The 144,179-nt window shown below is 42.9% G+C and overlaps 6 protein-coding genes and 1 pseudogene across 14 annotated transcripts; 4 read left to right on the forward strand and 3 right to left on the reverse strand.

The window, feature by feature from the left end:
* Positions 1–5,272: 5,272 nt before the first annotated feature.
* Positions 5,273–32,916, forward strand: LOC106580753 (glucagon receptor). Of its 4 annotated transcripts, none has more exons than XM_014162129.2 (14): positions 5,273–5,506; positions 18,101–18,271; positions 18,751–18,847; positions 19,270–19,377; positions 23,975–24,096; positions 25,304–25,410; positions 25,838–25,991; positions 26,132–26,291; positions 26,399–26,459; positions 26,553–26,622; positions 27,653–27,741; positions 28,622–28,760; positions 28,961–29,002; positions 29,474–32,916. In XM_014162129.2, the coding sequence occupies exons 2-14, from the start codon at positions 18,218–18,220 to the stop codon at positions 29,828–29,830; spliced, it is 1,560 nt and encodes a 519-aa protein (XP_014017604.1). In that variant the 5' UTR covers positions 5,273–5,506; positions 18,101–18,217; the 3' UTR covers positions 29,831–32,916. The 4 variants fall into 4 exon arrangements, with proteins under 4 accessions (XP_014017604.1, XP_014017606.1, XP_014017605.1 ...); XM_014162130.2 differs by lacking the exon at positions 5,273–5,506 and adding an exon at positions 6,262–6,524; XM_014162132.2 differs by lacking the exon at positions 5,273–5,506 and adding an exon at positions 6,263–6,524 and having other exon boundaries at positions 19,041–19,377.
* A 64-nt stretch (positions 32,917–32,980) lies between these two features.
* On the reverse strand, positions 32,981–69,018 carry LOC106580755 (cytochrome P450 2M1). 3 transcript variants are annotated; one of them, XM_045703578.1, is made up of 9 exons: positions 68,602–69,018; positions 49,823–49,985; positions 49,522–49,671; positions 35,999–36,159; positions 34,584–34,760; positions 34,255–34,393; positions 33,728–33,915; positions 33,488–33,629; positions 32,981–33,253 (listed from the first exon to the last, which is right to left on the reverse strand). In XM_045703578.1, the coding sequence occupies exons 1-9, from the start codon at positions 68,788–68,790 to the stop codon at positions 33,054–33,056; spliced, it is 1,509 nt and encodes a 502-aa protein (XP_045559534.1). In that variant the 5' UTR covers positions 68,791–69,018; the 3' UTR covers positions 32,981–33,053. The 3 variants fall into 3 exon arrangements, with proteins under 3 accessions (XP_045559534.1, XP_014017609.1, XP_014017608.1); XM_014162134.2 differs by lacking the exons at positions 49,522–49,671; positions 49,823–49,985; positions 68,602–69,018 and adding exons at positions 36,921–37,070; positions 37,216–37,378; positions 38,073–39,140 and having other exon boundaries at positions 34,255–34,390; XM_014162133.2 differs by lacking the exons at positions 49,522–49,671; positions 49,823–49,985; positions 68,602–69,018 and adding exons at positions 36,921–37,070; positions 37,216–37,378; positions 38,073–39,138.
* Positions 42,431–48,165, reverse strand: LOC106580887 (cytochrome P450 2M1-like; annotated as a pseudogene).
* Positions 69,019–69,165: 147 nt separating the features above from the next.
* LOC106580752 (CAP-Gly domain-containing linker protein 3) lies at positions 69,166–93,784 on the forward strand. 2 transcript variants are annotated; one of them, XM_014162127.2, is made up of 16 exons: positions 69,166–69,465; positions 73,151–73,341; positions 75,823–75,975; positions 76,894–77,033; positions 80,591–80,684; positions 80,835–80,996; positions 81,482–81,600; positions 87,688–87,924; positions 88,192–88,251; positions 88,992–89,127; positions 89,341–89,490; positions 89,695–89,829; positions 89,938–90,061; positions 90,299–90,366; positions 90,490–90,562; positions 90,696–93,784. In XM_014162127.2, exons 3-16 carry the CDS (start codon positions 75,843–75,845, stop codon positions 90,748–90,750), a joined length of 1,686 nt encoding a protein of 561 aa, XP_014017602.1. In that variant the 5' UTR covers positions 69,166–69,465; positions 73,151–73,341; positions 75,823–75,842; the 3' UTR covers positions 90,751–93,784. The 2 variants fall into 2 exon arrangements, with proteins under 2 accessions (XP_014017602.1, XP_014017603.1); XM_014162128.2 differs by lacking the exons at positions 69,166–69,465; positions 88,192–88,251 and having other exon boundaries at positions 73,093–73,341.
* A 6,790-nt stretch (positions 93,785–100,574) lies between these two features.
* LOC106580757 (uncharacterized) lies at positions 100,575–116,961 on the forward strand. Of its 3 annotated transcripts, none has more exons than XM_014162137.2 (12): positions 100,575–100,842; positions 109,513–109,823; positions 110,060–110,210; positions 110,350–110,532; positions 110,687–110,824; positions 111,067–111,261; positions 111,543–111,762; positions 111,953–112,053; positions 112,677–112,943; positions 114,293–114,439; positions 114,712–114,770; positions 115,244–116,961. In XM_014162137.2, the coding sequence occupies exons 2-12, from the start codon at positions 109,546–109,548 to the stop codon at positions 115,476–115,478; spliced, it is 1,974 nt and encodes a 657-aa protein (XP_014017612.1). In that variant the 5' UTR covers positions 100,575–100,842; positions 109,513–109,545; the 3' UTR covers positions 115,479–116,961. The 3 variants fall into 3 exon arrangements, with proteins under 3 accessions (XP_014017612.1, XP_014017614.1, XP_014017613.1); XM_014162139.2 differs by having other exon boundaries at positions 100,598–100,842; positions 109,490–109,823; XM_014162138.2 differs by having other exon boundaries at positions 100,606–100,842; positions 109,477–109,823.
* Positions 116,962–122,801: 5,840 nt separating this feature from the next.
* Positions 122,802–134,582, forward strand: LOC106580758 (A-kinase anchor protein 12). The gene is made up of 3 exons (XM_014162140.2): positions 122,802–123,256; positions 131,161–133,000; positions 134,052–134,582. Exons 2-3 carry the CDS (start codon positions 131,353–131,355, stop codon positions 134,072–134,074), a joined length of 1,671 nt encoding a protein of 556 aa, XP_014017615.1. The 5' UTR covers positions 122,802–123,256; positions 131,161–131,352; the 3' UTR covers positions 134,075–134,582.
* An 813-nt stretch (positions 134,583–135,395) lies between these two features.
* On the reverse strand, positions 135,396–143,883 carry LOC100195029 (transmembrane protein 87B). Its single transcript, XM_045703580.1, is given in 16 exon segments — positions 135,396–136,298; positions 136,704–136,769; positions 137,038–137,090; positions 137,205–137,277; positions 137,548–137,618; positions 138,031–138,122; positions 138,553–138,611; positions 138,754–138,862; positions 140,272–140,343; positions 140,589–140,633; positions 140,635–140,704; positions 140,838–140,937; positions 141,300–141,479; positions 141,665–141,727; positions 142,889–142,918; positions 143,083–143,883. Coding segments are annotated over 11 exon segments (834 nt in total). The 5' UTR covers positions 141,681–141,727; positions 142,889–142,918; positions 143,083–143,883; the 3' UTR covers positions 135,396–136,298; positions 136,704–136,769; positions 137,038–137,090; positions 137,205–137,257.
* Positions 143,884–144,179: the final 296 nt, after the last annotated feature.

Below are 144,179 nucleotides of genomic sequence, written 5' to 3' on the forward strand. Positions count from 1 at the left end.
GTCACAGCCGTGTATTTCCCCCCCAAGCAGAAACCTTGACGGCCCTGAAAGAACTTCACTGGACTCTAGGTAAACTGGAAACCATATATCCTGAGGCTGAATTTAATGTAGCTGGGGATTTTAACAAAGCTAATCTGAGAACAAGACTTCCTAAATTCTATCAGCATATCGAATGCACGACACGGGCTGGTAGCATTCTGGACCATTGCTACTCTAACTTCCACGAATCATACAAAGCCCTCTCCTGCCCTCCCTTCAGCAAATCTGACCATGACTCCATTTTGTTGCTCCCAGTTTATAGACAGAAACTAAAACAGGAAACGCCCGTGCTCAGGTCTATCCAATGCTGGTCTGACCAATAGGATTCCACGCTTCAAGATTGCTTCGATCATGTGGACTGGGATATGTTCCAGGTAGCCTCAGACAATAACATATACGCTGACTCGGTGAGCGAGTTTATTAGCAAGTGCATCAGTGATGTGCCCGCTGTGACTATTAAAACCTTCCCTAACCAGAAACCGTGGATTAATGGCAGCATTCGCACAAAACTGAAAGTGTGACCACTGCTTTTAATCATGGAAAGGCGACTGGAAACATGACCGAATACAAACAGTGTAGCTATTCCCTCTTCAAGGCAATCAAACAAGCAAAGTGTCAGTATAGAGACAAAGTACAGTCGTAATTCAACGGCTCAAACATGAGACGTATGTGGCAGGGTCTACTGTCAATCATGGAGTACAAAAAAAAACAGCCCCGTCGCGGACACCGACATCTTGCTCCCAGACAAATTAAACAACTTCTTTGCTCGCTTTGAGGACAATACAGTGCCACTGACACGGCCCGCTACCAAAGCCTGTGGGCTCTCCTTCACCATAGCCAACATGAGTAAAACATTTAAACGTGTTAATCCTCGCAAGGCTGCCGGCCCAGACGGCATCCCTAGCCGCGTCCTCAGAGCATGCACAGACCAGCTGGCTGGTGTGTTTACGGACATATTCAATCATTCCCTATCCCAGTCTGCTGTTCCCACATGCTTCAAGATGGCCACCATTGTTCATGTTCCCAAGAAAGCTAAGGTAACTGAACTAAATGACTATCGCACCGTAGCACTCACTTCTGTCATCATGAAGTGCTTTGAGTCAAGGATCATATCACCTCCACCATACCTGATACCCTAGACCCACTCCAAATGGCTGACCGCCTCAATAGGTCCATAGACGACGCAATAGCCATCACACTGCACACTGCCCTATCCCATCTGGACAAGAGGAATACCTATGTACTATAAGAATGCTGTTCATTGACCACAGCTCAAAATTCAACACCATAGCACTCTCCTGGTCCACCCACACAGTCAGCATTGTGAAGAAGGCACAACAGTGCCTCTTCAACCTCAGGAGGGTGAAGAAATTTGGCTTGTCACCTAAAACACTCACAAACTTTTACAGTTGCACAATCGAGAGCATCCTGTCGGGCTGTATTACCGCCTGGTACGGCAACTGCTTCGCCCACAACCGCAAGTCTCTCCAGAGGGTAGTGCGGTGTGCACCACGCATCAATAGGGGGCAAACTACCTGCCCTCCAGGACTGCTACATCACCCGATGTCACAGGAAGGCCAAAACGATAATCAAGGACAACAACCACCCGAGCCACTGCCTGTTCACACCACTATCATCCAGAAGGCGAGGTCAGTACAGGTGCATCAAAGCGGGGACCGAGTGTCTGAAAAACAGCTTCTGTCTCAAGGCCATCAAACTGTTAAACTGCCATCACTAACATAGAGTGGCTCCTGCCAACATGCAGACTCAAATCTCTTGCCACTTTGATAAATGTAATAAATGTATTTAATAAAGGTATCACTACTCACTTTAAATAACAGCACTTTGATAATGTCTACATATCCTACATTACTCATCTCATATGTATATACTGTATTTTATACCATCTACTGCATCTTGCCTATGCCGCACGGCCATCGCTCATCCATATATTTATATGTACATATTCTTATTCATCCCTTTACATTTGTGTGTATAAGGTAGTCATTGTGAATTTGTTAGATTACTTGTTAGATATTACTGCACTGTCGGAACTAGAACCACAAGCATTTCGCTACACCCACATTAACATCTGCTAACCATGTGTATGTGACCAATACAATTTGATTTGATTTGATCTTGTGAAATGCTTGAACCTGAGCATTGTGCCTAGAGGGCTTCTGTGGGCTGCCATTGTTACAGTGTGTTTAGGCAGACACTTAGCCACCATAGTCTCTCCGACTGCTGTTGAAGGTCTTGTTTCTTCAACATGCATAACCCACTCGATATCACAGTATCCAACTCTCTGTGTACATAATATCGTAATCCTCTCCTTATTTATCTCGAGCTACCTACCAATATTCCCTGCCTTCTTTCCCCCCTTCCCTTTCTCCTTAAATCTGTAAAGTAAGAATTGGACAGCTCTCTTCTGACCTGGGTGAACCTTCTAAATTCTGATGCATTGGTTCCCTTGGAGTGATGTTCAGATGTTTATGAGGCTCTGTAAATCAGGTCTGACTCCTGTTGACTGTCTTTTCCCTTGTGCTGCAGCACGATGTGGTACTGTAGGTTCCTTTTGTCTTGTGATGGTCATGGTGCTGAGGATTGCTACAATGGTTTGTTTCTGTTTATCCTGATACACCCCAAGGTTGCTATTGTTTGAAACTAGAGATGGTGGCTGAATGAGGATTTGGGAAGTAAGCCATGCTGCTGTTGTGCCATCCATAACATTGATTCCCACACCCCACCAATGAAAATGGTATTTTGAGAATGTTTCCTCTCTCCTTTCCTCTCCCAATATAGCCATGCTGCTCTTATTTCTCATATTTTAAATATATGGTTTTACACATATACTGTAGCATGTTTGACCATTTATGTGGAGGCCTCTGTACGTATAGGAAGGGATTGGTGGAATTGGGGGGGAAATGCATGAGTATTGAATTCCCAAAGTCAACAACTTCCTTGGAACATTTTCACATACACAGTCCTTGATCGATATGCCTGGAGATTAAACAGTGGAGTTACCACTTCACAGCCCCCCCCCCAAACCCACCTCTAGGGATGACCCTGGTGATGATCTGTTTGGGAGTGAGTGAAGGTCCCCATCAGTTCTGTTCATTTACGATGAATGGGCTCGTGCTCAGGGTGAATGATGGCTTATGAAACTTTTCATCATGAGGAAAAACAAACCATTGAACCAACAGTGGGCTAAGCTAGCAGGGTGGTTAACCGTAATTGCCTGGGGTTCCCTTCTCTCCCATACATCCCAATCAGTGTTGACGCCCCAGAGCGGTGCTGGAACATGCAGCTGCAATCCATCACTTAATCCCCCCTTATCTCAGCTCACTGGTCACCGTAGCAGCACCCACCTGTAGCACGCGCTCCAGCAGGTATATCTCTCTGGTCACCCCCAAAGCCAATTACTCCTTTGGCCGTCTCTCCTTCCAGTTCTCTGCTGCCAATTGACTGGAACGAACTACAAAAATCTCTGAAACTGGAAACACTTATCTCCCTCACTAGCTTTAAGCACCAACTGTCAGAGCAGCTCACAGATCACTGCACCTGTACATAGCCCATCAATAATTTAGCCCAAACAACTACCTCTTCCCCTACTGTATTTATTTATTTATTTAGCTCCTTTGCACCCCATTATTTCTATTTCTACTTTGCACTTTCTTCCACTGCAAATCTACCATTCCAGTGTTTTACTTGCTATATTGTATTTACTTTGCCACCATGGCCTTTTTTGCCTTTACCTCCCTTATCTCACCTCATTTGCTCACATTGTATGTAGACTTATTTTTGTACTGTATTATTGACTGTATGTTTGTTTTACTCCATGTGTAACTCTTGTGTTGTTGTATGTGTCGAACTGCTTTGCTTTATCTTGGCCAGGTCGCAATTGTAAATGAGAACTTGTTCTCAACTTGCCTACCTGGTTAAATAAAGGTGAATTTAAATATATATATAAAAATGAAGCACACTACAAAAACAACAGCAGATACGGCTTATCAGAGAATCAGCCAGTGTCCTCCCAGATGTGTGCTGAGACAAATAATGGCTGTCAGAGATAATGGTGGTCACACACAAAGCATGTTTCCTAGTAGAGGGCTATAGACAGAACACAGGTCAATAGGTCAGATGGATAGAGAATGATCTCATTGATAAAGAGAGGGTGTTACTCATTTTACTCAGAGTACAGGTTGATAGCTTTTACTAGTTGGGAGTGTTATGACCGTGCTAGTTGTGTGCTAGTATATCATGCTCACAAGCAAGGTTCATGGATAAATTAGTCACTTCTTTACCATGAGGGGTGGAGGGTCAACGTCACAATAAATACAATACCTTAGCAATACACTAAGGTCTCCCTGTATGTCCCAGAATGTGAGGGTGGAGTGTGAGGAAAGTCGCCCAACTGGTTGACATTGAACCCTGCACTCTGTTTGGTCTAGTGTGGGCAGTCACGTGAGATTGGAGAGATGTAGGTTTTGATGGAGAAACAGTCGCAGTACCTTTGTGTGGTCAAGTGTGCATGAGAACATGAACAAACATCGAAACAATAGGTTGCTAAACAAACAGTGTGATTCTGGCACGCACATTTTACACAGTTAATAATCACTGAACTATTGTTGGTTTAGTCAGGCAGTAAATAGTTCAGTATTCTTCTCTTTTGACCTCTGAATATCTTTTCTCCAGGGTCATTCTCTGATAAACTTTGAATTAAAAAAATACTTCACATAAATCTTTGGTCGTTTCCAAATTGTTTTGCTTTGAAAATGAATACTTTAGACCCATCGCTGTACCTTTAAAGGGGCAATCTGCAGTTACTACATCCACTAATGGTTTTATAAGTGAATGATATAGACTAAACTCATTGTTTCTTGAAGAGTATAAATTATAAATGCCCCACGAGTTTAGTTCAACTGATGTAACCCATCAGAAGCCAAACTATAAGCTTGTTTGTTCAATGTTTGTAAACAAAGTATATGTCAACAAACACTGTATAGCCTCAAAACATGGTTAAAACTATAATTTTGATATCATGGATGGTCAGTCCTTGCATCCATAGCTCGGTCTATGCATTTGAGTGTGTTTAAATTTCTCCAGGCAAATCGCTTAATCTTTTACCGAAACAGTGGCGGGGACCGGGGAAAAGCATCAGCGTCAGCGACAGACATCATTTTCCAAGTGTTTAGTGTTTCGCCCGTGTTTCCGAGCTCACAGTGCAGTCGACAGACAGTGGGCGAGCCGGATGCTAATTTGGTTCAATTCCCTGTAGAGTGATTTTAAGCTTCACATGTATCTCAGTGCTACTGGGTGGAGGCGCCTCTGTCCTACAAACTTTATGGATTCCTCTACAAACCTGTAATTTTGAAATACGCTCTGTATTTGGCGTTTAAAGGCCATTTCACTTGCGCACGGGATCTAGACAATTAACCTTCACTGAAAAGAAATGATTCCCCGAACGGTAAGATTCTGCTTTCATTATTAATCCCAGTGATAGTATTTATTAATGGTCTCTATTGCATTGGCAACTTTGTAGTCTGCATTGATAAAGAAATGCGTGAGATACTTTTTGAGCACGAGTTATCGAAAAAATATTGTTATTTTTAAGTGGTTTAGCTCAGTGTGAGGCACATAAGCCACTTGCTAATAATTGTGCATCATTTTCCCAATTATTTGTAACATGATTACAATTCGGGGAATTCAGGCGTCCAGGCTTATGCAATGCTATTTAACATGATCAGAAAGCAGACTTGCGCCTGGAGGAATTGATTTTCGACCTAATTACAAAATACATTGATCATTATCACAGTGAAAATGTATTATAAATTCTAGGCTATATTATTCTTATTAGTAGTAGTAGTAGGCCTAGCGATATGTATATTATTAGAGTATACTTTGTATTGTATATGTTACACTTAATATTTTATATTGCTACATGTTATTCGTTTTCTTATTATGATTTTTCGTTTTCCTTTCCGTTAGGCCTATTTATCTGATATGGGATGGTTACATTTTTGTTTCATTTTCAAAATGACAAGTTTTCAAACGCCAGTAGGCTTGTTGTCACATCAAGATTATGATAAGTGGTCGAAAGTTGATACGTTGGAAATAACAAATCATGGTTGCGCATGCCGGCTGCGGGTAGGCTTCATCTCTGTGCCTTGCGCACAGCTTGCGCTCTCTACCCATGACTTTGCTATTGACAGCTCAAGTGCAGAATGATTGGAAGGCGCTAGTCTGGTGTCATTTTTTAAAACCGTTTTAAATGTATTGGTTGGACAAAAAGCTGAAATGTCTTTGGTTTGAGGACCGGGTGTGGTTTCACCTATTTGCTGTCATAGACTGTACAATTATTTGTGTGGCGTGGTGAATAAGCTTTGAATGTGGAGAAGATCTTTGAACCAACAAAGAACGGAAACCTCCGGGGCGTTTTACGAGAACGCGTATAAAACATTATTGCTCTTTTGTTGAGGTTTGAGGTGAGTTCAGCGGTTATTGAACACATGACCTGGTCAAAAAATTACAGATTTAGTTATGTGATGTGTTCGAAACTGGTTATCCAAGTTGTTATAGCAAGTAGCTGCAAGAAGTTCATATCTACAGGTGAATTCTTCTTCAAGAGGCAATGATGAATTCCTGACAAAGGACAACTGGTCACTGACTTGCATCATTTTGATTAGATTAGTTGTTATGATCACTATGATTTATGTTTAGAGATGTTAGTTCGGAGTAAAGTGTCCGTACAGTACACTGCTGATAGGCAATCACAGATTTGGCTGAATGACAGTTTTGATGGGCTGTTACATGTGTTTTCCTTCACCCTCCGCTCTCCACCCTCCTGTTAGTGGTAGGGGGAATATGCAACACAAACCTTGGCTTCCATTGTCATGCTGTAACATACAGTACTGTTCATAATTTTTTTTAGACCAGTGCTGTTTCCTTAACATCATCCCCAAACACAATCACCCCACTACCATTGCCTCTTACTGGTAAAGCATGCAAGCAAGATGATAGTACTTTTACTTTTTGAACATGTGAGAAGAAAGCATTGGGTAACAGTTCAGCATGGCTCATTGCTTCTTCTTTGGTAGCAGGTGCTGTCAGAAGGTTGTTACGTGCAGTGCATATACACACATTTTTACGGTACTTGGACATCTTGATGTGTTCATATTCACAGAGATCACCACAGGCTACACAGACACACATCAACTGAGCAAATCACATGCACATATATTGACTCTCCATACCTGCCTCTCTCAAACACACTCTCTCTGTCATTCAGAGGATCACGGACACCAGTTGTAGTAACAGTCCTGTTATGTAAAATGAGAGCTCTTTCTGTCGGGGGTGTCAGTGTTAATTGGGCTGGCACCTAATGGCTCTGTGTGCTCCTCTGTTAGAGGCACAAACAGTTGTGTCGTGTGTCTGTCAATGTACTGGCCCACCCACCTGACACTACTCAGAATGACGGGGTTGTGACATCAGGCGCTCCATGAATGTGGTGCCAAGGGGTTCACGGTTTAGAGCAAAGGAATTTCATACCAGCAGGGGCATTTGGTTGCTGGGATATGCCACAGCTCCTATACTTTACAAGGAGTCCATGAGTACATTACTGTAATGCTTTGGTTGGCTTGGCAAACATCAGTGGCTTGGGGCCTCCCGAGTGCTAGAGGCGTCACTACCGATCCGGATTCGATCATGAGGCGGCGCACAACAGGCCCAGCGTCGTCCGGGTTAGGGGAGGGTTTGGCCGACTGGGATGTCCTTGTCCCATCACGCTCTAGCGACTCCTTGTGGCGGCCGGGCGCATGCAGGCTGACTTTGGTTGCCAGCTGTAAGATGTTTCCCGATGACACATTGGTGTGGCTGGCTTTTGGGTTAAGCGAGCAGTGTGTCAAGAAGTAGTGCAGCTTGGCGGGGTCGTGTTTTTCGGAGGATGCATGGCTCTCGACCTTTGCCTCTCACGAGTCCGCACGGGAGTTGCAGCGATGGGACAAGACTGTAACTAACAATTGGATATCACGAAATTGGGGAGAAAAAGTGGTAAAAAATAAATAAAATAAAAGTAAATAAACATCAGTGGCTTGCAACTTCTTTAAAGAGAATCCCCCGGAATTAGTGTAGACGGATACAAAATGGATGTCTTGAGCAAATAAAATAGTGTTATCTGAAGTACAAAGTAAAGTGTGTGTATGTGTGTGTGTGGCATTGCCCTATGGCACCTGGATGAAATAGATTTTCATTCTTCCACTGCCTTATTGTGTCCTGAGTCCTGACCTATTTGTGCTAACAGTGAGCCAAAATTACAATATTTCTAATTTCATTTTGTTACGTCCTGACCATAGAAAGATGCTATTTTCTATGGTAGAGTAGGTCAGGGCGTGACAGTTTTTTTCCCTATGTTTTCTATTTCTATGTTTAGGTTCTAGTTTTGTATTTCTATGTTGGGGTTTTGTTTGGGATGATCTCCAATTAGAGGCAGCTGGTCCTCGTTGTCTCTAATTGGAGATCATACTTAAGTAGGGGTTTTTCCACCTGGGTTTTGTGGGTGATTCATTTTGAGTTGTGTATGTGTTCTTCGCTGCGTCACGTTTTTTTTTTTTCCATTCAGTATATTTCTGTATTGCATAGTTTCACAGTATAAATAAAATGTGGAACGACGACACACGCTGCACTTTGGTCCTCTTCTCCTTCCTACGACAGCCGTGACACATTTAATAGATTGTATTAAAATATGTACACGTAGAATCTAGGGAGAATGTCAATGCTTGTTCAAGGTTTCCTACTTTTTAAGATTATAAAATGTATCTGTCCTTGAATATTATCAAGGATCTTCCAAACATGTTTTTAATGATTTGTTTGTGATTTTCCGTAATGAATAGTGTTTATGTACCGACATCAAGACGGGGAAAAGTCTCAAAGGGAGATTTCCTTTTTATCTTGTTTGCCATCTTGGAAATACAAGTAAACAACACAAGCATGTTGTGGGTGGTTAGTTGATTACTTTCCTAATTTAAATTACGCATGCAGTATAACCTTTCATTCAGTCATACCCATGATCTGATCAAGCACTCAGGTCCAATAAATCCAATTTGGTCAATGAGGTCAGCGTGAATTAGCTGAAGTCTATGGAGTCCCTAAGTTGTACAGAAAGTTGATCGTGGCAGGATAAAGGCCAGTAACACCAACTTTCAGTCAGATAAGCATACGTAAAAGCATCTATGAACATCTTATGAGGCAACACCCGGCATAGACATCAACAAAAACAATAAGACAACAGACAACAACAAAAACTGAAAAGCTCGCTTTAAACACCCACTCCTGTTATTCACTATGGAACATTCGCGTCTCGATTTGAAGGGAATACCTTAACTGGAATGCTATTGTTGCAGGTCTTTCTGTTGGCACTTCTACAGTACATGGGAACCCCACAAACAGTTATCCCCTCTTTTCCTTCACCCTCTAACTTAGCTAGACTTCTAAATGGCCTGAGGGGTTTGGTTTGTTTCTAATCCTCCTCTATTGAGGATGTGCCAAGGCATAGCCCCGCTGCAGCCGGGCTGAAGGCAAACGGCGCATAGAGCTTTTCTTATCTGCGTCGTGTAGAGAGGGAATCTGAGGTATTAGTGCAAGTATGAGATCTGAATCTCTTTACCCTATTAAGTACGATATTGGGATGTGAAGCAACACACAAAGCTCCAGAAGTCCAAGCTTGTGTTTAGAAGCTATAGAGTTCTCATGAATGTACTGTCTCTCTTATTACCTCTTTTCTTGCCGCACCAATTGTTCATGTTAGATTCTTCTTTGATATGAGTCTTTGGTCTCGACAGAGTAGGGGAAGTCCTGTTTGTTCTGTTGACAGTAGGCAGGCTATTGCATTTATAGGGAAACATTTCTTATCATGTTTACTCAGTCCTCCATATTTCACCTTTGAATTTACTGATCTATGGTTTCTACAGCCTAAGGTACTCCCAGGGAATGTCTGCTGAATGATTAATTAACTGTCTTGCCAAGTCATGGCTGCCATGTCATGTGTTTGAGTACTAATTAAAAGGACTAAGGCCCACTTATGAGGAAACATCTGCCTATCATCAAGCCTTCAGGACAGAGAAAAATAAACATGGGAATTTAATGATGCCTTCCTATTTTATTTGGCAATGTGGTTGCCTCATGATTTATCAGGGAAGGATCCTAATGTAACCTATCTGTTATGAGATGTCAGACATTGCTATTGTTTGTTTTATCATTATTATCACATTTCAAGGTAAGACCCAGATGCAGATTGTGTCGAAGTAACAATGTTTATTACAACAACAGGGGCAAAGGTACAGGACGGCAGGCAGGCGCAGGCTCAGGTCAGGCAGAGGCCGGTAATACAGAGTAATGGGGCAAAGGTGCAGGACGACAAGAAGGCAGGCTCAGGGTCAGGTCAGGCAGAGGCCGGTAATGCAGAGTAATGGGGCAAAGGTGCAGGACGACAAGCAGGCAGGCTCAGGGTCAGGACAGGCAGAAGGGGTTAAAGCCGGGAAAAACTAGAAAACAGGAACTTAGACAAGACAGGAGCAAGGGGGAAAATGCTGGTAGGTTCTATGAACAAAACGAACTGGCAACAGACAAACAGAGAACACAGGTATAAATACACGGGGGATAATGAGGGGAGATGGGAGACACCTGGTGGGGGTGGTGACAAGCAAGTGTGTGTGTGTGTGTGTGCGTGCGTGCGTGCATAATAATAATAATAAATGTAATTTGCATAGCGCTTTTAATTAGAAAGTTCTTTTTTTTTACAATCGTATACAATAAAAACAACATTTACAATCAAGGCAAGTAAAATAGAGATAGTGTGCTAGTGCTAAATAGATTTTAGATTGGGACTATAAAAAATGGTCTGTAGAAGTGGGTTTTAAGGCCTGTTTTTAAAAGGGGCAAGGGAGCAGAAGTCTTGGTCCCCAATAGTTCGGAGACGTGTCTTGGGGACTTGAAAGTGGCTGGAGTGAAGAGTACGAGGTGGTTCGCTGATTGAGATGAGGTCGCTGATATAGATGGGGCTCAATCCATCAAGGCTTTAAATGCAAGCATGAGGATTTTATAGTCGATCCTGTAGTTGACCGGTAGCCGGTGCAGTTGGGCTAGGATCGGGGTGATGTGGTCTGTCTTCTTGGTCCTGGTCAGGACCGTGGCAGTACTCATCTGGATTAGTTGGAGCCTCTGTAGTGATTTGGCTTGGAGGCCCCCAAACCGCACATTGCCGTAGTCGATCCGAGCGAAGATGAAGTTGTGAAGAGTGTCTCTGCATATGGCTGGAAGAGTGATGGTATAACCCAGGCAATATTTTTAAGATGGAAAAATGATGTTTTACCTATTTGTTTTATGTCAGCAGAGACAGAGAAGGATCAAACTTGACTTCTAAGTTGGAGATGACAGAGGACAGGTGGATGGCCTAGCCATTGATTGTAGGGCAGATGTTTCCAGCACTGGCGACCTGCTTGGGTGTCCCGATAAGCATAACCTCAGTCTTGCTACTGTTCATCTGGAGGAAGTTCTCTTTCATCCATACCAGTGTAGGCTGCTGAGGGGAGGACGGCTCATAATAATGTCTGGAATGGAGAAAATGGAATGGCAACAAACGCATGGAAACCATGTTTTTGATGTATTTGATACCGTCCCACTAATTCCGCTCCAGTACTTACCATAAACCCGTCCTCCCCAATTCTTTGTATACATTCTCTTGGAATGTTATCAGCCCTGGTGAACTTTGTGTGGAGATATGTTTTATAAAAGCAGACAGAGAGGAATCTGTGTATCATAGTCCGGTTCTCTGTAGACCTACAACCTCTGGTGTCTTGCCATCAATGCTCCTCCTGTGTGGTTGAAATTGTAATTGAATCACCCTTTCCTCTTTGGCATTGGGTTGTCTCATGATTTATCAGGAAAATAGTATAAAGTAGCCTCAATCTATTATGTATGCATACACACAATAATGAGAAAACACAATATTTGACATCTCATAATTAGGGCCAACATGTTTATTTACCTCTTTTGCACACCAATTTTGTGATATCCAATTGGTAATTACAGCCTTGTCCCATCACTGCAACTCCCGTACGGACTCAGGAGAGGCGATGGTCGAGAGCCATGCATCCTCCGAAACACAACCCTGCAAACTGCACTGCTTCTTGACACACTGCTCGCTTAACCCAGAAGCACCAATGTGTCGGAGGAAACACCGTACACTTGGCGACCGTGTCAGTATGCATGCGCCTGGCCCGCCACAGGAGTTGCTAGAGCGCAATGGGACAAGGACATCCCGGCCTGCCAAACCCTCACGCCGCTGGGTAAATTCTGTGCCGCCTCATTGTTCTCCCAGTCGCAGCCGGCTGCAACACAGCCTGGGATCGAACCCGGGTCTGTGGTGACACCTCTAGCACTACAATGCAGTGCCTTAGACCGCTGCACCACTCGGGAGGCCCGAGGCACTGTGCTTTTACCGGTATTTCCAGCATTGTCCACTAGTGTTGCTGCAGGTAAGAAATCCTAGGAAATGTTCTGTAATTGACACAATCAGTTAATCAATGTCTGATTGTGCATGCGTGCGTGTTCGGTGGGGGGATTGCCTAAGCCTGGGGAGGCGTAGCTCTGCGAATCTTAATCGCACGTAACCTATTATTTGGCAGGGAATACTATTTGTGGATCAGTGATTCTACTTCTCAATTTGCTCAAGCTGATCCTCTCCAATGGACTCAGAAGATGTCGCTTAAAAAATAGGTCAATTTGGGGCAGTTAAAGTGGAGAGTCAATGAAACCAACCATGGAAGTATATTGGAGCAAATTCCAGGGGTAGCCCCGACCGGGACTCGGACCCAGGTCCAGTAACTATCATGCCAACACCTTAACCGTTACTGAATGTTTCCTAGGATTTCCTACCTGCTGCAACACTAGTGGACAATGCTGGAAAAACCGGTAAAAGCACACTGCTTCAAAAGTGCCCCAAAACACCTGGCCCAAGAGAGATGAGATGTCAGACATTGTGTTTTATCTTTATTGTGTGGGTGGGTGGGTGCGTGCGTGAGCTGGCTGGTGTGCTTGTGCATATCTGCATGCATGTCTTTGCCCATTTCTGTGTACTTTGCCATACAGTATACCGGTATCTGTGTGTAAACAGTGCCATGTGGAAATGACAGCTCTCTCACGCTCTCTGAAGTAAAAATCATTCAGTGGTTACTATGTGGACCCCCCCCCATCCCTCCCTCCCCTCTTCTACACAACAAGATGATTGAAAAATGGATGTCACACAGGGAGAGGGGCCAACGGGTCCACAGCTTCTTGTAACCTTCCACTGCTCATCAGAGCTCTGATCTGCCACAGAGATACTACAGCAGCAGGAATTCAACAACAATTCCTCTCCTCTTCCCTTGCAGGCTATCGTACTGAATCTGAATTTGAAAAGGCATTAATCCGTTTTATCGCTGTAGATTCCATCATCCATGCACCACACATTTCATTTTTGAAATATGCTGGCTACATGTCAAAGTGCTAATGCATAGAGAAGGTTTAATTGTTCCCCACTTCCTGTGTCTACAGCAGTGTAAAGGGAGCAGTGGGTTGTGCTGGCTTGCACCAGCTTGCCGTAGCTAGATGGCCTCTGTCTGTCTGAAACCGATCGGATCAGGTCCCACCCGTCTTTCCCCTAGTTATGCACACAAGCTCAAATCTCCAGTTCGAATCTTTCCCCCGTTTGAAGCTGCCGTGCTTCCAGACCTCGGTTAGTGTTATTACCTTAGCCACAGACAATGAGTTGGAGGGGCCACAAGGGCCACTGGACTGGCCTGAAATAGCCCTGGTGTTAAGGAGACCCAGTAGCCTAGCTCTGATCCTCTTACACCTCCTGCCCAAACCGTTTCCCGTTTGACCATGATGGAGAGGGCCACACGCCATCCACCCTGTTTTTAAAAGCATGTCTGCCTTTGAGGACAGAAAAACAGTGACAGCGCTGGTAAGAGACAGTCTGAAAGTTATACGCAACCAACCCCTGGCTCATGTGCTTCCTATTACTGTCGGTGAAAGATGCCAGCTTCCATGGACACAAGATTAACTGTATTGTAGAAACTTCGGGAAATAGGAAAAAAACTACCTGAAAAACTGTGGCGCAGTTTAGATATCACAGCTCACAACTGACCAGACATCCTTATACCTTGGGTTTCCCTTGTTTTTATTCTCAAAAGACTGTGACTCTACTCTATATCACCAGGCTGGCATTGATACATGAGGTCATTGCCATGGTAAGTAGACCTGAAATATAAGAAATAAATAACCGTCTAGATCTGTGCACTATAGACACTATATCAGCCAATTCTCCAGGCTGGCATTGATACATGAGGTCATTGTCATGGTAAGTAGACCTGAAATACAATAAATGAATAACCGTCTAGATCTGTGCACTATAGACACTATAGTGCCAATTCTCCAGGCTGTCATTGCTGAATATTACTCCACTTGACAGTCCCATTTTGCGGCTTTCTTCAACATCTCTTCACCTGCATATATTTGTGTCTATTTGATTCCAGGCGAAGCGTCATTCTGCCCCAAAGCGATGTTCTTTTTTGAATTTTCCTCTAATGGATCTAGTCATAGACGCCCAGTGTGTTTTCCCTCAAATATGTCAAGAAGGTGTCATTTGGGTTTAAAAATAACATTTGTAACAACTATCCCTGAAAATTGCTCCATTCTGATGTAATATTCCAAATCACTGAGTGCATGATTCACTCTTTGCAGTGAACTGTCAGTCAGAGCTTTGGATCTCTTTAAAGGTCAGCCAGATGTTTCACAACAGCCTTTGCAGATCATTTTTGTTGCGTTGTAGTCTAAGCCTTTTATCATTACACCTGGCTAAAGCAGGGGGACAGAGGTTTGCCAAAGACACAGGAATAGGATCAGTTGTCTCCTTCAAAGCGTGTCCTCGGGGAAAACCTGAGCCAATGTTTGAAGGAACCTTAAACGGAGGACATTTCACTCATCACTTCATCTGGTGGATGGAAGCGTATATGTGTTCCTTCAATAGGCCAGACTTGTCACTGCTGACACAGCACAGGGATGGATTAAACCTACACAGATATGTCAAAACATTGCAACCCTATAAAACCTCATGAAAAGAGGCATGATAAACATGCCACTAATGATATAAAATACTCTAGATTCTATCACTTTTTGAAAATGACATGTTACCATGAGTGTCTGTACCGTAGCTTGGTTTTTGAGAAGTAATTCCTTTCCTGACATAGAGTAAGTCATCCGTGCTATGTTGTCTTTCTCCCTTCTCTCTGTCTTCCTCCCTCTCACAAACGTTGTCCAAACCTGTTATGGCAGCCCAGCTTGTCTCATGATGCTGCCTCTTACCCGTCTACACTCTAGCGTCAGATGGGTTCGAGTTTGAGTGGTTTCCTGCCAGGTATGACTGGCATTGAGGCAGGTTATCATCACTCCCATCTCATGCCTGCATTTCAATGATCTTTTCACTTTCTTTGCAGAGTATACATGTGAAGGCTAGCTCTTTGTATAGCTACAGTCTATGTGCATACTGTAGCTGTACATTCCACTGAGACCCTACAGAAAATATCTCTTTTTGAGATGATAATGCTGTAATTGTTTGCCTAAAACCTCAGCAGCTTCAACGGTAGAATCCCCTGGATGTTTTGTGAGCCCAATTCCAATAATGAGATAATTAAATCCTGAATATTCTGGCAGAATGTAAACTCTCATGAAAAGTCATGTTTTATTCACTGTGGTACACTGGAATTGCCCGAGGCCCGAGGCCTCACGAACGAGTTGGGTTTTAATTAGGATTCATTAATGTGCAAATATCCCCCACCACATAACGAGCAGGCTGTCACCCAGCAGATGTGCGATAATTTCCTCATATGTTACCAGTGGCGATTTTATCATGTAAATCTTGGTGGGGCAAACTCTAAATAAAAGTTTTAGATGCTTGCCAGCAAAGCCACAACACAACACTAAACAATACATTAATTGCACTATAACAGCGACAAGCGGTTCCCACAAACTGTTACCACCTACATAAAGCTGTCCCAACAGTAGAGCTTTCTTTTCAGCACCATGGAGTGAATCCTTACCACCACTTCACCTGGTAATCGGCGGAGCCTTGTCTGGCAGGGAAACAATTCATTCAGCCTCATTTACTGCCTTTTTTTTAAAACATAGCTGATATGACTGACTTGCTTAAACAAATGTGGTTTATACTGACATTTGAGATGTACAAACTATGGCATAAGGGAACAAAGGGTAAAAGACATTCCGTAAGTTCGATTAAGACATTAATGAGCGAGCAAAGACGGACATAGTCAATATAACTATGTGTTCAGCACTTTTGAAATGTACAGCAACAGAATGCAGAACATGGCCTGCTTTTACAGTATTTTCTCTGTACACCAAGTGAGAACCGTAGGATAAATAAAGGGGGCATTTAAGCAGACAATGAAAGCTCTTACAACATTATATGATGACATTTCTCAAAAACAAGTTATAGGCTACATGGGCACCGCCGAGTCAGAACAGTAACGTTAGGCGAAATGAAGAGGTGAAAATAGACCAAATTATTAGGGTGAGGCACATGGGCTACTAACAGCTTACTACACAACATACACTTAATATTACTTTCTTAGCTACAATATACATATCTCCCTGGCATATTACATAATTTATGCAGCAGCATACAGTATAATACATTTTTGGACTCACCTTGTTGTGATGTGCTCACTTGAACAGGAAGGTGGCACAGCGGTCCTTCATGGGTACATTTTGTCATCAAAGAAAGAGAAAGATTTACAATTCCGAGTTGGATGACCGTTCAAAACTTATTTTCCCAGTCTGAGCGGGTTTATTCCCGACTTCCCAGTTGCAATGCTTGCGGTTAGCCACTGCCACCGATTCCTTCCAAACAACTCATTGTTGAATTTGCGATTTCCAACTTGTTGTGTAATGTTTATATCCAATGGCCGATGAACACCGATACATTTTATCTATAATTTATTGACTGCAACCCGGTCATACATGATTTAACAGAACACTTTGTCTCTGGATACAGGCATGCAGCTTCTTCAGAGCTATATTTAGAGAGTTAGGCCAACTTTTTGAATATTGTTTTGAATTTTAGATATTCAGTTATATAGCATTATACCATGGCATTGTTGAATACTCGTTTCTGATTAGCTTGAAGGGCATTCCAGAGTGTGGATTATTTCCCTATAACGCACGGTATACAGTGTATAATAGCAAGCTAGGACTGATGGTTTGGTTAGCTAAACTAGCAAGTCTGTATGTATGGTTACCAAGGCACCTACTGTAGATATCTAGTAAACCTGCTAGCTACTTCAGTAGCCCCGTGTTAATTATCCCTTACTTGTTTAAATATTCCCCATGTAACGTTAATGGGGTGCAAACACGGCTGCCATAAAATGTTGTAGTGTTATGCAAATGCATCATAATGCAGAAACCTCAATGTCCTCTCTAAATACAGTACATGTCTCTGGGCTTCTTTATGTAGATGTTTACAACATTACAACGATTGGCTCTTCCATCAGATTGTCAGATAGCACTCTGGTTAGATTTCATTGAGAAGTCTTTGGGAGACGTGGGTGTGGACATGACATCGATGCTCAAATTGTGCTGCCATTTGTCTAATAACGCATGCCATTGTCTCCAATCCAGTCCCAAGTAACGAAGTGTCCCCATTAGTGTCATGCTCACAGAGAAAGCCAGTAATTAGCGTACACTACAGTAGCAACAAAATGGGTGTTTTGTTGTCACAGTGTCATTGGGAAATAGTGGGCTGAAACCTCTAGTGCTCTAATCAGCTACATGGTCTAATTGGCCAACGTTTTGACTTCCTTTCCACAAATCAAATGCTAAATCCTATGCCCATTGTGGACCACAAGCTTGTTTCAGCGTAATAGGTGATAAGAATTGTAACCCAAACCCATATTGTGTGATTGCTCTGTACTGTATACAGTGGTTCTAACTGATTGTGTGTGTTGTTTTGCAGGGTGTTGGCTATGGGGTGGAGGCGTGAGGCATGGCCTGGTTCTGGCCCCCCTGGGTGAACAACACCCAGTAGCCCTGAGATGATGAGTGGCCCTCCGCCCTGGCACTCCTCTAAGTGATGAAGACCCCTGCCATCCTCCTCCTCATCCTGTTTGTCCTGTGCAGAACTGTGGTAGGCACTTTTAACTTTGTTTCTGCTCATTACGGCAGTAGTGATTGTACTTAACATTACTTTCCAACTTCAATCCATCCATAGAAGTGTGTCAGGTACATTAGACGCTGCCGTCGTTAGTTTGTTGGATTATCCTTAGGAGCTGTTACGAAATGTAAGTCATGTGAAGATGACTCGCTGTTCTGAATCACTGCAGGTCATAATGCTCTCAGTGTGCCATATAGAACACAATCAGAGTGCTGGGAAGCTGGTCTGAGAAGCAGTGCCAGTGTAATGTGCTTTGCATCCTCAATCGATGCAGCTGGTTTAGTGGATGTGTCAGCTTTTATGGAGAACTTAAGTTACACCACTACAGTAAGCCAAGGAATTTGTGTTTTATACCCAGTCAGGCCCACTGTAGTTAGGTATTGTGGGGCTTACCCAGAAGAACCCACTGGGGTTGACCCCTGACCCTCCATCCTGTGATTTGTGACCGGCAGCTTGTGTCAACGAAGTCGGTGAAGCACACAGTGGAGGAATGGAACATATACAGGAGCGAGTGCCTGCTGAGAATGAGCACGGACCCCACACCCCCAGGTAAGACTCAAAGACATACACCTGTCCTATGTCCTAATCAGGCATACCCGATTGTGTGTTTATTAATAGAATAGAATAACATCTAAAACGTTATTGTGTAGACAGTGGAAATATGCCTTTGGCTTCACAATTATAAAAAACACCAGGAGCTTCATCACCCCTCTCCTTTCCCTCAAACAAATATATATTTCAGAGTCCACAGAATCTACCCAATTCTTAGAATAAGCACCATGAGTCAGACTTCGACTTAATGTCTGACCCAAAGGACTGGATCCATTGCAGGGCAGTATCCTCATCATTACTACTGTTTTCCCAGTTGGTCTTCATCCAAACACCAAACAGTCTCTATCCTGCTTAGTTTAAGACAAAATCTTAGGGATTCAGGGTCTGCTTACTGCTTATATACTTACTTCTACCCCCAGGCTTATTCTGCGGCCGCATGTTTGACATGTACGCCTGCTGGCCGGAGGGCATCCCCAACACCACCGTTAAAGTGCCCTGCCCGTGGTACCTCCCCTGGTACAACCAAGGTACTGGTGTGGCATTGTGCTTTATGGTTTGGTAGAAGAAATGGGATTCTGTTTCATCCAACTTCCAGCTAGGAGGTTAATGCTAACACCGTTTCTATGTAAAGCCGTGCAGAATCAGGCCCCCAGTGTCTGGTCTGGTGCGTGAAATCACAAGCTCTGCTAGTCAGCTACTGCGACGAAACCAAGAGGGGGCAAAAGCCCTGGGGCCTTATTTACAACCGCGCACCATTTCTGGAAGTCTGCGCACGTACAAAAATATAGAGATTTATAAACTTGACGCACGCCATACAAACGCATGTTTCCCATTATAAATCAGCCCTGTTGTAAAGCTGTGGATGCGTGAACGAGCATAAACAATTTGCCTGGAAAACGCTTCACATTTTATGGTGACAATAACGCCCTTTATTTGTTGTATAATTTGGAACTATTGGAATTACACCATGGCATACAAGAGACATGTTGTTGTTTAATAGTTTATCAATAGATTATTGGGGTTTTGGTTGTCCTGCCTTGGTATAGACTCTGATGTCGCGCTCCTATCGCACAGCAATACTGTAACCTACCCTGTCAAATATTTTACATAAACTACCAGCCTATTTACTATGTTGGCAAAATGTTTTAATCTTTAGCAGTTATTTATGCTGTATCTGGAACAGGACTGTGTCCGTTTCTGAACGTGAAAACAATGGCAAATTGTCATGGACCTGTCAGCAGAACGTTTGGATTCAACAATGTTTTATATCGACTTTTCCCCCAACCTAAATACGATGGACTGCCCGGCATTCTGAAACATTGTAGGGTTACTAAAATGTTTTAATTACAGTACTTACAGTTCTATTTCTCGTGTATTTTTGTTCTATTTGGCTTTTTTATTTATTATAGTACTACTGATATTCATTACTGTATTGTTGGGAAAGAGCATGCAAGAAAGGCATTTCACTGTACTTGTTCAAGTGACAATTAAAATGTGAAACTTGATTCATACTGTAGGTCTACTTCAATGTAAACGATCGGCTGTTCAATTTGACTGTAGCCTAAATTTCTGTATTATAAACTGCGCTGCCAATGCTATTGCAAATCTTGAAATACATATAGCCTATATACATGGCTACAAGGTCCAATTAAACGAGAGATGCACATGGTAGTTGTTGTATGGCTCCTTTGGGAATATGAACCCATCACGGACAGAAAAGTGAGGAATATATTCTGCAATGGTTATGAAAATAGGAAAGATATTTCTTTGTCTAATTATAAGATTCCTATGTCAAATTGTTTTTGACAAAACAAATCTAACATAGATTTTCGCTCTTCTCACTAATGGAAAATGTTGCATTCTTGTTAATATGTTTTCCTGGTTTTAGTTTTTTTATGAATAAGCTTTTCATCATCAGCCCCCATTTTCACAAAACACTTACTTGCCAGCATGCCATACAATATCTCAACCTACTAGCAGATGTGCTTTTGCATGGTCTAAAGTTTGCGGGAAAGTGAACACATTCTCATGTCAAGTATTTTTTTTAATAAATGTCTACTTTTGGGTGAAAACTGACGCACGCACATTTTGTGCTATATTTTGTACATACACACGGTTTATAAATGAGGCCCCTGGTCTGTCCTAAAAAGCCTATGTAAATTACGATCGCCAGAACGGCCCCAGCAAAAATGTTAAACTATTTTGGCCTCTAAAATTTGTTTATTATGATCAAGTTCGATCCCCACTGTGAATTATTTTAAAGTCCACTACAAATGGAGATATTAAATGAAATAGTGTTCCATTCTGACGACTACATTTGTCGTCACACAGGACCATGTGCTGACACAGACCAATCACGGGCCGGCAGGCTATTCGGAGGCTCCCGGTCAACGCTCAGTTAGGATGAAAACGACTACATTAACCATGATCCTTTGCTAGTTATTGCCACTTTCACCATTTTTTTTTAAATTTAAATTTTTAAATTTTTTATTTATTTTTTTAAGTTTGCACAAATCTTTATTTAACTTGCTGTAAATAACATTAACATGCAAAACATAAACATAACATAACATAACAGCCAGAGGGAATCCAAAGAAATTAGAGAAAAACAAAAAAAACTATTATATCAAATCAAATACAGACATATATCGAATACATTTTTTTGACATATTGTTTTGTATACGTTTTAAAGATTCTACGTACTGTTCCAAATCAGATAAAAAAATTAAGAAAAGGGGCTTTTTCTTCATAAATTTTGATTTATGGATAAAAGATTTTCCTAATAAAATAAAGAGATTTATGACATACTCACGTTCAATTGTGGAATCAGTGTAGTAAAATAATATGTCAAACTTAGTAATATCAATGGTTGTATGCAATTTGCGGCTAAGATATAGTTTCTAGTTCACAAAAACTGCATTCACTGGTAACGTCAAATATATATTTAGAAATCAAGCTATTACACGGATAGCATCTATGGATTATCTTAAAGGAGATCTCCTTTACTTTATTGGTCACCATAAATCTGTGTGGAGTGAGCCAAGCACGGCGCCAGTTTACATCAAACGATGAAGCCCAACAAAATATCGCAGAGGGAATAGACTTCCTGTAGAAAATATCCCTTATTAAACGATTGTTGAATTTCGTATCTAGTAGACCAATGCCATTCACCTGAATATCGCTTACAATCGGAGATATTCCAAAATATGCATTATTCTGAAGTAAAGTTTTTATCCCACTAGGTATAGCTTTAATAACAGTGTCATATTCCTTGCTTGAAACCTCAAAGTTGTATATTTCCATAAATTCTCTCTGTGTAAATAGATTCCCACTGTTATTAACCAATTGGCTGACAAGAACAATGTTTTTCGAGAACCATTTATGGTTAAATAACATCTTATTTCTATGTAATATTGACCCATTGTTCCAAATAAAACATTTATGAGGTGAAAAGTTGTGTTTATACAACAAAGCCCAGCACATTAAAGCCTGCTTGTGAAAAACCGCCAGTTTCACAGGAATTTTACCCACAATATATGGACATTGTAGTAAAAAATTAAGCCCGCCGAACTTCTGAAAAACAAAATGAGGTATAATATTCCAGAAGCTATGAGGATTTTTTATGTACCTTTTAATCCAGTTGACCTTTGATATCTGATTGAAGAGAGTGAAATCTAAGACATTTAGACCGCCATCACAAACCCTGTTGGTGATAACATCTCTTTTTATCTTATGTGGCTTGTTTTTCCATATGAAGTTGTACAAAAGCCTATCTAAGGTACAGCAAGTGGATTTGGGAATGTCAATAGATGAAAAAAGATAGGATGCACGAGATAGCCCCTCAGCTTTGGATAAAAGCACCCTTCCTTGAAGACTTAAATCCCTCCCTAACCATGAGGATAATTTTTTTTGACAGATTCAGTTACAGGGTTCAAATTAAGATCATTCATAGCCTTAAGATTTTTGGTGATCTTTACACCGAGGTAGGTTACAGTATCTTTTTCAGAGATGTTACAATCTGCTGGGTTGACAGCTCCTTTCACAACAAACAACTCACATTTGGAAAGATTTAAAGTCAAGCCTGAGATTTTGGAGAACTGCTTCACGATATCCAATGCTAATCTAGCTTGAGATACATTTTAAAAAAAAAGTGAGGTGTCATCCGCCAGTTGGGATATCTTGATCTCTCTGGACTGGAATGTAATGCCTTCAAATGGACTTTTATGAACTAATGAGCATAACATTTGAGAAACTAACAAAAATAAAAAGGTGAAATTGGACAACCTTGTCGTATTCCTTTGTAAATGTTAAATCTTGAGGATGTTCCATGACAGAGTTTGATACAGCTATTGCCACCATTATACAGAGTTCTAATAGCATCAACAAAGAAACGACCAAATTTCAAATGCTTAAGACAATCAAAGATAAAATTGTGACTTACTGTATCAAATGCTTTCTGAAAATCCAGAAATAGGATAACAGGGAAGTCATCTAATAGATCACGATACTCAACCAAGTCTAATATCAGCCTCAGATTATTAGATATATGGCGCCCTTTCATAAACCCTGATTGACATTCATCAATCAGATCATTTAAGCAAGACTTTAACCTTTTTGCAAAGATTAAGGCTATAATTTTGTAGTCGTTATTTAGGAGTGTGATTGGACGCCAATTATCAATACTTAGGAGATCCTTGTGTGGTTTAGGTATAAGAGTAATAACCCCTTGCTTCAGAGAGGCAGGTAGTTCTCCCTTCTTTATAGCCTCCTTAAAGGTTTCAAGTAAAAAAGGTGCTATTTCTTCAAAGAAGGTTTTGTAAAATTCAGAGGTTAATCCATCACAACCTGGAGATTTGTTCTTTTTTAACTGAGCAACCCCGTACTGGATGTCCATAATGGTGCCACTTTCACCATGATCCTTAACAATTTTGTGGTGCCATTCAGGCCCATTCAGCGATATGGCGTACTTAAAATTCAAATAGTTCCGGCTTCATGCGCCATCGGGAATACGTGGGTGACGTCAGCGCTATCACTATCTGCTGGTTTTAATGTATATGTGCAGAATTGAATTTGTCTCATCTGTTTGCCTTCTTCCTTTATCTCTCCCTCCCCGTGTCTGTGCAGTTCGTAATGGATATGTGTTGCGGGAGTGTGGGCCTGATGGCCAATGGGCCATTAACAACACCAGTAGCACCTGGAGGGACCACTCCCAGTGCAACGCAGACAATAACCAGCAGGTGGCACAGGTAATACCCATCATGCACCATTCCTGAAGTAGACCCTCCTCTCAGCACATAATAACATGCATTGCTAAGAGTAGGACAGTAGACTTTCAAAGGGTTAATGCTTTTAATTACTGAATGTGACTTTTAGAAAACTACACCAGTAGTCTTATGAGACCCTCCAAGTACTGACAGATGCTTTGAGAGGTAAACTAATTAATAGCCATTCAAAAAGCAAGGATTAATAGAGTAGGTACTCCAATGGGATACCACCTGTAGGGGACATAGAAATGCAATTACCAGAATGGCCATTCTTTTACGATAATGCCAGAGTGCTCTGATTGCTTATGACTGCTGAGGTGGGCTAGCAGCAGCCGTTGCTGTGCCCTAATGTTGACTTCCACTCATCCCTATCAGCATGCTCAACTCGCGTCCTCCTTACTTTCTCTTAATTTCACATCTAGTGCTGCACTCCATTACGAGCTCAGTAATGAATGGCCCGTTTACTACGTAAATATAAAAGATCTCATTACTTAGTCGGTATTACATACAGGGTTATAGATCTGCCAGGGCTACAGAGTGAGAGGGGTGAGCACTGAAAGACACACAGTCCTCTCTTTATGAAGAGGGAGAAAGCCATCACCTAGGGGTTATGTTGTTGCTGGCAACCGATGATGCAACGCTGTTTTGCATCATTGACTCCACAACTGAAATGTACTCCAGTCTGCAGCCAGACTTTCTGATGATAAGAAAAATAGGTGGGTAAACGTTGATCACTGTTCACGGCCATTCGCAGTGAATAAAATAACACTCCCTATATTTCCAATGCGTTTTTTTCATGATAGGTGGGTAAATGTCCGTTTACGCTCCACTTCACCATTGTTTGACACCAGTTACACTCACATGTTCTAATCTGTGAGATTCATAAGCCTAGAGTATACAATAATGGAGTGTCACATATTTTTAACAGGAGCTTATTAGTGTACTGAGCGTCATTAAAGCATTCATGAGCATTTTCCAAGGCATAATAGGCAACAAGAACAAGAAGACTTCTTGCGGTCAGTGCATCTGCTTCGTCTGTATCTGTGTCTCTGTTTGCACTCTACTAAAAGGACAGGGCATTCGTTCAGTACAGCACATCCATAAGAGAGTCAGAGTTATAGGTGAAAACAGGGTAATGTTGTTCCCTCATCTACTTGGGATTTGAGTGCAGGTCTTTGTGTGTCCACAGGAGAACCAGATGGTGATCTTGGCCTACTTCCGGGTGATGTACACTGTGGGCTACTCTCTGTCCCTGGCCAGCCTTTCCCTGGCCCTCATCATACTGCTCATCTTCAGGTAAGTACTGGCTCTGACCACAGTCATAAACAGCATACAGTTCATCTTTATATGTCAGGATTTGACTCTATGGGACTGTTTGTTTGGACTTAGGCAATGGCTTCACTTCTAGTCCTCTGATGTGAATTAGGCAAATGTAAATCATACAGTAGTAGGAAAATAATCCTGCAGCAACAGGAAATTTGAATTATTTTGTGGATTATAATTAATGGATATTTTTGTTACTGCAAATTCTGACATTTTAAAGCGTAAATTACAAACTTCAGAACCTTGGATACACTACAAGTTTGCATTTCCTGCTGTCCAGGAACATTCTCAGTAAGTAAAGACTGATCAAATTAAGATCCTGTATCTGTATATGACATATACATGATGCTGCAAAGAATTTTGTCATACAGTAATCTCATTGTCAAGTGTTGTACCCTAGGAAACTAAGGTGCACCAGGAACTATATCCACACCAATCTGTTTGCCTCCTTCATCCTGCGAGCCATATCCATCCTCACCAGAGATGCTGTTCTCACCAGGGACACCCCTGAGTTCAGAGACAACAGAGACGTGTCCAATGTCCTCAGTGATCAGGTTGGGAACTAAAGGCTATACACACTAATGCAGGTTACAGAAACACACACACACACACAAACAAACAGTTTACAGACTCAATTCATCACTCGTACTTTAGACAGCCATCCTTGACCTCTACCCCTGACCTTTGCCCCCAGGCTCTCTCTGGCTGCCGTGTGGCCCAGGTGCTCATGCAGTACTGTGTGGGGGCTAACTACTACTGGCTGCTGGTGGAGGGCCTGTACCTTCACAACCTGCTGGTGCTCATGGTCTTCTCTGAGAACAGCTACTTCTGTGGATACCTCTTCATCGGCTGGGGTAGATACATGCACAAACTCACACATAGAGATGGACACACACACACGATAAATTATATAAATGCTGTTTCCTGACCGTAATGTATGGATTTATGGCACTGTGTGTAGGAACCCCAGTGTTATTTGTGGTCCCCTGGATTATAGTGCGGTACCTGTACGAAAACACACGGTGAGTCACTCGTTTCCATTCAGTCTTATTTCCTCCTCATCTGTTACTAAAAAGAAAATTACAACTAAGAGATTGTGAATCACCTCCTCCCAGGTGCTGGGAGATCAACGAGAACATGGCGTACTGGTGGATCATCCGCACACCCATCCTCCTGGCCATTCTGGTGAGTGTGTGTTGATGTGTGTGTTGACTGTGCTGTGCGCCCTAAAGCAATGGGGGCCTATGGGTGAGTCATTCGTCAACGCCCCGCTCCGCTCCTCTCCTCCACCCCCCACCCCTCCCCCCTGCTTCCCCTGTTGTTTTGTCTCTTTGAAGTTAGCAGACTGTGACAAACCTGGGGAAATTATGCAAACGTGAAAGCTGAGTGGGCATGTTTTGGTTTCCGGAATGCACTGTACATTAAAATTAATGGATGCCTCATAAACCCAGAAGACATAAAATGAATGTCACCTGGTTTCTTTTCTTTTCTTAGTAACACTTAGAAATAAGGACCTAGACCTTTAATATTTATGCTTAACAAGTTCTTAAAGCATGAATCCACCTTATCTTAATTGTGTTCAATTGGCATCTGTCAGTGAAACTCTGAGAGGAAGAGAATATACTTTTTTCTATGGTATTTTCCATCAGAAGCAACCAGAAGAGATGAGGATTCACATAGGACTTGTCATTTGTCCCACAACTCTCGCATTTCCCCTCAGGACAAAATGCCTAACATGGTTTGACATAATTAATAATGTTAGACAAAGACTGTGTTTTGTATTTCTGTTTCACCTTTCATATTGTATTGATGTGTATATTTTTGTAATTACACGGCTCATCTGTAAAAGAGGCCTTGGTCTCAGCATGACTCCCTGTCAAAATAAAGGTTAAATAAATAAAAGGAGTAATTTATACGTATTATGGCATGCAGTTGCACTCTGTCACCTGAACTTTGCAGTTAATACCCCTAACATGCTGCAGTCTGACTTTGGAACTCAAACTTTAGCTTTTCACGTTATTGTGGAATTCTCACATATTCACCCTACTTCAACAGTAGCAGTTATCCTTGTTTCCCTTTCTCATATAATACTGAAATGCCACAGAACAGAGCTATTTGGATATATATCCTTTTTAGATGTCAGATTGTTACACTTTCTTTTTGGCGTCAATAAAGCTAATATTGGGTGGTTTGATGTTCATTTCTTTTATTCCAGGTCAACTTTTTCATATTTATTCGGATCATACAGATCCTTGTCTCCAAATTAAAGGCACGCCAAATGAGGTACACAGATTATAAATTCAGGTAAGAAAGAAACAAACAGCACCTTCTAATCCATGAATTACATAAAAGCAAACCAGAATAAAAACACAAAACAAACACCGTCTTGTAGCTTATGAAACTGATTTAGTCAGCTCATTGCTTACACACGTCTATGTGTTTCTTGTCACGTACCTTTGTCTCTGTCATACCTTGTTAAACGCCCTTCCATTCACGGAACATTGCTGTACGATGTTGTCAACTATCGTCTGGCGTGAACACACAAGGACTCTGCCTTTGTGCGAGTCAGAAGACATTGTGATGACCTAACACTATCCACACTAAAGACATTTGCTTCAAACTCAGTTGACATCCATTACCTCAATAATCCATCACTAAATTGACTTGCACTTCTACTAACCCTTTATGGCATGCAGAGTAAAGGGAGCTGTGGAATCCTTTGATGTTTCTGTGGTATTCAAAGGGGCCTTCCCATCCTTTGATTGTGAGCCGTGGTCCTTTGAGACGGCATAGACTTTTTTTTAGGAAACCAGCCACATCCAGGAGACCAGTCCCATACCTAATCCTATGGACTAAGCCTGGCCTCAAGGCACACTGGACAACATGAGTCTGATTGTAATCTAAGCACAAATGCAGCTGATACACAGATTCTGACCCACTAAAGAGTCATGGGAAGAGGAGGCTTTTTTTGATTTCCCAAGATGCTTTGTTTGAAGCCGTTACTTTTCATCCAGGTGTCCAGGTGTGGAAGTTGTGGCTTTCCTTGTTTGGCTTTTATGTGTTTGTGTGAAACGTGAACCATCCATTGATGTCATTGATGAAAGAGATTCACCAAATAGGACCAAACAGACCTCTCTAATAGTTGCCCTTGCTTGGCTCTGTAAAGGATGCTCTGTGTGTGCAGGTTGGCTAAGTCCACTCTGACCCTCATCCCTCTCCTGGGCATCCATGAGGTTGTCTTTGCCGTGATGTCAGAGGAACAGACAGAGGGCATCCTCCGAAATATCAACCTCTTCTTTGAACTTTTATTCAATTCTTTCCAGGTAATATGATGAGGTACAAAGGTTATGCGTGTGTGTGTGCGTGCGTGCGCAGGAGCATGAATGTGTCCTGTGCGTGCAGGCATTCTTTCTTGTTACTGCATGTTATTTCTCTCTGTTTTGCTTCTGTTAGGTGTTTGTTAGATAGGGGAAAATGGAGAGATCGCTCTTCTTCTGATACCTGTCTCTCTCTCGTCCCGCAGGGTCTCCTGGTTGCCATCCTGTACTGCTTCGTCAATAAAGAGGTGAGTAACGAAGTGAAGTGTGCTCTCGACAAAGCCCAGGGCAAAAGAAGTGCACTTGAACATCAGTAGCAAACACCTGAGGTGATGGCACATTCGTCTCTGTTAGTTCCTATGAGAAGCCAGCGCTTTCTGTGACCTGCTGGGTATGTCACCCTGTCACTGTGGGTTAGCACACACAGAGAAGCTCACTACCTACGTCAATGGGGAAATGGGATGTCAGTGAGGGGTCCAGCCATGTGTAGAGTCAAGAAGTGTATAGGCCACTGTGACATGAAGGGTCCGATGTATCTCCTGTTGAGATATGGGCTAGTTTGGTTGAGGTAGCCTACGGAGTAGTGAGTAAAGAGAATAATGATCAAATTTGATATAATTTGTCTTTTGATCTGACCAGATCAAAAGGTCAGGAAAAACTCATTACTTTCCCTCCTTCATCCCTTTCTGTACATCTCTCCCTCTGTCCATCTGTCCCAGGTGCAGTCAGAGATAAAGAAGAAATGGCAGCAATGGAAGCTGGGCATGACCGTCCTGGACGACCTTCGCAACACCGGCAGCAACACGCCACAGGGGGGCACCGCCGGCGGGCAGTGCCACCACGACCCGCCCTGTCAGCCTGACTGTCCACAGGAGGATACCCACAACCTCTCCTCGGATGCCTCCGCCTCGGGGCCGCATGCCCGCCCGCGCCCACACCACCACCCAGGGGCCAAGAAGGGCAAGGCCTACTGCTACATTTCCGCCCGCAAGCAGGTGCTGAACGGCCTTGATGGAGCTCCGCTGGGCAACGGGGGAGGAGAAGGAGCCATCAAATACTCTGAGAGCTACTGCTGAGTGGCCCTGTTGGGGGCTAATGAGGGCTAACGACTAGCTGGCTACCTTTGTAATTTCTAGTGGAAGGAATCCGAACCAGACAATCACCTGCTTCAGTTGTGTACTTCCAGATCTATGTGGCCTACTTGGTGTTTCGTCGAACCCATGTCTTAATAATTGTGTGAACATGATCCGGGACTCTTTGGATGATTGCCAGAATGCCTTTTCTGCACTGGCCAATCAGGCTGTGTTGTGACTCCTATAGGCTTCCAGTGGCAGATAAGATGACCCGTCCCAAGTGCAATATCGCCTCAATCGACCCAGATGTTGAGGAAAGCTACTTAAATTAGGAAATGAACACCGTCCGACCTTTATCTGCTCAGATTTGACTGTTTGGGGGGTTTGCCTCTTTGTTTTCTACCTCTCACTCTACTTGTGGACAAAATGGAAAAGTTACGTGCCAACCGTGGACCGTCTTGTCATGTGCAATGGATATTATAACAATAGTGTGTTTTATATGTTGGTATTGGAAAAAGTCTCTGTGAGGGATGTACAGAAGGCAAGAGGTGAGCAAGCCAATACACACACACACTATGGTTTCCCTAGGCAACGCTGTGTTTTGAATTCCTCTCACCCAACCGTTGAACACCTCTCATGCCCCTTGATCTCTAGCCATACGTTTATCGCAACCTTATAGTCGTAGCTGAATACAGTGAGCAAAGGAACCGCGCTCTTACGCAATATCAATATCGTAGACCTCAAGGAAGGCACATCACTATCATGGTGGCGGCTGTGTGTGAGGCATGACTCCTGCAAAATGACTCGAGGGTGAGAAAGACAGGCATGTAATCAGAGACATCTAAGGAGGGTTCGATCACATGCACTATATAGAAGATAACTAGCAAGAGGTGTGTCCTTCAAATGGATGTCAGTGGGGGAAGGGGAGTTTCTTTACTGCGCTGTCTAAAGGGGTTGAATGATTTGTAATGTCCTATTAACATAGTGAAAACTATCACAGAATGGAAGGTGACCGTAATCCAGAGGTCTTTTAAGCACTGTATCTATACGCCACAGGAGGTTGGTGGCACCTTAATTGGGGAGGACAGGCTCATGGTAATGGTTGGAGTGGAATAGGCGGAATGGTATCAAATATATCAAACGCATGGTTTCCATGCCATTCCATTTGCTCCGTTCCAGACATTATTATGATCCGTCCTCCCCTCAGCGGCCTTGGTGTAGTCTGCGGCACCTTCTGTAATATTCTCCATTTATCAGGTTTGTAGAGTCTGGGATGAAAATGATCACTCTCGTGGTGCGTTATGGTAGCCTGTTCCTCACCACAAATCGTTTTTTTCTTGTAGCTTTTCCAGACTAACCACAACCACTTAACCCCCCAGCTGAAGGTTTTACATCCCGCTGAGCACAGGTCGTAACATGCCAAGAGGGAATCTCTCCTCTGCTTCTGGGGATTAAGGTCGCAGCACCCCTGCTGCCATGTAGCTTAACCACTATGGTGCAATAGGACCTCTACACGATAGACCACAGCCTCAAAATACACATTTAGTATTCTGTTGTATGCGTGTTGATGGTATGCTGTAGGTCTACATGTCTGACGTCACGTTTGCAAAGCTAGGATCCATTCTGTTCATCCTCTGTGAAGACGTATGGTACGTTACATACATCTATGTAAGGTTGCCAATAACTCAGTTCTCCATGCTGGAATCTGTGAGAAACAAAATATTTTGCACTGATCTCACCCTCGGTGAAGATTTGAAATACCAATTAACCAATATGAGTTTAGCTAAAGGTGCTTCATTTTAACCCAGCTAACAATCCCCCACTCCTATTTAAAGACTGGTTTCAATCTAAAACTAGTACAGCACAACCCTAACTTCTCCAGATATAGCTTGACTACTCTGTGTATATGGAACTGTCTGAGCGTCCAGAGCCCTCAACTCATTTTACTGTTTGTAATTAGTCTCTTCTTGAGGGTCACATTGCACCTAATGGCTATCCACCGGTTGAACAGGGGTTCTGTATAAATGTAGGCTATTAAACCAGGCAATTTCCAACTTACCTTTTGAAATAGCTCCTCTAACCCACATACACAGAGGCCCCATCTTCACACATACCAATGGAGTAATGAGGTAGCTTTGTTTTTCTGTCTTCCCATTCACTCCAAATGGGGCTAACCCGTTACCCAAGCATGTCCACCATCCATCTCTCAGTGTTATCAAAATGTAGCATGTCATACAAATGAACAGACATTTTTTCACCAGGAGTATTCCTACTAGGGTCATTACTGATGCTTGTCAGAGGGGCCTCAATGCCTCTGGTGGCATAGATCATTACTCTAATGTGTGTGTGTGTGTGTGTGTGTGTGTGTGTGTGTGTGTGTGTGTGTGTGTGTGTGTGTGTGTGTGTGTGTGTGTGTGTGTGTGTGTGTTTTAATTTCCAAAGTGGCTTGGCTGATCCTCACAACTGAAATAGCATTCACAAAGTGAGTATTGCACTTCACAAATATCTTCTAGTATAATGTACCTTTGGCAACAACACGCGTAGCCTTTGGAATTTCTTTGGCAAACATTACAAAATACTGTGTTGTTTGTAAAACTGCTTATGTCAGACATTGACCTTTCAATAAAAAAAATGACCAGATGTAGCATATAGTTAGTTAGCATTGCTAGTATGTGTTACAGTGGTGCCGTGACCTGGATCTAGAGAGTGGACCCAGTAAACCGAGGTCAAAGGGAGGTAGATTCAGTGGATGCCTATGTTCGAACCATGCAGTGGGTTAGGACTGTACTGTCACCCTGGACCCATAATACATTGGGTCCATTCTGGCAGAGGTGGAACGTGTTACATAAACGGACATGACCTTCTGACGTGACTCCACGTGTTCTATATACCTGTCAACAGGTAAACTTGGCGCACTGACACTCAAATGATATTTAACTCTGTGTGAGTAGGTTATCATCACAGGGAGATTACAGTACAAAGAGCAGCACTAAATCTCACATATATGACTATGTGACATGAATGGACACTATTTTTACTCACTTGTTATTTACATGTTTGTTATTTAAATTAAATTATTCTTAATCTGACAGTATCTGTCTATTGTTTTTTTGTATCTAACAAAAAAATGGACATGAATAATGACATGACAACTTTGCTGTTGAGGTTCCTTATTCAGAAAAGAAATCACATTGAATTTCATCAAGATTAAATGCTGTTTGATCAATTAAATATTTGGTGTCCTGAGTTTGACATAGCAGGTGTAGGGGCGCGCCAGGCGACCATGAAAGTAGGATACAACACTGGCGTCAATTTCCTCTGGAGGTTTGGTGCCCCTGAAGGTGAAGCGCTGAAGAAGGGAAGTAAAGAACAGGAAGAGCACCGTCCTGGGAATCCCCATTCCATCTCCCAGGCAGTACCGCTTCCCTGATGGACAATGAGAGAGGAGAGAAGTTACCTTCAGCAGTCAACCTACAATCCTGAGACTGAAACATACACATTGGCCTTGTTTGATATGCAAAACCTAGCAAACAAGATGCTAGCAATGTGTATGTATATTGTGTGATGATCTTGAGTCTTTTTCTCTGAGAGCTACTACGGAGGGGTTATTGTTTTCACATTCTCATATTATTTTATTAGTCAATTGTAACATCATTTTACCCAGTCCAAAAACAAGAAATCCGTTGTTTTCCTTAAAGACTCCATTTTCATCCAGGAAGTTCTCTGGGTCAAACTCATCTGGGTTCTTGAACAGTTTGGGGTCAAACAGCACAGAGGACAACAGTGGAAACACTGTGGTTCCCTGGAAGAATGACAAAAGAGTACTTACATAAAACGGTTGACAGTTTAACAAGTAAAAATAATAAACATTTAGGATAAGTTCGCGGAAATGGTGGTCACCTTTGGGATGTGGTAGTTGTGGAACGTTGTGTCTCGGGTCATTTGGTGAGGGAAAGCAATAGGAGCAAGACTCATACTTCTCTGGATTTCGTGGATTACAGCGTCCGTGTAGGGCATCTTATGTCTGTCGTCAACTGTGGGGACTCTGTTTGAGCCAATCACCTCGTCTATCTCCTTCTGAACTTTCTCTGAGGAAGAAAGACAGTCATAGGCCTTCATAGCATTTGGGTTAATATACAGTGTTTATAGTCTATTGGGAATGAAGAAATGCCAGCATGTATGTGCTGCTTACATGGTGTGTAATGTAAACTCTCTGTTGCAGCTCTTATTTGGCTGGTTTACTAGACCCAGATTAAGCATGAAAACATGTTCAATAGGGAATCTCCATTCATTATAGTGCTTTTTAGTCCAGGAATGGGCTTAATCTGTGTCCTGGAAACCGGCCCATTAAGTCGGGTTGCAGTACTATTTTCTATTTTCAATAAATGTGTGTAATTTCAATAACAGTGATAGAGAAGAGAGGATACCTTGGATGTCAGGGTACTTGATCATCATCAGACAGGCATGTGATAGGGTGGAGGACTGGGTCTCCGTGCCAGCAGCAAACAGATCCCACACACACGGAAACAAGTTGTCATAGTTGAACTCAGTCTCGGGCTGACCCTTCTAAGGAAAGTTGGAAGATACCTCTAAATCTTACACTGATAGATTTGTGAAAAAGTAAGATGTTTGCACAAATATTCAGACCCACGTAAACATTGATCATATATTTAGGTGGCTAGTTGGTGATATTACAATATTTTGATACTTTGTAAGATGTTCAACATCAAATTCCAGAAATCAATCACTGTTTTACCTCCAGCATTTTAACCAGGAAGACATCGAAGTAGTCCTGGGGGTTAGAGGCGTCCAGGTTTTTAAGGCGACGATCTGCTTCCTCTCGTATGTAAGCTTTGGCCTTGTCTATGGCCTTAAACAGCTCATGGTGTTTTCCTGGAAAGCACTCAACGATTCTGGGGGAAATGTTGTACAGCTAGAAGAGACGCAACATTAGAAACATGGGAAGGAAAGAAGGGGTTGTTGTTATATTCAAATAGTGACCCACATACTTTTGTTATCATTATCCATTTCGGCAGGCAAGCTTATAAGACACAATCAAGTCATGCTTTGGAAGAGCTGGTATAAATAAATAACAGGCATACAGTGCATATCATAAGTATTTATCCCCCTTGGATTTTTTTCACATTTTGTTGCATTACAAACTGGGTTTGAAATGTATATTATTATGATTTCTTTGTCACTGATCTACACAAAATACCAAATAATGTCAGTGAAAATAACATTCTATACATTTTTACAAATTAATAAAAAATAAAGAAATCAAATGTCTTGGTTATATAAGTATTCCCCCCTTTGTTGTGGCAAGCCTTATTAGGTTCAGGAGTCCATTTACCTAACAAGTCATAGAAGTTGCATGGACAATAATAGGGGTTAACATGATTTATTGAATGACTACACCATCTCTGTACCCCACACATACAACTATCTGTAAGTACCTTCACTTGAGTAATGTTTTGTTGAGCAAAGATTCAACCACATTGGCTTTTCCAATGCCTCGCAAAGAAAGGCACCAATTGGTATATACAAATGATTTTTTTTTTTTTACAGACGCTGAATATCTCTTTGAGCATGGTAAAGTTATTAATTCGGCTTTAGATTGTGTATCAATACAACCAATCATAAAAAAAAGTGAAATCACCGAGCGGTTTCCTTCCTTTCTGGCGACTGAGTTAGGAAGGACACCTGTATCTTTGTAGTGACTGGGTGTATTGATACACCATCCAAAGTGTAGTTAATAACTTCTCCATACTCAAAGGGATATTCAAAGTCTGCTTCTCCCCCCCTATCTATCAATAGGGGCCCTTCTTTTCAAGACATTGGAAAACCTCCCTGGTCTTTGTGGTTGAATCTGAGTCCATGCATCTTATTATGTGACTTGTTAAGCAAGTCTGAACGTATTTCTCCTTACCATAACAAAAGTGTTGAATACTTATTGACTCAAGACATTTCAGCTTTGAATTTGTTATTCATTTGTATACATTTACAAAAGCATAATTCCACTTTGACCTTATGGGATATGTTGTGTTGGCCAGTGACAATTTTTTTAAATGTAAATCCATTTTAAATTCAGGCTGTAACACATCAAAATGTGGAATCAGTCAAGTCAAGAAGTGTGAATACTTTCTGAAGGCGCTGTATGTGCTACCATACCATTGCCACTTTGCTTTTTAGCATGTCGAAGTATGTATAGACAGGCTTGTAGAGGATCTGAAACTCTGGGTCGTTGTATTCAAACCTGCGCCCAAAGACTATGGACCAGAATAGGTTGATGATAGAATGGAACAGGAGTTCTTTGGGGTTGACAGTGGAATCTGGAATAGAGACAGCAGACAAGCATAAACACGCATGCTTGCACACCACAGGAGGTTGGTGGCAAATTATATATATTTTTTAAACTTTTTCGCCCTTTTTCGCCCCAATTTCATGATATCCACTTGGTAGTTACAGACTTGTCCCATCGCTGCAACTCCCATACGGAATCGGGAGAGGCGAAGGTCGAGAGCCATGCGTCCTCCGAAACACGACCCTGCCCAGCCGTACTGCTTCTTGACCGAAGTCAGCGTGCACTGCGCCCGACCCGCCACAAGGAGTTGCTAGAGCGCGATGGGACAAGGATATCCCGGCCGGCCAAACCCTCCCCTAAACCGGATGACGCTGGGCCAATTTTGCACCGCCTCATGGGTCTCCTGGTCACGGCCGGTTGCGACACAGCCTGGGATCGAACCGGGTCTGTAGTGACGCTTCAAGCACTGCAGCCTTAGACTGCTGTGCCACTCGTGGAGGCAGGTTGGTGGACCCTCAACTGTGGAGGACGGGCTTGTGGTAATGGCTGGAGCGGAATAAGGGGTATTTACATTTACATTTAAGTCATTTAGCAGACGCTCTTATCCAGAGCGACTTACAAATTGGGTATGGATTCAAATACATCAAACACATGGTTTCTATGTGTTTGATGCCATTCCATTTGCTCTTTTCCAGACATTATTATGTACCGTCCTCCCCTCAACAGCCTCCTGTGATGCACTCATGCACGCACACACACGTACAGATGTCACCGACAAAAACAACATACCTCCATATTCACTGAAGGCTTTCACTAGACTCTTAGCTTCCACTTGGACCCTCTCCTCGAGGCTCCTGCATCCTTTTCCAAGGTTTTTCAGGGACATCAAGGAGAAACTGCGAAGAGTTTTCCATCTCTGCCCATTACTCAATCCCACCCCTAGATTGATGAGTACAACAGGACAGAGAGATAGGATGAACAATGCACAGTACTTCCCTTTTCTAAGCAAAGTCAATTTCCACACAGATTACGACACTATGACACATGTATCTTACAACATCCCTCTTCCAATCATTTTACTCACCGTGTTCGTTAATGAGTTTCAGGGTAATGGCAGAGTTGGCTCTTCCATTGAAATCTTCTCCTTGTGTGACGAAAGCGTCCTTGATAGCCTGATAGCCAGAGATCACCACTACAGGTTTGGAGCCCAGCCATACAGTAAACACTGAGCCATACTTCTTACTGAACTGATGAGAGATGAGAGGAACCCATTGATTCTTGAAAAATATAACTTATAACTCCTTCATGAACTTAGTACAACTGTCTTATCCCCTCATCTTATCCCATTGTCTTTAAACAAACGATCAGGGCTGAGTAGATTACTTTGTAAATATAATCTGTTACTGTTGCTAGTTACCTGTCCAAAATAAGAATCAGTGATGTAACTTTTGAAATATCCAAACTCAGTAACATTACTTTCCCCTCAAGAGGCAATAGAAAAAGACACACATGATCCATCAAACTCATTTGGTGTGTCATCATAGTGGTCTCTGACTCGTGATCAGACTAGCTCAGGTGGAACAAACTTCAACTTGTGCCTTTTTTAAATGCAGAATTGAATGTCATTGACAAAAAATTATATATTTTTATTGCAAACATCCTTTCTGAATAATCCAATAAGTAATCATCTCGTTTTTCAAAAGTATCTGTAATCTGATTACAATATTTTTGGTGGTATGTAAGTGATTAGTTAGTTTTGTAATCAGATTACATGTAACTGATTACAGTACATGTAATTAGTTAATCCTCAACACTGCAAACAATGTATACTGTAGCTTCAAATTATTAAAAATATAATATTGATCTATGACTGCAGTACTTGCATCTGTAGCTACATCTATGACTTTGAGAAAATCAAACAGATTGTAGCTTTTAACTGACCTCCATGTAGGACATGTCCGGTCGTTTCAGATCCATTTGTAACAAGTTACCAAGCAGAGGAATTGGTGAAGGACCCGGAGGCAAACGTCCATAGCTGCTCTGTTTCCCCATGTACTTCCAAAGTAAAATAATAACCACTATAGCCATTATTATGGACAAAATGTTAGTCTGCAGTACATGTAGTAAATCCATGTTAAAGTCACTTAAGGACTAAGATGTGTCAGAGCAGTGTGGCAGTTACTCTTAGCTATGTACTGTAGGCAGAGAGAGAAAGTGTGTGCAAGATGCTACAGGTCAGCTGTGGTTGGAGGGTAAACAGGACCTATCATTTAAAGACTGACTAATAAACAAGAAAGACTTGTCTGACGACTGTCATAAAAAAATAGGGACTCTTGTAAGGGCTCCTCACAACACCCTTGGGGTATGTAGAGTACGCCCTCCTGCACTGTATGTAGCCTATTTTAACAGACAACTTGTAAAACTGATTTGTAAAAATGTTATGCAGACAAAAATCAGTTAAGAAGATAACCGCACAATAGACGGGTTCAAATTAATAATGTATTGGTTGTGTACACATATTTTGCAGATATTATCGCAGGTGCAACGAAATGCTTATGTTTCTAGCTCCACCAGTGCAGTAATACCTAACAATACAAAACAATACACACAAAGCCAAAAAATTTAATTAAGAAATATCAGAACGAGCAATGTCAGACTCCAGAATATAAATATATATGTTTATGATGGTGTGTATAGACATTATGGACAGTATATGAATAGAAAAGGTGTGAAAAGGTGTGAACAGCACCTGTTCTATAAGGATGAGCCTTGCCTAGACTACAGTATATACATATGAAGTGGGTAAAACAGTATGTAAACATTATTAAAGTCACCAGTGTTAAATAACTATGTATAGTTGAAGTCGGCAATTTACATACACCTTAGCTAAATACATTTAAACTCAGTTTTCACAATTACTGAAATGTAAATTTTGGCCCATTCCTCCGGACAGAGCTGGTGTAACTGACTCAGGTTTGTAGGCCTCCTTGCTCACACACGCTTTTTCAGTTCTGCCCACAAATTGTCTATAGGATTGAGGTCAGGGCTTTGTGATGGCCACTCCAACACCTTGACTTTTGTTGACTTTTTTTGCCACAACTTTTGAAGTAACCTTGGGGTCATTGTTTATTTGGCAGACCCATTTGCGACCAAGCTTTAACTTCCTGACTGATGTCTTGAGATGTTGCTTCAATAAATCCACATAATTTTCCTACCTCATGATGCCATCTATTTTGTGAAGTGCACCAGTCCCTCCTGCAGCAAAACACCCCCAGAACATGATGCTGCCACCCCCGTGCTTCATGGTTGGAATGGTGTTCTTTGGCTTGCAAGCCTCCCCCTTTTTCCTCCAAACATAAAGATGGTCATTATGGCCAAACAGTTCTATTTTTGTTTCATCAGACGAGAGGACATTTCTCCATAAAGTACAATCTTTGTCCCCATGTGCAGTTGCAAACCGTAGTCTGGCTTTTTTATGGCGTTTCTGGAGCAGTGGCTTCTTCCTTGCTGAGCGGCCTTTCAGGTTATGTCGACATAGGACTCGTTTTACTGTGGATATAGATACTTTTGTACCTGTTTCCTCCAGCATCTTCACACGGTCCTTTGCTCTTGTTTTGGGATTGATTTGCACTTTTCGCACCAAAGTACGTTCATCTCTAGGAGACAGAACGCGTCTCCTTCCTGAGCAGTATGACGGCTGCGTGGTCCCATGGTGTTTATACTTGCGTACTATTGTTTGTACAGATGAACGTGGTACCTTCAGGCATTTGGAAATTGCTCCCAGGGATGAACCAGACTTGGGGAGGTCTACCATCTTTTTCTGAGATCTTGGCTGATTTCTTTTGATTTTCCCATGATGTCAAGCAAAGAGGCACTGAGTTTGAAGGTAGGCCTTGAAATACATCCACAGGTACACCTCCAATTGACTCAAATTATGTCAATCAGAAGCTTCTAACGCCATGACATCCTTTTCTGGAATTTTCCAAGCTGTTTAAAGGCACAGTCAACTCAGTGTATGTAAACTTCTGACACCCTGGAATTGTGATACAGTGAATTATAAGTGAAATAATCTGTCTGTAAACAATTGTTGAAGAAATTACTTGTCATGCACAAAGTAGATGTCCTAACCGACTTGCCAAAACTATAGTTTGTTAACAAGAAATGTGTGGAGTGGTTGAAAAATGAGTTTGAATGACTCCAGCCTAAGTCTATGTAAACTTCCGACTTCAACTGGATATAGGGCAGCAGTCTCTAAGGTGCAGAGTAAAGTATTGGGTGGTAGCCGACTTGTAACATTGACTAAGTTCAGGGCAGGGTACTGGGTGGAGGCTGGCTAGTAACAGTGACTAAGTTCAGGGCAGGGTACTGGGCGGAGGCAGGCTAGTAACAGTGACTAAGTTCAGGGCAGGGTACTAGGCGGAGGCCAGCTTGTGGTGACTATTTAACAGTCTGATGGCCTAGAGATAGAAGCTGTTTTTCAGGCTCTCTGTGCAAGCTTTGATGCACCTGTACTGTCTCCTCCTTCTAGATTGTAGCGGGGTGAACAGGCCGTGGCTCGGGTGGCTGAGGTCCTTGAGGATCTTCTTGGCCTTCCTGTGACACCAGGTGCTGTAGATGTCCTGGAGGGCAGGCAGTGTGCCCCTGGTGACCTCACCAATCTCTGGAGAGCCCGGTGGTTGCGGATGGTGCAGTTGCCACACCAGGCAGTGATACAGCCTGACAGGTTGCTCTCCATAGGGCATCTGTAGAAGTTTGTGAGGGTCTCAGGGGCAAAGCCAAATTTCTTCAGCCTCCTGAGTTTGCACCTACTTGATCACATTGTCTGTATGGATGGACCATTTCAGGTTGTCAAATCAAATCAAATCAAATTTATTTTTATATAGCCCTTCGTACATCAGCTGATATTCTCAAAGTGCTGTACAGAAACCCAGCCTAAAACCCCAAACAGCAAGCAATGCATGTGAAAGAAGCACGGTGGCTAGGAAAAACTCCCTAGGAAAAACTCCCTAGAAAGGCCAAAAACCTAGGAAGAAACCTAGAGAGGAACCAGGCTATGAGGGGTGGCCAGTCCTCTTCTGGCTGTGCAGGGTGGATATTATAACAGAACATGGTCAAGATGTTAAAATGTTCATAAATGACCAGCATGGTCAAATAATAATAATCATAGTAGTTGTCAAGGGTGCAACAAGCACGTCCGGTGAACAGGTCAGGGTTCCATAGCCGCAGGCAGAACAGTTGAAACTAGAGCAGCAGCACGGCCAGGTGGACTGGGGACAGCAAGGAGTCATCATACCAGGTAGTCCTGAGGCATGGTCCTAGGGCTCAGGTCCTCAGAGAGAAAGAGAGAATTAGAGAGAGCATATTTAAATTCACACAGGACACCGGATAAGACAAGAGAAATACTCCAGATGTAACAGACTGACCCTAGGCCCCCGACACAAACTACTGCAGCATAAATACTGGAGGCTGAGACAGGAGGGATCAGAAGACACTGTGGCCCCATCCGATGATACCCCCGGACACCACTACACCCCGCCCGTGCAGGTCCCTGAAGATCTCATCCACAAATGATTGGAAGACGGATGGAGCATTCATTAACCCATACTGCATGACGAGGTACTCATAGTGCCCAGATGTAGTGCTAAATGCCGTCTTCCACTCATCCCCTTCCCTGATACGCACCAGGTTGTACGCGCTCCTGAGGTCCAATTTTGTGAAGAAGCGCGCCCCGAGCAATGTCTCTGTCATACTGGCGATCAGAGGTAGCGGGTAACTGTATTTCACAGTAATCTGGTTCAAACCTCGATAGTCAATGCACGGGCGTAAACCTCCATCCTTCTTCTTCACAAAAAAGAAGCTCGAGGAGACAGGTGAAATGGAGGGCCGAATGTATCCCTGTCCCAGAGATTCAGCGACATATGTTTCCATAGCCGCCGTCTCCTCCTGTGACAGAGGATACACGTGACTCCTGGGAAGTGCAGCACCCTCCAGGAGATTTATCGCACAATCCCCTGGTCGATGGGGTGGTAATTGAGTCGCCTTCCTTTTACAGAAGGCGATTGCCAAATCGGCATATTCGGGAGGAATGTGCATGGTGGAAACCTGGTTTGGACTTTCCACCGTAGTGGCACCTAAGGAAACACCTAAACACCTCCCTGAACACTGACAGGACCATCCCTTGAGAACCCTCTGTTGCCACGAAATAATAGGATCATGAAAAGCCAACCAGGGAAGCCCCAACACAACGGGAAACGCAGGAGCGTCAATCAGAAAGAGACTAATACTCTCTTCATGACTCTCCTGCGTCACCATAGCAATGGGAACTGTGACCTCCCTAATCAGCCCAGACCCCAAAGGACGACTATCTAGGGCATGTATAGGGAAGGGAACATCAACGGGAACAATAGGAATCCCTAATCTATTGGCCAAAGACCGATCTATAAAGTTCCCAGCTGCGCCTGAATCTACTAGCGCCTTATGCTGGGAATGCGGAGAAAAACCCGGAAATCTTATAGATAACCACATGTGAGCAACAGGGGGGTCTGGGTGAGTCATGTGCCTACTCACCTGAGATGAACCACCAGTGTTCCGCCTACCGCCTCGACTACCTGGAAAACCTCCCCAGCACCGACCAGCAGTCTGTCCTCTGCGGTCACCTCTGGTGCATGGAACGGTTTCCCCTCCGGTCTCCCTAGTACCAGCCCCGCCCAACTCCATCGGTGTTGGGTGTAAGGGACTGGAGGATGGAACCAACGGACCCCGATCCGGACGTCCGCAGGAGGCCAGCAGGTTATCCAGCTGGATAGATAAGTCCACCAGCTGGTCCAGGTGGAGGGTGGTGTCCCTACAGGCTAGCTCCCTACGAACGTCCTCTCGCAAACCACACCTGTAGTGATCGATCAGGGCCCGCTCATTCCATCCTGAACCAGCCGCCAGAGTTCTAAAATCCAGTGCAAACTCCCGAGCGCTCCTCATCTCCTGCTTTAAATGGAACAAGCGCTCTCCCGCCGCTTTTCCTTCTGGTGGATGATCAAATACTGCCCGAAAGCGGCGGGAGAAGTCCTCGTAGTTATCCCGAGTCGGGTCTTCCACCTCCCAGATGACGTTGGCCCACTCTAGGGCTTTACCAGTCAAACAGGAGATGAGGGCGCTCACTCTCTCGCGTCCCGAGGGCGGCGGCTGGACAGCGCCAGGTAGAGCTCCAGCTGGAGTAGGAACCCCTGACACCCGGCAGCTGCTCCGTCATACGCTCCCGGGAGCGAGAGCCGAATCCCACCGGATCCAGACGGCGGTTGGATAGGATCCAGAGGTGTGCCGGGCAGTGGTGTGGCTGGGTCGACGGGACATCTTTTCCTCTCCACTCTCTCCATGGTCAGCAGCACGCAATCCATGGCAGTCATAAGATTCTGTATCATATTCGCCTGCTGCTGAACGCGCTCCTCTATATGAATAGGAGAACTGGCTGCTCCTGCTGACTCCATTGCGTGGTCGGTGATTCTGTAATGGTTTTCTTAGAGAAGTGGATGAGTCAGGCGCAGGACACACGGATAAAGGTAAACAAACGTGTTTACTAAAATTATCAATCTTCTCATCAAAAAAATACATGGTTTGGAGAAACACCTCCAACTACACAAAACAGACAAACAATCACCGACAAGACAAACAGGAAATGCAGAGGTTTAAATAATGAACATAATTACGGAAAATCAAAACAGGTGTACACAATAAAGACAAAACCAAACGAACAGTGAAACATCGATCGGTGGCAACTAGTAAGCCGGTGACGTCGACCGCCGAACGCCGCCCGAACAAGTAGAGGGGTCGACTTCGGCGGGAGTCGTGACAACTCTGGTCAAAGCCTCTCCAGGACACGCCCGCTTCCCTGAGAGACAAGAGAAAGGAGAGAGGTCATTGTCAGTCAGCTGAGCCTACAACTGAATTGAAGTTGACCATAGGTTCTCGGGTTTATTGTTAAGTTTTTTTAAAGAGTGGGGAAATCCTAGGCTGGTGGATCAGGCTAGCTCTACCAGGCTAGGGCTGTCACGCCCTGATCTGTTTCACCTGTCCTTGTGATTGTCTCCACCCTCCAGGTGTCGCTTATTTTCCACAGTGTATTTATCCCTGTGTTTCCTGTCTCTCTGTGCCAGTTCGTCTTGTATGTTTGTCAAGTCAACCAGCGTGTTTTTCCTGTTCTCCTTTTGCTAGTCTTCCCGGTTTTGACCCCTGCCTGACTGTGGACTATTTTCCTGCCTGCCTGATCATCCCGCCTGCCCTGACCTTGATTCTGCCTGCCCTTCGGTACCTTTTGAACTCTGAACTGGTTTTGACCTTTTGCCTGTCCATGACCATTCCCTTGCCTTACCCTATTGGATTATTAAATATTGTAAGACTCCAACCATCTGCCTCCTGTGACTGCATCTGGGTCTGGCCTTGTGTCATGATAAGGGCAGTCACAATCCTCTCATATATTTTAATGTTTTTTTGTGGATAGGATAGAGAGATACAGGAACTCACTTAATCCACAAACTACTTGCAGCATGATCTTACCCACTCCAAAAGCAAAGAATCCATTTTTCTTGAAGCATCCATTTTCATTCAGGAATTTCTGAGTCAAACTCATCTGGGTTTTTAAACAGTTTGGGATCAACAAGCACAGAGGACAGCAGAGGCAGGACCATGGTACCCTGAATGAATTACAAAATAACATCCTTCACTTGCTATGAAAACTGCATGTTGATCAGTAAAATAATTTTAACAACAGTTCCACCACGTCAAACAAAATATGGTGAAATGTAACATTCAGTGTTGGTACAGTTACATAATTGTGGTCACCTCTGGACTGTGGTAGTTGTGGAACTTTGTGGGGGACAGAGGTCACACTTTACATTATACTGCACTGATACTATGTACGGATGGTTGTTGGAGTTATTACATGTAACTACATCGTAATAACAAATGTCAAACTATTTATAGTCCAGGAATATTCTTTTTGGGATTACAATGTTATTTAATAGGTCTAGGAGACTTGGATGCAATCGATAAAGAGCTGGATCGCAGAGTACCTTGAATGTGAGGGTACTTTATCATCATCAAAAATGTGTGTTTGAGGGTGGATGTTGTGGTTTCTGTTTCAGCAGCAAAAATGTTCCATGCAGCCATCACCATATTATCATTGTTGAACTCAGTGTTGGGATCATCTTTCTCCTAAGAGAAGAGAATAAGTCACCATCAGTGATGCAAGTAAACAGCGACATCTGATGGCTAGTTGTTGCCATCTCCACATACTTATTGCCACTAAATACGTTGGAAAACCAGAGATGGGCCTATCACTTGTCAATTCACTCTTGATAGCCAAACTAGCATAAGTGGACATGGATAGTATCTTAATTCCAGCCACATTCCATATTTTCATAATGTGTAAGAGGTTCAACCTCCAATGTGAGGATCATGCCATGTTTTCTACCTCCAGCATTTTAACCAGGAAGGCCTCGATGAAGTCCTGAGGTTCAGAGGTGTCAAGGGTTTTAAGACAGATTTCTGCTTGCGCTTGTGTGTAATCTTTGGCCTTGTTTGCGGTAGCAAACATGTCATGGTGTTTGCCTGGAAAGCACCAAACAATCTACCTTCATATTCACTGAAGGCTTTCACCATGTTGTACATCTGAAAGAAAATGGAAGGAAGGGGAGGGGTTTTGTTATTAAAAACAATGGCTTGGTCAGCCCAAGGCCATTTTGTGCAATTACTGTGATAGAGCTTCAATTTAGCAGGGTGTTGAGAGCAATGGAAGATTCTATGAAAAGAGATGAGCTGAAAAGTTACTGTACCGCTCCAATAGGGCTGCTGAGGACATTGAAGTAGGCATCAACAGCCTTTTGGATGAGCTGAACTATTGGGTCGTCATTTTCAAACCTGTGCCCAAAGACTATGGAGCAGATCACATTGCCAACACAATTGCAAAGGCAAGAACACACAGATACTTTTAAAATACCTGATTGGTTATCCATATATAATATTGTGATGGTGAAACTTTTAGAAATAGCTGTGAGAAGCAACAACTACGTTTGAATTAAGCACTAGATTCATGTATTTTAACGTAAAATGGTACCTTTCCAATGACATGTTTAGCATGAAAACTTTCCTGAAGATAATATACTGAGAATAATGTATCTCTTACACCGACTACAAAACAAACGTTACCCCTAGGGTCCTGGAGGGAGAGGCAGGTCCTGGCAAAGTGCTCTGTCTGGTTTTGTAGTGCCGAGGTTTAACCAATGGTGGACTTACCATTAGGCTCACATCAAGGGGCCTCACTCGTGAGCTGGGCATAATATTTTTGGTTGTTGTAATTAAATCAATTCAACGCTTGAGGCCCCCCATGCGCCGCTCGAGGCCCCCCCCATGCGCCGCTCGAGGCCCCCCCAACCTGCTGTTGGGGACTGATCAGCTCGTCGCTCTCATTCTGTCTTGCATCATCAGGTTGGTTCAGAAGCAGCAAAATCTGCAGGAAGCTTCAAAGTTGCAAGGGAAATTGGGAGGGAGAGGGGTTTTGCCTGGCCTCTGTGCCCAGGTTAATGAGGCCACATTGTTGGGGGAGAAAAGGCTTTGAAAAAAGTAAACCAATCCTTACAGCTGAATAATAATTCATTGTACACCAATAACTTAATTCCATACATATATTTCATATCAATATAATCCAAGTTTGTCATAATAGTAGAAGCAAGTGTTATTAATCACCCACGGACAGGTTCATAATAATGGACCATTCCACCCTTAGAGTTCCCGCAATATTATTGCAAAAGTAACTTATTGAAATTAAGCTGCAGCAATGAGGCACTTTCCGAGCAGGGCAGAGAAACGAAATGTAATTTCTTGTTAAAATTAAATCTTATATTCATTTTGTAAAAAGGACAGGTGCTGCTGATAATGCCATCGTGGTGGAGGCAGAGGACATGTATGTGTAGCCCATGTATCTGATGCTGTCTGGACAAAAATAGTATGGCATGTCATACTCTCTACATGGGATATAGTGCCTTCGGAAACCTTTCAGACCCCTTGGCTTTTTCCACATTATGTTACAGCCTTATTCTAAAATTGATTCAATAGTTTTTTTCACCTCATCCAGCGACACAAAAACAGGTTTAGAAATTTTTGCAAATTTATAAAAATAAAAAAACAGAAATATATCATTTACATAAACATTTGAACGGTAGTGTGAGGTCACTTAAATGTCCTTGTTTTTTAAAGAAAAGCACGTTTTTGTCCATTAAAATAACATAAAATTGTTCAGAAATAGTGTAGACATTGTTAATGTTGTAAATGACTATTGTAGCTGGAAACGTCAGATTTTTTAAGGAATATTTACGTAGGCGTACAGAGGCCCATTATCAGCAACCATCACTCCTGTGTTCCAATGACAAACTTGGATTAGCTAACACAACATATCATTTTAAAAGGCTAATTGATCATTAGAAAACCCTTTTGCAATTATGTTAGCACAGCTGAAAACTGTTTTTCTGATTAAAGAAGCAATATAACTGGCCTTCTTCAGTTTCTTGGCAATTTCTCTCATGGAATAGCCTAAAATTCTCAGAAGAAAGTACTTTGTTTCTGGCCATTTTGAGCCTGTAAACGAACCCACAAATGCTGATGCTCCAGATACTCAACTATTCTAAAGATCTCGTACAACGCTGTGTACTACTCCCTTCACAGAACAGCGCAAACTGGCTCTAACCAGAATAGAATGAGGAGTGGGAGGCCCCGGTGCACAACTGAGCAAGAGGACAAGAACATTATGTGTCTAGTATGAGAAACAGACGCATCACAAGTCCAAAACGGGCAGCTTCATTACATAGTACCCGCAAAACATCAGTCTCAACATCAACAGTGAAGAGGGGACTCGGATGCTGGCCTTCTTGGAAAAATCTTGGTGGTTACAAACTTATTGAATTAAAAAAATTATGGAGGCCACTGTGTTCATGGTAAACTTCAATGCTGCAGAAATTATTTGGTATCCTTCCCCAGATCTGTGCCTCGACACAATCCTGTCTCGGAGCTCTACGGACAATTCCTTCAACCTCGTGGCTTGGTTTTTGCTCTGACATGCACTGTCAACTGTGGGACCTTATTTAGACAGGTGTGTGCCTTTCCAAATCATGTCCAATCAATTGAATTTACCACAGGTGGACTCCAATCAAGTTGTAGAAACATCAAGGATGATCAATGGAAACAGGATGCACCAGAGCTCAATTTTGGGTTTCATAGCAAAGAGTCTGAATACTTATGTAAATAAGGTATCTGTTTTTTATTTTTATACATTTGCAACATTTTCCAAAAAACTGTTTTCGCTTTGTCATTATGGGGTATTGCGTGTAGACTGATGAGGGAAAAAAGTATGTAATCAATTGTAGAATAGGGCTGTAACGTAACACAATGTGGAAAAAGTCTAGGGGTCTGAATAGTTTCCGCGAGACAGAGGGGCGCTGTTTCGCTCGAATGCTTTCTCCAATGAGATAAATTCACAAGTGGCTGAAACTAAGGAAATGTCATGGTTGTCGTCGGGAAAGGAGGACCAAAATGCAGCAGGAATGTGGATGCTCATCTTTACGTTTATTTAACTCAAGAGAACACCAAAATAATAAACAACGAATACTCACGATCAACACAACAGTCTCGTTAGGCTCACACACGCTAAACAAGAAACAATCTCCCACAAAATACAAACCCAAACACACCCTAATATATAGGACTCTCAATCAAAGGCAAAGAGACAACACCTGCCTTCAATTGAGAGTCCCAACCCCAATTAACTAAACATAGAAACAGATTCACTAGACAAAACATAGAAGTACATGAATATGACACAGTGCCCAAAAACCCCGGAATACATAAATCAAATGCTCTTCTACAACAACCACCACCCCAAACCACATAAAACAAATACCCTCTGCCACGTCCTGACCAAACTACAATAACAATTAACCCTTACACTGGTCAGGACGTGACAGGCAGGTAAAGTAAAGTGAAGAAATTATGGTTAATAAATGAGTAACGGCCAGTCACTTGTATTAATTGTTTCATTCTGTGTTATAACAACATTCAACCCACATAATGCATACTGCACTTCATGTTTTAAAAAAATAACTGAAACCGAAATTATCTAAACAACCTCAAACATCAGTAATCCCTCAGCACTAAAAAGGTACATGTTTACAGGTAAATGACATGTCTATACTATAAAAACCCTGTACACCCCATGGGTTTTACTGTTACTATATTCTGCAATAAACCATGTATCTTCAGTTTCTCACATTCCAACAACCTGAGTAATATTGCCCATAAAGTCATAAAATATATTTCAAAGGCAAGAAAAATACTAAGAAAAACATCCTACCTCCATATTCACTGAAGGCTTTCACCAGCATCTTCGCCTCTTCTTGGACACGTTCTTCGATGCTCCTGCGCCCCATCCCTAAGGTTTTCAGGGTCATCAGTGAGAACCTGCGAAGATCTTTTGATCTCTTCCCACTGCTCACCAACACCCCTACAGTAAGCAGAAGCACAAAGAGGAAGAATTAGAATAGCATAACATAAACCTAATGTAATGTAATTTCCACACACACTGACTGTGGCAAGGTCAATGACACCCACCCACCCACCCACCCACTCCCATTTATTTTTTTAAAATCACCCACCATATCCTTTAGAGACTGTCATGATCATGGGGTAGTTGGCTCTGCCGCTGAACTCTTCTCCTTGTGTGACGAAAGCATCCTTGATAGCCTGATAGCCAGAGATCACCACTACAGGTTTGGAGCCCAGCCATACAGTAAACACTGAGCCATACTTCTTACTGAGCTGAGGAGAGAAGAACCACAGGATTATAGTTAGGGAACCAGTACAGTGATGTCTCAGATCCCAGGTTTATATGGAGCACTGCTGACAGTCCTGGGATGTATGACATGAAAGTGAAATGATTGTGGCCTTGCTATTCCTTTGGATAAGTGGTGGAGAGACCCAAGAGAGCAAGAAATGCAGTGGCAAATTGATAGAGTCCATTATATTCACTTAGATATCGAAAATGTGTCAAAATAAGTGTATTTATAGCATGTCATTTTATGTTCCCAACAGTAGTAGTGTGTGGGTAAAAATCACTGAGGAAGTCGAGCCCCCCCCAAGCCATATTACAACCTATGTGTTGTGATAATTGAATTGTTTGCTCTATAACCTTTCAATTCATATGCCTTGTGATACACAGGCCTAAAGGCCGAGCCAATAAGAAGACCATTCAACCACACCTGTAAGTGAGGACTTGGTGGACTGTATATTCTTTAGGTTAGGTTTACTTTATGTGTTCGCTCCTGTGTGCTGGTTGTAACATCCACAGTTATTTAGATTGCTTATGTTTATAAGAACTGAGGTCAGGGCATTTGTATACTTTAGTTTAACTTTACTCAGAAGTATGCTGGTATTACACAGTTCACATGGCATATCACTCCCACTGTCTGGCTACAGTAAAACATGGAACTGGAATCCCACAGTGCCAATACACGGACTGAATTATGGTTTAATGTTCACTACATTACACTGGTAAAAGCACAGATGACAGACAGGTAGGATTCCAGTTGAGGTGGTTTAATAACGGTTAAGATGCACAGGCACAGAACAGCACAGTGTATGTAGTATGGATGGAATAAGGCACTTAGTGGTCTGGCAACTTGCTTCAACCAAAGTGTGTGTGTGTGTGTGTGTGTGTGTGTGTGTGTGTGTGTGTGTGTGTGTGTGTGTGTGTGTGTGTGTGTGTGTGTGTGCGTGTGTGTGCGTGGTCTGCAAGTAAAGAGATAAATAAAGATACAATAGTAAATGACAGAATACAATCTCTAAATCACATCTCTTATAAACAATATGCATGGTTTAACATGACTATGATGACTTAATGCTATACAGGACCATACAACACAAGGAAACTTGAATCTGACTGAACTTATTTGAGATTATAGGGGAGCCGCCACACCTGTACTACAAAGCATACCACCATCATCTTCAGTACAGGGCCACAATTGCGCAATGAACTTGAATACCTCTAAACAGTGAAATAGGATCTAATACCCATATAATGATGTACTATACACGTATACAATTACAGGGCATATAAACAACGCACTGGGGGCATTACCCTATACAAATACAGGGTTAAATGTCTGAAATGATGATAACCAAAACAGAGCTAGCCAGCGCACAATAGCTATAGTAGCTCGTGATAGAAACTACTAATTAGCATAACCATAAATACAACATTATCGTCGCAGAGTGCATCTTCAGACATAAACACCTGAAAGATATGAAATATGTACTTACATATCAACAAGGACTTGGCTAACACAATAAAAGCTAACTGGTAGGAAAATAAGGATGACTGGACCTTTCTCACACTTGACTTCTCTCAAGCTGATCTTCTCTGAGCTGGAGATCACCCAGCATGCTCTGCTCCACTTCACCAGTGGGCGGTGCTACAGCTCTGATATGATGAACAAAAATTACTGATACGATGAACTACAAATACTTCACAGCCTTTTGTAAAACACCTTTGTTTTATCACAAAACCGGAGAGCAACCTCTCTCCAGTGAAGTCCACAAAGCATATTGCATGTACAGTAACAGACAAATACATGACCTACAGCATGGTCAAGCAAGTTCATGTTCCCAACATTTTCGGACCACTAAACAACTACTGATTTAGAACGACCGTGTTACAACAAATCGCAAAGAAAACAGTAGCTATTCCAGCACCATTTCAACATTTTAGCATCATCAAATCACCTCTGCTTAGTCTAATACAGTAACAACTAAAAGATACCAAAAACAATTTAGTCCAATCAACATAAGCCAAATATGACGTGGCTGTCCATGGTTCTGATTTCTGGCCTTCGTGCAAGTAGAAAAATATGTTGACTCACCCTACTTATAGAGAAACGCCAATGCCATCGATGTGGTTAGCTTTTAACAGTTAGGACCGCTGTTTCTTGTCCCGGAATCCGTCTGAACCGACAGGTTGAAGTCTGCTTGACAGAGCCACTAACCTAGCTAAGCTGCTAGCCATCAAGCTAACGAAGTTAGTCCAAGACAAGTTTTACAATGGAGCCCTCTTTGTCTGGAGAAGTAAATTAACGGTTCCAGCGCTGTAGGAGCTGAAACTACTACGCTTTGTTTCGAAACAAACTGGATCACAATTGCTTGTTTGAAGAGGATTATATGCTTGAGCATTTTGGCTTTTAACCAACCATGCTATTTTGTTTGTTTTTTCGCATTGTTCGTAACTTGTTTTGTACACAATGTTGCTGCTACCGTCTCTCACGACCGAAAAGAGCCTCTGGACATCAGAACTGCGATTACTCACCTCTGATTAGACAAAGAGTTTTTCTTCAATGAGTCGGACGGGAGGGATATACTACAGACACCCGACCAGGCCCAGATCCCGTCATTCGCTGGAGAAGGAAACGGTGACTTTGCAGAAAAAGATCAGGGTGCCTTGTGAAGATCAGGCGACGAGTGGCTAATCTGCCTTTGCCTTCCATCCTGCTAGCTAACGTTCAATCGCTGGAAAATAAATGGGATGAACTGAAAGCATGTATATCATACCGACGGGACATTAAAAACTAATGTTTCACCTAGTCGTGGTTGATCGATGACATTAAGAACATACAGCTGGCAGGTTATACACTCTATTGGCAAGATAGAACAGCAGCCTCCGGTAAGACAAGGGGCGGGGGCCTATGCATATATGTAAACAACAGCTGGTGCACGATATCTAAGGAAGCCTCGAGGTTTTGCTCGCCTGAGCTAGAGTATCTCATGAAAATCTGTTGACCATACTATCTACCTAGAGAGTTTTCATCTGTATTTTTCGTAGCTGTCTACATACCGCCACAGACCGATGCTGGCACTATAACCGAACTCAATGAGCTGTATACCGCCATAAGCCAACAGGAAAACGCTCATCCGGGAGGCGGCACTCCTAGTGACCGGGGACTTTAATGCAGGGAAACTTAAATAAGTTTTACCTCATTTCTATCAGCATGTTAAATGTGCAACCAGAGGGGAAAAAGTTCTAGACCACCTTTACTCCACACACAGAGATGTGTACAAAGCTCTCCCTCGCCCTCCATTTGGCAAATCTGACCATAATTCTATCCTCCTGATTCCTGCTTACAAGCTAAAAATAAAGCAGGAAGCACCAGTGACTCACTAGAGGGTAGTGCGTACGGCTCAGTACATCACCGGGGCCAAGCTTCCTGCCATCCAGGACCTCTATACCAGGTGGTGTCAGAGGAAGGCCCTAAAAATTGTGAAAGACTCCAGCCACCCTAGTCATTGACTTTTCTCTCAGCTACTGCACGGCAAGCGGTTCCGGAGCGCCAAGACTAGGTCCAAGAGGCTTCTAAACAGCTTCTACCCTCAGGCCATAAGACTCCTGAACAGCTAATAAAATGGCTACCCAGACTATTTGCATTGCCCCCCCCCCCTCTTATACGCTGCTGCTACTCTGTTATTATCTATGCATAGTCACTTTAATAACTCTGCCTACATGTACATATTACCTCAACACCGGTGCCCCTGCACATTGACTCTGTACCGGTACCCCCTGTATATAGCCCCGCTATTGTTATTTACTGCTGCCCTTTATTTATTTGTTATTCTTATCTTACTTTTTTGGGGGGTATTTTTATTTATTTTTTTTGGGGGGGGGGGGATTTTCTTAAAACTGCATTGTTGGTTAAACCTGTTGGGGCTAGGGGGCAGTATTTTCACGGCCAGATTAAAAAACGTACCCGATTTAAACTGGTTACTACTCTTGCCCAGAAACTAGAATATGCATATAATTAGTAGATTTGGATAGAAAACACTCTAAAGTTTCTAAAACTGTTTGAATGGTGTCTGTGATTATAACAGAACTCATATGGCAGGCCAAAACCTGAGAAGATTCCATGCAGGAAGTGCCCTGTCTGACAATTTGTTGTCCTTCTGTTGCATCTCTATCGACATTACAGCATCTGTGCTGTTATGTGACACTTTCTAAAGCTTCCATTGGCTCTCTAAAGCGTTCAGAAAGCGGAATGACGTGTCTCCCGTCTCTGGGCAAAGTACAGCAGCAGAGTTTTTAAGTGGCCTGCCTGGGGACAGTGAGACAAATGCGCATTGACGAGACTTTCACATTTTTTATTTCAGTCTTTGAAGGAATACAACATTGTCCGGTTGGAATATTATCGCTATTTTACGAGAAACATTTTTATGCTATTTCTTTTAAACAGTGTTTGACATGCTTCTAAGTACGGTAATGGAATATTTGCAAATTTTTTGTCACGAAATGCGCTCGCGCGTTACCCTTCGGATAGTGACCTGAACGCACGAACAAAACGGAGGTATTTGGATATAACTATGAATTATTTGGAACAAAAACAACATTTGTTGTTGAAGTAGAAGTCCTGGGAGTGCATTCTGACGAAGAACAGCAAAGGTAATCAAATTTTTCTAATAGTAATTCTGAGTTTAGGTTGCCCCTAACTTGGTGGGTGTCCAATTAGCTAGCCTGTGATGGCCGAGCTATGTACTCAGAATATTGAAAAATGTGCTTTCGCCGAAAAGCTATTTTAAAATCTGACATAGCGTTTGCATAAAGGAGTTCTGTATCTATAATTCTTAAAATAATTCTTATGTATTTTGTCAACGAGTAATTTAGTAAATTCACCTGCTAATGTAAAAAGCTGGTTTTTGATATAAATATGAACTTGATTGAACAAAACATGCATGTATTGTATAACATAATGTCCTAGGAGTGTCATCTGATGAAGATCAAAGGTTTGTGCTGCATTTAGCTGTGGTTTTGGTTTTTGTGACATATATGCTTGCTTTGAAAATGGCTGTGTGATTATTTTTGGCAGGGTACTCTCCTGACATAATCTAATGTTTTGCTTTCGCTGTAAAGCCTTTTTGAAATCGGACAACGTGGTTGGATTAACGAGAGTCTCATCTTTCAAATGGTGTAAAATAGTCATACGTTTGAGAAATTGAAGTTATAGCATTTTTGAGGTATGTATTTCGCGCCACGCGATTCCACTGGCTGTTGACTAGGGTGGGACGCTAACGTCCCACTGGCCCAGAGAGGTTAATGGCTTGTAAGCATTTCACTGTAAGGTTCTACACCTGTTGTATTCGGCGCATGTGACAAATAAAAATGTAATTTGATTTGAGGTAGCTTCCTTTATCACACAGTTCGCCAGTGTTGTGGAAAATGTTCAATCAAATACTTCAGATACCGGAGCTTGTAAATTCAATTAGACTTTATTACAAAAGTAACAGAAGCTGAACAGTTCCATGAAACAACTGAATCTTCATTCTTAGTGCTTGGTTTTTATACAGTCTTACATAAAGTCATCACCACACTTTACAAATCTTGTGGTCTTACTTAGTTTCCATTCTCTTATTGGCTCAGACATTGGGTGCATAGATTCTATTGGTGGCGTGACATGCCTACTCATTAGCTAACGTTGCTGTCCAAAGGTCTTCACAAGTTCAGACCGATGTCTATGCATGATAAACCCATGTGCGTGTCCAGTAGCCTTCACAAGATCAGACATGGCCCAGACCAGACACATCTCGATGGTTTACCTTGCCTAATTTACACAGATTCTGCTTACGTTCTGTTTTTTACATGTCCAATGGTCAATTCGATTTTGATACACCTTTGTACACTCACATGGGCTTCAGCCTTCATTCTGCTTACACATGTCTAAAATTTAAACTTATCGATTATTCTTTCTACTTCAAAGAGAACAGTATAGTTACGGAGAATCACCAGATGACTGGAAAATTCTCCCACACCAGCCTATGTAAGAAACTGGGGAAAACGCACAGTGGAATGTTCACCTGTTCTACGCCGGGGATGGAAGGCGTTTGCACTTGTTTGATGCATCTCCGCCTTGTTGTTTGTCATTATCAGACTCGCCGGAGTTTGTTCACCACGGAGCGATCTCCTGCCTCTCCTCCCCCATCTGATAGCGGAGTCGAAGGAGCACAGAGGAGCATGACAATCAACGATGGTCGCATGTCATGAGCCGTGAAAGCCGCCTCCCGCAAAGTAGTCTACACTCCCAACCAAAGGCCCAGAACAGATACAAACAACGAATAGTTTCACCACCCTGGAGCCTGATCTTCCTGCGCCTTCGTCGCTGGGGGTACCTGTGTCTGCTTCTTCATTTCCTCATCCTTCTCGCCAGCTGTGATTTTGGTACATGTTCCTGGTGCAAAAACAATGTCCTATCCTGGAGCTCAAGTAAATTACATTACTAAGCTGCTACCGAATGTACTACTTCAGGAGATGGAAATGGATTCTATCGTAGTCCATGTGGGTTTTAAATAAAATTATGAAGGGCAGCTCTGAAGAATTGTGTAGTATCCTTAGAGACTTCTAAGATTGATGACTCATGAAACGTAAGTACGGTTTAGTATTTAAGTGTAACTTAGAATTACATGCTCTAATGCACCTGGCTTAAACTACCTGAAGCTTTCTTAATCACAGTTATATAGGCAGACATAGGAAATAGCTACGGATAGCGGGAAGCAAACCCCCATCTTGAGTCAATACTGCCATCTATTGATAAACAAATATACCAGGTTACTACATCCCCCCCCCCCCCTTTAAAGCTAATAACCCAACTTAATTCCTTTCTGAGCTATGCTATTTTCTAAATTTCCTTTTTTTTTTCAAAACATCTGATCTGAAAAAGTCTGGTGGACGTCTCTCTCTAATAGAGCGTTTCAGAGGTGGTGTAGCTGGTGCCACCAGATCTTCACCCCATAATGGTGAAACAAAGTCCTTTTGTGGAGATTTCACAGGAGGAGGTCATCCCGGACCGGTGGTCTCAGGAAGTTGAGCATTGTTGATCTCAGGTGGTTTGTTCAACTGCAACTCTGGGGAACGTTCCAATGTCCTGTCCTGTTCATTTAAGAATTGATCCAGATCTCCGGATGGAACTGGAATTCGAGCTCGGATCTGATCCACGTGTCTCCTTAGTCTTTGTCCACTTTCGATGATCACAGTATAAGATACTGGTCCTGAGCCATCCTCAATGGTAGCTGGAATCCATTTAGGACCAAACCCATAGTTTATTGTATAGACATCTCCAGGTGAGAAACTGAGTTTAGCTCAGTTGTCATGATTACATGTTTAATTCCATTGCTTTTGTTGTATTTTCAGGTCTGGTCTGATGAGATCCAAGGTTGACCTTAACCTCCTTGACATCAACATTTCTGCAGGTGACAACCCAGTTGTAGCTTGGGGAGTAATCCTGTAGCTAAACAAGAATCTTGACACCTTTGTTTCAATGCTGGGCCCTTGCATCTTCCTCATCCCCTCCTTCAAGGTCTGAACCGCACGCTCTGCTAATCCGTTTGAAGATGGGTGAAAAGGGTCCGACTTTACATGCGGAATTCCATTTTGTTTCATGAAACTTGTGAATTCAGTGCTTGTAAAACAAGTAGCATTGTCGCTAAGCAACATGTGAGGAAATCCCATAACACTGAAGCTTTGTCTCAACTTCTCAATCGTAGCGTATGATGTTGATGTGTTCATGGGGTAAACATCCATCCACTTTGAATGAGAATCAATCAGCACAAGGAACATATTTCCTAGGAAAGGTCCAGCGTAGTCCACATGTAGTCGTGTCCATGGCTTTTCTGGCCATTCCCATGGATGTAATGGCACGGTGGGTGGTGACTTCCTGTTACTCTGACATCCTGCACACCGGCTGACCTCATTTTCCACATCGTGGTCCATTTTTGGCCACCAGACGTATGACCTCGCTAGGCCTTTCATTCTCGACATACCTGGATGCGACTGAAGCAACAACTTCAGTAGCAGAACCCGCCCTTGTGGTGGGATAACTACTCTAGAACCCCACAGAACACATCCATCTCCAACACTCAATGCCAAGCAGCGAGTGTAGTAAGGCATGATCTGAGGCTCTGTCCTTTGAAGTCCATTGCCTGATTTGTGCTGTGTTCACCGGTGCATCATCCAACACATCGATCATCAAAACCTGGTCATTTTCTTCTTCCTGAATGATGATTTCTGGAAGGGGCAGCCTACTCAGAGCATCAGCATTCCCATGGTATCTACCTGGTTTGTAAATGATTCTGTACACGTAAGCCCTGACCCACACAGCCCAATGTTGAACTCTTGGAGAGACCATTTGTGGTACTGGCTTTTGTTCATGGAACAGAGAGATCAGAGGCTTATGGTCGGTCACAATAGTGAATGTTCTCCCGTATAAGTATTTGTGGAATCTCTGTATTCCGAATATGACAGCCAGTCCTTCCTTGTCCAGCTGGGATTACTTTTTCTCCGCTGGCGACAATGTTCTTGACATGAACCCAATAGGTTTCTCTGCACCATTCTCCATCCGGTGTGATAGCACCGCCCCCACACCATACGATGAGGCATCACATGATAAGATGAGATCTCTGTCTGCTGAGTAGTGCACTAGCACTTCAGCTGATTTCAGTAACACCTTTGACTTTGCAAAAGCTTCTTCCTGTCTTTCTGACCATTTCCAGGCCATGTCCTTAACAGTTGATGCAGAGGAGCTAAGAGGGTAGAGAGGTTCGGGAGGAAGCGATTATAATAATTCAGTAAGCCTAGATAGGCTTTCAGCTCTGTAACGTTTGTCGGAGCTGGAGCTTCCACAACAGCCCTCACTTTAGCTTTGACAGTCTGTAACCCCTTGGCATCCACCTTGTGACCCAGGTACTGCACTTCATCAGCTAACAGTGTACACTTGCTCCTCTTCAGCCTGAGACTGGCGTCCTCCATCCTCCTCAAAACGTCACCTAAGTTTCTGAGATGCTCCTCCTTCGTGACTCCCGTGACAAGAATGTCGTCGAGGTAAACCGCTACCTTGGGTATGCCCTGCAGAATTCCCTCCGATGTGCTTTAGAAGATAGTTGGTGCAGAAGACACCCCGAAAGGTAAGCATTTATAGGTAAACATCCCTCTGTGGGTGTTTATGGTCAGGTACTTCTGTGAAGCTTTACCCATTAGCACTTGCTGATATGCGTGACTTATGGCCAGTTGTGAACTGTTGCCCTCCGGTTAACGTTGAAAGCAAATCCTCCACTTTGGGTATGGGTACTGCTCCAGAGAGGAAACTATTTATAGTCAGCTTATAGTCACCGCATAGTCTGATTATACCATCTGGTTTTAGTATAGGAACAACTGGTGCTGCCCACTCAGAAATAATTATACCTGTCAAGTTATCCTCTGCTAAGAGTCTCAATTTCCACATCCACATCCACTTTAGGCTTCATGACATATGGAACTGATCTTGGCCTACAGAATCTGGGAGTAGCATCAGCAGCAACATGAATGGTAGCTTGGACCCCTTTTAATGTCCCTAGCTCTTCTTTGAAAACACACTCATGCTTTGAAAGCACCTGCTGTAGTGTCAATGTCTCTGTGGTGACATGTTTGATTTCATCCCAGTTCAATTTTATTTCCTTCAACCACCCTCTCCCTAGTAAGCTGGGGCCAGTACCTTCCACTACTAAGAGAGGCAGACTTCTCTTTTGTCCTTGATATTCCACTTGAACATCAGCAACTCCAATCACAGTGATCTTCTCTCCTGTGTACGTTTTGAGTTTAATGGGGGTGTCTCTCAGTTTAGGCACTTCAACATTTTTCCACTTCATATAGAATTGGGAACTGTTCATCAGTGTGACACTACATCCTGTGTCTAGTTCAAACGGTACCTTAAATCCATGTATTCCCATTTACACAATGAAAGGCTTCACCTTCTTCATATTCGCCCCCTGTACACTGTACATTGAGAATGCTTGCTTTGCGTCTGCGGTAGCTAGAGCGTCTGGAGGTATTCGGTTTCTGTCCGTTCTCTTTCCTGCAGCCCGTGGCTTTTTTTTATTATTGCGGCACGCCCTCGCAATGAGATTATTATCCCACATGCATAACACATTTCATGTTTGAATTTACAGTCAAACGCTGCGTGTTTGCTTTTGCAACGTTAACAGTCTATTGGCTGCTGCCCCACGGCTTTCCGTTCTTTGAAATTCAACGCGCTCAGAGCTGCTCTCTTTTACTGTATAGCACGCAGTTGCGCCCCTTGTCTGCAAATCCAGTGCATTTCTATTTGCGGATTCCATGGCCTGGGCCAGTTTAAATGCATTCTCAAATGTGAGATTAGGCTCTGATAACAATCGTATTTGTATCCTGTCATCATTAATCCCACACACCAGCCGATCGCGTAGCATTTGCGATAATGTATTCCCATAGTTCCAGTCCAGTGCTAGTTCTCTCAACTCAGCCACATATTCCCCCTCTGATTCGGTAGGTTTTCTCATGAGCGAATCAAACTTGAATCTTTGTACTCTCTCGCTGGGTTTGAAGTGATTTTTTAATAGCTCGACTAAATCTATGAATGACTTTTCTCCTGGTTTATCTGGGCTCAACAGGTTTCTCATTAAACTGTACGTCTGTGCACCGATAACCTTTATGAGTATGGATTTCTGTATAGCGGCATCAGTTATTTCATTAGTAGCAAAGAAATGTTCCATTATTTCACAGTACTCCTCCCATTCCTGATTTTTAGGATTAAATGGTGGTAGCGAGCCTATTTTTGCCAAAGCCATCTTTTCCGATTCTTTCTCCCCTCACAGTCAATAATTTGTCCTACCTGGATCAAGCCTTCATAATCTTCCACCGTTCACGTGAGTCTCACATCCAGCGTCGCACGCCAAACACAACGCCGTTCTCTATAGTTATCCTCATCGCCAAATATGTAGTATCCTTGGAGACTTAAGATTGATGACTCAGGAGACGTAAGTACGGTTTAGTATTTAAGTGTAACTTAGAATTGCATCCTCTAATGCACCTGGCTTAAACTACCTGAAGCTTTCTTAATCACAGTTATATAGGCAGACATAGGAAATAGCTACGGAGAGCGGGAAGCAAACCCCCATATTGATTCAATACTGCCATCTATTGGTAAACATAAATATACCAGGTTACTACAAATTGAAACTGGATCTTAAAGAGCTGATTGACTCTCTGCTTGGCACTAATAAAAAGACCCATCATATCGGGCCCTGTTCCCTCTCTGAACCATAACATTGAGCGCTTTAGCAGGATTCTCGCTCTTCACAACTGGCTACGTGATTATTGCAGCTCAATGGGTGTAACCTTTGTTGACAATTTCGATACCTTTCGGAAACAAAACACGTTTTAAAAAGAGGATGGGATCCACCCAAAGCATTTGGGTTCATGGATCCGTTCACAGCATTATAAGGTTGCGTTGAGAGAACGACTTATCAATGACCCAAGCCCAGCTCAGTTAATCCCTACCATTGTGTCGCTGAGTCGTCATAATGCTTTAGCAAATGTACATTATACCAGGGACGTTGGTAGACACAATGTAAGTAACCTAATTTATGTCGCTCTAATTGCCATGAATGCCTCTGGTGATCCTACAGCTATTGTATACAGCAATCATGTGCCTATTGACCAGATGTATGCTTTTGGCACTGAGGCGGTGTGCCCTAGTAGGAAGTCCACTGTGTGCAGCTCACCCTGTACTAATATAAATAACATGAGTATATCTACTTCTGCTAAACTTCCCAGTAAAGCAATGAAAACAAGCAAGCATCCAGAAAAGAGCTCAGAATAGTCCACGTTAACATATGTAGCTTAAGAAACAAAGTTAATAATAATAAAATGAATAACTTGCTAGTAACAGATGACATTCATATTTTGACTATCTCTGAAACTCACTTGGATAATATCTTTGATGCTACAGTGGTAGCAATACAAGGTTTTAACATTTACAGAAAAGACAGAAATGTGAGTGGTGGAGGTGTTGCTGATTATATTCAGAACCACATTCCTGTAAAGATTAGAGAGGATCTCATGTTAAATACTGTTGAAGTAATATGGCTACAGGTTCATCTGCCTCACCTAAAGCCCATTCTTGTGGGAAGCTGCTATAGGCCACCAAGTGCTAACAGTCAGTATCTGGATAACATTTGTGAAATGCTTGATAATGTATGTGAAATGAACAGAGGTATATTTTCTGGGTGATTTAAATATTGACTGGCTTTCATCAAGCTGCGCACTGGTTCAGGTTATCAGTCAACCTACCAGGGTAGTTACAAACAGCACAGGAATTAAATCATCAACATGTATTGATCAAATCATTACTAACGCTGCAGAAATAGGCTCGAAAGCAGTATCTAGATCCATCGGATGTAGTGAAAACAAAATCGTAGCCATATCTAGGAAAATCAAAGTTGCAAAGGCTGGGCTTAATATAGTGTATACGAGGTCACAGAAAAAGTTGTAGTGATTCCTATGTTGATGTAAAGAATATTTGTTGGTCCATGGTGTGTAATGAGGAGCAAACAGACGCCTGCACTTGACAAAAATCTCAAATTTGGACTCATCAACTCTAATTAACTTATCCTCTGCAGCATAGGTAACTCTGGGTCTTCCTTTCCAGTGGCGGTCCTCATGAGAGACAGTTTCATCATAGCGCTTGATGGTTTTTGCCACTGCACTTGAAGAAACTTTCAACTTTTTTCGGATTGACTGACCTTCATGTCTTACAGTAATGATGAACTGTCATTTATCTTGCTTATTTGAGCTGCTCTTGCCACAATATGTATTTTTAACAAATAGGGCTATATTCTGTATACCACCCCTACCTTGTCACAACTGTCAATGGTGAGTGTAGCTGGTGCATGGAAGTCAGGCGCAGGAGAACAGAGATGAGTGGACAAAGCACTTTACTGAAGCGCAGTAAAATACACAGAATGCAAATAAATGCCCAACGAACAAGGGCGGCAGCACAAAGTACAATAACAAAGTACAAAGAACCGGCTGCCACAAAGCACGGGTGAAAAACAACACCCGGCGCAAACCAGCCCGAAACGTACCAACCTGACAACAAACACCCCACACAGGCATGGAGGGAACAGAGGGCTAAATACACATAGTAATTATGAGGAGATGTAAACCAGATGTGCAGGAAAACAAGACAAAACAAATGGAAAATGAAAGGTGGAGCGTCGTTGGCTAGAAGACCGGTGATGTCGACCGCCGAACGCTGCCCGAACAAGGAGAGGGACCGACTTCGGGAGAAGTCGTGACAACAACACAACTGATAGGCTCAAACACATTAATTAAGAAGGAAAGAAATTCCACAAATTAACTTTAAACAAGGCACGCCTGTTAACTGAAATACATTCCAGGTGACAACCTCATGAAGCTGGTTGAGAGACTGCCAATATTGTGCAAAGCTGTCATCAAGGCAAAGTGTGGCTTCTTTGAAGAATCTCATATAAAACATATTTTGATTTGTTTTACACTTTTTTTGTTTACTACATGATTCCATGTGTTATTTCATAGTTTTGATGTCTTCTATTATTCATCAATGTAGAAAATAGTAAAAAGAAAGAAAACCGCTGGAATGAGTAGGTGTGTCCAAACTTTTAACTGGTACTGTATATCTGAATTATGAAAGACAAGCATCATCATTTTGAATTCCGTAAAGTGAGTTTGGAAGAATGTCATACTCGTTTGGACCAGACAGCATCAGACAGATGGCCTACAACTAGAGAGACAGAGGGGCGCTGTTTCGCTCGCTCAGATGCTGTTATAGATGTCGTAAGGATTAGACCAAGGCGCAGCGGGTAAAGTGCTCATCTTCTTAATTTATTTAAAGGAAACACTTAAACAAAATAAACAAACGACGAAAACAGTTCCATAAGGCTCCCAGGCTATACAGAAAATAACCACCCACAAAACACAAGTGAAACAAACCTCAACTAAATATGGCCTCCAATTAGAGACAACGACAACCAGCTGCCTCTAATTGGAGGTCCTACCAAAAACCAACATAGAAATATAAAACTAGATTTAAACATAGAAATAGAAAACATAGAACCTAAACCAAAAACACCAAAACAAACACCCCCTGCCACGCCCTGACCAAACTACAATGACAAATAACCCCTTTTACTGGTCAGGCCGTGACAGATGCTTTCTACTGTGAGATGCGTTCAGCCTCTTGCGAATTGAAGGGAAATTATGAAACACAGAGATGAAAGATTTAAAACAAAATAAATGTGTCAACATTTTTGGGAAGCCTGGCACCCATGAATACACGCCACTGTACGTGTCTGTGTCTACTCTGTTTGACATCTGGGCATTGGAGGCCTCAGAGATAGAAATTATTTGCTTATCTTTCCGATTTGATCCTGCCGTACATACCTACACGTACGCTACCGTCACAAGACGCAGGCCTCCTAATTGTCCCTAGAATTTCTAAGCAAACAGCTGGAGGCAGGGCTTTCTCCTATAGAGCTCCATTTTTATGGAATGGTCTGCCTACCCATGTGAGAGACGCAGACTCTGTCTCAACCTTTAAGTCTTTACTGAAGACTCATCTCTTCAGTGGGTCCTATGATTGAGTGTAGTCTGGCCCAAGAGTGTGAAGGTGAATGGAAAGGCTCTGGAGCAACGAACGGCCCTTGCTGTCTCTGCCTGGCCGGTCATTCGTTGTCTCTGATTGGGAATCATACTTAGGCAGCCCTTTTTCCCACAGTCACTTGTGGGATCTTGTCTTTGTGTTGCATGTGTTTGCACGCCTAGCTTTTCGTTCGTTGTATTGTTTGTTTTTGCTGGTTCTCATTTATAAATAAATATGAACCCAACTCACGCTGCGCCTTGGTCTACCGTTAATGACGAATGTCACAGAAGATCTCACCACCAAAGGACCAAGCAGCATGGTCAGGAGGACTGGATCAAGCAGCTTGCCCGGGAGGAGATGGCATCCTGGTCTCTGGAGGTGTTGGAGAAAAGGATAGACTGGACTTGGGAGCAGGTATTGGATAGATACAACAGCCTGCCGGGGAAGCAGGTGGAGGCAGCGAGGGAGTCACGGCAACGATGGGGGGGGGGGGCACACGGGGAGATTGGCAGAGTCAGGGTGGAGATCTGAGCCAACTCCCCGTACTTACCGTGGGGAGCGTATGAACAGTCAGGCACCGTGTTATGCACCGTGTTATGCTCACCGTATCTCCGGTGCGCATTCATAGCCCGGTGCGCTCTGTGCCTACGCCCCGCGCCTGCGCCCCGCATTTGCCGAGCTAAACTGGGCATTCAGCCAGGAAGGATTGTGCCAGCTCAGCGTTCCTGGTCTCCGGTGCGTCTCTTCGGTCCAGGATATCCTGCGCCAGCTCTACGCGCTGTGTCGCCAGTGTGCCTGCACAGCCCAGTTCGTCCTGTGCCCGCGCCCCGCACTTGCCGGACTAAAGCAAGCATCCAGCCAGGACGGGTTGTGCCAGCCCTAAGCTCCAGACCTCCAGTGCGCCTTCACGGCCCAGTATACCCTGTGCCTGCTCTGCGCACCCAGTCTCCAGTGCATCTCCCCTTTCCGGTGAGACCTGTTCCGGCTCCACGTAAGAAGCCTCCAGTAATGATCCATGGTCCGAAGCCTCCAGTGATGATCCATGGCACGAAGCCTCCGGTGCGCATTCATAGCCCGGTGCGCTCTTTGCCTGCGCCCCGCATTTGCCGGGCTAAACTGAGCATTCAGACAGGAAGGATTGTGCCAGCTCAGTGTTCCTGGTCTCCGATGCGTCTCTTCGGTTCAGGATATCCTGTGCCAGCTCTACGCACTGTGTCGCCAGTGCGCATGCACAGCCCAGTTCGTCTGTGTCGCCTACAGTATCATGACCTCACATTATACAAAAAGTCCAAATTTGGCAAGGTGTGACGTTAATTGTTACTATGTACTTCATTTTCATCACTGCATTTTACAGTAGTAGTAATAAATGCACAAAGGCTGTGGGTTTGAGCATGCAAACCAACACATGCACAAACAAGCAAATACAGTACCAGTCAAAAGTTGACACCTACTCATTCAAGGGTTTTTCTTTATTTATATTATTTTCTACATTGTAGAATAATAGTGAAGACATCAAAGCGATGAAATAACTCATATGGAATCATGTAGTAACCAAAAAAGTGTTAAATCAAAATATATTTGAGATTTTTCAAAGTAGCCACCATTTGCCTTGATGACAGCTGTGCACACTCTTGGCATTCTCTAGACCAGCTTCACGAGATAGTCACCTGGAATACATTTCAATTAACAGATGTGCCTTCTTAAAAGTTAATTTGTAGGATTTCTTTCCTTCTTAATTTGTTTGAGCCAATCAGTTGTATTGTGACAAGGTATTGGTGGTACACAGAATATAGCCCTAGATGAACTCAAATAAGCAAATAGAAGCGACAGTCCATCATTACTTTAAGACATGAAGGTCAGTCAATACGGAAAATGTCCTTGTCACAACACAACTGATTGGCTCAAACACGTTAATAAGAAGGAAAGAAATGTAACAAATTAATTTATGGAATCGATATATATATATACACATACTGCTCCAAAAAATAAAGGGAACACTTAAACAACACAATGTATCTCCAAGTCAATCACACTTCTGTGAAATCAAACTGTCCACTTAGGAAGCAACACTGATTGACAATCAATTTCACATGCTGTTGTGCAAATGGAATAGACAACAGGTGGAAATTATAGGCAATTAGCAAGACACCCCCAATAAAGGAGTGGTTCTGCAGGTGGGGACCACAGACCACTTCTCAGTTCCTATGCTTCCTGGCTGATGTTTTGGTCACTTTTGAATGCTGGCGGTGCTTTCACTCTAGTGGTAGCATGAGACGGAGTCTACAACCCACACAAGTGGCTCAGGTAGTGCAGCTCATCCAGGATGGCACATCAATGCGAGCTGTGGCAAGAAGGTTTGCTGTGTCTGTCAGCGTAGTGTCCAGAGCATGGAGGCGCTACCAGGAGACAGGCCAGTACATCAGGAGATGTGGAGGAGGCCGTAGGAGGGCAACAACCCAGCAGCAGGACCGCTACCTCCGCCTTTGTGCAAGGAGGAGCAGGAGAAGCACTGCCAGAGCCCTGCAAAATGACCTCCAGCAGGCCACAAATGTGCATGTGTCTGCTCAAACGGTCAGAAACAGACTCCATGAGGGTGGTATGAGGGCCCGACGTCCACAGGTGGGGGTTGTGCTTACAGCCCAACACCGTGCAGGACGTTTGGCATTTGCCAGAGAACACCAAGATTGGCAAATTTGCCACTGGCGCCCTGTGCTCTTCACAGATGAAAGCAGGTTCACACTGAGCACATGACAGACATGACAGAGTCTGGAGACGCCGTGGAGAATGTTCTGCTGCCTGCAACATCCTCCAGCATGACCGATTTGGCGGTGGGTCAGTCATGGTGTGGGGTGGCATTTCTTTGGGGGGCCGCACAGCCCTCCATGTGCTCGCCAGAGGTAGCCTGACTGCCATTACGTACCGAGATGAGATCCTCAGACCCCTTGTGAGACCATATGCTGGTGCGGTTGGCCCTGGGTTCCTCCTAATGCAAGACAATGCTAGACCTCATGTGGCTGGAGTGTGTCAGCAGTTCCTGCAAGAGGAAGGCATTGATGCTATGGACTGGCCCGCCCGTTCCCCAGACCTGAATCCAATTGGGCACATCTGGGACATCATCTCGCTCCATCCACCAACGCCACGTTGCACCACAGACTGTCCAGGACTTGGCGGATGCTTAAGTCCAGGTCTGGGAGGAGATCCCTCAGGAGACCATCCGCCACCTCATCAGGAGCATACCCAGGGGTTGTAGGGAGGTCATACAGGCACGTGGAGGCCACACACACTACTGAGTCTCATTTTGACTTGTTTTAAGGACATTACATCAAAGTTGGATCAGCCTGTAGTGTGGTTTTCCACTTTAATTTTGAGTGTGACTCCAAATCCAGACCTCCATGGGTTGATAAATTGGATTTCCATTGATTATTTTTGTGTGATTTTGTTGTCAACACATTCAACTATGTAAAGAAAAAAGTATTTAATAAGATTATTTCTTTCATTCAGATCAAGGATGTGTTGTTTAAGTGTTCCCTTTATTTTTTTGAGCAGTATATATATATATATATATATATATATATATATATATATATATATATATATATATACACACACACACACACACACACACACACACTTTTTCAGTTGTCAAATATATGCATGTAGTATACTTTGGATGAATATTGAAACAAGGGCAATTCAATAAAAATGTACAGTAGGCTGGGAACTAAGCAGTCACATGAAAATACTGAACTGCTTTGTTGCAACAATAACCAACACAGAAAATAATGTAAAACAAGAATAATCTAGCCTACATTTAGCTTGTATGAACGCAAATAATGAATTTGTGTTCTGTGGAAAAGTAATTAAATGTATATCCCATTCTACACCCTTATTCTATATCTTTGACATAACCTTGCACACTGATCTAGCTCAAGTATTTGACTGACCTCCATGTAGAGCTTGTATGGCGCTTTCACATCCATTCCTAACAAATTACCGAGCAGAGGAATCTGTGCAGGACCAGGAGGCAAACGTGAGTTGCTTTGTTTGCCTCGATTCATCCACAGTAAAATAATAACGACAACGCCGATTACAATAGACACAAAGTTCGTCTGCAAAATATGAAGTACATCCATCTTCAGTAGAGTCGAGGACAATGATCGCCTACGGAGTTAACAGAAAATCTGATATCAGAAAGCTTTGTTTGCCCCTCCAAGTTCTGTACCGGGTCAGAGCCTTCTACTGCAAAAAGTGGATAGAAGTTGAACAATAGTGTGCACAATTGTGAGTTTCATCAGAGATGATCCATTATATCGACAAGAAAGCCGAGTGACAGCGCTAATGTTGGGGGCGTTATATTAAGATGGACCGGTTTGAACCTGTCAATGGCCCGGACGTCATCGAGCGAAAACGGGGAGGGAGGAGTACCTATCTCAAATCAAATAGTTATATGCGCCGCTCGGTCATGTTGCCAACAAGGCAGCTTGGTGCATCGTCTCTTCTCCAGAAAAAAATACATGTTAGAACATTCGAAGTAATTTCAATTGGGAAGACAAAGCGTTTATCAAAATTAATCACTTTCGCATGTGAAAACACAGAAGCCTACTCATTACTCCACGTGCTGAACTACATCACCTTTGCCATCACTTTTCACCCGATTAAACTCCCACAACAGAGGGTAACGCGGGACAGATATACGAACGCCCTTAATGGAAATACATGTCCTCAATGATTAAAGGACGAGATCTTCTAAATTACTAAAATGTAAATGTAGATTAGGTGGGAACATTATAGCGATGGCAGAAACGCGCGTAAGCAACAAGTACAACTAAATCGTTTTTCTCATATTTGACAGAATGCCTCGTGCATCCACTTATATCATTTGTAACAGCCTAAACATTACCAAACTTCTAGTCTATCAAATAATTGTCATTGTAGACATTGCTTTTAGTCCCATATTATTTCACTGGTTGTACATTTAACGGCTCAATGTTCTTCTTGGGTTAAGTTTTATGACAGTTGGCATCCAAATACACAGAGTGTACAAAATGTTTCCATTACATAGACTGACCAGGTGAAATCTATGATCCCTTATTGAGGTCACCTGTTAAATCCACTTCAATCAGTGTAGATGAAGGGGAGGAGACAGGTTAAATAACAACTTTTGAGACTTGAGACATGGATTGTGCATGTGTGCCATTGAGCGGGTGAATGGGCAAGACAAAATATTTAAGTGCCTTTGAACGGTATGATAGTAGGTACAAGGCACACCAGATTGAGTGTGTCAAGAACTGCAATGCGGTTTGGTTTTAGTTTTTTAGTTTTTTTTGCTCAACAGTTTCCGTGTATATGAAGAGTGGTCCACCACCCAAAATACATTCCGCCAATTTGACACAACTGTGGGAAGCATTGGAGTCAACATGGGCGAGCATCCCTGTGGAGTCCATGCCCTGACAAAATGAAACTGGGGGTGCAACTCAATATTAGGAAGGCATTCCTAATGTTTTGTACACTCAGTGTATGTTGCAGTCCCAACACCAACTAGACTAGTGTATTAACCCATTATACTTTGAGCCACAAAATGGAAAAAGGGGAAAGGGGAGAAAAAAAACTATAAAGTATCTTCCATCTAACCCTACACTCAATCAAACCCAACACCCTATTCCACTACTACATTAACCCTATCCTATTCCACTACTACTTTACCGCTATCTGGTCCTACAACGTGATCAAGACAAAGTAGATGATTGTGGACTACAGGAAAAGGCAGATCAAACAGGCCCCCATTAACATCGACGGGGCTGTAGTGGAGCAGGTCGAGAGTTTCAAGGTCCTTGGTGTCCACATCACCAACGAACTATCATGGTCCAAACACAACAAGACAGTCGCGAAGAGGCCACGACAACACCTTTTCCCCCTCAGGAGACTGAAAAGATTTGGCATGGGTCCTGAGATCCTCAAAAGGTTCTACAGCTGCAACATCGAGAGCATCCTGACCGGTTGCATCACTGCCTGGTACGGCAATTGCTCAGCCTCCGACCGCAAGGCACTACAGAGGGTAGTGCGTACGGCCCAGTACATCACTGGGGCAAAGATGCCTGTCATCCAGGACCTCTACACCAGGTGGTGTCAGAGGAAGGCCCTGAAAATTGTCAACGACCCCAGCCACTCCAGTCAAAGACTGTTGTCTCTACTACCACATGGCAAGCGGTACCGGAGTGCCAAGTCTAGGACAAAAAGGCTTCTCAACAGTTTTTACCCCCAAGCCATAAGACTTCTGAACAGGTAACCAAATGGTTACCCGAACTATTTGCATTGTGTCCCACCACCCGCCAACCCCTCTTTTTACGCTACTGCTACTCTCTGTTCATCATATATGCATAGTCACTTTAATCATACCTACATGTACATACTACCTCAATAAGCCTGACTAACCGGTGTCTGTATATAGCTTTGCTACTCTTATTTGCAAATGTCTTTTTACTGTTGTTTTATTTCTTTACTTACCAACACACACACACACACACACACACACACTCACACACACACAAACTTTTTTTTTCTTCACACTATTGGTTAGAGCCTGTAAGTAAGCATTTCACTGTAAGGTTGTAGGTCGCTGCCTAGTGGCTTTTCAGCAGCCTAATAGTCTGGGGGTAGAGGCCAATCTGACAGTTTTTGCCTTAATACTCGTATACTGCCCGCATCTGAGTGATTGAAGCAGGGAGAACAGGCCATGGCTCGGGTGGCTGAGGTCCTTGATGATCTTCTTGGCCTTCTTGCTACACCTGGTGTTGTAGGTGTCCTGGAGGGCAGGCAGTTAGCACCCAATGGTGTGTTCGGCAGAGCGTACCACCTTCTGTAGAGCCTTGCGGTCAGAGGCAGTGGAGTTGCCGTACCCGGCTGTGATGCAGCCCGACAGTATGCTCTCGATGGTGCTCCTGTAGAACACTGAGCCTTCGGGGACTGGTCAAATTTCTTTAGCCTCCTGAGATTGAAGAGTCGCTGCCGTGCCTTCTTCACCACGGTGTTTGTGTGGTTTGACCATTTCAGCTCATCGGATATGTGTACACCGAGGAACATGACATTTTTTTACTGTCTCCATGGCGGCCCCGTTGATTAGGGTGGGGACGTGCCCAACCTGGTTCCTCCTGAAGTCCACAATTATCTCCTTTGTTTTTCTGACGTTGAGGGAGACGTTGTTTACCTGGCACAGCACCGCCAGAGTGCCTACCTCCTCTCTGTAGGCCGTCGCGTCGTTGTTGGTAATCAGGCTTACTACTGTCGTGTCATCAGCGAACTTAATGATGGAGTTGGAACTGTGTGAGGCCACACAGTCTGGGGTATACAGGGAGTACAGGAGGAGACTGAGGACGCACCCTTATGGGGCCCCGTGTTGAGGATCAGTGTGGAGGAGGTAGTGTTGCCTACCTTCACCACCTGGGGGCGGCCCATCAGGAAGTCCAGGACCCAGTTGCATAGGGAGGAGTTCAGTCCCAGGATCGTGAGTGTAATAATGTGCGCTGAGAGTCAGGAAGCGAGTTCAGGGAGTGAGTGTTTTTAATAAATAAACGCAAAATAAAACAAAACAAGAAACACGAACAACACACAGGCTTAACGCTGGAACAGAAACAATAACACCTGGGGAAGGAACCAAAGGGAGTGACATATATAGGGAAGGAAATCAGAGAGGTGATGGAGTCCAGGAGAGTCTGATGACACAGCGATGCGCGTAACGACGGTGAAATGTGTGCGCCATAACGAGCTTCCTGGTGACCTAGAGGCCGGAGAGGGAGCTCATGTGACAGTGAGCTTTGTGATGAGCTTAGAGGGCACTATGGTATTGAAGGCCAAGCTGTAGTCGATGAACAGCATCTTCACATATCAAAGTGTAGGCTATCATTGTCCTCACATACCAAAGTGTAGTCTATCATAGTCCTCACATACCAAAGTGTAGTCTATCATTGTCCTCCACTCGAGTAAAGATGGATTTACCTCATATTTTGCAGACAAACTTTGTGTCTATTGTAATGGGCTTAGTCGTTTATTTAATTTACGATTATTAAACCATTACTATTTATAAACATATAGCCATTGAATGAACTATCCCGTGAAATAATATGGGACTAAAAAACTATGTCTAGAATTATTATCAGATTAAATGTGGGCTGTAGAGTTATATAACAAGGTGCAGACAGGCTATTTCGTGTTGATTTACTTTTCATAAGTTTATGTTTGTCTATATAGGCCGACTCATTTTATGTGAGTAGGGGGTGTTTCCAATGATGGCTTCGTTTGGCATATTGAAGATGATCCTCACTAGTTACCACAGCCACAAAGTCATGAACCCCGCATATTTAAAAAAAAAAACGTTTTTCTATTTATTTAACCACACTGTGTAACCTTATATATAACCCTAAACTTAAATTAACATCAAAAAGCAGTTTTTTTCATGAATTATTAAGATATAGCCAATTTTCTGACTGTGGTACCTAGGCGAATTCGTGTGCCGAGGAAGGACACGCACAATGGTAGCCAACGTTGTGGTCCTTGGGCGCTCACGCCCGTGACGCAGGCACAGAGAAAGACCTTCGCAGCAGTATAGCAGCATCTTCAGCACCATTGCAGTTCTCATCTAGCTGAACCGCGAGGAAAAGGTTGAGATAATCGACAAGGCTTGTTTTGAGGTAAGATGAATATCATTCATGCATATAAGATTCAAATTATTGGATATATTTCGTTTGATTAGATTTATTTGCTTCCTGTGTTTTTCACAGCATGTGTGTTTGTCTTGATACGGAGCCTAGAAAGGAGATGCTCTGAAACACTGTTCCATGAAATCTCACGGGCAGTTGTTTTTTTGCGCCCATTTTATAATATAAGCGCAAACATAAGACGTCAGCGCAGATATCATGTGTTTTCTTATTGTTATTAGATCAAATTAATAGTTGCACATGCCATGTGTATATTCCTCCTCCAGCGTCTTTCTCATTGTTTGCCAACGCGCCGTTTTTTTTCTCGTTGGCTGAGTACACGCCCTCTGCTACGCACAAGTCACGAATTGACACATTTTCTCATATAGGCTTGTCAAAAGCTCTGTTATCAAGCACGTTGTAGGGCGATGTGATATGCACATTTGCATTATTGCTCATTGCTCATTTTGTCATTAGTGTGACCCAGCCAAATGATCAAATGCTATTCATTCCATTACAATAGGGTATGAGTAGGATATCAAAATCTGTCAAGTTTGTTGCACCATTTTTTTCTCTTATTTTGCTATCTGAATGTATTTGCCTCCAAAATGTATACATCTTGTTGACTCATATGAGCACTGTTGCGTAAGACTTCGTTGTATTCAGTACTCATTTAATTAAACAAATAATGTGCTCATGCTAATTATACATCACATTTATACCAGGGAAAATGCTGTCTGTGACTGAGACTTCATTCATGAAACACACTACTGTCAGATCAGGGGTAGGAACTAGGAGGAGCAGGGCGACTCAGAGGAGATGATGATGGCTGTCTTTACTGGACTCTGTTAGCAGTATAGTCATAATAGGTGACAGGTATTGCACTGCACAGGTATAGTTATCTGCCAGGCATCGGACGCTATATCATGGATACCCTTTGTTTCAACATAATTCTTTTGGGATATCAGGCAATGTGTTTTATCACCCATTCTGCAGTGGCTAATGATTCAGCAGCAAATCATGGGAAGTAGTAAAGAAAGTATATAATTAAAGGAAGAAATAAAAGACATGTAGGAGCTTGTAGGTAAGGTGACAAACTGCACAGGGACAGTTGCTCCCAGATCATCCAGGCTATGATATATCTTGGCTACGTATCCATCTTATGTATCCATATCCAAACACGACTAGGAATCCCCCTCAATATGATGCAAATGAAGGAAACAGGCAACTCGTAGAGTATCAGGAGGATGGAATCTGCCTGAGTGCGGGTTGTTCATTTGGCTTTGAGTACATGTCTGTATAACAGCAGAATCGGTCTCTGTTAATGTAGTTTCCCTAAGCTTAATGAATACAGCACAGACCACTGTATGGCCTCTGTTTTGCTTCACTGTTTGACCCCATAGTGCTTGGGACAATGAGTTGGTAGACTGATACAGTAGCAGAGCTGCGCAATAGGATAAGGCTTTTACTGATTGTGTGATGAGCCCTCTCTCTTTCTTCTCTCTCTCTGTACTTCTTTCAAAATCCAAAAGGATTAGCAGAGGCATGGATGCACAATGTAGTCTGTTATTAGATTACTTGGCAGCGTAATCATTTAACATGTGGTGTGCTCACTGTGCAGTCAGACTTTGGAGGAAGAAACCTTTGGACCTGACTAAAAAGGCCCAGTGAATAATTTACGCTATCATAGACTTTGTTCCCATTTCAATGTTGGGATAAATAATTTCTAGTGGTTCTTGGTTCTGTTCTAAAGGGGTGTTTATAACACATACACATAACGTATTTTCTGAACCTAGATGAGAGTGTGAACATTTATTTTAGGTTGGAAATCCAGTCAGGCCGTATTAATGTTATAGGCCAAAGAGTCCATTGTATTGTATATAAAACTGCATTAGCGTTGGCATACTGATACTATAGGGCTTTTACATAGATGTTTTACGGTTTGTTCAGCAGCACTTCAGAAATGAGTGCTGCAATGTCCAACACGTACTGTACAGTACACGCATCCCTGATTTCTCATAGTCAGGATGGATGTGCGAGATATGCTGCTGCATATACTATTTGGAAAATATAGCTCAGCCCATTAGCTATGTCCAGTTCAATGATGGACATTAAGACTTAGCATTAGCGTGCACTGAGTTGGAACAATAAATTAGCCTGCCTGTTAGTCTGCCTGCTCCGTGAGTCTCCTCATCTCTTGTCAGTAAGTGCAGTTATCAGTGAGTCACTAGTGACCATCTCTCACAGGCCCTTGAGCCAAACATAGAGCCTGTCTGCTCTGGGAGGGGCATCTGCAAGGTATAGACTTGCCCGAGTAGATAGACTGTCATGGGAACAAGACTCTTATTAGCAACTACTTCAGGTGACTCTTGGCTGAGTCACAGACGTATGACAACTGTTCAGAGAAACCTGCGGTAGAGCTGTTTGTTTTGTAGTGCCACTCAAGGAATGTTTGTCATCCATCATCTTTTCCAGGCCTGGCAACATCTAGCAGAATGACTAAAGAGCAGACTGCCGAGGTGGAGGAGGAGGCCCAGCCTGCCTCTGAGTACCAGAGCCCAGTTCACGAGCCCCGGAAGAGGCCCATGGTCCACCCATCTGCACAGGCCCCCCTCCCCAAAGACTATGGTGGGTCCTAGGCCTCAGGCTCCAGGGCCCGCATTCACAGGAAGTGTCTCATAGTAGGAGTGCTTTTTAGATCATAATGAACACGATTATATGGACAGGGGTGACCTGATCCTAGATCAGCACTTTGGGACGTTTTGTGAATACAGGCCAAGGCCCTTTGTTAATGCTCCCTACTCAACACTGCTTTATATCGAACAGTGGATTTTGGGCTCTGGGACGTGTCCTGCTGTAGCCTCGATCCACAAAGAGCCTTTCACCAAGCACAGACCACTGCCTGGTCAAAACAGCCGCTGCAGATTCATAGAAACATAATGAAAATATTTAATCAAATGTATATTATCATAAATAAGTGAACAAGGACTTTTATAGCATGTTATTGATTATTTTAGTAGATGGATCTTGGCTTTGGGGCTGTTATATGCAAACAGTATGATACTACCGGACTTATTCCACTCTATGCCAATGAATGTAAGTGTTTTCTGCAGGCTAGCGTGATGTAAAGCTTTTCATTTCTGTTTGCCCACAAGCTTCAATGCATCTATTATGACGGTGTGTTATAAAAACTAAGTAAGAATGATTGTGTTATTTCAGTGCAACGTTTCCACTTTGATAGGGTTTCAATCTACATCATGCTGCTTTTAGAAACAGTGCTTTCAGACAGGACAGAAAGATTGAATGTACAACAGAGAGAACTCCATAAGTAATTAAATAGAGCGCACTAAGAGGCCTACTGAAAAATACAATCCGAAATACAAATGACATTTTTACAAAATAAAAATATGTATGATATTTAATGTCACACATTCAGAATGAGTCAATATGCTGTCTGGACAAGAACGAAAAATAGCAAGAGGCACATTTCATACTGATTTCATGAGGAGGGTAATTCTCTTGTTGGCATTTTCCTTACCATTCCAGTCTTCACATTCTTTGACCCAAATGATCCTGCGTGTCTGGAGATCCTGCTGGATCCGCGCACCACCATCCCAGAGCTTTTCGCCATCATCCGTCAGTGGGTCCCACAGGTCCAGCACAAGATCGACCTCATCGGAAACGAGGTGAGTTACTGCCAGTAAGGACTTTCAGCAGACTACAGGCCTGACTACAGCTCACACAACACTGCCAGAAACATACAGATATATGTAGAAAGCTGTAGGCCTAGAATAGGGATGGGCAACTTTGATTGGGTGGGGGCAACAAAAAATCTGAACTCATCATGTCACGTCCTGACCAGTATAAGGGTTTATTTGTTATTGTAGTTTGGTCAGGACGTGGCAGGGGTGTGTTTGTTTAGAGTGTTTCGGGGTTTGTTGGCCTATGTTCTGTTTAAGAGGGGTGTTTGTTTAGAGTGTTTCAGGGTTTGTTGGGTTATGTTCTTGTTAGTCTATTTCTATGTTAGTTCTATTATGTCTATTTCTATGTGGTGTTTGTTGGGTTGACCTTCAATTGGAAGCAGCTGCTCCTAGTTGCTTCTAATTGAAGGTCCTATTTAAGAGGGGTGTTTTTCTGTGGGATTTTGTGGGTAGTTGTTCCTTGTATAGCTGTAAGCCTTACAGGACTGTTTATCGTCGTTGTTTTTTGTATACGTGTGTTTTGTTTTTCCTTCTTTCCGCCTAATAAAAAGAAGATGAGTATACACACTCCCGCTGCGTTTTGGTCAGATCCATATGACACCCGTGACACATCATGTGGGGCGCAGTGGCTCACGGGTGTGCGTACCCACGTTCATACCCACACATGCCGTCAGAGCCGGCCCTAGCCTTTTTGGGGCCTTAAGCAAAATTTGGTTGGGGAGGCCTAACTCCCGAGCAAAACATTTTGCTTCTCTTGTCAGCAGAAAGGAACATTTTCAGTTTTAAAGTACATTTCTTGCAATTCTATACATTTTACCATGGGGCGTAGAGAAAATATTGCCGTTGTAAAGCAAGTTTGCTGCAATTCTACACATTTTGCCATGGGGCGGATAGAATATTTTGCAATTTTATAACTAATTTCATGCCATTCTAGTCATTTTGCCATGGGGCAGAGAGAAAAATGTTCAGTTTTACAGCAAATTTCCTGCAATTCTACACATTGTGCCATAGGGTAGAGAGAAATGTTTGCAGTTTTTAGTATGATATGAGTAAGAGTGACTAAGAAAATCAGTGGGGGCCCTACAGTCGGTAATTCGGCTATGATTACTACAAGTTTACATAGCTGGCTAGACAAATTTACCAATCTAAAAAAAGTTAGCTGACATGGGATAATTGAGTGACTGTCCAACTGATATCTCAGGAGAAAGACTGCTGATGCACAACCAAATGTGCACCTTGTTTATTCTAATATTCTAACTCTCAACAACAAGATGAGATCCTGACTGAGTTTCTTTTGTGGAAATTGATCCACGAGCCTACAAAAGTGGCGGGACACAAGTTGCCCATCCCTGGCCTAAACGTATCAGTATTGATGTCAAATCTTCTGAATGTTCCAAAGATGAATTTGGCATCCCACAAGGCTCAGTGCTTGGAACCATATACTTTTTTTCTTTATTTCTACTGTATATAACAGACAGATACAGTATATTACTGCATAGTGCGCCAAAGATACAGGTCGCCAACCAAAATACAATACACAAAGGAAACGAAATACACCAAGCAGTCATTAGTTGAAGAGAACATGGAACGGGAGGCTTGGTGGCTTTGGGTTCAGTTGGAGGCATGACTTACAACCCCTTGGGTTACCTTAGCAAAGTTGAGGCTCTACTAGTGTGTTTTAAAAAAAACACCTTACTAAGCATGTTGTCATATAAGGTGTAGTTTGTGTTTTGAGTTGATTCCCTTTATTTTGCTGTTGCTCAGATGAAAGTGCACATATTTAGCTCAGGACCAACCATTACTGCAGTGTGAGTAGTGGTAATGTGACCGTGGGAGCGGGAACTCTCATAACCCTGAAGAGGAAGAGTGATGCGGGTGGGATGTGAATCAACATAAAGTATGCATACTTCAAGTTTCAGACTAATTTCCTAATCCCGCCCTACTGTCTTGGAGAGAGGGAAGATATGCCCCATAAAAACACATGTACACACACACACACACACACACACACACGTATACACACATACAAATACACACTCTTAGTTAACTCGGTTTCCTCTTATTGATGGAGTTTTAGTGTTAGGATTGATCGTAAAGTCAGCCTCAGTTCCTGGGTGTCCCCCGGGACGCCAATATGGCTGTGATTGATGGCTGAGATAATAGGTCCTTTCCATTACCCATACATGCTCTGCACTAAGACAGACTCTAAATCAGACCAGGCTGTCAGATATGGGCAAAGAACCACTCCGCTGCACTGTCAGTAAACAACCTCAGCCCTCTGGCAAATTTTAGGGTATTTTTATTAACAGAGATGCATTGACTTATCTACAAAAGGCTTTTGCTCCAAGCAAAGTTTTAACGCACCTGATTCAACCTAACAAAGTCCTAAATGAAGTTGAATCAGATGTGTATGGCTTTGGCAAGTACAGATTGGCCACCACTTCTTTACAAACTACTTGAACAGCAAGGATTTCCACCAATATCAGTTACTACTAACCCCAAATTCCTTTTCAACAGTGCTAGCCTCGTGTTAGCACTGCAGCTAAGGGGATTCATCTTATAGAATCCATGTAGAATCCATGTTGAATCATGAAAGTGTGCATGGTGGTGTGATCGTTAAGCCTCAGCAGAGGACCTGTCTGATAATAGCATGTTCATTCAGTTGGACTACATGTATGAAAAGGCATAATGTCAGGGCTTGAGGAGAGTGTGCTCATTTCGTCTCTCTTGATTGACACTGGTGGATAATGAACTGTCCCGAGATAGTTGCTAGTCTAGTTCAGGAATCAGGATGGGTCCTTTTTCACTTGTCACTCGGCACCCGTCACTGCTGTCTGCTGGCACCAGAGGAAAGAGCTAATTAACTGGAGTTTCACTGCTTCTTCAATCTACACCATTGGGAATATGGCTTTACATTCCACTCAGCAAGACATTGATGGAGGTTATTCGACATTGTAAAGGCTGCTATGAATAGTTTGCTATTAACTCCTATTTGTACTATTTTCAATGTACCAAGTACAAGCTTAGATATTCAGCTGAAACAGCATAGTAAATTAATGTCACTTCCGGTAACGACTGCCATCATTTCAATATTTGTGTCCTTCAAATGTTTTCCCTATCCAAAATGGATGCCAGTTCCTCATGTTGATGTATGCTACTCAGCAATGATAGCCTCTGATGAAGTTGCAATGCAGTGAAAATTAACGTAGTGCTTAATTCATGACTCAGCAGGATCTCATGACTCCCCATCATTAGACTTCACAAACATGTGTCGTCTGTGCGAATTGGGTGTGAATGGCTCATCCTGCTAATGTGGCTACGATAAGCACAGGAAGCATCTCTCAGAGAGATGAGGCTATGGCCCTGGGGTGGTGTGGTCTGTATGTGTGGTGTGTTCAGTGTTTCATAGTGTTTCAAAAGGCATATGATACTACTGCTCTCTCTGCCTTTCCCCTAGCATCTCTCTCTCTCTCTCTCTCTCTCTCTCTCTCTCTCACTCTCTCACTCTTAGTTCACTGAACAGTTGTTGTCTCCTTTTACAGATCTTGAAGCGTGGTTGCCATGTCAATGACCGTGATGGACTGACAGATATGACCTTGCTCCACTACAGTTGCAAAGCCGGGGCCCATGGAGTTGGTGAGACTCTCAAACCCTGAACTGATTGTTCATTTCAAGTGTCTGAATTCTCAATAAAGCTTTCATAAAATAAAGTGTTTTTAGCCTAAGATTCAATGCAGATTTACTGTAATTTCCTACCAATTTTGTCCCTCTTGTGACCCCATCCAGGTGACCCTGCCGCTGCCCTCAGGCTGTCCAATCAGCTAATTTCCCTGGGGGCAGATGTCAGTCTCCGCAGCCGCTGGACCAACATGAACGCTGTGCACTATGCTGCATACTTCGACGTGCCAGAGCTGATTCGCATTCTCCTCAAGGCCTCCAAACCTAGAGGTGAGTAGTATCAACAAAACCCATGTAGTCTACCTAGCCAACTAACAACATAGTCAGTCTTGTCAGTTCTGGCATGCTCCTGTATGTTCCTGTATGTCTGTGTTCCTCTATGTCCCTCCCCGCCCTAGACTTCCTATCAGAACTAACACTCCATCAAGCCCATACCAGCCTTGACCCAAGGTCATTTCATTAACTCCTACATTGATTTCTCATGCTCCTCCACACTCTGACCATTGATTGGGGCAGTTTCGTCTCATTGTTATTCTCCTGTCTACGGACCATGTGGCTCAAACACCACACGAGACTCCTAAGACAATAAGTTGGTAATGTTTTCAGAGACCCCTAGGAGAAGAAATTGGTAACGCTTTCAGAAACTTCTAAGAGAAGAAATTGGTTACGCTTCCAGAATAAAACGAAGATAATAGCTGTCTTTGGAATCAAATTCACATTGATTTGATCTGAACCTGGTTCTATTGTCTCTGTAGTACTGAATTCCACCTGCAGTGACTTCCACCATGGCACAGCCCTGCACATAGCTGCCTCCAACCTGTGTCTGGGATCCGTCCAGTGTCTGCTAGAGCATGGAGCCAACCCCACTGTCAGGGTAAGAGCACTATTGACTGTCTAGACCTCTGTTTAGTATGTTTCTTTCTCATGGTAACTCACTACAGACATACAGTTGAATTCGGGAGTTTACATACACCTTAGACAAATACAATTAAACTCAGTTTTTCACAATTCCTGACATTTAATCCTAGCAGAAATTCTCCGTCTTAGGTCAGTTAGGATAACCACTTTATTTTAAGAATGTGAAATGTCAGAATAATAGTAGAGAGAATGATTTATTTCAACTTTTATTTCTTTCATCACATTCCCAGTGGGTCAGAAGTTTACATACACTCAATTAGTATTTGGTAGCATTGCCTTTAAATTGTTTAAACTTGGGTCAAACGTTTAGGTTGCCTTCCACAAGCTTCCCACAATAAGTTGGGTGAATTTTGGCCCATTCCTCCTGACAAAGCAGGTGTAACTGAGTTAGGTTTGTAGGCCTCCTTGCTTGCACATGCTTTTTCAGTTCTGCCCACACATTTTCTATAGGATTGAGGTCAGGGCTTTGTGATGGCCACTCCAATACTTTGACTTTGTTGTCCTTAAACCATTTTGCCACAACATTGGAAGTCTGCTTGGGGTCATTGTACATTTAGAAGACCCCTTTGCGGCCAAGCTTTAACTTCCTGATTGATGTCTTGAGATGTTGCTTCAATATACAGTATCCACATAATTTTTCTCCCTCATGATGCTATCTATTTTGTGAAGTGCACCAGTCCCTCCTGCAGCAAAGAACCCCCACTTCATGATGCTGCCACCCCCGTGCTTCACGGTTGGGATGGTGTTCTTCGGCTTGCAAGCCTCCCCCTTTTTCCTCCAAACATAACGATGGTCATTATGGCCAAACAGTTCTATTTTTGTTTCATCAGACCAGAGGACATTTCTCCAAAAAGTACGATCTTTGTCCCCATGTGCAGTTGCAAACCGAAGTCTGGCTTATTATGGCGGTTTTGGAGCAGTGGCTTCTTCCTTGCTGAGCGGCCTTTCAGGTTATGTCGATATAGGACTCATTTTACTGTGGATATAGATACTTTTGTACTGTTTCCTCCAGCATCTTCACAATGTCCTTTGCTGTTGTTCTGGGATTGATTTGCACTTTTTGCACCAAAGTACGTTCATCTCTAGGAGACAGAACACGTCTGCTTCCTGAGCGGTATGACGGCTGCGTGGTCCCATGGTGTTTATACTTGCGTGCTATTGTTTGTTCAGATGAACGTAGTACCTTCAGGCGTTTGGAAATTGCTCCCAAGGATGAACCAGACTTGTGGAGGTCTACACATTTTTTTCTGAGGTCTTGGCTGATTTCTTTTGATTTTCCCATGATGTCATGCAAAGAGGCACTGAGTTTGAAGGTAGGCCTTGAAATACATCCACAGGTACACCTCCAATTGACTCAAATTATGTCAATTAGTCAATCAGAAGCTTCTAAAGCCATGACATCATTTTCTGGAATTTTCCAAGCTGTTTAAAGGCACAGTCAACTTAGTGTTGTTACATACGCCTCTAGGAAGAGGGAACGCAACACCCTGCTACAACTCAACTCCCCGTGGAGCGAAAGAGGTATGGGACTGTAGGCGCGAGTATGGATGACAAAGGCAGAAAATGTACCGTTTACTGTGAATTTATTCCGTCACACGGTAATTTTGGGGCTGAACGGAACCAAAGCAAAGAAAGTAAATGTCAAAGCCCCCTCTCCTACCTTATCTGCCTACCCACTAATTATCTAACTTAGCACCACCTGGTGCGCTAACCAAAATACAGGGGGTGGTCCGCCCAGGTCTTACCTAGTGTGTGTATAGACAGTAAATACTACGGGTTATGTATGCCAGCAGGCCTCTTGCCTAAGCACTCCCTAGGTGCCTTCCCCCCTGGGAACAAAAACAGAATACAAACGTAGGTAAACAATTTCAATAATCAAAAACACTGCCTCCTATGGAGGGACATACCTTAAAAGCAGCGGCTACAAAGTACAAAAACCTGTCTCTCAGCAAAAACCAACACAGGACATACCAAACCAAAATAACACAACACACAAACTGGGGTACGTAACAGTGTATGTAAACTTTTGACCCACTGGAATTGTGATACAGGGAGTTATAAGTGAAATAACCTGTCTGTAAACAATTGTTGGAAAAATTACTTATGTCATGCACAAAGTAGATGTCCTAACCAACTTGCCAAAACTATGGTTTGTTAACAAGAAATTTGTGGAGTGGTTGAAAAACGAGTTTTAAACTTCCGACTTCAACTGTAAGTGCTGAAAAAAAAAAATGTAAATGTAAATTGAATATGGCATACACACTCACCGGACAGCTTATTAGGTACACCAACCTGTTGACAAAAATTGATGGCTCCTACAGACAGTGAGTCTTGTGGCCTGCTATATAAAGCAGGTAGAAAGGTATGGGGGCATTCAGTTACTGTTCGATTGAATGTTAGAATGGGCAAAATGAGTGACAAAAGCATTACTTTGAGCATGGTATGATCGTCAGTACCAGGATCAGGTATCTGAGAAACGGCCGCCCACGTGGGCTTTTCACACACAACAGTGTCTAGGGTTTACCAACAACGGTGCGTCAATCAAAAAACATCCAGTCAGCCACAGTCCTGTGGGCGAAAACACCTCACCGATCAAAACAAATGAAATGATATTGGTACATACTGTCACGCCCTGACCTTAGAGAGCCTTTTTTATTCTCTATTTTGTTAGGTCAGGGTGTGACTTGGGTGGGCATATCTACAGTGAGGGAAAAAAGTATTTGATCCCCTGCTGATTTTGTACGTTTTCCCACTGACAAAGAAATGATCAGTCTATAATTTTAATGGTAGGTTTATTTGAACAGTGTGAGACAGAATAACAACAAAAAAATCCAGAAAAACGCATGTCAAAAATATTATAAATTGATTTGCATTTTGATGAGGGAAATAAGTATTTGACCCCCTCTCAATCAGAAAGATTTCTGGCTCCCAGGTGTCTTTTATACAGGTAACGAGCTGAGATTAGGAGCACACTCTTAAAGGAGTGCTCCTAATCTCAGTTTGTTACCTGTATAAAAGACACCTGTCCACAGAAGCAATCAATCAATCAGATTCCAAACTCTCCACCATGGCCAAGATCAAAGAGCTCTCCAAGGATGTCAGGGACAAGATTGTAGACCTACACAAGGCTGGAATGGGCTACAAGACCATCGCCAAGCAGCTTGGTGAGAAGGTGACAACAATTGGTGCGATTATTCGCAAATGGAAGAAACACAAAGAACTGTCAATCTCCCTTGGCCTGGGGCTCCATGCAAGATCTCACCTCGTGGAGTTGCAATGATCATGAGAACGGTGAGGAATCAGCCCAGAACTACACGGGAGGATCTTGTCAATGATCTCAAGGCAGCTGGGACCATAGTCACCAAGAAAACAATTGGTAACACACTACGCCGTGATGGACTGAAATCCTGCAGCGCCCGCAAGGTCCCCCTGCTCAAGAAAGCACATATACATCCCCGTCTGAAGTTTGCCAATGAACATCTGAGTGATTCAGAGGACTACTGGGTGAAGTGTTGTGGTCAGATGAGACCAAAATGGAGCTCTTTGGCATCAACTCAACTCGCCGTGTTTGGAGGAGGAGGAATGCTGCCTATGACCCCAAGAACACCATCCCCACCGTCAAACATGGAGGTGGAAACATTATGCTTTGGGGGTGTTTTTCTGTTAAGGGGACAGGACAACTTCACCGCATCAAAGGGACAATGGACAGGGCCATGTACCGTCAAATCTTGGGAGAGAACCTCCTTCCCTCAGCCAGGGCATTGAAAATGGGTCGTGGATGGGTATTCCAGCATGACAATGACCCAAAACACACGGCCAAGGCAACAAAGGAGTGGCTCAAGAAGAAGCACATTAAGGTCCTGGAGTGGCCTAGCCAGTCTCCAGACCTTAATCCCATAGAAAATCTGTGGAGGGAGCTGAAGGTTTGAGTTGCCAAACGTCAGCCTCAAAACCTTAATGACTTGGAGAAGATCTGCAAAAAGGAGTGGGACAAAATCCCTCCTGAGATGTGTGCAAACCTGGTGGCCAACTACAAGACTCTGTGATTGCCAACAAGGGTTTTGCCACCAAGTACTAAGTCATGTTTTGCAGAGGGGTCAAATACTTATTTCCCTCATTAAAATGCAAATCATTTTATAACATTTTTGACATGTGTTTTTCTAGATTTTTTGGTTGTTATTCTGTCTCCCACTGTTCAAGTAAACCTACCATTAAAATTATAGACTGATCATTTCTTTGTCAGTGGGCAAACATACAAAATCAGCAGGGGATCAAATATTTTTTCCCTCACTGTATGTTTCTATTTCTTTGTTGGCCTAGTATGGTTCCCAATCAGAGGCAGCTGTTTATTGTTGTCTCTGATTTGGGATCTTACTTAGGCAGCCCTTTTTCCCACCTCTGATTGTGGGATCTTGTTTGTGTGTAGTTGCTTTCTGCACTGCATGTAGCTTTACGTTCATTTTCGTATTTTGTTGTTTTCCCCGGTGTCATTGTTAAATAAAAGAAAATGTACGCCTACCACTCTGCACCTTGGTCTCATTCCAACAACAGATGTAACAGCACAACTCGTAGATCCTTGTCATGGATGGGCTATTGCAGCAGACGAGCACACCGTTTTCCACTCCATCAGCTAAAAACAAGAAGCAGCTCCAGTGGGCACGTGATCACCAACACTGGACAATTGAGGAGTGGAAAAACATCACCTAGAAAATGACAGCGAATTCAGTTTACTTGAGTGGCCTGCGCCGTCCCCAGACCTGAACCCAATAGAACATCTTAGGGATGAGATGGAATGCGCTGTTCGCAGCACGAATGTACTGCCGTCCAATCTGCAGCAACTGTGTGATGCCATAGCGTCAGCATGTACCGACATCCCTATGGAACGTTTCCGACATCTTGTAGAATGTTCAGAATAATTCAGGTTGTTTTGGAGGTAAAGGGGGGCCCAACCCGGTACTAGATGGGTGTACCTAATAAAATGGGTGCACATATTGAGGTTTCATGTCCTCTTTGATATGATTTCATGATAACTTAAAGGGAGGCTGAACTTACAGATTTGGCCTTGTTTTTCAGCTTGGATATTAAGAAATGACTGAAGCCAAACCAGAGTTGTCTTGGGGGGGGTAATATGTGTACATTCACTCTCCCGAAGCAGTACACAGTTACAGCCACTCACCCTTCTAGATAACATGAAACAGTCTAACCAGGTCTTGTGTCTTGAAGTCACCTAGGAAAGCTATTGCTAGCCAACTTCTTTCACCACTTAGTTTCAGCCAGCTGGTGTGCGACCGTGGCAAAATTGGTTTGACATTAGATAGCGCTGGGGCTAGTTAGGGACCACCAATAAATTACACAATGTAAATGGAACAATATTTTCATGTTGCACATATTTTAGTTGTCTCATTAAATTATTTCAATATTTGTATATGAATTTCTACAATTTATAGTTGGTTAAGACATAGAGATTTGGAGTTATTGGCATTTTCAAATATTGTTCCGTGCACATTGTGTAATTTACTGATGGTCCCTAACTAGCCCCATAGAGCTATCGAATGTCAAACCAAATTGACCATGGACATTATGATCAGGTCTCGTGCAGCTGTTCAACCAAATTGACGATTACTTGGGTGCTGCCAGCTGTAGGCATGTGGGCAGGATTGAAGTAACCCCAATCCAAGGAAAACTGTTACAGTTACCTTCATTCCGTGACATACAATATTTTCCTATCATCTCGCAAATCTCAGTTTTGGACGAGACAAATTATCCTATTTACACTTTGCAGTCAATTTTGACACTAGAATAAAGCTTTATGGCTCATATCGAAGCCACATAGGCCATTTTCAAAATGGGAAGTTGCTTTTTAGGGGCAGTCGCTCTTTAAAAACACTGTTCAGATAAAAACAGATTCTGTCTGTTTTATGTGGGGATGACTTCTACACAAAACAGTAAAAATATGCCAATTTATTCCTCATGTCTCTTTATCTCTCTCCATCTCTCTCTCTCCCTCTCTCTCTCCATGCTCCTCTGTCTCTCTCTCTGACAGAATGATAAAGGCCAGGGGCCAGCTGAGGTGGTCCCTGACCCCATGGACATGACTCTGGACAAAGCGGAGGCGGCCATGGTGGCCAAGGAGCTGAAGCAGCTGCTGCTGGACTCTGTGCCACTCAGCTGCAACCTGCCCCGTGCCACTCTGCTCAACTACGACAACATCCCTGGCAACCTCATGCTCACCTCCATTGGCCTGAAACTGGGCGACCGTGTGGTGCTGGACGATATGAAGGTGTGTGTGTTTTGTCGGGATTGGGAAGCAAAGGGTGAGAAATGGGAGCCTCAAAGATTTGAAACAGTGAACTGCAGAATTTTGTGAGGACGTTTATGTACATGAGACCATTTAAATGGCTTTCAATTATCCTAAACTTTTTTTTTTAAGTGGCCAGTGTGAGGCATTAATCCTATATGGTGGAGCCCTGCTGCTTGTTGTACTGTGTGAGAAGAGAACATGTGAATTCTAGCAAACATTTATTCCAACTTGTGTTAACACGTATAGCTCCCCAAAAAATCGAGCAGTGATGAAATTGACATCTCAGCTCTGCATCACCTGAAGCAGGTGGGTAGCCCTTCGACCTGTGTGTCTACTTGCGTAACTGAACACATTTAATTGTGTTTTTGGGTGTATTTCCATGACTGACTGCATTACTGACTGCACTAAATGACGTAGTCTCACTTGATGCGTTCATTTGGCATTTACTATGCAGTTCAAATGCATTGGAAACCAATGTGTGGACTATGTGTATTTTTTTCTGTCTATAATGTGCAGCTGTATTGCACCTCTCACTGTGTTCAAACATACACTACATGACCAAACGTATGTGGACACCTGCTCGCTGAACATCTCATTTCAAAATCATGGGCATTAATATTGGGAGGGTCCCCCCTTTGCTGCTATAACAACCTGAAGAGGTGTCCACACACTTTTGTATATATAGTGTATGTCCTACTGACCACAACATAACCACTTAAAACATGTTATTGTGTTGAGATGTGTAGACTACTCTACTAACCATAGCCTAGTATGTCAGTAGTCAAGTATGACAGAAAAACAGCAGATCAGTATGCTGCCCTGGTCTAGAGAAGTCTCTGAGTGCTGTGGAGAAGTGTTGTTAACTATTTAATCTTGCCTGGTTTCACCTTCAAGAATACAAATCACATGTTTTTTTTCTTCCAATGGGCCCCTGTGGAGAGCAACAAGGTTAATTCAATTTGCTAGTAAAAATCCAATATAAACAACAGAGGTAAATTTCAGAGCTGATGTTGAATCCTGGCCTTCACACCGTCTCTCCTCCACAGACGGGCACCCTGCGCTTCTGTGGGACCACGGAGTTCGCCAGTGGCCAGTGGGTGGGGGTGGAGCTGGACGAGCCAGAGGGCAAGAACGATGGAAGTGTGGGAGGGGTGCGTTACTTCATCTGCCCCCCCAAACTGGGTAACCACCTGTTATTTCACTCCCATTTTGGGATTTTTTAATTTAATCTATTGTTGAAGTGTGTCAAGATTCCCCTTGAGAAAAGAGCAAAGAGAAGACTTGATTTCATAACTTTTGTGTACAGGTAGTTTTCAGAAAAACAGTTGTGGTTAACCTGATTGGAGCTTGCAGCTTTTTTCAGTGTTTTCTCTAATCCCTTTTATTGTCCTGAAGGTATCTTTGCTCCAGTGTCAAAAATCGCTAAAGCTGTTGAGAAGGCCCCCTCCTCTGTCACCTCCACACCCAAGACACCCCGCATGGACTTCTCCCGCGTCACAGGAAAGAACAAGAAAGAAAAGAAGGAAATAATGGAGAGAGAGAAAGGTTTGCTTTGACAATGTTAACATATGTTTCCCATGCCAATATAAAGCCCTTGAATTGAATTGAAAGGTACAAGAGTCTTCCCACCAAGGGCCATTGCATTCATTCTGATAGGAGCACAACACATAAATAACACACGACTCATAGACATTATAACACATTATTATATATTATGTGAACGAATATTTGATTGATTTTCTCCGTCAGCTCTGAGGAAGAAGTCTATGTCCGTGGCCAGTCTGGACCCAGATGGAGTGAAGGTTGAACTTGGAGACCAGGTGCTGGTTGCTGGTGTGAAGCAGGGAATCATACGCTATTACGGAAAGACAGACTTTGCCCCAGGTAGGTCTGTTGTGAAATCATGCCACTGTGACAATATTTTTTAGAAATGTTTGACAAATGATTAGAAATGTTTAGTCAAGTTTAATGATTGATGGTGTGTGTGTCCAGGTTACTGGTTTGGTGTGGAGCTGGAGCAGCCCACAGGAAAGCATGACGGGTCTGTTTTTGGTGTCCGCTACTTCAACTGCATGCCCAAGTACGGCGTCTTTGCACCCCCATCTCGCATACAGAGGTAACATAACACCTAATTTAACACCTGGTTCAAAAAAGGACCCAAAAAGAAAATAACGTAACAACTTTATTGATAAGAAAGCATTTTACAGTTACCTTGTGTAACCATGTTTATCAGTCATTCTCAGACGGAGAGCTAGACAATATACAACATGCTCTGTTGTGACTTGTAAACGTTCATTCTGAACAGACTAACCGTCTGGAACAATACTAACTAATGCTGTTAATGATCTCTCAGAATCTGCGGACCAAAGGACGGTCAGAGCGGCGATGGCACGATGGTGAAGAAAGTCCACCAGGTGTCTAGTAAGTATCTAAGGTCAAATCCATCTGGCCATGTTAGCCAACGTGCCACGCCACCCCATGTCACGATTTACCTTCTACTCCCATGTCTGCATTCTTTCCAAAGATGTTCTTTGTTTATTCTAGTGAACCAGCCAAAGCGTAAATTCAACGCGGTGAGGTCACCCAAGGACATCACTTCTGAGAATTCAATATCAAGGTACAGTCTCCTCTTTTCCTGCCTCTGTTGTCTCTGAGTCAACAAATAGCAGATTAGAAATAAGCTCCTGTTGATGAATGTGTCCACTGATGTGAATCCCTCTCCTCTTCCTCCTGCTCATCCTCTTCCTCAGATTGCTGTTCTGCTGCTGGTTCCCCTGGATGCTGCGTGCTGAGATGCAGTCCTAACCATACTCTCCTTCCTCCTCCTCTTCCTCCTCCTCAAAAGATCTACTGCTCTCCTCCTCTTAATGTCCAGCTTTCATTTGTGCTTTTCTCTGGCTGTTGCTGTCAGAATTACAGTAGTGAACCACCACCCCCCCCTCCACTCTCCATGATCTCAGTCAGTCCTATAGCAAAACTTAGTGCCTTGTATGTTAACTAACATCCTGCATTCCGTTTGTAACACTAAAAATGAGACTAAATAATTGTAACTCGAAATCTAGGATACAAACCCTACAAAAGCAATTATCTAATAGATATAATCACTTTGTTTTTGTAAGTTGCTCTATTTTGGTGTTGATTGCTTGTCGTTACCCACCCCTCGTCAGAAGTTGCCAAAACCCTTTGACCAGTCAGCCAACTTCGTATACCATGGAGCTTCTACTAGGGAACCTTTCACATGACTAAGTACATGATGCTGTACTTTATTGTTTTGCTGCTGCTTCATCCTAATTTCCCGTATTTCAGAGGAGAGCAAGGGCCTCATTTATCCTCAAAGTAATACATGGTCTGTCAGTGTGAACAGACTGTAGATGGCCATGTTGCGCTCAAGGGATTCATCCAAAATGTGGATGTGTGAGTCAAATGGTGTTACAAATAAATGTTCACATAAACATGCATTTTATTGTGAAAAGATGTGACATGAACATATGGTCATGTTCTTCTGATGTCATATGTTCAAAAGAAAACAGGGTTTAATATTATTCAGGATTCCTACATCCGCTATTTCTCCACTTGCACTCTGAGCATTTTCCAAAATATGAATGATGTATATAATATTGATTTGCTTGTTAATGGGCTTGTGTAAAATGTAATATGCTCACACGTGATACAAAAACAAGGTTCCTGGTCTCTGGTAGCCTACTAAATTTGTTGACAGAGCCCTGTTAAATACTAGTTACCTGTTTTAGGTAAGGTAACGCTAGCACGTACATATATGTTGATCATAATGTCCCAACTTAATTGCAGAAGGAGAACTTTATCTGCACAGATATCTTCTGTACCCTTGAAAGGCAATTTTCTAGCAATGGTTTAAATCGTGGTAATATAGACAGCGCTATTTGTCCATAACTGGGTCAAATAAGACTTTCATAACTTGGTCTTAGGTGTTTATTGCACTTTGAACCAGTTGGTCTCAAATCCAAGTTATGCTAACCAAAATAGCTGCTAACCCCAAAATGTAATGGCAGGTAATGTAAGGGAAAACCACCAAGATTAATATTGTTAAAGCTGTTGTCTTTATTGTGTAGCATGAAGTACCAATAACTTAACTATTGCTTAACTTTAACTTAAATGTAATGTTAGCAAAAAGCTTTATTTTCCCACAGTTAAGTTTTGTTTATAGAAATAGGAAATCTACAAGGGTACCACAATATACTTGTACGTTTCTTGATAAACCAGTGCCCTCCTCCCCATCTCTAGGTTTGTTGTTGCAGCAATAGTGTTTATCTCAGGCTAAATCTGCAGACGGAACACCTGCTAGCTCAGTGCTACCACAGTTTACACCCCTGTTGGCTATCCTCTCATGCCTCTATCTCCTTCTCTCTCAACGTTAGACTTTGGTAAGGTTGTGAGTGAGCATTAGATAAAAATCTGACAGTCTAAACTTGTGTGCGCTTAATGTCAAAACCTATGAGTGTGCATAAAAACAGAAATATTTAACCTGTGTACTTAGCTATGTGGATATGGATAATGTCTTTGTCTACTCAACACTATGTAAGCACATCACGAGGAGGAGAAAAAAACACCTGAACTTCCTCCTGCACTCTTTGAACACCGTTGTGGACATCCTGTATTAACAGCACCGTGAAACAGCAAAAAATACTCATTATCAGGAAGTGTCTAAATACTCTTGCACCGTGTCGTATTCCGAAATTGCCACTTATCCAATGTGGAACTGAACGCAACAATGTGTGGTTGTTTTGATATTGCTAGTGTAAGGTTATGACTAGGTCTGTAAGAGAGCCACAGAACAACAAGGATGCTATGAGGGAGTCAGCTTCATTTGATCTGAACAAGGGATATTAGTATATCCAGTTTGAGAGAAACTCATTCATTACACTTCAAAGTCATGTAATGGGATACTTAAGAACCTGTGGCAATTGGAACTTTTCTCCTTTTTTATTCATGACTATGTCAACACAAAGTGTTGCAAACTTTGTCAGGACAGCTCACTTTGTTAAAATCCACTGTTAGCCAAGTATGCTAAAATGATATTGTGTCAAGAAGGACTGAGTTTCTTTACTATTGACAGCATTGTTTGGTAGATAAGAAAATCATCCTCGCCTCATACTGAAGTGCTTGATAATGAGTAAGAATACATCACCATGTCTTTACTACTTATGTTGGAAAAATGTCATTAGAAATAAGTATAGCAACATTGTTCATATTTACTACATGGTCGAGTTGAGTAGTTGGTTGACTGGCAGATTTAATGCTCAAGTAAAGTGACCAAAATGGTGTAGTTATTGCCTGACCTTTACGCTCTGGTAGCATAATAAGTACCACAATACGCCAGTAGATGTCACTAATTTGTCACTTTTTTTAATCATCTCTTCAACTAACAACATGAGAAGAATCTACATTGATGAGTCCTCCACTCTTCAAATGTTTTGTTTATTCAACATTATGAACATTGATATAATCTTATTAAGTGGTGTACTGTCATTATTTTATTTTTTTAAACATGATGTTATTCTAAAACTTGATCTCAACAATGGTTCATTTTCTTCATAGACGTGTCATAGCAGTTTGTTAAAAATATATTTTGATAATTTCACTAAGTGTACTTTTATTTACCGTTTTATAGTGTGTTGGTGTCTGTGTCCCAAAACAGGTAAAGGGGGCTGTAATGTTGGATTTATTATAGTGTCAGGAATAATATTAATTGCATGCTCTTTATTTTCTGAAAGTTTCTTTTTCCAACGGTGTATCTCAGCATGAAAATGCTTATAATTACAACTCTGACTATGAATCTAATAAAAGTTGATGTTGTTTTCTACATTTTCTGTTGCTTGCTTTTGTTCAAGCAACTAGAGATAAATCACTCAGACATTTATTGTAATTGCTCAAATGTGCATTTATTGCAGGTCTAACAATTGAATTTAGTTTTTACATTAAATGTCCACCAATGAATTGCTATCTGGGGATATTTGCGCATGGTGAGTAGGACTAATGGCCTATGAACTAAAGTGAACATAAATTAGTGTAAAGAAAGCAAATGTGCTTGTTATCTGAAGAATCATGAGATGCTGTTTCCCTGGAAGCTGCGGTTGTTATAGACTGTTTGCAAATCTCTTTTCGTCGTAGTCAAATTGGGGATTTGGCCTTGGTGCCGCGCTTCTGCCTCTCGGCGCGCACGACGGTTTTTTAACCATACCTAGAGAAGTGCAGAAAATAACGTGTAACTTACACAGTTTCACAACCACTTTCTATGCAACTTCAAAGTTAAGAGCAAACGTATCCTCCTCTTGCCCTAACGGTTTCATCCGCGAGGCCCGTGTTCCTGGCTAGTTAGGCCCGTCCCTCCACGCCAGGATAATCCGTTTGTTCGAACAGCTGTTCCAGTTGTTTGGTCTGGCTGTCCATGAACACCTTGGTGCAAGTAAGTGCACAGAGGCTGAGACCCTGAGATAAAACGTTTTTTTTTAAAACATGATTAAGTAGTCGAAAGCAAGCAAAGAGCGAGAGAAAAAACGCTAGGTCTGAGAAATAGGCCTAATACTTTGTAACAATGTAGCACTACAGTTAAATACTTTGTGGCCTCGACAGTCTATGTTGTGAAATAATCAAATGTAACACGATCTCACCTCTTCCATCGTTGAAAACTCTGTTTAGAGTTGCACTAAGATACAGGTTTATATCTGCATGATGACAATTAAATGATCCATAGCTAAGGTAACTGCTACTATAATCAAACGTGTGTGATATGGTCGGAACCTGCAGCATGTGGGCGGTTGTCAGATCCCTCGGCATACCGTATTTCCAGTTTCCATTATGTCCTTTTGAGTGTCCGTGCAGAAAGATGCCAGACAAACATCCAAAATGTTATAAAGATTCAGTTGGATAAGAAGGTCCTTCTTCAGTGGCTAAAATGCGATCGATACATCCATGCTCAGAGTTGAAAGTCCCTAAAAAATAGGTTGGTGCTCAGGGCTACTTTTTGTCTCACCTCTCCAACCAAGGAAACCGTCCTTGAAATGTGCACTCTTATGATGAACCCCAGATTATATACTCCTCCGTTGACACTTCAAAAATAAGAGTAGCTGTAAAATGTAACCCCTCATTATGCAATTTACATTCCTTTGTACTAAAGGAAATGCCTAATGGCGCGTCATGGATTCACCTTTTTTGAAGATGTCCATCTCAAACTGTCCTGGTTCATCATAAAATAATATATACATCTTTGGTTCAAAGGATAATGACTTTGATGCCCTTGAATCAAAGGAATACACGTGATTGCTTGGAATTTGTCTATTGACTGATTAGATAGTATGGTCGAAACGGATGATACTAACTTTATGGTGCCTTATGATGCATCTGGGTTTATACGTTTTTTTTTTAACGTTTTGTTTATTATTTAAAAGTGGATTAACATGTCAATCATTTATGTTAAAATGGTGTCAGACTATAATGTCAGATGTGCTATCAAATTAAATAATAGGCTAGGTTAAGTACAGTGCATTTAGGTGTCACTACATACTACAGAGACTTCAGGGAAAGAAAGGCCTACTGTTTGTTTTGCGCATTGACAGGTTTTACGCGCTCTGGAATATAAATACAGGTGTAGGATCTTCATTTGATCACCCTTTTGCAGGTGTATTTGAGGTTTAAAAGGCTTCTGAAGTTTCTCATTTCCACTTTGAAATGTCATACTTGATTTTCCCATACGAAAATTGCATCAACCCCTACAAAAATGTCTAATTATAGTCAGTGGCGGTTCTAGACCATTTCAACTGGGGGGGCCAAGCTGGGGCCAGTTGTACTGTTAGAGGGGCCAGTTACATTAGACGTTATTGTTGTCATATCGTTTTCTTCACTGCATTGCAGGCATTAGCAGGCAAAAGACCATGTTCCACGTTGCCACTGTCTAATAACAAGATGGATAGCAAAAATGAGTTATGTAAAAATTATTTCATACTCTACATTTAGGGGGGCCACAAGGGGTCCAAAATTGTTGTCACAGGGGCACAACCACCCCCCCCATGCCACAACCCCCCCCCCCCCAGAACCGCTAGTGATTATAGTGCACATAATAATTCAAATTTCCTGTAGTACCGTTATTATTTTCATGCGGTAGCAAACTGGCTCAAATTAAGATCCTACACCTGTAGCCTAGAAAAGACAGTCGCATGAGTGAGTCTTATGATCTTTCGTATATGTGGGCTACCCAGACTTCCATTTTCAACGTCAAAATTATTTTGTGAGCATTCACAGTAGCCTTTTGTAGGCATAGTTATTCATAACCCAGTTATGTAAGACCTTTGTCTGAAATATGCCGCAATTATCTTTGTAACCAGCTGGTGGTGCCCTTTCCTAAAGACTAAAAATGTGTTTGTTTACTTTGATGATTAGAAGCGTAAGTAGGGCACGAGCACAATCAATTGAGCAAAGCGAAAACACTTCACAACGAGACAAGGAAATAATCAACTACCCGATACTAGCACCCGTATCCTATCCACGAACAACGTTTGTGAAATATTTAATCCCCAAATTGTCGTGTTTGAAACCTTCTTTTGATCGGTGGTGTGAGACGGCACATGTCACTGTTTATGCACTGAACGGATCAAGAGTAATGCGCCTAGCCTACTCCATTCCAGTCAATTACCGGAGCCAATCAGAGATGCTTTGTAAATCCCAACGTAAATAACCGAGTATAGGTTAACGTTTCTATTCGTTTTTTATGTACGCTATTCATATCTGTCCAACAGACTAACATACGAACCGTTTTTTTTTGTACGTAGGAGGCAGTGCATCCTGAATCATGAGGGGATACTATATAGGAATATCAATCATATTTGGGAAATTTGTTTTAAAATCATACTGTATCGTACGGAATACATTATGTATGACCATTCAGACCTTTGACCAAAGGGTTGTTTATGTTCAAAGAAAGATGTGTCTGTTAGAACTCAGTTATGACACAAGTATCCATATGATATTTAGATGGCATATGATCTGTGTAGGTTATATGTAAATCCATGTTTTAGATAAAAGAGGTGTCATCTCAGGCATGTTAGACTTGCAAATGCTGACAGTACTGACAAGACTCAAAAGGGACAAGTGTACAGATCAATCATCGTACTCTCTGTGATCCAACACCAATGTAAAGAAACTCATATGGTCATCAATGAGGGAGATAAGAAACCAGACCATAGCTGGCTCTTTGATATTAAACTATATGTAACAATGAACTCTAAATGGAAGCGTATGTATAAAAAACAACATTTTGAATGGAGTGATCTGTCTCCCAGTGGCAGTTTAATGTTTAATGAATGGGATTCTATGGTTAACGTAGTAATTTATGTGGTTACATTGTCTTGACCATTGCAGTATGTAACATTGTACATGCTGCCAAAGAAAAGCATATGACATCCTTGCATGTGAAACCGGGCATCACAATCAGACAGGAGAACACATGTCAGGCCTTTGCTACAAGGATTCATTATTACTACCGAGTACCCTAGTTTCAAGGTACAACCTCTGACCAAATATTACCCTTCAATGTCAATTTACTTCACCTGACTTCCTCTGCCTGCTGTGAATGATTTGGACAAGCATTCACTTAACAAGACTCACGTCATCACTCAGCTTGAGAGTTGACTATTCTAGAGTTTTGGGCTTTAACCCAGAAATGAACTAATTCTCATGAAGTCAACCTACGTGAAATACAGAAATAAAATGTGCATATTGTACAATATGTTACCATCAGGGCCAATCTCGTTAAACTGAATAATCAAAATACAGGGAGTCTTTTTTCCCCGATGAGATATTATGTCCTCAATCAATCAGTCATAAGCATTCCTCCCTGACAAAGCACAGCATTGACATGTTTTTTTTTAAATCATTGACTCCTCTAAGATTCAATCAGCTAGGAGGCTAACCAAGGCTTCTACTTGCCTTGCTCCCGCTAAGTGTAACGCTAAAATATTTACTCTTGTCTGAGATGAAGACCTGAGCTGACAACTGCAGCTTTTTCCAATGGGAGTAAGAAACTCTAAAATAGGGAGGGAGAGTTCATGTTAAAGATATATTTTTTCTCTGTGTTTATTACTGGGTTTAATTTGTGGAAATGATATCCTCTTGGGGTTATCGAGATAATGTGACTTGTTAAACTGGCATCTTGAAAACAATCTTAATGCCTGAAGAATAGCTTACATACTGTAAATTGTGTCTCACTCTTGTAATAGATATGTAATGGCTCGAAATGATAGTATTTTTCTCATGTTTTAGCTCTACAAATCAATGCCGATGACTTAACCATAATTTATCTTCAATTCGTCACCATACAAGGAATGTGAATATTATTTGAGTATCGCATCGAGTATGCATTGAAAGTAGCTCAATTTGCCAGCCCACTTACATAATGATTCTGCTTATCAAAGATTCAATGTGCCTACCTACTGTCTGTCTAGTGTAGTTCAGGCTATGGGCACTAGTAGGCAATACACATGCCCCAAAATTATAATACCCTCCACAGCCATTACATAACATTCCATGCATTAGAGAACACCTATAGATGTGCTAAGTCTAAAAAGGCACTAGACAAGTCAGTCACAAAGAGAAGGCTGTGAATTACATTGGAGGGACCAATCAGCATAAACATCAACAGAATAGGGGCACAATTTCATTCTAGGTTAACAGGCCAGACCAGGGATGGACATTTTGTCCATTAGATGTGGCTTTTATTAAAGGCTATGTCTCCTGGAAGGGCTCTCCATAAATGGAAGGGATCCGCTGTTTGAGTCGCCTTCCTGCTGATGCTGCTGTGAACCCTGTCAGACCTCTGCACTCGGCATGCCTCGCTAAACGACTGTCTGGTCACAACCTATATATTGTTTGCCATGTGAGGCAATGCAGTGTCCACTTCATGATACTAACTGTACATTACATATCTCAATGGAATGAATTAAGTTGGCCACAGAAGACCATTCAAACTAGGTTTCTTCCTTGTGTCTCAAATCAGGTAGAAAAAAAGAGTTAACTCACACCGTCCAGTTAGGGCTGTAATCATCTTCTGTATTGACTACTGAGATGCCATCTCATTCTCTCTGTGGAGCTCTGATGATGAACTTCCTCCCTGCACCTTGTTGAATGGAAACCTGTGGCCTCCTTACCAGTGACTCTTCTCTTTTGTTTCTCCGGAAAGACCAATGGTAAGCCCCCTTCCCTTCCCACTCCATAGCATAATTAAAACAGAGAGAGAGTATGGAGAGTAAAATCACTCTGATGTATATTTACAGTGTTTTTTGTCATAATTAGCAGACTGGGTAATCCATTCAGACGTGCTCAGTGAGTTATCTCGCATGCCTTGCCCCTCCCCCATCTCCCCTCTCCCCTTGTTAAAAAGAGATTTGACGTTAGCTTCGGTTGGAGAGTGGGAACGCGGTAAGTATATAATCTCTATCTCTCTCACTCACTCCCCCTGTTTCTGCTGAAGCACCAACGAAAACCGTCTGACTGAGCCCTCTAAGACATGAGCTGAGAGTGAAGCCATCAATGTAAAAGCCTGAATCTGTCTCTCTCTCAATTCAATTCAATTCAATTCAAGGGGCTTCATTGGCATTGGAAACATGTTAACATTGCCAAAGCAAGTGAGGTAGATAATATACAAAAGTGAAATAAACAATAAAAATGAACAGTAAACATTACACTCGCAAAAGTTTCAAAAGAATAAAGACATTACAATCTCTCTCTCTGGCATGCTGTGTTCTTGCCCCACACTGAGGCTCTGTAGCCTGTGTATGTGACTACAGTGAGGTGAATGTTTGCCTCGCTGATGCCCCTCCTTTGTTTCACTGTAATCAACAACAAAGGGTGTCCTTGGGAAGGGGGGAGGGGCTGCCTATTAGTACAGTGTGAGTTAATCTGCTGTGCCTTCTCTAATGACACAAATACAATTACAATGCACCCTGAATCTGTATAGATCCCATCTTATTTCACTGTCTCCTAAAACCACAGGATCTACTCTAAATCATGGGGTTTATGAGTCACGTCTTTATACTAGTCACTCCATTATTTCTGGAGCCCTGAGCCAAATAGATTTACCAAGATATTCTCTGTGTTCAAGACAACTGGGGTGAAAATTATAATATACTCATTTTTTTATTTAACTTTTATTTAACTCGGCAAGTCAGTTAAGTTATACTCATATGAGTATAGATGACTGCAGCTTAGAATAAAAATCTTATACAAGCCATTTCAACCTCTTTTTATACCATCCTTATGTAACTGGCCTACAATATGCCTTCATTTGAATAATTGCATATAAGGGGTAGAAGAGCTGTGCACATAGCCTGTATAATACATGTAAACGTTTGCATTTATTTAAAATGATCCAGACATCTGTCTTAGATATATATTTTTTTAATCACAGTCTTGAAATAACCTTTTGAGTTTTAAAAAAATAGATAAGAGAAACTTCAATTGAATTGTCCACTGTATTTGTTCAGTTATGAAAGAATGGATAAGGCAATATTTTTTGATAGATCCTATTTTTGGTTGGGAATTGTCAGTACGTGATGCATTCAGGTAGGCGGAAGTGTAATGCAGGTGAGTCGCGTTTGAGGGGTGTGGTTTCAAACTACCTGTGACAGGTCAAGTTACCTGCTATATTCATAACGCCGGCGTGCTCTTTCGGTAGTGCTTACATTTACACGAGAAAGTAGATCAACTTCACAAATGACATCCTATGATTGTTTTTTTTAAGCGTGCACAAACGTCCCTCCGCATTTCGAATAGGTGTTTGTCATATTCAGGCATCAAGCGAAATGGGGCTTCCAAGTGTCAAGACCTCCCAGCTGAATGAATCTTACCTGTGTGTCCAGACGAAGTAGAATCGTAAGTTGCCTGTTTGTTTCACTGTCTCAATGCTATTGGTGATTTTTGACGTCGACATAGTTTAAACGTTCGAGTAGGCCTATTAAAATGTACAATTATATCATGTTATTTCAGTCACGTTTTGTTTGGCCAGAGACGACAAAAAGTGGGTCATTAACAACATTCGAATTTCGTCAATGTTATTTCAAGTTCCAAGAGCAGGCAGGAATGGTGTTTACCTCAGGTAGTACTAACTTGTAGGCCTAAAGTGTCCTTTCCACGTAAAGGGACCGTTACTGTCTGGCTGCTGTACTATGAAACTACAGTATCCATGACTCATTTGTACAAGTGAATTCCCTGTCATGCCTTGAGGTTATTACTTTATGAGGATGTGGCATCAATAGCCTTACTGCTGGACCTACAACTCCCAGTGGAATCAAATACTCCTCAGCCATCTAAGTTTCACTGAAAACTGTGCTCTTTTCACAAGGTCTGCACATCTATCACTCCAGTGTTTAATTGCTAAATTGTAATTACTTTGCCACTATGGTCTATTTATTGCCTTACCTCCCTAATCTTACCTCATTTCCACACACTGTATGTAGATTTTTTTTCTATTCTGTTATTGACTGTTCTTTTGTTTATTCCATGTGTGACTCTGTTTGTCGCACTGATTTGCTTTATCTTGGCCAGGTCGTTGTAAATGAGAACTCTTTCTCAGCTGGCCTCCCTGGTTAAATAAAGGTGAAATAAAAAAAGGTAGAGTACTTTTACACAACAAATTGCACATCGCTTTTGCGGGCCGATGTCTAAACCTTGCAATGCCAGTGAATAAAGCAAGTTTGTATAGGCCTAATGGGAATGACAGTGTATCTTCACAGCCCTTTGACAGTCCTTTTTTTTCATCAGTGACCAGCAATTAGATAAAATGATTCTGCTCCTTTTGAGCAGTGCTTGACCTGAAGAAATTGGTGTCGGCTAATTAACTACTGAATCGGTCAGCAACATCCCTCAGACAAGTGCCATGACCTGGACCAGAAAGCTGACAACGGGCTGTCTGTGAAACCCAACTCATGAGTTTGTGAGCTGACGTCTATCAGGATATCTTAGATAGCTATTTGATTTACTATCCCTGACCTAGAGATAAAGGGTGTAAGGACATTAATCGGAAGGAGAATTTCAGGCCTTTTTTATTTCGGTATTGATATGATACCCGCTCATCATTGACGGTTACAGATCTCTTAATCATAGTCACAAAATGTCCCCTCTTCAGGGGCTCAGCTTCTCAAGAATAGCATCTGGCAGTATCTCTCCAAGCTCCCTACATGGAGCTGAGAGGGAAAATAAACAGATAAAAGATTTCTGAACTGGATTCAGGGTGGATTCATTTACCTGCTGCTCTCCTATAACCAAAAATGTATTGTATAACAGGGATTCTAAAGTATTGTGATTTATTTTTGTTTCCGTCCAGACATCCATTTTGATTAAGTCTCTCTATCTGTCCATCTATGCCCCTCTTGCAGACGTCCATCGCAGGCCTCTAAATTGTTTCCAGAAAGGTTATTTTTTTTTTGGCTTTCATTCCAGTCAATTTCCGTTGCATTCATTAGCTTGCTCTTTTAGTTATTTACACATTTTAATTATGTTCATTTCCCCTGATAATGTCTAATAAAGGAATTGTAGGACACAAGGAACATTGCGAACCACTGAGTCTAATTGAGTGCTCCAACCCTCTAAGAACTGAGTTCCATTCCCATATCCTATATACGGCATTGTGTGTGTGTGGCTGCATGATGGTCACCCTAAGGAGAGGTGCGGTCACTAACGGAGGAATGTGCTCTGCATTTGGACATGGCTGGGGTTTTTCTCTCTCTCTCTCCTCATAGCGATTGATTTGTACTGTATTTGATGTTTAACCACTTTTTTTATTACAGTGCAGTAGTGTTACAAACGAATATTTGTCTTTCAGTCACTGAGGGCTGAATACTACAGTCTCGGTACTACAGTACACAACTCACTCACTCCATCACCCTTTCTCCTATCTGTCCCTCTGTCTATCAATCTGTGTTTCTCTCCTTTCTCTTATTCTGCTTCGCCCTCCATTTTGTCTCTGCCATTTCTTTCTCGTTCTCACTCAATTAATGCAGAGACTTAGTTGGAGGGTGAAAAAGTTTCCATCGAGGGTCACCAGATCTCTCCTCTGGACCTGCTCCTTTCCTCTCCCACAACTGACTGTGTTAAGTGTTCTGATCTTGGATCAGTTTGGGGGTGACTGACGGTGAGTTTCTCTCCCTGGCTGCCTCTATCTCTGTGCAGATGGAGGGATAGATCAGGTGTCCCAGGCCTGTCTTCTGCACTCCATCCGGACAGCAGAAAGGCACATTTGTTCACTTTGAGTCTTTTGTGCTCCCGAGACAATGGCCGCAGTCTCTGGGCCATTGGGGTGAGGGGAGCGAGTTTGAGGGGGATGGGTTGGGAGCAGTTGAAGACGTGACGCTATGCTCCATTTTTCTCTGCTCCTCACCGGCTGTCCCACCGGATGTCCCCCATGGCTGCGGCCCCTCACTCCGCCCCCGCGGTATGGCACAGAAGGGAGTGGTCGGACATGCTGCAAAAGAGACGGGCACTGTAAACGTGTCGATAGGCATGCTAACTGTTGGGATGAGAATAGATCAAGGTGTTTTGTTAAGATGTCATTATTTCAGCTATGGCGACATGCATAGTTAACATACTATTTGTGAAAAATGACATGTTTCCAATGGCTCTGTACTTGCTATTTGTTTAATTTTGCCTACTGCGCCTAGTCCTTTCGACTGAACTGCATTCGCCCTCAGAGTTGTTGAAGTACTGAACTAGTTGGCATGGACTAAAAAGTGCTGAAGTCAAAGTTGAGTTTTGTTGAGCAAGACTAACTATGTGGTCACTGGTGGTGCTGTAGAGCCCATCTAATAGTATCCAGGCAGATAAATGTGATTCATGCAGTGGTGTGGTGCCTCGGTCTGTTCAGCCTTGAGCCTCTGCTCCAGGCATTGGACCTGCATACCAATAGCTGGGTTTTTTTTCACCATCAGAAGAGGAGGAGAGGAGCTGCCTTCACACACCCGGACAAAGAACGACCTGTCCCAGCTGCTTATAAACTTTGTGTCCACCGCAAATCAGACGGCTAAAGGGATGCAATTGCCAATTAATTATTGTCCCCGAACACTGTCCCACTAGGAACATGTAGCCAGCAGTACGTGACCTGGAGGTTGAGTCAATGTTAAGGCAGATGACAGTTGATACATTCTGTCAAGGACTGAATGGCAGACTGACTCTGCAGGTTAACAATCCTCTTTCCCCTGGTCATTTTCCTGCTTCTCGCTCCCAGCCTGTCCTTCAGGTGGTCCATGATGCTACCGGTGTCAGCTGACGAAGCATCCATCATGGAAATGTCAGCGGCCAATCACGCTTTAATGGCTGTGTTGACGCTGTCATTATTTTTGTCTCACGCAGCAGGGCTCGTCTGGGCAATCGTTGGCTGATGACGTCAGCAGCTCACCTTTTGTCTGAGCCGAAGAGGTATAGTTTTTCTTCTTCCGTAGCAGACAACAGTTTCACTGTTTGGGTTCATTCAGCTCTCTCACTTATTCAAATGCAGGTATTGTTATGGGAAACTACCAATATGCACCTGTTTTGCCCCTCCACCCCTACCCTGACAGTAATATGACTCATGCACATTGTGGGCGTAAGCTGACATTAGTTTACTTGTCATATCCCTATTCATGGGCAGGTAGTTACTCTAATCTGTGCAGAAATGGTGACATGACATCCAGTGTCTTAGGACTGTACTATATACACGGATGGCCTTTGCCGTACTGTAAAGAGGAAGGTTTTAACAGAGTAAATGTACTGTCATTGAGAAGTAGCCTATTGGGACTGTATCATCACCTGCAGCCAGGGAAGCCCCCTGCCCTTTGTGCTGTCTAGAGGGAGACTGAAACCTAACCATGACACTTTTTTTATGGATGGTGTATATGATACAGGCATGTATGTGCAGAAACCTGAGCTTCTGACCCGAGTCCCTGTGGAATTACATGTTACTCAACTACTGGCTGTCAGCTTCCATCATATACTGCAACCCTAACCCCCACACACACACACACACACCACTCAAAACTGGAGAATTGATTAACCTCTCACCATAGATCTGGAGCCTCGTTGCCGCCCAGCCCTCTCTCTCCCTCCCAGCCTGCAGAAATTACGAGTGCCCTTTAGAAGCTGTGACACCTGCGTGTTCCATTATACTCCAGAATGGACTGAGCTCCTCTAACAGGTGCAAAGGTAATAAAACTGCTTTCGATTTTCAACTCCCATCGCCTCGAGGCCCAATCCAGTGACTCCGTGCCCTCTTTCGATGGAGCAGTCAGCCACACACGCTTATGAATGTTGAGATGCGAGTGACTGACGCTGCTCTCTCATGAGTAAAAAGAAAAAATGTTTCATGGTGTTCATATTTAACCAATGGCTGGCAGCCATTTTGAAAGCCCTGCGTTCTCTTCTATCTGAATATGAAGAGGAGAAGATGACCATTGATAAATCTGTCTGATTGGTAGTGTTATTCCCTGTCTCACCCTGGATGATTAGTCTAAGGGCAATCTCCGGACGGTCGGGGCGGCAGCAGTCTGCTGTGCTGGATTATCAAGTGTGACATTAGTCCGGAGAGGTCCGTTGACTTGCCGATGATTAACAATAAGCCCCCGGTACCAGAGTAGCCAACCTTCCATGGCGTATTCAGCAGGTAAGGGACCAGGGGAAATCTATTTGGCATTTTGTTATACCAGGGTCACAGTGGTGCCCTCGTAACTCTTCCGGACACAAGTGTGAAGAAGTGGTTTATCGGCCTCCAAGGCTGGGAATTCTTAAAGAGCCTACAGGCTACTTCCACGATCTGGATTTCTATTTAACTGCATAAAAATAAAAAAAAAACTGCCATGGAAAAGAACACTCCTGTGTTAACTTGTGAAGTATTAAGTCTCCAGGGCATCTCAATCAAGTTGTTTAAGGGACATTTTGATTGACACCACTAGTAATGTGAGCAGATTGGGTTGGCATAACGCAGTGGTAACCATGTAAGATAAGCAATATTTACTTTTGGGTCATAAAATCATCCCCTTCCATTTTTATTGATGTAGTCCATAACTGTATCACACATGATAGTAGTTCAGACTCCACCGACAGTCTAGTCTCACATCTGCCCTACATAAAGTTTTTCCTGGCAGTCTCTGTGACCTATGGACTTCCGTTTAGTAATTAGTTGTGGGCATGTCATTGTCTGAGAGGTTGGCTCAAATGGAGAGTTTCTCACGGCTTTGTGCCACACAAATGAACCAACTGAGAACCACGTAAGAAGTTTGCCAAGAGTTCAAACTTGATAGTGAAATCTCTGCACTGTCTAAAGAGGATATGAAAGGAATACTAAGTATAGACAGTTGGGTCGATGGACTCTCACAAGTGGGATTGCAAGTGATGTGTGTTGGAAACATCCTCCACACTGTTCTAATTCCCCTGGAAGGAGCTGTCATTCCTTTCACATAGCGACATGCCTTCCGCCCTGAAGCATGGAAATTAGTTATGAATGAAATGAGAAGACTGCATCAAAAAGTATCCTCAGCAGCTAATGAATGCAAAAAATCTATTTTTAAATCAGTGGTTTTTGCAGGGACCCCATTTTTATTTTTTTTATTTTTTTCGCAGGGACCCCAATAACTATTTGCGACTCCACCCAAAATTCAATAACAAATTTACAATTTTACATCAACAAATAACCATCAATTCATTACATCAAAATGAAAAGAAACCAATAAATACAATTATCTTTCTCAAACATTTGTTGTCCCATACAATCATTTGTACTCGTAAGTTTTTTTTTTTTTTTGTATTTTTTTTTTTTGGCAACCCCACTGAAGTAAGTTCCCCCATGCTACTAGGGGTCACGACCCTGACTTTGCTCTAAATGGTATTTAGATAAACATTGGCAAAAAGACTAATCTTTTCTGTTTATAATTCACGATCAAATGTCTGACAGCCTCAGAAACCTGTGCCCACTCTGAAACGTTATCTGACAGGCTGCTGCCCAGTGTGCCGTCAATCATTGAATAAAAGCGAGAGAAAGAAGGAAACAAACTATTATACTTTACTGTACTGTAGAGATGACAAACAACCAGGATTAAACAGCCCTTGCCTACAACCAGGATTAAACAGACCGGCCTAAATGAATCAAATCAAATGTTATTGGTCACATGCAGATGTTATTGCGAGTGAAGCGAAATGCTTGTGCTTCTAGTTCCGACAGTGCAGCGATATCTAACAGTTCCACAGCAGCTACCTAATACACACACATCTAAGTAAAGGATCGGCAAGATGATATAAAATGCAGTATATACATATGAGATGAGTAATGCAAGATATGTAAACATTATTAAAGTGAATTACTCAACTTCTGGATGGTAGCGGGGTGAACAGGCAGGGGCTCGGGTGATTGTCTTTGATTTTTTTTTGGGCCTTCCTGTGACATAGAGTGCTGTAGGTGTCCTGGAAGGCAGGTAGTTTTCCCCCGGTGATGTGTTGTGTAGACCGCACCAACCACTGGAGAGCCTTGCGGTTGTGGGCGGTGCAGTTCCCGTACCAGGCGGTGACGCAGCCCGACAGGATGCTCTCAATTGTGCATCTGTAAAAGTTTGAGGGTTTTAGGTGACAAGCCACATTCCTTCAGCCTCCTGAGGTTGAAGAGGCGCTGTTGTGCCTTCTTCACCACATTGTCTGTGTGGGTGGACCATTTCAGTTTGTCCGTGATGTGTACGCCGAGGAACTTAACTTTCCACCTTCTCAACTGCTGTCCCATCGATGTGGATCAGGGGGTGCTCCCTCTGCTGTTTCATGAAGTCCACGATCATCTCCTTTGTCATTGAGTGAGAGGTTGGTTTGCTGACACTATACTCCGAGTGCCCTCACCACCTCCCCTGTAGGCTGTCTCGTTGTTGGTAATCCGGCCTACTACTGTTGATGATTGAGTTGGAGGCGTGCATGGCCACGCAGTCATGGGTGAACAAGGAGTACAGGAACGGGCGGAGCACGCACCCTTGTGGGGCCGCAGTGTTAAGTGGATGTGTTGTTTCCTACATTCACCACCTGGGGGTGGCCTGTCAGGAAGTCCAGGACCCAATTGCACAGAGCGGGGTTGAGACCCAGGGCCTCTAGCTTAATGATGAGCTTGGAGGGTACTATGGTGTTGAATTCTGAGCTATAGTCAATGAACAGCATTCTTACATAGGTATTCCTCTTGTCCAGATGGGGTAGGGGAGTGTGCAGTGCGATGGCGATTGCATCGTCTGTGGATCTATTGGGGCGGTAAGCAAATTGAAGCGGGGGTCAGGTAAGATCCTTAACTAGACTCTCAACACTTCATGATGACAGGAGTGAGTGCTACGGGGCGATAGTCCTTTAGTTCAGTTGCCTTTTGACTTTTTGGGTTGCGGAACAGTGGTGGCCATCTTGAAGTATGTCCGTCAACACGCCAGCAGGTCTGCGCCGGCAGCCTTGCGAGGGTTAACACGCTTAAATGTCTTACTCACGTCGGCCACAGAGGAGAGACCACAGTCCTTGGTAGCGGGCCGCGTCGGTGGCACTGTATTATCCTCAAAGCGGGCAAAGAAGGTGTTTAGTTTGTCTGGAAGCAAGATGTCGGTGTCCATGACGTAGCTGTTTTTTTTATTTTTTGTAGTCTGTGATTGTTTGTAGACCCTGCCACATGCGTCTCGTGTCTGAGCCGTTGAATTGTGACTACACTTTTTCTGCTGACATTTCACTTGTTTGATTGCCTTGCAGAGGGAATAACTACACTGTTTGTATTCTGCCATATTCCGTCACCTTTCCATGGTTAAATGCGGTGGTTTGCGCTTTCAGTTTTGCGTGAATGCCGACTTCTATCCACAGTTTCTGGTTAGGGTAGGTTTTAATAGTCACGGTGGGTACAACGTCTCCTATGCACTGACCAGACAAGTGCATGTTTCAGACTGGTTTAATTACACACCCTCAGCTTTTGTTGTATGATTTTCTAAAGGCAGGCAGAAATGCTTAATGTCAACATCGATGGGACCAAAAAACTACTCTTTACTGTTTTCATTTCCTATCCAACAGTCTAATGTGAAAACGTCCTCTGTTTTCAGCTCCTAACCCCTTTTTAGAATGGTCTGAAGTGTGGAACTGCTGAGTCATAATTCATAAGAGGGATTGCTACTACTAAACGATTAGATGGCCCAGAAAATTACCTCTTGGCCATTCGGGTAGTTGCCTCACTTTGGGAGAGGCATTCAGCTACGCGCCATCTGCGCTGTCTCTCTCAATTCTTGGGCAGTCATTCAGAACTCTGTTTGTAATTACTTATATGAATAACCCTGATGGGTTAACTCGGGTGCTCACCCAACACTGAGTGTACTCCAAGACATCCCACCCTTGATTTATAGTTTCATTCAAAGATTGCACCTTTTTACGGAGTGCATTGAAAGCATGTAGGTTCCATCTGATAACATACTATAGACATTGTTACACGTTACTGTGAGAAATGCTTTCAAATGAATTGCATAGAGTGTATGTTGTAATTGTCACCTCATTTCGGAGTGTTGTAATGCAGCGACACTTTCGCACCCCAAACAGGTGGAGCTGCCCAGGTGACAGGTGGAGCCCAAGATGCCTGTGGAGGTGCCACTCCTAGCCAGTAGTCATGGACACCATTGTCCCTGCAGCACAGGAAGTGACATAATGTCGGAAGAGGATGAACGTCGAGTCACTACCCAGTCTGTGAACAGCCCCTTGGGATTGGACCTGATCCTAGAGCACACTGAGCCCCTACTTTCTGAGTCCCACTTCCTGCCTCTACTACATATCAGTGAGGAGCCCCAAGACTGTCTGCCACTGGGAAGCTGCTTGATCCAAGATGGAAGCCTGTCTCTGGATGGATGTGTCCAGTGAGTGTGAAAAATCCCCTTTCTCAACTCCTCAACACATTTGTTTTCTCTTCTGACCCCTATGGGGTTTTCTCAAGTGTATTTGCTGATTTGAAGGATTAAGACCTAATTAACGTGGACAGTTGATTATATTGATCAACAGGGCGATTCTGCAGTCTCTCCTAGAAGTGAACCATACTACCCTAATCAATGTGCTTTTCTGTTTACCAGTCTGGCCTTTGTTTTATCTCGCAAAGGTTGGAAAGAAAATGGGTGCTATGGCATGAGTTCATGAAGGAGTACTCCTCTCTCGGCGACTGGCTCCGATTGGCTGAGAAATCTGCCGACTCCCCGAGATCTGCCCATGTGCTCTTTGTCACTGCCAAGGAGGAGCTCAAGAAATTTGAGGTAAAAGAGAACAGATCAGGCCATCTAAAGCCCCATGTTGGTGGTGTTATCACAGCACTGTTTTGTTCACCTGTATAATAGAACAACAGACAAAGACAAGTCTATCTAAACCCCCAGTTGTTGTGTTCTCCCCTCCCAGAGCCTGAGGACCCAGGCTGGGGCTCGGCTGGTGCAGCTGGACAGTCTGACCCTTAGGAACAGGTCCCTGACCAGGCTCTTTGATGGGGCAATGCGGTCACGCCTGCTGGGCATGGCCAAGGACTGTGGTCAGCGCTGGGACCGCCTACATGGAACCATTGAGAGTGTCTGCCGCAGACTCAAGGTAAGAGGTGCAAGATACCCCCTTTCTCCATCACACAGATGTCCCCTATATACACTGCCTTAGACATTTATTTTTTGCGCTACATCCAATTTCCCCCCCACTCTCGCTTCACATGCTCTCTTTCCTACCCTGTCTCCTCCTGCCCCTCCCCTAGCACTGTGTCTCCCAACGGGAGGAGTTTGAGGGCCAGAGGGAGGAAATGGCTGTGTGGCTTGCTGACATGGACCTTAGGCTGACCGAGGTGGAACACTTCTCTGGAAGGGACACCTGTGACAAGATGCGGGAGCTGCAGGTAAAGGACATGGCCTAGGGCTGTACTGGACAGGACTGACCAGCCAAGTAATCTGACCACGCAATCAGCGGTCCTCACTTGTGCCTAACGTAATTTTGCGTCTGCTTTACCTGGTAATTGATCTGTATTTCCCATTAACTGTCCCTGACTTGCTGCTACCTGATGCCAGTACCAGGCCTTTCCCCTGGTAAATGTCTCCTCTCTGATTTGACTGGGCTGTGTGTGTGTGTGTATGGCCTCAGAGCTTCCAGGAGGCAGTGGGGGAGAATGCGGGCCATCTGAACTGTCTCCTGGTACGGGGTGAGGCGCTAATCCAGAGGAGCGAGCCAGAGGACGCCCAAGACATCGAGGCGGGGCTGCAGGAGCTGCTGCTCTACTGTGCCCAAGTATTTGAGGGAGTGGGCCGTCTGCACACACGCCTGCTCAGCATGAGACTGGTATGCTCTGCTTAACCTGTATCTGTAACTGCCACTCTAAGACCCTGCTCTTCTAAGCTTCTGTCCGCTGTTCTGAAAGGCCTATATGGGTTAAAGGAAGCTAGTGAAGAAAAGCGAGGTGATTTTGGGTTGTGAAGTATGTCATTTTCTCTCTTGGCTCTGATCAGCTGTTCCAGGCCAAACACTGAGAACAACTCTACCATTAGTGTGTTTTTATAGCGTCCTTATAGTTATTACCTTCCACTTATACCTCCTCCTTTGCTCCCTCCGCCCTATATCAGGTGTATGAGGATGACTGGGTACTGACTCAAGCCTCTGACTCTGGCTGTCCCTCTGAGATCCTGTTGGAGCAGGATGGTGTGTTTGAGAAGAGCAGCGCCCCAGACCAGCGGAACCCCCCCAACCTGGACCACATGGTGCTGGAGTGGGACCCCTCCGTCGACATCGGGGGCCCCGTCTCCCAATACGACGCTGACTTGTCATATTTCAGCGCCCACACAGGTAGGCAATGAAATAATTGACTATGGATTAAAATGAAAAGTTTATGACGCTTATAGAATAATCCACGTGTTCTATCCTCAACATTGGGATACCATGAGAACATTTTAAATGATTAACGCTGTCGTTGTTTTCGATGTGCGTCGGTGAGGCTTGGCACCAGATTTGAAGTGTGCTTGTGTCATTCAAACAGATCGAGAGAAGCCATTGGCCAGAGATGGTGTGAAGAGGCGGAGTTACCTCAGCTCCATAGGCTCTAAGTCTGATCTAAATAACAGCGCAGCAGAGGACATGGTGAGTAGCTCCTCCTCCTGATCTGTATTCTGGCGCTTCGCTCGGCCACTGTTCCCTTAGGCTCAGAGCCACACGCAGGTCAACATGTTTTTGCAATATTATCAGGAATGTAAACTTGTGTTCAACCGGCAAAGGAATTTGGTGTATGCTGAAGTATGTGCATCCGCTTGTCAGGGTGAAACAAATGATCTATTGAAATTATGATGAGGCACAATGTTGTTCTTCAATTTCATTAACAAGGAGTTATTGTGTGTGAGAGAGGTGGAGAGAGTGTGTGTGAGAAAAAGCAATCTTAGTGCTCTGTTTCTAGTTAACCCTAAAGCCAATACTTCCGTTATCATCGGTGTCAGTAGGGAGAAGTTTTGTTTTGCTGGTGTGACTAATATAATACTGATTGTGTTGAACTCAAACCAAAACCCATTGGAATTAATAGTGGAAGATACATTAGTGTAGGACTGATTTTTTTTTTTCTTCTTTTTTTAGCATCTGATTAAGCCAGCAATATAAAGACATCAAAGCCTCTGAGGATTTTGCATATTAAAGCAGAAAACCTCAATGAAATGTGTTAGTTCATTCCAGGTAAAATGACACAATCTATCCTCACTTGTGGCTGGTGTTTCCAGAGTCTGGAGAGGAGGTTTGTGTATGCAGGTCCAGAGGTGTTGTCACCTCCCACAACCCAGAGTGTCACAGATGACATACCTCTACTCTCTGGCCGCTGGACGACCTCCACGCCCAACGGACCCTCCCAGGAGCCTGTGACCTTTGACCCTGCTCGCATCAGCGCTTGGCTGGGACAGACGCACGGACACACCGTCCCCTCTATGATCCCCTCGGTCCAACAGCGCAGAGCCTGCTCCAAAGCTGTCCAGACCGACAGTACTGGGAAGGTATGCCTTAAACCCAGTAAAACTACTCTGCCTTTTTAAGACTGATCTAGTGTCCCCTTTGACCCATATCTCCTCCAAATTTGAATTTATTGTCGTCTCAGTTAATTGGTGGAAATAATGGCTTAGACAGAAACCCTCTGATCCTTTGAGGACATTCGACTTTGCCCACACCCCAAAAAATGATAGCCGCTGCAGTCTGAAACGAGTAAAGTTGGAGGAATGAGTTGCTAGCAACAGTAGCCTTCATTGAGCAGCGTACTGCATCACATGAGGATCTTCACGTGTGTGTGTGTGTGTAGCTTTCTGGAACGGCTGAGAGATGTGCCCTGGAGCCTCCACAAGACTCCTGACCTTCCACACTGATTAGATTTTGCTTATTTTCCTCTTTAGTAGCATTGGTCCAGAGAGGGTCACGTATAGTGAGACATACACACAAAGGTGTTTGGTTCTATGCAGACCTGCTTTGTGGAAAAGGCTCACTTTTTTTTTTTCCTTTTTTACTGTGAATAGCTCTAGGAATCGACTTTGCTTTTCAATATTTGCAAAAATGCATGGAGAATTCAGTGGCATCATTAAAAAAAGTGAATATCCATAGAATCATGTAAATCGACAACACTCAGTGTTTTGTCATTACATGCAGCTTTAAATTCATTGCCCACTATTTTGGGTGTGTCACATCGCCTACAAAGAGTGTATCTTATACCTCGTCTCGCTCGTAAACCAAACAATAAAATTGAGATTTATGAATGTATCGGTGTAGCAGAGGCCAATTTTTAAGTGTCACCAGAACAGAAACGGCCCAGGAACATTTCCCTTCTGTTTTTTTGGGAGGGTGCTTTTTTTTCTTTGTAATTAAGCTGTCTGAAGCCCAGCCTGACTAAAGCATTCTGTTCGCCAGAGGGGGACACGTCCATAAGAAAGTGAATCGCTGTGCTGATGGAAAGCCTGATTTTCACTGCAAAGCCTCAAACCTTGCAGAGGAACCATTTCCAATTCAAAGGGGCTCTTGTAATTTCTTTGCGCTCGTGGCTTAATTGGCAGCTTTACAGGGACGGCGGAACGCTCTAGCGTTAACTGGGTTTTTTATGTCGGAATTGCAGACGAGCGAATAAAGACAAGACACACCATAGGCCAAGAGCGGTCGTCAGAACCCAGTGAGTGGATAGAGGGGCAGACGAGGGGCTGATGGTTTGGTCCCATGAGAAGGGGGGGGGGTGCGCGGAAACCTCATTGGACCACATCTCTACGTCTTTCTTAATTTACAATTGGCCTTTGTTGCATAGAAACACTGCATGTAGAATGAGTCTAGCCTGTGCTGTAACCTAAACTGCTCTGTGTATGTATGTCAGTGTGCTGGTTGCTCTGAGGGAAGCCACAGTCTCAGGGACATCGCTGTTCAGAGACACCCCCAGGAGCTGTGCTTGGCCCCCTGCACCTCACAGTCATGTGACCTCCAGTCTAATATGATGACTTGTAGACTTCAATCAAACCCACAGGTAACAGTATCACATTATTTATCATTGCCATAACTGTTAATGGCAGCTTGTAAGATCAAGTCTATTCATCTGTTGTCTTCAAAACATACAACAATGTACTGAAGATGGCAGGTTGTATGCATGCAGATCACACAAAAAGTAAAAACCTTTGCCAGCTGCCTTGTAAAAAGTTGTATAGGCCTACAGAGCAGAGGCCAAAATGAATGCATCCCCTGTCGGGTTGTGTGTACACACAATCCCTCTCTCTGTTGATTCCTCTGTTTCTCTGCCAGTCTCCAGAGGAAGAGCTGCACTGCAATGCCTCATGGGAGGTGGTCCATAGTGAGCAACTGTGAGTAAAGTCTTATTCGCGTGGAAACTTTGGCTGCCTTTAAACAGGAAGACCAATTCTGATCTTTTGCCCAATTATTTGTATTTTGACCAATCGGATCTTTTGCCAATAATTGTGCAAAAGATCAGAATTGTTCTGCCTGTGTAAACGCAGCCTATATGTTTTAATATTCAATGCTTTGGTTCAACTTATTACTGTACTATCATAGTTTTTACTTATTATACGTAGATGCACTCAAATAGGCTTAACTTTCATAACTACAACACTGCAAGTACCCGTCGTGACATTTTGATATTCCACTCAATACCAATTAGAAGGTGATAGCAAATCTCACTCCTCCATGTGATTTATTGACATTAAAAACGGCACACACTCCCAGTCCCCAAGGTCAATAACAACCCCTGACTTCAACGATGCTGAGACTTTGTAATTCTATCACGCTCCTTCTATCCATTTCCCCGCTCCTCCTCTAGGCCAAATGAGTGCCCTGACAGACAAACCCAGTGCAGCTCGTGGCCCCTGGGGGCCGTGTGGGCACTAAAGACTCTGAGGAGCCCAGTGTTCCTAGTCGTCCTGCTGGCTGTGTTCCTAGCCCTGCTGGTCTGGCCCACAACGCTCCTCATGGACCCAGAGTGCCACCGCGCCAACTCCCTGGCCCGCACCTTCCAACTGGCCCTGAGCTACGTCAACGGGCCCCCGCCAACCTGAGGGACAAAAGTGTCCCAGAAGGTGGTCACGTCAAACCTATGGTGAGCCCGGAACACACCTTATTCAGGGGGGACAGTCCCAGAATGCCTTTCCACTTCAAAACCATGAGTAAGGCATTAACAAGGAGGCCATATGAGAGAAGAGAAATTAAGAACTATTAGGCTCAATAAAAATGTGGCCTTGGTATTTATTATCTGAATCCCTCCACCAGCCTGCTGGCAGAAGTAAATCATGACTTAATAGGCCTCATTTTATAACGATCTCTAATGGCATTCATAATGTCTTACTATGCCAGGGTAGCACTTTTGTTGATTGGTTTGTCATGATGGATTTGTAACTTATTTATGTGGTGATTGTAATCTATATGGAAGACTTAATGACGGCAAATACTTTGAGCAATTCTCTTTTGGGCATTGGAAATGATCTGTAAATCAATATTTATTGTCACAGCTAGAGAGAGCTTTCGATTTATTCTGCACCCTATATTGCAAGAGCTTGGGACTATTGGTTCTATCTGCATTTTTGTCCAAATTGAGTTATTGACCAAGCCTTGTTCTGTTCAATGTTCTCTACCTATATAGTACTCTAAACACCTCAATCTTGTTCAAATTCAAAAGAATACAAGACAAACATTGCTGACACCTTTCAAACCATTGAGGGTTCGGAACTTTGAAGCCAATTATCTCAGAATCATCTTTTTGCAGATAATCGTTAGTCCCAAGCTCTCGATTTCACATGGGGTTTCTGCTAATGAATGATACTGAATGCCCGAGTTTGGATTTACTAGGGCGACTTGCAGAGATAACCCATTTGTAGGTCAATGGGATAGGTGACCTGGCTAATGCACTTAGGATAAATTAGCACTCCTTTTTGTGCTGCTGCAGTGCATGTGTGTGTGTGTGTGTGTGTGTGACCTTGTTTGCATGTGTGTGGGTCGTTACTATATACTCAATGAATGTATTTTACATCTGCTGCGATGCCACGGGGTCCAGCTGGAAAACAATCAGGCAAAAGCCGACGCATCTGAGGCCAATGAAGACAGTGTAAGCCTCTAAACATACTGTATGTATTATGTAATAGTTTATGGTCAATGCTTATATTTTGACATAGTGGATGCAATCCTGGATCTCATCCATATGTCACAAATGCAATGTCAGTCTTAAGAAGTGAATGGATAAAAACTCCATAATATTATGTGAGGTACATGCGCCTCATCTGAAAATGTTGGAATATGTCTGCCTTATGCTTGTGTTTGTTTGTGGGGGAGTGTTTGCACGGAGTTTTGATTGTTGTCTGTCCAGTGTGTATCAGCGTGGAAATGTAGCGAAGTGTAACAAATCAGATTCCTCAGCTTCTTGCATTTCATGGATGATTTTTAAACTTCCCCTTTATACAGTAAAGGATTCCTGTTTTGTTTTTTTATATGTGGAGTTCAAGATCTGTACATGCGTCATGAAATTAAAGAACAGTGTGAGAACAAACAGAGGGGTATAGATCTCTATTTCTTCTACTATGGGATGTGTGTGTGTGTGTGTGGAATGGTATGTCTGATTCTGATTTCGCCATAGTGCGACGGCCTGCAAGTATCTGGGCTAGTGGGTGAACTGAAAGGGGGGTTTTGTACTGGTGCATGCAAAAAATGCACCCAAGAATGTTATAAATTCAATTAGTACGCAAATAAGTGAATGTCGGAAGAATTTGCAGATGACCTTTCCATGGCTAGCCAGTGAAAGTGAATTCTGATGCATAGGGTCAGGGAATCAGGATTGTGTGGCTGAGGAGACATAGTCAAGACTAACAGGGCCACTCAGTTCACCCATGCTAATGAGGCAAATTGCGACGTTTTCAATCTATGCTTTTTGGTTGTTTTCCCAATGACCCGTAGAGGGGGAGTCGATATAGAGAGCAAAATGCTGGTTTGTGTGTGTTTGGCACAACTGTTAACAATATAATTTAGGACCTGTGTAAAGACGGAAGAGCACGGCACGCTAGATTGGACTCTGGACCGAGATATACTGCCGGGTATCTGGTGCCACCGGCCAAATGACTGTAAAAACGGAACAAATAAATGCTACTTTTTTCCCTTGAAGGACAAGCGTTGCCCAGTGGAGAAACGGGTGTCTGCTCAGGCGGCTGAGTAAATGACACTTGTCCCCCAAGACATTCTGAGTAAACAGACCTTTCCAGCTGACTTCTGATGTACTTATCAGAGGCACTGACACTGTGATATACCGCTTGCACAGCAAGTGTGCATACTGTAAAAGCCAGTGTGAAGAATGTCTGCTTTATTCCCCTGGATTTATCCCTGAATCCTTCTCTAACTGTACACTACTGGCCAATGTTTTTAGGTCAATCTAGTAAAAGCTGAGATGAAAGGAACTTATTTTTTTTTCTGTGTGGATATGGTTCTCTGTTTTGTTATATTCCTGCTAAAGCACCAGCAGTATATTTCACAGCCCCGGAGCCTATAAAAAAAAATATATTTATTAGTATGAGCCAGCCTGACTCACGTTAGTTACATCGCCAACTGAGTTTTGAGACGGCTCCTGAGAAGGACTGCTATGATCAGGCGAACTATTGAAGTTTGTACTCCAGAAGGAGCAACTGACCTTGCAGAAAGAAAGTGCATAGATAGACAGTACTACAAGTCTCTGTGCTCAATAGGGGCCTTGCCTGAAGTGTTCCCACTATAAATCACAAGTTATACAGTATCTTACCTCAACTTAAGAGAAGCATGAAAATGTATGTTATTGTGAAGCTGATCTCTTACTGCTCTCTTGAATGAGCTGGCCCAAATTCCAACAGAGCTCTAACAAGGAGGCATTGTTAGCGCTGTAAATAAGAAAAACAAGTTAATTTAATCACAACACAAACCAAACTGCAAAAGCCCTTGGGCTTCCTGAGTTGTAATCCTTTACTTTACTCCATCCTTTGCCTTGAATTTTATGTCTGATTTTAATTGTCAGCTATAAAAGTATCATAACTTTCTCATATCACATATTTGCGTATTTGTCAGAGTACGTCTAAATGTAAAAAGATATATGGAGGGGAGTGAGTGTTGTCCTGCCGACGCAGGTGTCATGCTGGCTCACTTGGCTAGTTGTCAGGATACTTAGTGAGAGTAACTCCTTCATCCTGCTTTCTGCACTACACCCAGTGGTGGGAAAAATGTACTCAATTGTCATACTTGAGTAAAAGTAAAGATGCCTTAATAGAAAATGACTCAAAAGTGAAAGTCATCCAGTAAAATACTACTTGAGTAAGTCTAAAAGTATGTGGTTTTAAATATACTTAAGTATCAAAAGTAAAAGTACAAATTTAAAATTCCTTTTTATATTAAGCAAACCAGATGGCACAATTTTCTTTTTTTTTTATTTATGGATAGCCAGGTTCACACTCCAACACTCAGACAATTTTACAAACAAAGCATTTGTGTTTAGTGAGTCCATCAGATCGGAGGCAGTAGGATGACCTGGGATGTTCTCTTGGTAAGTGTGCGAATTTGAACATTTTCTGTCCTGCAAAGCATTCAAAATGTAACGAGTACTTTTGGGTGTCAGGGAAAATGTATGGAGTAAAAAGTACATTTTCTTTAGGAATGTAGTGAAGTAAAAGTTGTCAAAAATATAAATAGGAAAGTATAGATACCCCAAAAAACTACTTTAGTAGTACTTTACACTACTGGTTACAACTAAGCTAATGAAAATGTCAAGTGTTCGAGGAATATACACATGTTCACCTCCTGAGATTTAGGGCACAGGGTTTACATGTTCCCCACCTGTGGAAAGAGGTTTTTCATATCCACTAGGGTTGGCAGAGGGATTGACTAACAGAATGGTGTTTCACAGTTGTGTAGCTCTGGTGTTCCATAGATATTCTGAGACAGGTCCCCTACCCTATGTCACAATGGCTAAATCCATGGTCGGTCCCCATCGTGTCTCTGCCCTCAGCCTAGCACTGTGAGATGATAATGAGATAGCATGCAGCTAATCGACAGAATGGATCACCATTGGCCAGGGCCCCACATCACACCCCTCCCGTCCAACCCCCAGCGGGAGGCTGGCACAACAACAGCCATGATTGACAGGTTGTGCACACATAAAGAGATTATAGAGAAATCCCTGGGAAGGCATCACTTCAGGACAGGATTGTTGTAGTATTGGGTGGCTATGACAGCTGCAACGCCAAAGTCTCCCATGCATGAGCAGTGGCGTCGACGTGGCCTCCGCTGTGAGCGACACATTAACCAGTCGGCACATCTAGAAAGGTCAGCTTTCTGTTCTGTGTGTGTGTGGACCGTTCCCTGGACATCCAGATGAAGTATCTAAATGCATTGTGAACACAGATGAGGGGAGATGTGCCCATAAGACACCTACAGGTGGTGGTGGATGGACGTGTGAAGACAGTCATGGCATCCATTTTGGTGCGGATGAACTCTGAAGTGGCAGTTGGTTTAGGTATGGGATGATAGTCTATGGTTTAACCAATCATTGGTTTGTTTGGTTATGGGAAGGTTGATTGGGATGGTCTGACAACGCACAGGAAGCAAACCACCTCCCTCATTTGGATAGCTAACCAGAGGCGTGTTCCATATTTGCCTCAGCAGTGAATCACAGTACATCAGCGGGTCCATCAGAGTCAACACTGTCAAACAGTCATGTACTCCATTGGTTCCTCCCTGCTCTCGATGAGCACTGAAATCAGATAATAAAAAAAAGAATAATGCATTCCACCTATTTTCCTCCAGGGCAGAAACTGCAACAACAAAAAAGAGAGGTACCCTGGCCCGTCACGATCTGTTTCAGAGGAGAGTGTGGCTCAAACCTAATTACACAGATTAATGTACCGTGGAAAGTGCCATTACCTAAATGGACCCAAAAAGAGAGTGGAGGACTGCGCACATCAAAACCCAAACATTTTCTGTCTAAATGCTAATGGATGTCTCAAATCGGGCCAGATGAAAAAAACATATCTTTGCACTGCCTTGCTCTCTCCTAAGATGGATACGATTTTGAGCACTCTTTAATTCCAGTGCCTAGGCTACTTCAGTTGACAATGACTGTTAGCCCAGATAAATTCCCCCTCCCTATCGCCTCCACTATGTTTTAATTCGTCTGAATGGATGTCTTGTGAGAAATATTTGGGGGCTGGCCGAGGCATGCATCGAAGCACAGGCATTGAAAAGTACCCCCCCCTCCTTTTAACCCTGACTCCTCCTCCACAGTCTTCCTATTCTTCGTCATTGTTTCTGCAGTCCACATTGATTAAATGTAAGGCTTAATCCTTCTAACACCATACATTTATAGACAGTGATGTCTGCCTATTGTAAATCTATTTGCAGTAAATGAAGGGGCTGCAGATACAATTCGATTGGCTGCCAGCGCCTCCGAGCCAGTGTGTTTACGGCTGGGTGTCAGAGCGCATGCTGGTCATCAGGCTGCAGAAACGGCTTCTTAAAATAAGACCTTGTCGCCCTGGACGAGAGAGCGGGAAATGGAGTTGACAGGTAGTGTGAGCCTGACACACATGCACACGCTGTCGCCAGGCGTTAGTGAGGCTTCACTTAAATGTGTTCACACTGAAATCCCTCCGCTTGGAGGACATTTGTTTTTATGTTTCAGTCCCTGTAGGGACTCTGCTGTCTGCTGGCTGTGGGATGTCTGGGTCTGAGAGCAGACAGACATCCAATACAGAATGCCAAAAACTAAAGCCATTACTTTGACACTGTTCAAAGCTCCCATCCCTTGTAGGTTGGAACTTAATTTGTACTGACTGTTATGGTGACAGGTAGCCTAGCGGTTAAGAGCTTTGGGCTAGTAACCGAAAGGTTGATGGTTCGAATCCCTGAGCTAGCTAGGTGAAGAATCTGTCGGTGTGCCCTTGAGTGAGGCACTTAACCCTAATTACTCCTGTAAATCACTCTGGATAAGTGTGTCTGCTAAATGACTGAAATGTAGTGGTGCATCTGAATGTGTGTTATTTATGATCAAGCCCTTGAATGGCAAATATGTCATTACCCTACACACACGTCACCAGAGGCGGCGAGAGCCTCTCCAGGCACAGACAGCTTTCCCTCTGCCTGTCTGCGACATCCAAATGACATTGGGATTTGCTCACTCGGATAGCGGCTGAAAATAATGTATTCTCTGATTGGATCAGCCAGTGATGGAGGGGAAGGAATGATGAAATATTTCAGGCACGTTGGCTCCAACCTGCCTAAGCTGGTCAGAGGCATAGGAGAGCCAGCAGTTCTAGCAGGTGATCCCACACAAAAGACAAACACCCCACTCTGGAGATAAATGACCACCCCCAAAAGAACAGCTAACTGAGGGTTACTGGGGAGAGCCCACTGTGTTGTTGTTGTTGTTGAGGAAGCATAGATGCTAGAAACTCCACCTACTGTAACATCCTCCACCCTACCAAGCCATGCCCACCAAATTATTTATTGAGCCAAACTTTGGTGACATTCTGAATTCCCGCTTCGGCTAATGTCTGCACCTTTCTTAAACCCTTTGATGCACCGTGCAACATCCTATATAAGGAGAGGATTTCACATGGAGCCATGCATGACACTGGGCTGGCTCGGCTGCACCATGCCCTCCTGTGCCCTTAACCATAAAATGGATGCCTTGCTGACTCAAAGCCAGCAGTGTAGCCTAGCCTGCACAGATAGACACGCTGGCATCCTCCACAAGGAAATGAAGGCTCAGGGAACGAAAGAGACCAAGTCCTCGCAGATGTACTGTCTTATAAAATATGAATCACGCAGCAATGCTTTTCCAGTGCAGCGCACAATTTACTCTATCCAGGGGACAAATGTTGTCCAATATTAAAACAGATAGGCACAGACAAATATGATGGCATCCATATAGACTGCCTGAGCACACGGCACAATGTTCCACTGCATCCTCCCTCTGCTCTGGCGCCCCAGGCCCACTGATGGAATTTTTGTGATTGGCTATTTCTCTCCATACACCTTAATTTGTCTTCTGTTTTGCAGTCTCACTGTATGGCAAGCAAATGGCCACTTGGCTCTCCAACATGGCTGAACAATGCTGATTGGTGAGGCGAAGGCTGATACATAGTGTGGAATCAAGAGATGGTTTCCAGAAGAAGAACAAATATGTAATAAAAGGGCTTTTCCTCTGTGTATTTCATTGGTGGTGGACATTGTGATTGATTAAATAAATTGACATTTCAATGGACAGTCCATCCACTCTAGGTGTCAATTGTTCTTCATGTGCTTGAAGGGCCATTGTTCCCAAGTCACATGAGTTCAAGACCACGATACAAAGCAACGGTTCGCTGCACACCAACATTATGGGAATGGGAGCACATGGGGGGATAACCTGTCCCAAGATTACGCGATTTTGCGCTTTAAATCGCACAATTTTACGCGTATCAAATGCAAGTGGTTCTTCGCTCTAACTGGGCAAATTACTGAGGGAAACAATTCCGACCCGTACTCTAACCCTCTTGCCTAGTTAAATAAAGGTTAAATTACTAAAATTAACCCGCTTAGTAGTGGGGGTGGGGTGGGTGATCTCCATGGTTGCTAAGGGCAACGGGTGAGATAGATGGTCTGTATTTGCGGAGCCGCAGCTGCGCGTCTGTTAATACCAACGCGACCCTCACGTCCCCGCGCAATTCTCCACACTGGGTTGGCTGCTTCAAGGCGTGAGGATGCGAGCAGGGATTTAGTTTTTGTCTTTTCCCGTCTGGAGCAGTTTATTACCTTTCTCCCGCACACAGAAACGGATTTAGCCGCACGAAACAAGGTTTGCAGAGATTATTCGTTTTTTTTCTTTTTCTTGTAGCCTGTTTGTTAAATAATCTATTAAATGCATATGATGATTGACTTATGTGATTTCCATTTACCGTTTAATTAACCTTTATAGTCATACAATATGGCTATTGATGATGAAGCTATTGCATGGGCAGCACAACGTTGAGATCCTCCAACAAAAAACAAGCTGAGGGACTATAAACAGGCTGTTGATGGGTGATACGTGCGCGCTCGGTGCATCTCAACTCTGGATAGCCTACATAAATTAAATGTTTGTATTTTTCTGGCATTGCTTTGGTTCGATAGCCACTTGTTTGGGAGGACAATTGTGCGCTCCAAAACGTACTTTGGTACCTGAGGCTCCTCATTAAATCAACTTCCACTCCCATTCGCCAGACTGCCTCCTCACACGTTATCATTTAAAGGCATTCAAGTGTTAATTTAAACCGGGCCAAGTAGGACCTCAATTCCATTTTACAAATGTGATCTCTCACGAGAGGGAAAACATTAAGAGAATGTGTAGAGGTTTCGAGAATGTCTAGTCTATGAGCTTCACAATGGACGAGCGCTGCATTTGTTGGGAATGTGGCGCTGTTGTTTTTATCAGTGAAGATTTCAAATTACTAATCACGCATGTGTTGCTTCCAGGATTATATGAATGTAATATTGACTCATTCATCGAAAAGATGGCTACAAAGCATTTTTTTCCTCGACATGACTTTTACCATTGATGATGCATTTACGCGTTATAACGCGGGACAGCTTTCTCAATAGGCCAGCCCATCTATTGTTCGGAATGCGACTTGGCTACAACTTGGAAATCATGTCTGTTGTGGTTAAATCAACGGCTTGAATTCCCTTACCATAGGCTATAGCCCAAACATTTCGAGAGGAAAACATAAGTTAAAAAAAAATCGGTAGACGTTTATTTTAGGCTAGCCTACACAAAACGGGGCTTGTGGCTTTGTTACATTAGCAATGCAAATGAGCGTTTGAAAAGCACGGGCACCTGCTGTCTCAAGCATATGCATTGGCTTTTTCACCAGTGTGTCGTGAAAAACATTAGCGTGAGCAACAACAGTGGAATCGGCGGTTTGCTTTCAAAATAAAAGTCCCCTACTTGAAACGTACACAAATAGTGGAATCCTGCCACAATTGGACTACATACATACTAATATGCATTGTACAGATTAATCTATGGATTGTGCACCCATGAAATGGGGTATCAGCATACCCAGTGACACCCACAGAACATAATTCTGTAGATTTTACACAAATATCATCTTAGCTCTTATTGTGGGACTTTGACTGTGGGAAAATAAACTCCCAACTTGGCTTGTATTGCGCATAATAAACTAAGACGCTAATATGTGTTTAAACTCTACAGATTTTTGTTCTGTGGGTGTCACTGAGTAGGCTGATACATTTTATGGGTGCACAATCCATAGGTTAGGCTAGGGTTTCCCAAACTCGGTCCTCAGGATCCCAATGGGTGCACGTTTTGGTTTTTTCCCTAGCACTACACAGCTGATTCAACTAATCACGAAGCTTTGATCATTTGAATCAGCTGTCTAGTGTTAGGGCCAAAACCAAGAGGTACACCCTTTGGGTTACCGAGTTTGGGAAACGCTGGGTTAGGCTGTAGAGTGCAATATGAGTTTCAATACGCATGATAAGACTAACTGGGGAGGTGATTTTCCCCAGTCAAAGTCCTGCAATAAGAGCTAAGACGCTAATATTTGTGTAAACTCTACAGAATTGTGTTCTGTGTGTGTCACTAGGTAGGTTGATCCCCAATTTCATGGATGTAGAATCCATAGGTTGTACAGTGGAGTGGAGTGCATATATAAGTATCAGTGGTGGAAAAATTCCTTATATCCTGAACAAAAATATAAACGCAACATGCAACAATTTACTGAGTTACGGAGCTGGTGTGCCATGGATTTAGGAGCAGGGTTGCTTGTTTTGTACTTAATGAGTAACCTTGGGTTACATGTAGCTTTTTTGCATTGTTTATGCTTGGGTTACTTTTAGCTTTTTTGCATTGTTTATGCAAGTCAGTCAATTAAATAAATTCATTAGGCCTTATCGTAAGGATTTCACATGACTGGGAATACAGATATGCATCTGTTGGACGATGCCTTAAAAAAGGTAGGGGATGTGGATAAAAATTGTGTGACCCCCATTTGCTTCATGCAGCGTGACACATTTGGCTGTGCAAAGTTGCTGGATATTGGCGGGAACTGGAACACGCTGTTGTACACGTTGATCCAGAGCATCCCAAACATGCTCAATGGGTGACATGTCTGGTGAGTATGCAGGCCGTGGAGGAACTAGGACATTTTCAGCTTCCAGGAATTGTGTACAGATTTTTGCGACACAGGGCCGTGCATTATCATGCTGAAACATGAGGTGATGAGGCGGATGAATGGCATGACAATGAGCCTCAGGATCTCGTCACGGCATCTCTGTCCATTCAAATTGCCACCGATAAAATGCAATTGTATTCGTTGTCCTTAGCTTATGCATGCACATATCATAACCCCACCGCCACCATGGGTCACTGTTCAAAATGTTGACATCAGCAAACCGCTCGTCCACATGTCTTCCATCTGCCCAGTACAGTTGAAAATGGGATTCATCCGTGAAGAGCACACTCCTCCAAAGGTGAGCATTTGCCCATTGAAGTCGGCCCGTTGAGCTTCCCTGAGACGGTTTCTGACAGATCGTGCAGAAATTCTTCGGTTGTGTAAACCCACACTTTCATCAGCTGTCCGGGTAGCTGATCTCAGACGATCCAGCAGATGAAGAAGCCGGATGTGGAGGTCCTGGGCTGGCATGGTTACACTTGGTCTGCGGTTGTGAGGCCGGTTGGACGAACTGCCAAATTCTCAAAAACAACATTGGTAGAGGAATGCATTACATTATCTGGCAACAGCTCTTGAGGACATTACTGCAGTCAGCACGCCAATTGCACGCTCCCTCAACTTGTGGCATTGTGTTGTGACAAAACTGCACATTTTCGAGTGGCCTTTTACTGTCCCCCAGCACAAGCTGCAGTTGTGTAATGATCATGCTGTTTAATCAGCTTATTGATATGTCACACCTGTCAGGTGGATAGATTATCTTGGCAAAGGAGAAATGCTCACTAACAGGGATGTAAGCAAATTTGTTCCCAAAATGTGAGAGAGATGATCTTTTTGTGCATATTGAAAATGTATTCTATCTTATATTTCAGCTCATGGAACAACACTTTACATGTACGTTTATATTTTTGTTCAGTATATTAAGCAAACCAACCGGTACAAATGGCTTGTTTTTTATTTTATTTACGGACATACAAGGGCACACTCCAACACTCAGACATAATTTACAAACACAGTATTTGGTGTCAGGGAAAATACATGGGAGTACAAAGTACATGTTTTCTTTAGGAATATAGTGGAGTAAATAGTAGAGATGCACGATATACCGGTGAGCATATCGGAATCGGGCCAATATAAGCTAAAAATGCCAACATCGACATTGGCCGATTGTCTGGTTTTGCACATCGGTGTTAAACTAATGTCAAAGCTGACGTGCATACCTATATAACGTAGGTAGATGACGTAATGATGCCACGAAAAATACAGCGCTACACAGAACAAAAGCAGAAAAATACTAAGTGCACACTTCCAACAACTAAACAACTTCCAGTCAAGCAATCATTTGAAAGAGTATGAAAATTCAGCGAGACAACTCAAAGGCAAAATCCATTAATGTCAAGATGATGGATTTTCATTGCCCTTGACAATCAACTGTTCTCTGTCGTGGATGATGTTGGCTTTCGCTGACTGGTCGAGCACCTCGAGCCCCAGTACACACTACCAAGTAGGTGCTATTTTTCAGATGTTGCCCTACCGGAGTTACACAGTATTGTTGAAATTAGAGGTCGACGATTATGATTTTTCAGCGCCGATACCGATTTATTGGAGGACCAAAAAAAGCCGGAACCGATTAATCGGCCGATATATATTTATTTATTTTTATATATATGTGTGTGTGTATATATATATATATATGTGTGTAATAATGACAACTACAACAATACTGAATGAACACTTTTATTTTAACTTAATACATCAATAAAATCTATTTAGTCTCAAATAAATAATGAAACGTATTCAATTTGGTTTAAATAATGCAAAAACAAAGTGTTGGAGAAGAAAGTAAAAGTACAATATTTGCCATGTAAAAAAGCTAACATTTAAGTTCCTTGCTCAGAACATGAGAACATATGAAAGCTGGTGGTTCCTTTTAACATGAGTCTTCAATGTTCCCAGGTAAGAAGTTTTAGGTTGTAGTTATTATAGGAATTATAGGACTATTTCTCTCTATACCATTTGTATTTCATATACCTTTGACAATTGGATGTTCTTATAGGCACTATAGTATTGCCAGCCTAATCTCGGGAGTTTATAGGCTTGAAGTCATAAACAGTGCAATGCTTGAAGTACAGCGAAGAGCTGCTGGTAAATGCAGGAAAGTGCTGTTTGAATATATCAAATCATAGACTTAATTATAATTTAACACCCAGAAATCCGAGCCTTAGGTCATTAATATGGTAAAAATCCGGAAGCTATCATTTCGAAAACAAAACTTTTATTCTTTCAGTGAAATACGGAGCCGTTCTGTATTTTATCTAACGGGTGGCATCCCTAAGTCTAAATATTGCTGTTACATTGCACAACCTGAAATGTTATGTCATAATTATGTACAATTCCGGCAAATTAATTACGGTCTTTGTTAGGAAGAAATGGTCTTCACACAGTTTGCAACGAGCCTGGCAGCCCAAACTGCTGCATATACCCTGACTGCTTGCACGGAACGCAAGAGAAGTGACACAATTTCCCTCATTAAAAGAAAATCATGTTAGCAGGCAATATTAACTAAATATGCAGGTTTAAAAATATATACTTGTGTATTGATTTTAAAGAAAGGCATTGATGTTTATGGTTAGGTACATTGGTGCAACGACAGTGCTTTTTTCGCGAATGCGCTTGTTAAATCATCACCCGTTTGGCGAAGTAGGCTGTGATTCAATGATAAATTAACAGGTACCGCATCGATTATATGCAACGCAGGAGAAGCTAGATAAACTAGTAATATCATCAACCATGTGTAGTTAACTAGTGATTATGTTAAGATTGAATGTTTTTTATAAGATAAGTTTAATGCTAGCTAGCAACTTAGCTTGGCTCTTGCTGCACTCGTGTAAAAGGTAGTCAGCCTGCCACGCAGGCTCTCCTCGTGGAGTGCAATGTAATCGCCATAATCGGTGTCCAAAATGCCGATTACCGATTGTTATGAAAACTTGAAATCGGCCCTGATTAATCGGTCGATCTCTAGTTAAAATGCACATCTGTGAGCTACTTGCTATGGGCGTCACTATTTTCCTTGCCAAAAAAACTATATCGGATATCGGTATCGGCCAAAAATGTAATATCCGTGCATCTCTAGTAAATAGTAAAGTACAAATACCCCAAAACCTACATGGGGCGGCAGGTGGCCTGGAGGGTAGGAGTGTTGGGCCAGTAACTGAAAAGTTGCTGGATCGAATCCCTGAGCTAAGATTAAAAAAAAAACGTTCTGTTCTGCTCCTGAACAGGGCAGTTAACCCACTGTTCTCCAAGCTCCGTGGATGTTGATTTAAGGAAGCCCCTGCACCTCTGATTCAGAGGGGTTGGGTTAAATGCGGAAGACACATTTCAGTTGAATGCATTTAGTTGTACAACTGACTAGGTATCCCTCTTTCCCTACTTAAAGTTTCACTATAAAGAAATCGCTCTGCCATTTCCTGGTTGCTAAAACTCTTAACAGTTCCCGTAATTTGAGTTTACGTGACAAAATGTAGAGAGTCATTGTACCATCTGTGAAATATTTTTTCCATAACCAAAGCTATTTTTGTTTGAGCAAGTATATATAGTGTAGAGGGTCATTGTACCATCTGTGAAATATTTTTTCCATAACAAAAAACATTTTTGTTTGAGCCATTTGAAGCTGGTGTACAAAACCGAAAGTAAAATATGCAAAAACAAAACTTGAAAACGGGAAGCATAGAAATAGCACACACAGAACAAATCTACCGCTTCTTAGACTTGCCTTAAAGTAGAATGATAGATCTATTACTCACATTTCCATGTGAATTTGGTCGGGTCGCACCAAAAAGTTAAATTATGCCGCTAAGTAGTACTTCAACTTTTTTTTTAACCTAAGTACTTTACACCATTGATAAGTAGGCTATGCAGTGCAATTTCAAGATATATTTTTTGTGGGGGTGGTGTTAAACTAATATTTATATAACAACATTCCCCCACAAAAATCTAGTCCAATTGTGGCATGATTCCACTATTTTGTTATCTATTTGCATTAGTTTCAATGGGGCACTTTTATTTTGAATGCAAATTGCCGAGGCCCCTATTGTTGCTCACACTGTTGTTCACGACACACCGGTGAACCCGCCCCCCCCCCCCTTTTCTCCCGCTCTCTCCCTCATTAAAATTATGTTCTATTTCTGCAGCGCATGATTGGAGCTCACAGCTAAACTCAATCGCAGGGGCATCTTAAACCCCCTCGCTCTCACTGCTGGTTTAACATAACAAAGGGGGAATAGAGTACTCCGATGAAAACGGGACAAAAAGGCTAAAGCGCGCGATTGTACTTGTGGCAGGACATGCAAGCGTGGTCTCCACACCCTCCAGGGACGCACATTTGCACGCAGTAGTAACCAAACTGGGAAATCAGATTCAAATGTGTTATTGGTATCGTGCTCCTTAATCGAAATACAAGAAAATGATATTACAATGTATGTTGCTGTCATCATTTTACGTCACATGCAGTCACAGGGACCGTTTGAATAATCGAATATGCCAAAGTATGACTAGCCTACATCATAAGGTGCATCTCTGGTGTTTTAGATTGGAGAGAAAATGTATTATTTCAAATTCTCAGATGGATGATTTGGAGAGAACGTGAAATCGGTATTAATCAATAAAGATAGCTTAACCATGGATGACATTGCTACGTTACAAAATAACCCATTGCAGACTGGAAAACAAGGGAAGTGCTCCACAACACGATAGGAGATAAAGGGGTTGTCTGGGTGAAGAGATGTCTATAATAAGGGGGGTCGAGTCTATAGAAAATCATGGCCAGAGCAAATAGGGCATTTGTTAGTTTTTGTTTTTGCCTATATCCTTTAATGATGTTATGATGCAATTATGAACATTTTCCCAGATAAGAATGATCAGGGTGGCTTTTGCTTTGGAAGCAGACATTTTATGTTTTAAAGACATTTTAAAATTAGCTACACCTTTTTCTTTGTCATTTGCCATTATGGAGATTTGCTGAAGATTTTAGATTTTCACTCGCCTCTTGCTGTCATTGCATGTTATTGTTTAAGCTTACAATCTAGGATGTCAGCTTGTTTTTCCTGGATACTAAAGCCCAGACGTAAACCCTTCAAATGGTGCTGAATACTAAACAAAACCACTGATCCACTTTTCTAAACAGCAATGCTCTCTAGCATCTAGGTGACGGGAGTCAAACCCTTGTGGCAACATGAGATTATCTGGAGCATGTTATGCCCTGTGTTTATTACCCTCTGACTGCTCTGGGCCATACATGTCATTTCCCCATTCTTCAAAATACCCATCACCTCTCGCGTAGAATTTGTCACGAAACATTATGTTGGTTTGTGCTTGGATACATTGGCTTTAAATCCTTTTGAGCAGAGCCTTGCTGTTGTAGAGATGCAGTGTGTATTGCATCTGCTCGGTCTGGAGTACCCATGACTAAGTAATGGACTGTCTGTTGTTGATTTATACATTGAATCCTTTCTCATTTCATTTCCACCAGGTTCGTGGCCCCCCATTCTCACCACGGAATATGATGCAGAGGCCCTCCTCTCCAAAGGGAAGTTGGATGGGAATACTGCCATACGTGTCAGCTCGTGATCAATGAACTCAGTCCATTCAAGCACAAAAGGAACTAACCTGAACTACTGAAGAAAAAGAGGGGATATAAACGACAGACACCTTTTTTGCGGATATGGCGGCGACAGATGCCTGTGCAGCACCTGTACAGGAAGAGGGCACCACCACCACCACCGAGACCAAAACAGAGGTGGAGCCCACAAACTCAGAGACTGTCACAGAGGCTGTCACGTCTCCACCCGAAGAGGTACAACCTGCCGGGGAGACCACAGAGAGCACAGAGCAGCCGGCCGATGGCAAAGCTAAACAGGCCTCTGAGAATATTTTCTCTTCCTTCCTGAATAAGAGTGGACTGGGAAAAGTCATGGGAGGGAAGAAGAAGAAGGAGCAGAGCACTGAGGCTGTGGAGGCTAATGGAGAAGGCAACACAGAGCAGAAAAAGGCCTCTGACCAAGCAGAAGAGCCGGCAGCCAATGGCACAGAGGCAGCGGCAGAGGACCAGGCCATTGAGAAAGCGCCGGAGAACCAGGTGAAGGTCCGATCCAAATCCTTGGACAGGTTAGAGGACCCTGAGGCCCTCAATGCCACAGCGGACACACTGGAAGATGCCCCGGCAGCAGAAGAGTCAGAGAAGCCTGCCTCCAGTGCAGCGACCAAACACATGAAACGCTGGCATTCCTTTAAGAAGCTTATGGCCCAGAAGAGTCACAAGAAGAGCACAGAAGAGTCTAAGGAGGCTGAAGGTAGCGAGGGTGCATCTGGGGGCACACCTGGTGACACAAGTACACTGGACTCCAAGGCTTCAGAATCCAGTGGCCAGAAACGGTGGAAACTGAAAAGGTCATGGACATTCCAGGGGCTGAAGAGAGACCCGTCAGTCGTAGGCATCAGCAAAGCCGCTAAGGGCGATAAGGCGGAAGGGGAGGAAAACGCCACAGAGAACGATGAAGCGGCTGCGCCTGAAACAGACGAAGCCAAGGCACAGGTAGACGGCGAAACACAGGAGAAGACCAACACAGACGGAGAGGAGGAAAAAGGAGCCACCGCCGCCCCACACAAATCAATGAACCAACACGCAGATGAGATCTGGACCTCCTTCAAGAAACGCGTGATCCCCAAGTCCAAGCGGTCAGCTGACATGGTGGCTGCCAGCGGGGAGGAGGAAGGTGCTGCCGCATCTGAACTGGCCGAGCAGACGGAAGAGGCAGGCAAAGAGCAGACCAAGTCGGCCAAGACCAAGCGAACGCACTTCAACCGCGCCGTTTCGCTGAAAAACTTCATAATGAGAAAGGGGAAAAGCACCAGCGTGGACCAGGGAGACGGAGCTCCGAAAGAGGGTGAGGAGGCAGAAGATGGGGAGGCGAAGAACACAGAGGGCGCGGCTGGCACGTCTGACAGCCAGCAGGGAGAAGCAGACGCTGCCCAGGGCGAGAGCAACGACAAAGGAGTGGTTCAGGTGGTCAATGAGCACACAGCCGCCGACGGAGAGGCAAAGGAGCCCGCAACGAGCACACTGTCTGGTCCCGAGCCAGAGAAGGCCAACTCAGCCAAGCCCGCAGCACCAGCAGAGCCCGTGGCAGAGGTGAAAATCAACGGTGAGAATGGGTGCTCGAACGGCACGCCCGAAGAAGACGCCGTACACAATCATGAAACGACCCCGAAGAAAGACGGACCAACAGACGAGGCCAAACAAGAAAACACCAACTCCACGAAGGACGCGAAGATACTGAACCTCGGCACAGGAAATGCAGTTGCCCAAATCGGTGAGTTTGCCGTAGAAATAGACTGTGGTGATGATGACCTCCAGCAAAATGGAGCTAACATGATGACACAGGCCAAATTAGAACTAGGGACTAGCTTTGAGTTAGAGGCTAGGGGGGGCCTCCTCAAAATGGAGGGTCCCATTCTGAGTCAGGGGAGGCCAACGCTGAGCCACGTTACCAAGAGGAAACGCGGAAGAGGATGATCTATGAGGCTGCTGCATCCATCGTACAGACAATTATGTCAGCGGCCACTGAACAGTTAGAAAATGAGAAGAACTTTCTGGACAATGGTCAAAAGTGTTCTCATTATGCCAATAGTGGGAACACTTTTGACCATTGTCCAGAAAGTTCTTCTCATTTTCTAACTGTTCAAGAAAAGGTGATGTGATATTGCCATCAGTTTTCGTCATTGAGCGTTTACAAATATGGTGCTGGGTGAAGCTTTAAGTGGAAGCGTAGTGTAATTATGTGATACTGAAATCCATTCACCTACTTTGATGCAACACTTTGAAATCCCTTTAAGGACACTCAACGCTGCAGTAGGTAACATGAAACATGTGAATAGTCAGGGAAAGAACCACTGAACCAAACGGTTACTCACAGGTATCCATGTCACAGCACACAATAGTAAGGTCACTGTGTATAACAGGGCCACTTCATTATTGTAGGGAAAACGGGTCAAAGAACATCAATAATGTTTAGTCAATCAAAGGATTAGTAGTTAAATCAAAGTGTCACTTGGGCTGTCTAGGAACAAGATTAAGCGCCTTTCTCCCTGGGGTACCAGTTTATCGATGAAAGTAGTTTTTCCTGCATGTTTGATTCACAGTTTTCAGTCAGGGGCCATGTCTACAATATTGGGATTCACCCTAAGGAGTAAGTCGAATGCTGTGAATCTGTCCAATAGTCTTGAGTAATACTAACACTTCACAAAGATCTAAGACTATCAGTCAGCACCATGTCTGCTACTAATTCAAATGTTTTCTATGAATGTTCAGATTTTTAAATATATATTTTAATATATTTCATTTTTTCTGTTATCATTCACCAGAAAAAAAGGCGGGAAACGTGTGACGACACACAAAGAGGATTAGATCTGCATGGGATTCGTTCAGCAAGGAGCTTTCACCCCCCCCCCCCCCCAAACGGAGTAATCACATGTTTACGCCACGATTCATCATGGTGAGAGCGATGCAATCCATTTAGATGAAAAAATACTCAAAAGCAATAATTCAGTCATCAATCAGCGCAGTTCTTGCTTACCATTCCATGATCAATGTAAATGTTTTGCTTGTCCTCTACTAGTGAGATTTTATATTGTCAACAGAAGGGAAGACATTCCATCCTTGTCAAATGTTAATCTCTATGATCTCTCATTCCAGGATCAAAAATACTTAGTTTTATATCAATTGCCATGTTGTTTGTAGTTTTGTCAATAGATATTTCAAAGTGCACATTTGAAATGATTGCCCTAAAGACTGCCCCCCCCCATGTGGATTCCTTAAGTAATGTGTTCTAATCTCTTTCTGTGTTAATGTTTTTAGACTGTTGTGTACATGAATAAACCACCATACAATATGAAGTCAAAATGGTTTTTTTCTAAACACATCTTCTCACTGTAACGCAGATTGATCTGCCGTTGATATGTTTTGTTGATCAATGATGTCACGTGTTCGCTAGGAAATTGTCAAAAACTAGAACAATAAAGATTCAAATCGAAACAACTAAAAAAAAACATAATTGTGGAGGCTATTTATGCAGAAAATGTTGACCTACTGTATGTAGGAAGGCATTATGGAAATGCTATTGGTCATTAATCTCTATTTTGATAATCCTACATCCTTTTACATAATGGCAGATTTGTGCAGTATGCATTAGCTGGAGTACTTCAATTTCACAATGAATTGCGTCAAGTGGTGAGCTCATTCAAAGTAAATTACATCATGTTTCAGATAAACATGTCTACTATAGTCAGTGTCAATGCCTTGGCAGTTGAGGGACATGTCCGTAACCATTCTGGTAAATACGCTTGATACAGCACTATACATGAAATCACCACAATACTGTTGTCTGTTTAAAACTAAACCTCTGGGATTAAGTTATTATAGAGATGACAGACAGTAAGAGCATATTATAACAGATATTAACCCAACATAAAAGATGCATGTTATGTAAAGTTATAGGCTAGCTAAAAAAAGACACAAAATGGGCATGAAGTGATAACCTGCTGTGACAGACAAATACAGGGCAGCATCACTGAAATGGGATGTTACCCACAAGCCACAGCCATCCCAGGAATGTGGACTTCATTCATCTAAAGGTGTTCATGACATGATCATTACATTCCTGTTCTGCCAAACGACAAATCAATCAATTAGGACAAATAAAGGTGATATTGTTTTCGTATGCGTGTTAGCAGTTCATTTTTTTTAACAAACAAAAGCTCACAATATGACTTAAAGGTCTTTTTTTTTGCAATATAACACATTGTTGGAAATACTAAGTGGAAGCTGTAAGAAACCCCCCCCAGGGGTCTCATTGTTGGATGTGTTGACCAGATAGTTGGTGGTTATCAGTGGGAACAGACACAATAAATCAATTCTGGCCCACGCAGTCCTGCAGTGATGGTGCTCTGCCCTCAGGCAGGTCACTGTGTGTTGACTATAATGTCTGGAGCATTTCACCCGTTTAGATAAACAGTCACTCTTTAAAAGGCTACTACTGTATGATACACAGATCAGTGAAATGTCACTAATGGCCACTTTTGTAGAAAAATGAAAGAAAAGGGTGAACCAGGGACCGTAGTGCAGTGTGTGTGTGTGTTTATAACAGTGAGTGAGAGACAGTGAGAGAGGGACAGTCAGAGATCAAAAGAAAAAGAACGAGTCTGTGTGTGGGGAGAGTTGTAGGGGAGTGTGTATGATTGTGCCGGGCCAAGTGCAAGACTGCATACTGGACAAAAAAACAAACACATTTAATCACATTTTGCACTTTAGCTATATAAACAGTGAAAGGCAAGATACCATTTGTAGTAAAGAATCTAAAAAAAAAATAAACCAGATATCCACAAAAATATAAATAAGCAGACATTCAAAAATAAAATAAAAGTAGTCAGCTCGTTACATCATAGTTCATCCCATCGTATTTACAACCGCTGCTTACAAAGCTCATAAGGAAGGGATAATAACCTTCATATACAGACATAGGGTTGTCCAAAGCACTGTCTCTGTCTGCAGTGCACATCGTCTCCCTCAGTCGATTCCATTTTAGACGTCTCAAAATTGGTTGTCATGGTCTCCTGTGGGGAAATAAAAGCATAGTTGGGATGACTTTCCAAAGGGACATGGTGGACTGAAAAACAAAGATGAACATTGAAGTCAATCGATCTTTACAAAAGCTTTAATAGAAAAGATACATGCGATCTGATCTACTGACCATACAAGTATATTCACATTTTGAAGTATTACACTTTATCTTTGCTAAAAATGTGAAAGTAATACAAATATATTTCTTAAAGACATCCCTTGCATTGACAATCCTAATGGCTTTATTTGATGTGGGGTTAAAAAACTGAAAAACATACACCACCACACCACCCTTCTGCACTCTCTCATTGTTCAAGCCAGCAAGAAAAAGGGAGATAAACAGGCTGATGTAAACCTGACTAGCTACTGCTCTTTAATAAGCATGGAGCTGGCACCACCTGCTGTTCACACCAGGAATAACACCTCGTGTTAACTCGTCAGAGTCCAGTAGAGGGGGCAGCGCACTGAGACAGAAAGGAAAACATGTTAGACTGATTCACAACTGAACTAGACTACAGTTGCCTTGTCATCAGAAAAATCAACTATCCTTTCTGTGCTTGTTTCACACGTCATCACAGAGTGTAAACTGATTTAAATAAGTTGAGAGTTTCAATGTTCTTACTATGTAATAACCACCCTGTAATACATTTCTAGTCAAAGTGATTATATTATCACTGTCAATCATGGTTAATGTTCCTAATGTTTCTACAACTTCAATTTGTTTGCACTTACACATCTGCCATTGAAGATGGGATATTCTCTTCGACCCATTTCTGATCCTCATCCTGGGAAAAAAACATTTCCTATCACCAAGACAACTTCCCTGAGCCAGAAAGTGTAGTTTATAGCCTATATTCTTAGTATGGGTGGTATCGCAGTGCTATGGAGAAGGCCCTTACCACTTTGTTCGGCTTGGCTGTTCTATTTGTCTCGGACTTCAGACCCCTCATCTTCACGCCCTCTGGAAGTACACTAAATAGGACAGGATCAGAATCACAGATTTGATTAGTGTATGTTGGCTGAGTCAATTGCGTTCTATCAAAAATGGCTGCTTGGAGAGAGAACCAAGGTACATTCACCCCATAGACTATCAATACACTATGGACGTGTCACAACTAGGCCAAAGAGGTCTAGCTACCTATCAAGACAGGGTATGATACTGTATTTCTTCCTCCAATGAACCATATGCAGTATCAACTTGTGTTCTTATGACTGAAATACCAAAACAGCTGTGACTCTTACCAAATGTATCATTCATCAGCTGTTCCTTGGCCTCGTTACTCTGCTCGTCCACTAGGGGGCTGAAGGCGTATCTAAGGGGAACAGGACATGACATCACAGATCAGGGGCACGTTCAACATGACACAACGTTGTGGAACGCTCAGATAGCATATTTCTATGTAGAACAAACAATCTTCTCTGACATACAGACTAAGGGATCACGCCGGCTCTATTCATGGGATTCCTATCGGCAACGGTCGACAACATTTGGCTAATGAACGTGGCCCACTTGGGCTCAGCTCCATCTCAATTCAATTTGAGTTGACTTGGACATGGGATTTCTCCATACAAGTGCAATTTTATGTCCTGAATTGATCCCTAACTTTGCCACAGATGTCTCTGTTGACATACTGAAGGATCCTAGCCAGTAGCCCAATCCCTAAACATGACTTTGTTTGAGAGGGTATTGGCCTTGTGTTGAACTGTTTAGCCGTGACCTCTTACCTCTGGTTGTTGGCAGACGGCCTCCACAGAAACATGATGACCAGAAGGATGGTGGAGAAGGGGAACCGCCAGAACGCATCGTCTATCCACAGCTCCCTCCAGAGATACAAAGAGAGAGTGAATAAGAGAGAGACGGGAGAGGAAAATAATGTGAAAGATAATATATCTAATGCCAAATACCAGTTCACTAGAGGTCAACTATGTGTGTGTGTGTGTGTGTGTGTGTGTGTGTGTGCGCGCTGAAAATTGGTTATATTTCCTCGCCGTCAAAATTGGCAAGAAAATATTATTTTCGATGCTCCCTGACTGTCTAGCTTTCATTTTGGTGATTTGTTAGCACGCTGGAAACAGTCAAGAAACTATGACTGTAGGTCCATTATCATGTCTACAGTTTCGATTTGGTTTTAGACAATTTAAAGTATATTGAGTTCGATCATTATTATTTTTACTCAAACCACACGCATGTGTTTGGACACCCGTGGCTTAAAAAGTTACGTAACGTAGTAAATAAACACTACTCACCGACTGGCACTTCGAAACCTTGAAGGTCTTTATCATCCAGATAATGAAAATGACTGAGGCTGCAGAGTAGAACAGTGACAGGCCAAATATATTAGATTAGTGAATGCTTGTAATCATGGGCCCACCAAGGTGTATAGTACACTATGTTTGAAATGTCTCTGTTAAGTGGTTGCAGTAGCACAGCCGCAGACAGCTCCTCACCAATAACGGCGAATATGAGGGTGTTGGTAAAGTGGCGATACAGGGAGAGCTTGACCACGTTTCTTCGGAGGCGAAGGAGCTTCATGGTCTGGGCCAGGCTGATAAAGATGTGATTGGCTGTAAAGGACTCCAACATAACCCCAGGACACACCCGGCTAACAAACAGCCCACCTTTGAAATACAATTCTTAACAGAAACAGTTAACCCAATAATACCAGTCTTCTTCCATTGACTTTCAACATAACCAACACTGAAGAGTTTGCCTACCTTGTCAACTGAGCTGATATACCTGAACGTAAACCCAAGCTAATCAGAGTGTAAGTGTCTGAGGGTTTTCAGCCATTTTCTCAACACTCAGGAGGAGTTGAGCTCCCCTCTGCCCTCCATGGCCAGGTTAAGCACGGCTGGAAAACCTGGTATGGTCTTAGTCATCACTATACTAACTGGTTTTCTGGCTAATTGGTTAACTAACTGAATCCACTAAAATACTGTCCTGTCAAACTGCAGGAGAAAAAAAATGTGGCCCTCCGTGAGAATAAAATAATGCATTTGTCAACAGTGCCTCCGAGCTCTTCTAAATGAAGTTATTGATAGCCTTGCTATAAGTGGCCCTGTAATTAAACATTTAATTAATCCATGTGACTATGTCTAAATTCGTTTTTGTGAGGCGGAGCATATTTTCTGGAAATATTCCCTTCTGAGTTATTCCCTTCTCTGAGAAAAAGGCGAAGGCAGGCAGAAAAAGAGGGAGAAGTGCTAACACCAACTACCACCAAGGCACTGCCGCACACAGGGATTTCAGGAAGTGAGAGCGTTGGAAGAGGAAGTCGGAGGGGGAGTGCGAGAAGGAGAGAAAGAGAGATGTGAATGGAGGTACAGTACAGGATATCCACCAGCAGAGGGTAGAGTCGAGCACAGCCAAAGGAATGGCAGCCAGCAGCACCAGATCATCTTCAGCCTGAAAGGGACAGAGGGGAACGGACACACACAGAGGGGCAGCAGAAAGGGAGGGAGTGACAGAGGGAGGGAGGGAGGGAACACTATCACATACTCTTCAGGCAGCCGTGCAGATAGATACACACCAAAGGACCCGTGTAGAACCAAACTGCCACTCAAAGAGGGTTGGAATCAAACTTGTTGGAGAAGCTATGAGAGACACTGGTAAAAGGGATGAGGAGATCTGAGTAAGCTTTGGAAACACAGCTCAAGACAAACATGCCCAGAGGGAGAAAAAAAAGAGTCTGTAAAAAAAAGAGGCCTTAATACTGACAGACTAACTGCATACAGTGACTACTAGACTAACACGCTGACTGGCAGACAGGCAGACTGATGCATACAGTGACTACTAGACTAACACGCTGACTGGCAGACAGGCAGACTGATGCATACAGTGACTACTAGACTAACACGCTGACTGGCAGACAGGCAGACTGATGCATACAGTGACTACTAGACTAACACGCTGACTGGCAGACAGGCAGACTGATGGCCTGATGTCTGACCACTCCAAAAGGATATCCACCACACAACGCACGAGTCAGTGAGCGCCAGAACAATGTCACACAGTAGTCTGCTACTGCCCCCTTGACCCTGTGAGAAAGACAGGAAAACACTGACAGTGGAATGACAGTACTACTACTACACACAAGTTTCCTGGCATCCTTTGACCAAAGATGAAGATATTCAACAAAGAGCATCATGGCATTGTTTGGTTTAGTTCCATATCAAAAACATATCAACATGTTTTAATAGTCTAGTTAGGTGGACAATATATTTTGGGGAATACCGAGGTAGTATATTGATCAGAAGGGAGAGGACAGAGAGACCAGACTTACCGAATTGACCCTCAGGATTCCCTCGACAACGGAGAATATAAGATAAAAATAAAGGTAAAAATGAAATGAGCAGTCCCACCCCAACCACCTTGTGTAACAATGCACCGAGCCTTGGCCTAGGGAGAGAGACAGGCAGGCAGAGAGAGAGAGAGCGAGATACAGAGAGAGAGAGAGAGACAGAATTGGAAATAGAGTTTAACACTCTCCGCTGTCTTAACAATGTGACCTCTTATGAAGGGACCGACTCACTTGACAATTCCATAACCATGACTAGCGATGATGACGAGCACACGGGCCAGGGTCCTCTTCACTGCTGAAAGGATCTCTGCAAACACTACTGCCCCCTGGACTGTTGGAGGACGCAGCACACAAATAAAGCTTATTAATGGAGTACAACAGCACATTTAGCACCACACTAGGATCAACTATCTCTTACCCAATTCCAGCCTTGCCCACCAGGAAGATTTAGGTAGAAAAACAAAATTGGCAAAAAAATTGTGTTTAGGGGTGTCCACCAAATATGACCACTTAAGCCCCATGTTGATTCCCTTAAAAGACCAATTACAGACAAAAACGTGTTTCTCAAGTGATCACGTGAATTTCAAGTGATCACATGTGAAGCGTTCCAAAATCAAATTTTTTCACATGTGAAATTTCATATGTGAAATCAAGTGGCTTTTCTGTAAGGTTCTTGTCTCTCCCCCTCCTGACCGTAGAGGCCGTCATAGCGGATGCTCTGGAACTCAGCGTAGTACACGGCCTTCTCCAGCATGCCCAGGAAGATGACCCCGCCGATCCAGAACTGGATCCTGAGCAGCTCTCTCCAGTAGCAGGCTGACAGCCCCAGCCACAGCAGGCCCAGCAACACATAGAGGTCACACATCACCAGAACTGCAAAAGGGACAGTTAGGTGAGCTGGCAAGGAACTAGAGAGTCTGTATTGTCTGATAAGATAGAGAGTATGTCCTACAGGACCACACCTTAGAAGCTATTTGTGTTTATTATACCACATGTAATGAAGCTGTAGTGTAGAGTGTTCTCCATGTAGACAACTTATCATGGCAGAATTGACTTACGATCATAAGAGGCCATTCTGAAACTGAGATGTAGTCATGGGTTCCCGTTCATACTGACTTCCACTGCAGGGGGTGAAGGACATAACAATAATATTAGCCTATTAGTTAATGTAGTTTTAATGTATTGGACAATGTACTTTGGTGCAAAAAGTGCAAATCCATCCCAGAACAACAGCAAAGGACCTTGTGAAGATGCTGCATGAAACAGGTACAAAAGTATCTATATCCACAGTAAAACGAGTCCTATATCTACAAAACCTGAAAAACCGCTCAGCAAGGAAGAAGCCACTGCTCCAAAACCACCATAAAAAAGCCAGACTACGATCTGCAACTGCATATGGGGACAAAGATCGTACTTTTTGGAGAAATGTCCTCTGGTCTGATGAAACAAAATTAGAACTGTTTGGCCATAATGACCATTGTTATGTTTGGAGAAAAAAGGGGGAAGCTTGCAAGCTGAAGAACACCATCCCAACCGTGAAGCACGAGGGTGGCAGCATCATGTTGTGGGGGTGCTTTGCTGCAGGAGGGTGTGGTGCACTTCACAAAATAGATGGAATCATGAGGGAGGGAAATTATGTGGATATATATTGAAGCAACATATCAAGACATCAGTCAGGAAGTTAAAGCTTGGTTGCAAATGGGTCTTCCAAATGGACAATGACCCCAAGCATACTTCCAAAGTTGTTGCAAAATGGCTTAAGGACAACAAAGTCAAGGTATTGGAGTGGCCATCACAAAGCCCTGACCTCAATCCTATAAACAAATTGTGGGCAGAACTGAAAAAAGTGTGTGTGAGCAAGGAGGTCTACAAACCTGACTCAGTTACACCAGCTCTGTCAGGAGGAATGGGCCAAAATTCACCCAACTTATTGTGGGAAGCTTGTGGAAGGCTACCCGAAACGTTTGACCCAAGTTAAACAATTTAAAGGCAATGCTACCAAATACTAATTGAGTGTATGTAAACTTCTGACCCACTGGGAATGTGATGAAAGAAATAAAAGCTTAAATAAACAATTCTCTCTACTATTATTCGGACATTTCACATTCTTAAAATAAAGTGGTGATCCTAACTGACCTAAAACAGGGAATTTTTACTTGGATTAAATGTCAGGAATTGTGAAAAACTGAGTTTAAATGTATTTGGCTAAGGTGTATGCAAACTTCTGACTTCAACTGTATCTTCATTCTGGCATGATTCTTAGGGGACAAGGAAACACTCACCAGGGCTGCCTCTGCTTTGACAGCAACCACCTAAAAGAGAGAAAATATAATGATTAAGCTGATTTCCCTGATATGCAGGCGTGTTGCTAGGCTGGGAATCACAGGACCCAATCGCCTTATTCACATACATCTACATTTACATACACTCAGCATACAGATTATGATATCAGAGGGTGTTTGAGTTGTTGATTTACCTCCTTTGGATCCTCAGCGCTCCTTTTCCTCATCCCTTTGTCCTTGACTGTGACAGGCTAAAACAGGGTGATAGAGAGACAGTCATTCCAATGACACTTAGGTGAATTACTGTGTTACTATTAGAGTTGCAAAGGGTTGGAAACTTTCCGTTAAATGTACAACATTTTTCAGAAAATTTTCCATGGGAAGTCAAGCTCAGGAATTTGGGGTATTTTGCTTAAGTTCATCAAAAAAGTTAGATTATAACATTGAACCTTTTTTTGTGGGATACACATAAGGCAATTCTAGGTCTTGTGGCATATTTTGTTTGAACTATCCCCAATTCAATGAAATTGCAATCCTCTGCATGCACAGTGCACTCTTCCATCACATGTACATCTGATTCTCAAGATCTTGCACACTAATGAGATGCTATTGAGCCCACACGACTACACTGTCTGAGCCAAGGACTACATGCTTTCTGGTAAGTTTTGATTACAATACTGGGTGGGGTAAATATATTTTATATGACATACATTATTTTTTGTTAACTAGTAAAGAGTAGCCTACTGCAAAGTGTTTCAATAATTTCTAACTTGTTTACAATTTCTGCTAGTTAGTTTTTGCTAACACGTGGGTTTTAGCTTACTTGAGCCTGCTAACTGAGGAGTGTTAATTCACCTGTTTCCATACATGTTTCATTTTAAAACATTTATCTTACAAAGGAGTTGTTTAATCTAACTGCTTAACTATTTATCTGTACATGGAATTGTATTTGTTTTTTTTTACTCATTTATTTCTAATCTTTACAGGAAAATGCCACGGGCACTATCTGATGTGTGGAGACATTTCACTGCAGCTAATGTAGAAGGAAAAGCTGTGTACATTTGCAAATACTGTGCCAAATCATATGTGAAGAATGCAACAAAGATGCAGAATCATCTGGCCAAGTGCATAAAGTTCCCTCAGCGCTCACAACAAGCAACCTCTGACAAAAGTCCCTCTACTTCTATTCGAGGTGGAAATAATGAATCAGACACCTTATCGATAGCAACAGCTCATGGTCCTCCTGGAATCAGAAGTTTTTTTGACTCAATGGAGGAACGTAGTCAGAGAA

Source organism: Salmo salar, chromosome ssa20 (assembly GCF_905237065.1).
Source record: "Salmo salar chromosome ssa20, Ssal_v3.1, whole genome shotgun sequence".
Lineage (NCBI taxonomy): Eukaryota > Metazoa > Chordata > Actinopteri > Salmoniformes > Salmonidae > Salmo > Salmo salar.

Coding starts and splice junctions, on each gene's coding strand:
- LOC106580753 (XM_014162129.2), top strand. CDS start 18,218: ATGAAGACCCCTGCCATCCTCCTCCTCATCCTGTTTGTCCTGTGCAGA. Junction 18,272..18,750: donor TTGTCCTGTGCAGAACTGTG/GTAGGCACTTTT, acceptor TGTGACCGGCAG/CTTGTGTCAACGAAGTCGGT. Junction 19,378..23,974: donor CCTCCCCTGGTACAACCAAG/GTACTGGTGTGG, acceptor GTGTCTGTGCAG/TTCGTAATGGATATGTGTTG.
- LOC106580755 (XM_014162133.2), bottom strand. CDS start 38,264: ATGGATTTACTACATGTACTGCAGACTAACATTTTGTCCATAATAATG. Junction 33,916..34,254: donor CAAGTACCCTGACATCCAAG/GTATCCTCTCTT, acceptor TTTCTTCCTCAG/AGAAAGTTCAGAAGGAGATA. Junction 33,254..33,487: donor ATTTCTTGTTTTTGGACTGG/GTAAAATGATGT, acceptor ATTGTCCATCAG/GGAAGCGGTACTGCCTGGGA.
- LOC106580752 (XM_014162127.2), top strand. CDS start 75,843: ATGACTAAAGAGCAGACTGCCGAGGTGGAGGAGGAGGCCCAGCCTGCC. Junction 80,685..80,834: donor AGCCGGGGCCCATGGAGTTG/GTGAGACTCTCA, acceptor GACCCCATCCAG/GTGACCCTGCCGCTGCCCTC. Junction 89,830..89,937: donor AAAGACAGACTTTGCCCCAG/GTAGGTCTGTTG, acceptor GTGTGTGTCCAG/GTTACTGGTTTGGTGTGGAG.
- LOC106580757 (XM_014162137.2), top strand. CDS start 109,546: ATGCCTGTGGAGGTGCCACTCCTAGCCAGTAGTCATGGACACCATTGT. Junction 110,533..110,686: donor GTGTCTGCCGCAGACTCAAG/GTAAGAGGTGCA, acceptor CCCCTCCCCTAG/CACTGTGTCTCCCAACGGGA. Junction 111,262..111,542: donor GCCTGCTCAGCATGAGACTG/GTATGCTCTGCT, acceptor GCCCTATATCAG/GTGTATGAGGATGACTGGGT.
- LOC106580758 (XM_014162140.2), top strand. CDS start 131,353: ATGGCGGCGACAGATGCCTGTGCAGCACCTGTACAGGAAGAGGGCACC. Junction 133,001..134,051: donor AAATGCAGTTGCCCAAATCG/GTGAGTTTGCCG, acceptor ATCATTCACCAG/AAAAAAAGGCGGGAAACGTG.